The sequence below is a fragment of the Varanus komodoensis genome, unplaced genomic scaffold (genome assembly GCF_004798865.1).
Source record: "Varanus komodoensis strain SLA01 unplaced genomic scaffold, ASM479886v1 scaffold12, whole genome shotgun sequence".
NCBI lineage: Eukaryota > Metazoa > Chordata > Lepidosauria > Squamata > Varanidae > Varanus > Varanus komodoensis.
This window is the reverse complement of record NW_025335349.1, coordinates 20918460-21040766: the sequence shown is the minus strand read 5'-3', so window position 1 is coordinate 21040766 and position 122307 is coordinate 20918460. Positions and strand designations below refer to the sequence as shown.

At 40.9% G+C, this 122307-nt stretch overlaps 3 protein-coding genes and 1 non-coding gene across 5 annotated transcripts; 3 read left to right on the top strand and 1 right to left on the bottom strand.

Annotated features, from left to right (window-relative positions):
- The first annotated feature begins 1070 nt into the window (after nt 1-1070).
- On the top strand, nt 1071-20826 carry RAD21 (RAD21 cohesin complex component). The gene is made up of 14 exons (XM_044421807.1): nt 1071-1212; nt 4837-5004; nt 6886-7015; nt 7638-7737; nt 8563-8669; nt 9801-10004; nt 11445-11570; nt 12268-12390; nt 14684-14907; nt 15171-15312; nt 15580-15737; nt 16938-17087; nt 17826-17909; nt 18738-20826. The coding sequence occupies exons 2-14, from the start codon at nt 4861-4863 to the stop codon at nt 18927-18929; spliced, it is 1884 nt and encodes a 627-aa protein (XP_044277742.1). The 5' UTR covers nt 1071-1212; nt 4837-4860; the 3' UTR covers nt 18930-20826.
- A 7937-nt stretch (nt 20827-28763) lies between these two features.
- Nucleotides 28764-33255, bottom strand: UTP23 (UTP23 small subunit processome component). 2 transcript variants are annotated; one of them, XM_044421809.1, is made up of 4 exons: nt 32989-33255; nt 30481-30655; nt 29711-29737; nt 28764-29254 (listed from the first exon to the last, which is right to left on the bottom strand). In XM_044421809.1, exons 1-4 carry the CDS (start codon nt 33174-33176, stop codon nt 28859-28861), a joined length of 786 nt encoding a protein of 261 aa, XP_044277744.1. In that variant the 5' UTR covers nt 33177-33255; the 3' UTR covers nt 28764-28858. The 2 variants fall into 2 exon arrangements, with proteins under 2 accessions (XP_044277744.1, XP_044277745.1); XM_044421810.1 differs by lacking the exon at nt 29711-29737 and having other exon boundaries at nt 32989-33249.
- A 923-nt stretch (nt 33256-34178) lies between these two features.
- On the top strand, nt 34179-111116 carry EIF3H (eukaryotic translation initiation factor 3 subunit H). Its single transcript, XM_044421808.1, has 8 exons — nt 34179-34339; nt 46885-47041; nt 91338-91505; nt 93952-94051; nt 98131-98280; nt 106554-106674; nt 108485-108617; nt 110844-111116. Exons 1-8 carry the CDS (start codon nt 34223-34225, stop codon nt 110939-110941), a joined length of 1044 nt encoding a protein of 347 aa, XP_044277743.1. The 5' UTR covers nt 34179-34222; the 3' UTR covers nt 110942-111116.
- LOC123019352 lies at nt 77062-77165 on the top strand. The gene has a single exon (XR_006413917.1). It is a non-coding gene; the product is annotated as a U6 spliceosomal RNA (small nuclear RNA).
- Nucleotides 111117-122307: the final 11191 nt, after the last annotated feature.

Below are 122307 nucleotides of genomic sequence, written 5' to 3'. Positions count from 1 at the left end.
TTGGTTAGCAGTAAGTTTTATCTTTTAATTTACACCTTCTAAGCAATCTTTGTCCATTACATTGTAGGTAAGCTCTTTCCACTTACCAGGGGAATTCTCTGAGGCAGTTACTAGTCATTTGAATGGGCTTGAGCTTAGGAGAGCTAAGCCTATCATGCATACCCTGAGACAGCTGATTATTCTAGTGTTTGGCCCTGTCATGCCTATCTGGAGCCTAGAGGAGTCATGCCTATCCTGAATGCCCTGAGAAAGCTGATAGGTATCTCTATTATGTCAGGATCCTGGGGAGTCAGGTACAACATGTACAACCCGAGATTTTAGGCTGTTGGGTGGCACAGAAATGTACTTAATGAAATTAAGTGCATGCAAACAAATTCTTGAACAGCAAAAATGAATAAATCCCAGAAATGCTGTAACATACTGATCAATGCACTGTAATACCTATCTGGTAGACTCAAAGTAAGTGTAATTAGAATATTACAACGCCATAAACTACTGCAAATAGCAAGGAGAATTGACATGCTCTCCCGGGAGTTTCATTTCATTCAGTGGGATTCATTTGGAGTTCTCATGCAGCTGTTTGCACCATCAGGATTGTGCTGTGCCTATTCCATTAATAATAAAGAATTCTGTGTAACTGAAAAACGTGCACTCTTTTCCTCAAAAAACATTTGTGCAACGAAGGGTATCTTCTCACTATACTCCTAGCAGTACTTTCGAATTTTCGTAGAACAATAACTACAAGCTCGCGAGCACACGCTTAATAGTGAACAAAAACTGCGCATGCGCAAGACACGGCGCCTTTCCCATTCTAGTCTGCCACGATCCCGCCCCATCATCTGTCCCCATAGTGCGCCCCTCAGCCAATAAAACGCTCTCGCCTCCGTCTGATTGGTGAATAGGAAGCCCGTCACGAGCGCAGCTCGTCTCTTACGTCCGATTCTGTGCTACGGTAAGTTACTCCGCGCAGGCGCGTTAGGGCCTCTCCGCTCTCCGCTCCGCCCTTCGTTTTTTTTAACGGTAAACATCCTGCCGATTTTTGAACGGCTGGTTTGGGCGGCAGGAAGGGGAGTAGCCGCCATCTTGTTTGTTTGAGTGGCTTAGAGAGGGGGGTGGGGGGAGACGGAGGAAAAGGGGAGCGGCGGCCGCAGCCCGAGCGCTCACCCCCGGCCCCAGCAGCCTGCTGCCCTCGGCGGCCACGCAGGATTCGAGGTGAGGTTCGGAGCCGCTGGAGGGATGGGCGGCCTCTGGGGGAAACGGAGCGAGGCTGAAGGCGGGATCGGCCTAGGCCCGGGTCTGGGAGTCCTGCGTTGGCCGAGATCTGTGCCGCTCCGGGGTCCTGCTTCCTGGGGAAATGCTGGGTGGGGAGGAGGGTTGTTGTTAACGGCCCCTAGCCTAACGGTGGCCGCGCTTAATCGTCTCGGGCCGCCTTCAGAGGCTCGGCCATAACACGGGGAAAGCGGGGAGCGACTGCCCTCTTCCTGCCCCTAACGTGCCCTCCCTTGCCGGATGGACCTCGCTCTCCTTTTTCCTCGAAGACGGGCGCGGGGTGGTGGGGATAGAAGGTTGTTCATGTGATAGGGCCCTGGCATGCATATGTATGCAAAGAAACGCAGAACTCCTGAACAGCCAGAGAGGAATAGCGTGCTAATCAGTGTATTGTATTCCTTATCCGGAAACTCAAAAATGTGTGATTATGGTGCTACAGCAGTTTTTAAAAAGCAGTAACAGTAATCTTGTACTTTCCTGTTCATCCAAGCCGGAGAACTTTTCTGTGCTCATCCGGGAGCAAGTCTCATTTTTCTTAATGGGATTAATTTCTGAGTAGTTACCGGTAGGTTTGTAGTGTTTGGGAGGAAATCTCACTTTACAACAAACCCTTTTTTTGGGGGAGGAGACACCTTGGAATTACAACCCTGGCCTCAGTCTTCCATTGCACTTGTGTGTACTGTGTGTAAGATGCTTTGTTTAAAGAAAATAAGATTCTTAAAGGAAGTAAGCACCCAGTATATGTCGGAGCAAACCCATTTGAACAGAATGAAGGTTATTGCAGGTTATGATGATTACATTGCATTGTGTGTGTGTGTGTGTTCATAAATGTATAGAATGGTGCTGGAGAGCTTATGTTGCATAATGTTGCAAGATGGATGTGCAAGTTTTCCTCTGCCTCACCTTATTGCAAGATGATATTCCATTCGTTGTAAAATAGTTTCTCCCAGATTTTTAGCTTTGTGACATACTAAAGGCTATTTAAAATGTTTTCTACTAATGGTTAGGAATATGAAATATTAATCTCACGGTCATGTCTGATGCAAACAATGATTTTGGCAGCTGATAACTTCTACCATCAGCTGGCTTAACTTCCTGAAATGTTTGGTTTGTGTAGGAGAGATCAGCAGACAGACAAAGGTCAGGGGAGCCTAATGTATTTTCGGAGTTTTGTGGGTACAGTTGAGTCATATGCTAGGCTGAGATTTTTTTTAAATGATTGAGAGATAGTTATAGCATGTATGTTTACAGATTCTTAAAATGTGTGATTTCCTTTGACACTGTAGTGGTGCTAATGTAGTGTAGGCCTTTGAATGAGTATGGATTGTGTATGTGGCGGGAGGGGCAGGTAATGTTGAGGGTCGTTTGGAACAAACTTCTTGAATGGCAAAATTTTGGTCTTGCCCTGCATCTACTAAGTTTTGTGCTTAGGAAGTTATTGTAGGATTATTTTATTTATTTATTTATTTATTTATTTATTTATAAAATTTCTATGCCGCCCCATTCGCCAAAGCCTCGGGCGGCTCACAAAACATTAAAATATAATACATTAAAAATATAAAACGAATTACAATATAAAATAAGTCGCCCTGGTAGCTACCATTGCTCATTGCTGGAATGCAAGAGATCCTTGATCTGTTGTATGGAAGGGAGGTCCAGTGAGGTAGGCAAGTAGCAGCACCATATGGAGCAGCTTCACTAAGAAAAATCAATAAAGTCAGACATTGGACTTTTTCTTAGAAGTTACCCTTTTGTGTACATTTACAGGGAGATGGAGATGACAGTGTTTTGCATAGATTGATTTTACATAATGTGCTCTGAGTTGATACCCGGTTTGGTTTTGGACAACAACTATGAATTGTCCCCCCCACCCACCAAACCCAGGGTTTGGATAGCACACTAAAGAATCCAGGAGTTGAGTATCTCTGGGTTGTTCAGCTCAGTGTGAGCAGGTGGAATCCTGCATATCTGTTTGCCCATGAGTACCTGGGTTTTAAACAAAGCATGGGTAATTGTGATAGGTTAATCATCCCAATTTCTATAGTATTATTGTGCATTTTTTGAAAACACTAATTTGTGACAAATAAATTCATAAATAAAGAGCATGGTGCCATGAGTTGCCTTAAAAAAGGCAATTTCCAATATTCCTTTCCAATTGGAAAGGCAATTTCCAATATTTCCTAAATTTCCTAGGGCTTAATTTAGTTGCACATTTGATGAGTAAATAAACCTTTTTAAAAGCGCATTAGTTTTACAAAGTATATAGCTATTTCAAGTGTTCAGAAAGTCAGAAGTAGATGAAAATAAGTTTACAAATCCCATGAATCCCAATTCATGTGGGCAAAGGCATCGAATCTCCCCTACTATTGTCTACATTTTCATTTCTCCCACATTCTGTGGTTATAAGGGGCTCTACACTATGTGTGCATACAACTGTACACATGTAGGAATCCTAATTAGGCAGGGGTTCTTGATCAAAGACCATGCCTGCAAACCATGCTATCTTCTTCCTGTTTATTTATATGAAAAATGTTAGTTACAGCTTTTTGGAACTGCATAGTATATTCGAATTATATCTGTTTGAGATTGGATCCAATACCAGCAGAATAGAAAGTACTGTCAGAAGGGATTTGCCTCACCCTGAGGAGGACCACTGAATGGGAGTCTATTGAATGGGGGAAAGTTATTTTAAGCCAATGTAATTGAATGTTATAAAGCAGTGTGTTTTCAGAAATGGAAACCCTTTTTTGGGGGGAAAAAGTAACAAAAATGTTCAATTATAGAACATTTTATGCTGTGTCTTATTTTCTCTGTATCTTTCTCCAAATCAGTGGAAAAGAGTAGACTGATATGTAGCTCTATCTGGTGTTTTACTTTGTTAAAGTTGAAACAAAGAAATGATAGGAAGCAACTGAAAATCTTGCAGCTTATTGGGCCTAGAGAGATACCATCAGTTACTAGATAAAGTGAATTGCTGTTGGCATTGTTTTTCCAGGCTCGCAGTTAAGGACAATGGGTTGTGTCCAGATGTAGTCATACCTAGAGCAGGACCATTGAAATTAATGGAAGTTAACTCGGATATGACTAACCTCATTGCTACGTGTCTAAATTGTATATATATATAACTGAAGTTTCCAGGTGGGTTTTGTATTCAGATTGGGTCAGGGAAAATTTTTTTATAAGCATCAGCTAGCTATGATTCTTTCAGCAGAGAAGCATGTCACCTGATCTTGTAGTTCTGAAAAAGCAGAATAATCATCAGAAGCACAGAAATACCAATTCTGCTTTTATCTCTCTAATTGAGAGATTCCACACACAGCCTTCTACTGTAGTGTTTTACTATGCCCCGCAGATACGAATGAATCATATGACTCATTTCATGAGGAAACAAGCCTGATGCAGTATGGTACCTGACATTCTTGTCCATATGATTTCTCCAGGTTCCTGGTAAAGCTATGCTTCCTCCAAAGTGTGATGTATAAAAACCTTAATATGTGAATTGGACCAACGTATGTTTCTGTAGTCCAGTTCCATATATATTAAAAGTACTTGTGCTTTTTCTTACAGATTGTTCTATAGACATCTGGAACAATGTTCTATGCTCACTTTGTCCTGAGTAAGCGAGGGCCACTAGCCAAAATTTGGCTAGCGGCCCATTGGGATAAGAAGTTAACCAAAGCCCATGTGTTTGAATGCAATTTGGAAAGCAGTGTGGAAAGCATAATCTCACCCAAGGTATTATTTCACAATTATGTTTTATTGGAATACATATCTGTGTTGTAATGATATCAGAAAAATTGATATGAAAGTGGATATTGAGTTTACATGCTAATAAGCTATGTTGGGTTGGTGGTTGATTGAACAACCCATGGTATGCCTGAAGGATGATTGGCTTAGTGGGGCTTGTTATCCTTCAGTGCTTTAGCTGGTTCTGGCAGGAATACCAAGCGCCTTTGCAACAGAACCCATCTTGTCTCCTTGCTCTTCACTTTTTTGGTGCTTTGTGAGTATGCAAAAGAGTTAATATGTTCCCACTCTCACACATGTTATTTTGCGAGTGTGCAAAACTGCACTTTCGTCTCCCTTGTATCGCCAGTGGCTTAGCATATTACAACTCATAAGGAAAATTGAGACATTGAGTAGGTAACATACAAGGAAATGAGATGAGGCTGCTTGTAGGTTAATTTGTGTTCAGTTATGAAGAATAAGGTAAAGGAGAGTCTATAACCCTCTCCCTACCACCATTCACTGCTTTTGAATTATGCTCTTGGCTCGCTTCTTTCTTATAGTACCACTTCTCACACAGACCTTGGCAGCTGTGAACTAATTAGCCTAAATTGAAGGTTCAGTTTGCCCGGTTACCTTGTATGCTACCCACTCCACTTTAGTGCTGTTTTTGACAGATGAAACATACAATGAAATTGACAGGGCTACACATACTGGACAGGTAAATCTGCTCTTGCACACATGCAAAACAATGGGGAAAGGATTTAATATGCTTGTGTATTCCTGAAACCCCAAAATATTTTTACAAAGGAGGCAAACAAGTGATGGTCCTTCCACTGAAAAAACAGTCTGTCCACAGTGACTGGAATTAGGAAGTATGCTGTCTCTGCAAAGAGATACCATTCATTTATCATGACTAGTAATTATTTTGTTGAATTATATTTTAGTTTGCCCTGTAAGAGTTCTCTGGATGGATTGTATCAAGGGTGGCGGATGGATTGTATCAAGGGTGGCCAGACTTGCTAACTGGAAGAGCCATGTATGGTAAATGTCAGATATTTGAGAGCTGCAAGTAGGCCCCTGTTGGTGGCAACAGCAGGCAGCAAATGGCAAGTGGGTACCTGCGGGCAGCAAAGAGCCTCATACAGTTCAAAGAGCCTCAATTTGGCCATCTCTGAATTACATAATACAAGCAGCACACAGTAAAAGCAAACTGTACTGCTTAGAATAGAAACTGGCACAAATGTTGTATAGCTTTACATTGAAACCTAGAATATTTGTCTCTGTCTTGCTTTCCATAAAAAGCACCAATTATGCTAACAAGCTGGCATCGTGGAAAACACAACCCAGAACAGTAGAAACAAGAAGTAATCTCATACTTCTGTATTTCTGAATCTCTTCTGGGTGGTGGGTTGCAATAAAGGTTTTGTCAATCTTTCCAAAATATATACTTCCACAAAATGCTCCAAGTAGTAATAAACATTGCATAAATATTTCTGTATGCATGCTAGGCCCCCTGCTCATGCAGACAGTTCTTAGTTACATGAATTGTATCTATAGTCTGGTTGAAAGATGGGTAGAATTCATCTTTAGAGATTGCTCTACTTGTTTGCATGGAAATGTTGGTTGCCACAAGTAAGTGATTATCTATGTTTGAGTCTGTAATAATACTGATAAAAGAATTGGAGGTATAATACATAGTATCACAATCAGGTGATATTTAAAGGAGGGAAAGAGAAAGATAACATGGGTTTAGAGGTAAAATAAATGTTAGCTTTGCAAAGTACACCTCATCCTGATAAAAAATACTTCTAATTTCGCTATTTGAATATACTGTTTCTTCATCAGATACAATGGATTGTTATGTGCTAATTATAAATAATTTTTCAGGTGAAGATGGCTCTTCGAACTTCAGGGCATCTTTTACTGGGAGTTGTTAGAATCTACCACAGGAAAGCTAAATATCTCCTTGCAGACTGTAATGAGGCATTCATTAAGATCAAGATGGCTTTCCGTCCAGGTATTTGTGGAATGCTTGCACTTTGCAAAGTTTCTGCAAGTGTACAAATAGTGAATTGCAATAAAATTTGCTATTGTATTAATACATGTGTTAGTTCTACATTTTTTCTAACAGGGAGAACATTTTTTCCTTGTGCATCTGTCCACTCTCAGGATTTTTTTTTTTTCAAACTACTTTCTTGTGCTTTCATACTTGAATCTAAGGTGCATTGAATATAGTGGATATGAATGCATATGTTTTTTAACCTATAAGTCGTTTATCAACTTCCCAGTAAATTAATACTGTGCTTTAGTCAGAAATTTCCCTGAAGCAATTGTGTTACTGTTTTCACCTTATATCCTTTTTAATATACCTACGCAAATAAAGTCACTGGTAAAGGGTCTGTCGCATATTGAATCTTTTAAACAATGTTTGTGGACCCATTTAATAAACCATGAGTTTATGACGCTGCCTCATGACTAAAAAGCCTTAGTTCTGAAAAAAGAGAGTCAGTTCCTTCTGATGAAAGAATTGATAGGCTACAAAACTCATGCCACAGTAAATATGTTGGCCTCTAAGGTTTGCAACTCATTCTTTTTTTTCTCTCAAAATGATTCCCGTATGCATAACATATCTTTTTCAGGTGTAGTTGACTTGCCTGAAGAAAATAGAGAAGCTGCGTACAATGCTATCACCTTGCCTGAAGAATTTCATGATTTTGACCAGCCCTTGCCAGATTTAGAGTAAGTTGCTTTGTCTTGTGATTACCTTTTAAAATGGCTATTTTTGTTTATTAAACAAAACATAACAGTGGAAGAACAGTCCTCACGTTTGTTCGAAATCTGTAAAATATTTTAAGTGCTTGAATCCCAGAAGGTACAAAGTCAGCAAATTGCTTTGAGGGTGGCTGATTATAATTACCACATCCTGAATGCAGTCTGTGTGCTTCATTTGTGGCTGAATTTCAAAGCTGGCTATCTAGCACATAGCATCGCAAATCTTGTGCTCCATGTTAATTTCAAAATCTATCTTTGTAGCATTCAAGAAAATTTAAATCAATGCACCTAGTAAATATCTTTATAGCACAAACCTGTTCTGAGTTCTGACCTCAGAAACTTGCTGTGTGGACACAGTTGGGAATCTGAGCTTGGATTATTCCCCTCATCCCCCATAGCCAGTGCAGAATGAAGTGTTCCAGCTGCTCCAGACAAGGACTTTTGTAGGCACTGAAATGGCATGGGGAAGGAATATGTGATATGATATACTAGCAGCTTGTCAGCCTCCTACCTCCTCCTCCCAAGTGCCATCTAAGAACTTTGCTAGGCAGGAGGAGTACAGAAGCAGACTTTGCCTCTGTGCTTCTCCTGCTTTGCCTAGGATACCTGTAATCTTCTGAGTTCAGAGAACTGCTGGCGTCTCAGATTATACCCTGAGTTACTTTTTACAAGCATTTGTGGAGCTAATACAAGACTGTTCATGCACACATTCGTTTGGTAAAGTGATTTCATGTAACATAGCTGTCTTTAAAGATGGTTTTAGTTTTTCTGATTTTTTGTTCCCCTCCAAAGTGATATTGATGTGGCTCAGCAATTCAGTCTGAATCAAAGCAGAGTGGAAGAAATCACAATGCGAGAAGAAGTTGGCAACATCAGTATCCTTCAGGAAAATGATTTTGGTAAAACACAATTTTGCTACCTGTTTTACTATAATTAAATATTAGAGTTATTACATGATTCATTCACTTGTACACTGGATTTTTACATGACCAGACACTAGACAGACTTAGGTACTCCTTAAGATTACAAAACATTCAACCAGTGGTTCTCAACCCTTTTTGAAAATTTCTGAGATTCTTGGTGGAAGATTGAGCTTGTTTTGTTCTACAAATCTCACTTATCTAAATGAAATTTTGATTACTTTAGTCTGTCCTTTCTAATGTGATGAATATGGCTATTTTTGTGAGCAAAGTCGGGCAATGTTTTTCAGCTTCAGGCTTGCATCAGGTTCTGTATTTGTTCCTGTATTTAAAAATTAAGCTAACAAGTAAGTTACAGCACTGCTGTACTTTGGAAATCGTGGACAAAATTATGGAAATTTGATCATCTGTCCTGTTCAAAATGATGTTGATTTGTTATTAGAATAAAATAAACCAAGTTTTGGTGAAAAACAGATATTTACAATTGTTCAGCCATCTTTCTGTGAACCACCTGGTGGTCATGGTCTATTGACCACATTGGAGAGTTATGGTTAGTCTATGATGTCATTCTGGATTGATAGGAGTACACACTATGGACTTAGTATGTCAAGAAAAGTTTTGATAACTGCTTCAAGGTATGCAGAGGTAATATTTTAATAGTACTATCTAGTATTCTGGAAAGCTTCTTTAGAAAAACTTGCTGTTGAGACTGCTGATTATGTTTGATTTTAGAGCAGCACATCATGAGGGCTATGAATTGGAGATAAGTTTGAGGTCAAGTCTGTGAGAGATGAATGGATGCCACAGAAAAGACTGAGAGCTGCCCACATTAGTCAGATATTTGAATACATGAGAGAGAAAAAATATACAAGCTAAGACAGGCAATTGTTTAAATGTTTGAGTCCTATACAGAACAAAACTTTTTCCACTGTCCAATTTCAGTGCATATTAAGAGTATTTGTGCACATATTCAATTCACTAGTATAGTAAGTATGAAATGAGAATTGTAAAACTAATTTAGTAACTTGTAATGTATCCAGGAAATTATTGTTAGTTTGAAAGACATCCTAAATCTCATTTGTTTGCATTTATGATGAATAATTTTAACAGGTGACTTTGGAATGGATGACCGTGAAATGATGAGGGAAGATAGTGCATTTCCAGATGACATGCTGGATAGTACTAGTGCTTCCAACCTTCTGCTGGAGCCTGAGCAAAGCACCAGTCATCTTAGTGAGAAATCTAATCACTTGGAGTATGAAGATCAGTACAAGGATGACAATTTCGGAGAGGGAAATGAAGGTGGAATCCTAGGTATGATAGAAATGCATACTTTGGCCCACATAATTTAAGGCAACTGACCCTACATGTTAACAATTTCTAGAGAAGTAGTTGTGTGAGTCTGTTCTAAACCTATGTGGATGTTGCTTTTAACAAAGTAGGGTTTCTAAACCTTAGAGCATGTTGATTTCTTTGCCCACGTCCTGGGGAGCTAAGTATAGCAGAATGTTATACTGGTGTTTGAGTGAAGACATTTCTTGGGGTTGAAGAAATGCTACTGCAGAGGGCACAGCAACCACTGAGTGGGGTCATTGCATACTGTGACACCAGCAAGTAATGGAAGTGTTTTCTTGAGCAGTAGGAGTGGAGAGCAATCTTCCTGATGTATCTTTTGATTTTCTTTTTACTGTAGAAAAATATTCTGTAGAAGATTCCCCTCCCACTTTTTCCTTACACACATGACAGGGCACTTGGCTTACAATATTGAAGATGAAGGGCTCTGGATTTATATGTAGTCCCTGAATGGCTTTCCTTGCTCCATAAGTAGATATCACAGTGCCACGTTCTTCAGTCTTTCTTGCAGTGGTGACCTTGTTCATAAGTTAAAAGTGTAGATGTATTTCAAGTTCTCTGGGTGTTTGAAATTAACTTAATATTAGATGTTCTGAATAAAATATCCCTTTGGGGATAGGGAAATAACTTGGCTTCTGGGGAGGGAGGGAGAGATGGGTTAGTGAGCATGTGTACACATAGTTGCCATCATTCAGTTGAGTTGTTAGCTGAGGAGATATCTGCCAAGTTTGGATCCTGTAAACCATAAGTGGAATGTTGTTTCTGGAGTGGGGCTTCCCTGGACCTTTCTGCATGCTGTATTTCCTTGGAAAGCTGATCCTGAGGAACTGGATTTAGTGTGTGGTGGCTACATCAAGAGGGAAGGAGTTGGTTGAAGAAACACACTGCCACACAGATCAGTTGAATTGCTTCTGTTCAAGCTTGAGAAGGTCATTTTGGATTTACACAGTACTTCAGAATGGTGCTTGACATGGTTCTTCCATATTACTGTAATGATGTCCCTTGTCTCAGCTGATAATAAAATTATCACAGTTGCCTAAATCAAAAAGGTCTTCTACTAGATCATAAGAACAAGGTGTACTATTTAAGACAGGGATTTTCTGTGGTCTCCAGTGAAGCACCCTAGGTTGTAGCCTTCTGAAATGTTACTAAATTAATGGTTGGATTGTTAAGGAAAGTTTAAGCACTCAAGATGCTTTAATGTGATAAGAGCCAACAGCCCTCAGCCCTGCATGAATGATTTGTATACCACACTAGATAACTTGAAGCACATGAATTACTTGGTCTTTGAATTATGGCTTGTGAAAGCATTATGATAAAATAAGAATGTAGTATATTTCTAATACTGTAAAAGTTGGGCAGTATTACAGTTTGGTGTATGACATGTGTCTTCACTTTCAGATGACAAACTTCTCAGCAACAATGAAGGAGGCATATTTGATGACCCGCCAGCTCTTTCTGAAGGGGGAGTGATGATGCCTGAGCAACCTCCACATGATGATATGGATGATGATGATAATGTCTCAAGTGAGCATTTAATTCATTCTTAAACATAGAACAAATTATGTGAATGATGTTCCATATATAGGTAGCACCGTAGAAACATTTTGTTAAATTTGTTACAGTGTATATCTTGTGGGCAAGGCTTGTACAGTCAAGTCCTGGAGACTCAAAAAAAGTGGAATTTTGAAGCCATTCTTTCTTTTGCCTCCTCCCTTCAGTCTCAAAAACAAAATTTGCTAGTGATTGTGGCCATGCCCAGTATTTCACCAGTGGAACCAGCTCTCTTGGTCAGCTCAGTTGAGCTGACTTTGGATAACTTTGTTGGCAGTCCCTCAACCCATTGTATGGCACAATGTGAGCTGAAAAGAGGTGGGAACATGTAGGTATGTGAGAAGAAAAGCATATTCTCATTGGATATTTTAGTTCCTGGTTCCTCCTGAGAAGATATAGAGAATAGACAACCGCCCATAGACATCAGTAGAGGAACCAGACAGATGTGGCGATGATCAAGTGCAGTATGTCCACTACACCCTAAATGGAGAAGAATCCCCCAAAACAGGCACAACTAGGCTCAGTATGGTCATGAGTAAAAATGGAATGTTGACTGGGCAAAGAAGAGAATCGCAATTGAGTGGCTGGAACCCTGAACAGAAGCACTTGCTGATCACTACTTGGATGTCATACTTTAATGGTAACCAGTAATGCTCTCTTTTATTCATAGTGGGTGGACCAGATAGCCCAGATTCTGTAGATCCAGTTGAACCATTGCCAACTATGACTGATCAGACAACGCTGGTTCCAAATGAAGAAGAAGCATTTGCTTTGGAACCTATTGATATAACTGGTAAAAACAACTACCTTTGGTCCTTGGAAATGTTTCTGCTAGAAAAGTCTTTTGTTTATTGAAAGGCAAAGTAGAGAACTTATTAAACACACATTGCACTTATTAATGTTACATACTTATGATAAACCTAAGTTCTGTGTAGAATATAAATAGCTGTATCAGCACAACATTGATTTTTAAATCAAAGCTACAATCTTGTCATAGTGTACATAGCCTTCAGATAGACGATCACTTTATTCTAAGCAAATAATTCTAAATGAAGGAAAAGAAGAGTTAGATATCTTACATCGATCCCCTCTTCTGTTTTTTCCTCCAGCTGGACAATACCTGGCAGCCGTAACAGTCTGCCCTTGGGCCTAGTGGTGTATGCAAGGTCAGCCCAAACTAAGATGGTCTTCATCCAGTACTTGATTGTGGATGAGAAGGCTGACTTGGCTTGCATCACTGAGACCTGGGTGGGGAAAAGGCAGGGGTTACTCTCTCCCAGTTGGACCTACCTGGATATTTGATGCAGCACCAGCATTTCCAAAAGGGTTGGGTGGGGTGGCCGTGGTCTATAGGAATTTGATCTCCCTCTCTAGGCTTCGTGTTCACGTGTGTGCAGGTCTCAAGTGTGAGCATTCTGCTGGTATATCGCCCAACATGCTGCCCAGCAGACACCCTGCTTGAGCTGACCGAGGTGGTAGACCTGCTGTTGAGGACCCCCAGAATATTGGTTCTCAGGGACCTGAACTTCCATGCTGAGGCTGCCTTGTCCAGGGCAGATCTGGACTTCGTGGCCACCATGACAACTATGGGCTGTCTAAGCGTCATTGACCCAGTACATGTAAAAGGACATACTCTTGATTTGGTTTTCTCAACTGGACAGGAGGATGGTGATCTGGAATTGTGTGTGTGGGGTTAACAGTAACTCTCTTGTCATGGCCAAATCACTTTGTATTGAGGTTTAGACTTTCTGTTCCCTTTCCCCCTCTGCAAAGGTGGGCAACCCATTAATATGGTCATTCCCAGAGACTGATGGAATCTGATGGTTTCCAGGAGGCTCTGGAGGATTTCCCAACTGGTATGGTTGGTGCTACTGTCAAAGCCCAGGTCACTCTGGGGAATACGGAGATGACCCAGACAGTTGACACAATTGCACCCAAGTCCCTTCTACACCTGAGCAGAGCCTGGCCAGCCCCTTTGTATGCACTAGAGTTGAGGGTGATGAAGCAAGAAGAGAGATTGCTAGACCTTGGGTGGAGGAAGTATTGTTAATACTGTTTTTATTGCTGCTGCTGCTGCTATGCCATGTATCAATCTTATTATAGCTACTGTGGGTTGTTGATCTCATTGTATCGGTTTTATTGTTTAAATATTATTTTACTGATCGTTTATGTCCTAATTTATAAACCATCCATAGAGCCTATGGGCTATGGGGCAGTATAGAAGTTCAGTAAATACAATGAATAAAAGCTGTAGACAAATAGCATAACTGTTCAAACTTGGGATTATTCATTTTTAGTTCTTCTAGTTCTTTTAGTTCTTCAGACACTTCCTTGCAGAGTGTTCTCTTTGGTCCTTTTATAACTTCAAAACATGGGATGCTGGTTCACAACACTATAAACTTTGGTCCCTGTGCATTTGACTAAATGAATACAGTTGATAATACAGGCCAGTGTTTACTTGCTGGTACCTTTACTGTCTTCCTTTTCCACTGCAGCCCCCATCCCCAGGTCCTCCTGAACATTTGAGAATCCTCTGAAGCAGGTTTCAGTCAATTGTAATTTACTACAGTGCTCATTTCAATAAAACTGACCTCCCAAAAGTGAAGGGAGTCCACTAGTGGGGCATTCATAAAGCAAAAGTTTTGGAATTTGAGTCACTTAAATGTTCCAGCTACTATAAAATCTTATTCACCAAATTCTTCTTGTATACAAGCATTGTTTGGGGTTCTTTTCATTTATGTGCACCATTAATATGTTTGATGCCACCCCCACTACTAATCTTGCTTTACTGTAGTATGTATATTTCTCAAGTGGGCAGCAGACTTTTCCTTATCTGATTTTCAACTTAGAACATAGCCTCATTTCCAAGGTCAGGCATTATTCAAGGGTTTTAAAATTAACTCTTCACTTTTAGAGTCAACAAATTATCAAGAACTATAGTAACTTAATGGTACAACTTCAGAGTTTTTTACTCTTATAAACACGTGCAAAAGAATCCTAAAATAGCCAATGCTGTAATTCATTTCTAAATGTGAGTACCTTTCCCATGTCCAGCGGTTTTAACACAGCATTTCTCTCTCAACTAGTTAAGGAAACCAAAGCAAAGAGGAAGAGAAAGCTTATTGTAGACAGTGTGAAAGAACTGGACAGCAAGACCATCAGAGCCCAACTAAGTGATTACTCTGATATTGTTACTACACTGGATTTGGCACCTCCTACGAAGAAATTAATGATGTGGAAAGAGACTGGGGGTGTTGAAAAACTGTTCTCTCTTCCTGCTCAGCCTCTGTGGAATAACAGGCTTTTGAAGGTAAACTAAACTTTACAATGGGTAATTACATAAATAGAAGATACATTAAACATTGTGTAACAGCACATCATATATTGCAAATACCAAGATTGTGGTGGTAATCTCTGCCATAATTTTGGTGTGTGTGTGTCATTTATTTAAAATAATTTTATGGCATACCTTTCTGCTCTAACATTGGATCACACAAGACAACTAACAAGGTTTTTTGGAAAGCTATTTTTTAACTATGTTTTTTCTTCTTCGTCTTTTTTTACTACTTACAGCTTTTTACTCGCTGTCTTACACCTCTTGTGCCAGAAGATCTTAGAAAGAGAAGGAAAGGTGGGGAAGCTGATAATTTGGACGAGTTCCTTAAAGACTTTGAAAATCCAGAAGTGCCCAGAGAAGAACAACGCAGTGTTATTGGTTTGTGTTTTAATGAAATACATTTTGATTGGAGATGTCAAATGCTTTTTAAAAAATTAGTGATCAGAACTCTTAGTTTGTTTATATTAAATCATCTTCATTTAGAGGAATGCAATGCTGTAGTAATAAAAAGGTATGTGTTACGTATTCATAGCCTCTGTGCAGTGCCATAGATTAATTTGCAGTGCTCTTAAAGTTTAGAAAGGATGTGAACTTCTAATGATCTTCGGAGTAAAGTAGTCATTTATCAACACTTTTGTGCAATAGATGAACCTATTTTGGAAGAACCAAGTCACCTTCAGGAAGTCTCATCCATCATGGAAGGCAGCAGGACCAGCTTGGAAGAACCAGTCATGCCACCACCACCTCCTCAGACAGGTGTAAAGCGAAAGGTTGCACAAATGGAACCAGAACCTGTGCTACCTGTGAGTGAAGTAATGTTCTGCTTTAACATTAACTTGACACACAGCTTGGTCCATAATTATACAGTTGATCTTTGACTTTCATGGATTTGATCAATTGTGAGTTTGTCATCAGTAATCAAATAGGATTTTCTTAGAGTTTTGTGGCCTGCTATGGAAAATTGTTATTGGCATAGAAAGAGACGTAATGAAAGGGGAGAGAGGGGAGGGCCTTCAAAAGCATGCCTTCTTGCTCCACCCATCTGGAGAGGGAAATCCTGGCATATCTTTGGTGCAAAGAGGGAAAAATGGTGAGTGACAGAATGGAATAAATGAAGACGAGGAGCCCTGCTGTATCAGACCAAGCTCTGAGAGAGAGCAGGAGAAGCAATCCATACGCTTCAGCATGCTCTCTGAGGCTTTACGTGAAAGTAGATGCAGATTACAGCAGGACCCCGGTATCCTCTGTCTCAGTCACCACACTTTCACTTAACTGTAGTTGATCTTGGTCCAAAAGAGAAGCCATAAAGGGCTTCCTTTAAGTGAAAATTCTCTATTTAATAGGGAAAGAAAAAACTCATATGCTGAGGTTACTCAGATATATGGTAAGAAAGAATATTCTATCTGTGAACATGTGAAAAAAGAAATGTACGTGTATTGTATATAGTGTTTGCTACAATTCAGTTTCAGGCATCCACTGAGAGGCTTGGAACCTATCCCCATGGATATGGGGGTCCTGCTGTAATGGCATATTTACCCTTTTGTAAAATGTAACATTCCTTTTTCCACCCGAGACTATCATAGCTGAGGGGAGACTAGTCTCCCATTCTTTCTACAGAATGATTTCTGCTTAGATGTGTTTGTAGTAATATATTCTATTAGAATGCCAATGTATGTCAGCTTGCCTGGCAGATCAGGTATTGTAGTAACAAATCGGACTGTTTAATGGACTGTTTAGCTCAGTCTGTTATCTTTAGCAATAATTCAAACTAAATTCTTCAAAGACTTTAGATACTCAATTAGACATTGGGGAATAATGCAAGCAAAATCCTTGAACAGATTTTGACAAATGGTGGACGTATTGCTGGAATACTGTGAAATGAGTAAATCTTTACTAGGCTTTTGAAAAATGAGAGATCTTTAATTAAAATTTATCAACTCAGATGTTCATAATTGCTATTGGGTTAATTTCAGTCACTTGAACTTGAATTTCTCTGTTCTTAGTCACAACCATTACAACAGATCGAAATGCCACCTGTAGAATTGCCTCCAGAAGAGCCTCAAAATATTTGTCAGTTAATTCCGGAACTGGAGCTTTTACCCGAAAAAGAGAAGGAAAAAGAAAAGGAAAAGGAGGAAGAAGAGGAGGAAGAGGTAGGCATGGAGTTGCTTTAGAGTGATAATGTAACACATCTACTGGGGAAGTGCTTGGAATTGTTTGGGCTCCATTAATTAAATGGCTTCTAGATACTGAACGCTTCCATATATTTTCCTGACCTTCCATTCCAAAAGTACTGATGACCAACTTTGCCTTTTTTAGCATTAAGCATGCAGAAACAGCATCTTGCATAACTTTTTGCCTGGATTTAAGCTCATAGTTTCTGTGCTACTTCTGCAGATGTTTAAGGGCATGATCCTATGCAAGTTTAGGCAGAAAAAGCCTGCAATTCTCACTATGCACGCACATCTAAATGTGCACAAGATTGTACCTTAAATATCACGATTTGTGTCTGTGTTATTGCATCGTGCTTTTCTTTAGCTGTAGTTGAGTAAGTTGCAGGGTGCTGCTTCTAGTTCAGATAGCTGAATTTGAAGGCTTTGCCAACCCTTACTCTTGCTGTTTAGTCCTTCCCCCGAACTTCCCCAAATCTTTATATATTTACTTGTTTGGGGCAGTATGGAAAGGTAGGGAGTATGCCTTTGATTTGTAGTTACCAGGCCTGAAATTTTCAGTTTTCTGTCACTAAGAGAAATCTTAAAAAGAAATGAAAGCTAACAACAAGATGTATAGAGATTTTAAAGTCAAATTACTGATGCTGCAATTGCATGTGGGTATTCAAATGAAACCATAGTTGAGGTGGGCTCTTAACCCAGGAATGTGATCGGTTGTAGGAGGAAGATGGTACGGGAGGTGACCAGGATCAGGAAGAAAGGCGATGGAACAAGAGAACTCAACAGATGCTTCATGGTCTTCAGGTATGAAATTTGCTTTGGAAATGGACTTCTCAGTGTTGCTGGTCTGTAGCTACCACGTACATGAATCTTCTCTTAATTGTCACCAAACAAATAGTTTTATAGGGAATTTAGCAGGTAAAAGAGATTCCATAACCTAGTCTGAAACACAAATTCCTCAAATCGCTGGTTACTTAGAGGTCTTATTTTGCAAATTAAACTGTTTCCAGATCTAAATCTCTGAAAAACTCCCAAATAAGCAGGTGTCTTCTTGTTCATTTCCAGATATTGTTGTAGAATGGTAGTTTCTGAAGCAATGCTAGTTTGAAGTTATTTTGCATGTATGTAGGGAGGCAGCATTTTTTCATTTTAAAACAAAGACTTGCATATTTCTTACCTATTGTATATTTGGCTCTCCTCTTGGCTGCTTGTGTTTTTACTGGAACTAGTTTGAGCTTCTCTAGTAAGGGATTGAACTCTTCACTGGCCTCAGCAGGCAATCAAAACTGGTTCTTTGTGCCAGTCTTCACCTGAAGTGAAAGAGGTTTGACCATGACATTGTGCTGAGTTCTGAAGTGGCTCTGAACACATTAAAAGGCCAGCACTTACCTGTGAGCAAACTCCTACACCTTTGCCTCCAGCTTGCAAGCAGGAATTGAGTATAGTTTCAGAAAAGAGCAAAATGCCTTGCTATCACTTCCAAAACTTAACATGAGGTCAGGGTGAGCCATCCTTTCATGGACTCTGAGAATAATAGGGAATGAACTCGTTTGTGGTTGCCTCACACTAGTAAATCTTTTGCATGAGCTCAGAAGTGATGACAACTAACCATTTCTGTTTTGTTTTCTCCAGAGAGCTCTTGCTAAGACTGGAGCAGAATCCATCAGTTTGCTTGAATTGTGCAGGAATACAAACCGCAAGCAAGCAGCTGCAAAATTCTACAGTTTCTTGGTACTTAAAAAGCAGCAAGCTATAGAGCTAACACAGGAAGAACCATACAGTGACATCATTGCAACTCCCGGTCCCAGATTCCACATTATTTGAATGTTTGGCTTACTGTATAGTTAGCACCATTAGTGCTCACACATTGTTCCATGTGTAGGGCCCACGAAAGAAGTCTAGATTTTGTTGTCTGTACAGTCATTGACTTTTGTGTTTTGGAGTTTTCTATTACATTTTACCACTTTTGAATTTCTAGTATCTCTTTGGCACTGGGTGACTTGAGTTCCAGTTGCAGAGATGACAGAAAGTGACTCAAGACCTTTATAAAGAGTGTTTTTTAAAAAACAATTCAGAACAGAGGTGTGCAATATTGTTGCATGTAACTATGACTAATACATTGTTTCACAGTTATCTGCTTAGTAAACTAGAATACTATTTAACTAACTCCAGAAGACCCAAAATGGCCAACCTATTGACTGGGTTCAGAACATAACACACTCGTAGGTTGAATGTGTGTTTCTGCTGAACCATGGGTTGTTGAAATTTGGGTTGTTGTGTTGTCTGTACGCAGGCATGTTTACAAACCATGGCTGATTACTACATACAGCCTATGAAGAAAACCCATGGTTGGTTTGTTACATGTGAGTTCTTCATGATTAGCAACATGGTTTGTTGGCACAGCTAGGCATGCACCATGTTAACACCTGTTCCAGCAACAACCCATAGTTCAAACTACAACCAACATTCAACCTACACTCAACCCTTGATTTTAGATGTTTATGTTTCTGAACCCTGCCATGGTCTCAGTACAGCTTTTGCCAAACATGTCTAAAATGTTCTCTCTGTCCCTCATGGTAGTGAATCCTTCCTGCCCTGAACTTCTGGCAGTGCTCATATTCCTGCTTCTGATGGTGCTCTTGGAGCTGCCAGTATGAATGTTAGTGCCTGGCAAGAGTCCCTGCTGTGCCATGGTATCCCCATAATTGGGCTTAAGTAGCTCACAGCTCTGGGACTTAGGTGTTTTTTGGAAAATAATATTTTTAATCAAAGCTTATTTAAATGAAAGAGACAAATTCTGGTGTTGATATTACATTCCTTCTCAAGGTGGTCCACTTCTGATAATGGGTAGTTGAGAGAACAGCTTAGTTCTGCTCTTATGTATCAACAAGAACTAAGCCTTTTCCCCTCCCGCTTTGAATCTAAGCCCCTTGAGTATTTACATTTTTAAGGCTTCATAGAAAAACCATTCTTCTAGATTACAGGCAATTTGGCTTAGGTAAGCTGGTAGCTGGGTGGTTCTCAGAGTGCAAGCAATTTATATTTGTTGGCGAATCAGTGCAGGACACCACTGGCCCTGAAAGGACAGCAGGCTACAGATGTATATTTTAGAGGCCGATAAATATGCAGTTATTGAACATAATCTTGTTGTGTAATAAGTGTTAATAGACAGCTTTCGTAACAGTGTATTTTCCAATAAAGCACACTCACGGGTCACTGCATAACTTTGCAAATGACCTTAAATTTGGCTTATGTTTTCCTAAATAAAGGTTTTATTAGGATCAGCCCATACCAGATATCATGTGAACATTTGTTGATGGATATGTCAACATTTCCTAAGATGAAATTGCTAAAGATTCTGATTTTAAACGTTGGCACTTTTGTGAAATGATTCTCTTCTGGGATTGAAATTTCAGTGCATACCCAAATGTAAAATTATGTGAATGTTTTAAAATTTGCAACATGTTTTAATAATCCTTGAGAAAGTTAATTGTATAAAATAGTTACTGCAGCTTTATTTTTGACATGACGTGCCTGTACAACCATGATTTTCCCCTTTGTACAAAAAGACATTGTAGATAACTTGAATGTTTAATTGTAGAGAAGATCGTTAGTTTATTGTTATAGTTTGTTAGTTTGTTTTTGTTGCCTTTCAAGGTTAATGTTCTTAAATAGTTGCTGTTATGTATAACTTTTCTAATAAAAGTTGTGTTATAAGCTATTACTTACTGATGCTATAACCTTATCTCCTTTGTATGTGTTCTATGTGGCTTTATTATGAGAAAAAGCATTTCTTCAATAACTACCACAATGGGATTTGTGCTTAATATCCAATTACTCAATCCTTTCCATTTGGTACCTTTCCTTTATCAGACCACTTTCAACATGGTAATTTTAAAGCAGGAGTCTATCAACATGACACAAAGGGTGGAGGAGAAGAAAGTATTTATTTAGAATATTTCTGGACTGCTTCTGCTTCAGTGCTTGAAGTAATATATACACCAAAATAATGAAAGTTGAACAATAGAGATGCCCCATAAGGAAGCATTACTACTAAAACTGGAGCAGCATTAACTTAGAGCCTACCTTCTCTTTAAAGGTAGAAATTATCATGTGAAGACATCATGTGGAACTTGTAACAATCTGCAATCTAGATTGCTGACAGAGAAAGGAAGTGTTTTAACCTGATCAGGTTGGTTGCCTTGATCCACAGCTTTTCCAGTTTGTATGGAAACATTTAAGAGTCTTAAAAAGATTCCATCATAATAAAGTAACCTTGGATACCAACTGCTTCAAGCTGAGATTTTAACAGCAGTTGAAGCACTATATTCAAGTTATCTTGCTAGTTAAAATAGTGGCTAAAAACAGAAGTGGTCTGATGAATTAGACCAACAACTTCAATTTCATTCAAAACTTCAATTTTGCTTCCACAAAAAGATCTGGCTTGATTTGTTCTAGGAATCACTTGTCAGTCACTTGTAAGACTAGCACATTAAAAAACCAAATAACCCTAAGGTGCATACCCTTACTATGCTTTCTAAGTTTCAGGCACCTTGGTTTCCCAGTTTGGAAGCTGTGATACAGATGGAGATGCATAAATTAGTGAACTGAAGCATGGTGGCAACTGCAAATCTGTCATGTTCAGTTTACAGCTGAACAATTCCTGGGGAGCCTGAGAGATGCTCTAAAAATCTGAACACATGAACATGGTATCTTTTAAAGGGCTTATCAAGAATGACATTTAAAATGGCTGGGATGGCATAAATCATATGAACAAGGGCATGGGCCTCATCAAATAGATACTGACTGGGTTTGAACATGCACGGGCAGTTAATAAGCCATGGTAGTTTATTACTTTTCAAGCACCTGCTTTCCCAGATCATCCCCTCCCTCCACCCAGCAGGTGGACCTAGTGAGGGTAGGTGGATATGGTGGTTAGCAAATCATCCAGAACCCGTGCTTTATTGTAGCACTGATTTATTAACCATCTTCCTGTCATCCAAATGTGTCATTATACTGGTTTTGTTTTTGGCTCTGGTGGAACATCTTGTTAGCATTTGCAGTCCTTGAGTTTGTTTTAAGTACATGCAATTAATGTATTTTTCTGTTGCTGCTGTGCAAAACCCAAAATAAAAATCCCTCAACCACACCATTAAATGGGAAAAAAGGAACAACTTAAGCATTACAATTTTTAAATAAATTGTAGCATTAATTATCTATCTTCAATAGACACCCCAGAGCACCCTGGATTTAGCCATTTGTATATCACACCAAAATGCACCCATTTAATGAAAGTTTCATTGTATTATTTTGCAAGCGGCCACAAATGCATGTAATTGGTATGTAATGTCCTCCTTACACTCCTGCCAAAAGTGGAGTTACTTCACATGTAGACTGTTTAGTTAAGTCTGACAAGTATAAATTGTTGAAAAACATTAAATTCTAAATGAAAAAAATACAGGGAACAGATATTTCAAAAGTAATTTCCTGCTCCCTAAAAGACAGCAGCTAGGTTTTCAATATCATCTGTTGTGATTTCCTTTGAACAAGGCAGGAAAGCACACATTCTGATGCATCCAAACTGATGTTTTAATTTTAGACCAGTTTTGGCCTGTACCAAGACTGCACCCTGAGATATTTTTAATACCAGGGCACAGTTTTCTGATAAATGATGTTAAAGGTATATGGTTCTCCATTTGTGTAAATTCCAAATGAATCCCCTTTTCATATGGCCATACCTGCATGTCAAATGCTGCTCAGGGGTGCAGAACTTCTTAGCCTGAGGACCAAATTCCAGTGGTGGCTTGGGCAAAATAGGCAAGCCAAAAATGCAAAAAAAAAAAAAAAAAAAAAAAACCTTTAAAAATTTACTGCCAGTGACCTTGTTTGCACTCATGCTTGCTCCAGGGTGCCTGCACATGATGGCCAAACACAGTGCAATTAAGCCACCCTGAGAATCCAGGCCATCCTGTTGGGTTGCTCAGGGTAGCTTCTTTCCAGGGTGGCATATTAAGATGTCCAAAACTGTGAGAGTGGCTTGTGCATGAAGAGATGCAAAAAGGTGCAGAGCCTCCTAGTAAAAGTTGCAAGAACCCAAATGCTCAACTGGCCCTATCCCCTTGGGAGTCAAGTGAGGAAAGTGCCTGAATGTGATTAACTCCCCTCTGGATAAACCAGTTCAGGACCAGGAGAGAGTTAAGTTTCCAGTGCTTCCTGTTTTCATGCTGAAATCTCTCCCCATCCAAGCAGGAGGGTTAAAAACATCTAATTTCCCTCTATTTTTACCAGTCCCTGCTGGGTTGTGGAGGGGGATTGGGACAAGAAAACAGGAGAGGCGAAGCTTAAATCCCTCCCTCCTGGTCCAGGTTGGGGCATGTGCACTTGCTATGTTGATAGCATAACTCTGCTAGGAAGAGAACTGCAAGGAGCAGCTAAGGAAACCTTTTTCCTCAAGTGCTAATGACAATATAACCTTGTGTTTGCGTCATCCTAAAAGATCAGGAGAACACCCTATTTCCACTCAACAGATACGGCAAGTGCTTATCAGCACAGGAGCTTCGTAAGACTTGAAAAGGTGGGAGGGTCTCCAAACTGCAGAGGAGTGATGGAGTTGTGCTGTAAAGGCCCTGGGACACATGCTGGGAGTGGGTAGCGGGACGGGAGGGGAAACAAGCCATGGCAAGCTGGCAAATGCATGATCATCCGTCAGCAGCAGCATGGCTTAGCAAGCACTTAACTATCTCAGCATGGTGCACGTTCAGCATGGCTTGTCATGACATGTGACCCAGGGTTTTAAAAATAGGGAAAAGCTGTACAAGCGCTGGAGAAGCAGCATGGCCCTCTGGGGATTCCTCCGTGTCCGGATTTGGCTCCTGAAGCTGATGCTTTGCACCCATTGCATCAGCTTTGCATCGCAATGCGAGAAATGATTTCTTGTATTTCCATGGCCTTTAGTCTCACTGTTTACCATGTACCTTTATGCCAGCGGAAGATAGTAGACTACGAAGGTACCACAAGACTTTCAAAAAGGTTGTGGGGTGCTTTCCCCATTACTGGATGAGAGCTACTTGTTCAGCTATCCCATTTTAAAAAGATGGCACATTCTTTTCCATTCTGCGCAAGCTACAAATACAACCCAGCACTTTGTCATAGCTGCTATACTAGCAGCTATAGGGTATGAATTTCAGACTTTCTCTCTGGGCTGGCGCATGTGGCAAACCTTAGTGTCTGTTGTAAATGCAATAGTAAAGCTATTGCTAGAGTACTACTTCTGGTCACTGTACTTCTGTTTAGTAGCTTATGAAGTAAAGCCTAGCAGGCAGAAGAAAATGGGGGAGAAAACCTATGAAAAATGCCCATTCCTTGTTCCTTCTTTGTTAGGAGGAGGGAGAAGAGTTTTCTAAATGTATTGCAGCAGCTGCAATGTATTAATGTGATAACAATGGCTGGTTGAAACAACACTATTCCAGGATGGGGTAAGAGGCATTCTTCTCCACCCTCATGGGTCAGTACAAATGATCAAGGAAGACACATGCAAACGTACTGGAGTACCAACTTTTGTTGGCTGGGAATCCTAGAAATGAGTTTGAACCTTGTTTTCTCCAGTTTTCTAGTTGCCCACTCAAGGAGGCCATTGGCAGCGATCCAGTTGGAGCTGAACTGCTGCTGGAGACACAATCCAGATGGGAGCGTTCTTACAAGCTGTACTTTTGGCTGAAAGGCATGGCATATTGATCTGACTGCTGGATTTAAATATATACAGACCAGCTGTACTTGCTATTCTAAGTGCTGTCTTGAACAAACTGATGCAATGGAGAGGATGGTGTTTCCTGTGCGGTTTAGGAGATGGACGATTTTGCGACAACAATTTCAGTAATCTGGAGTTTGGGGAACATTCAAAATAAAACCCTGCATATTGTGCTCCCCGTTTTTCTTTACATAAGCTCTCCTAGCTGATTACTGTGCACAGAAACCTGTGCAGTGTCCTTTCTCTGTGGCTTCACTGCACATAACAACTGTACTATTTCATCAGGGTGAGAAACCAATCAAAACAGTGCAAATATTACACAGTTTCATTATGCTTGTCCAGATTATACAATTCCATCAAGTTGGGCAGGAAAGGCAATGGGGGTTTGATAGAGGAGTGACATTCCATAGTTCTCTCTTATTCACAAAAGATGTAAAGTTTAGAGCCAAGCTAAGTTCTTTCGAAATACATAGGGAGGTATAGGTTTCAAAGATGATGGGCTGTGAGCCAACAACTGATGCATATACATGCTGCCATCCTAATTCTAATATGGGTTTTATTTTATCTCGTTACTCAAGACATATTTGATACAATCTACAGACAAGTGTAAGTGGCCAAGTTAGAAAAATAAGATGCACAATTAAGCTTGCATTGGCAGGAGTGGTACTCTTCCTTCATATGGAATGTTGTCTGCATACATACGAACCAAGCAGAGGGATGGTTGGGGATGAGAAACTAACATCAGAGAACATTTCCGCCTGCCTCATCCTTCTGATCACTCTTGCAGGGTTTCTTTTGTTGCTATACTGCACTTTATATACCGTACTATTTAGAAGTTGTTGATTTTTTTGTTTTATTGGCTATTGTTTGTATTAATATTTCTATTATGTAGTAATCTGCCAAAATTAGGACCATTTAACATTGTTTCTATTGTATTGTTGAATATTGAAATATTTGTTTGATATTTCCTATCATGAACAGTTCATGAAAAGCAGTAAATAGCATTTGCTGTTATTTATTATTTGATTTCTATCCTGCTCCATAACCAAAATGGCTCTTTTTCTTTATGTTTTGAGTTGCTTTGGGCACAAACTTGTGGGAAAGCAGTATATAAATAAATGAGAGGCACCTGAATGGACTCTAAGATCAGCCTTACATGCCCTGCTCACAGGCCCAGTCTCAAGATCTACATGACTGGTGAGCACCTTCAGGGTCTTCTCAATTTCTGGAACTACTTCAGAAGGGAGATAGATAATCCTCCCAGTTACTAACTTTTAAGCAGGCCTTAAAAGCTTGGGTGTATCTGCTTTTAAGTGTTGAACTGGGTTTTCTGTTGTTTCAGACTGATGCTTTTAATACTGTAAGGATAAAATCATATCAGGATGCCCATAGGCCACCAAAGTCAGAGGTTTACTGGCATCCGATGCAAATCTGGAAGAGTGGCAGAAGCAACTGTAGCTTCTTCTTCCAGTCTGCATTTTTTCTTGATGAGCTTTTCTGTCTGTCCAGCAGGACCATCTTTGAAGTGAAAGGAAGCAAGTAAGCTGGAACAGTTTTACAGCCATCCCCTTTCCATATCCTTTAACCTGTCAGAGAGAGATTTAAGGGCTGGAGTTTCAGAGCCCCAATCCTAATGCCAGACTAGTCTCTCTGACCTTGGAGATAGGAATTTCAACTACTGAAAGTTTCTCAAGCCATGTCTAGGAACCATAGGAACAGTCCCTAACAGTTTTTATATATTCATATTTAAACACAATCTCAAATTTTGTTTGCAAGGCAAGTTGGGAGAGCTTTTCTCTGAAGGGCCAGCTTTTATGATTCTAGTGAGATATTAACAATTGTTTCAACTGAGAAGTATTTACTGATTCTTAATTAACTTGCTTATGATATGAAAAGACAGGATGCAAAAACCATAATAAAATGTGGTAATTAACTCCAAACCTGAATAATAAATGTGATCATTAACTCCAAACCAAGACCCAAAGCAAACTTAAATTAGAAACGACTTTTATAACAAGGGAATTCTTGTAACAAGTTATTCTGTAATTGGGATAAGTTTTGTGTAATGTATTATTTCTATTAGTAACAGGGAAATCTTGCTTTGGACATAATTCTACGCCCTCCCATCTTCATCAGGGAGTCCATAGGGTTCTTCCAAGTCCTACCTCCAGGATAATGTGACCTTGAGGCTGAGACTCTGAAACCCAAGCCTCTGCCCCACCTCCCTTGCAGCTGATGTGCAAAAAACTGCTGTGTAAGAGAAGAGTGTGCTGTGGGGCAAGGCAGATAAGATGCTGGGGCTGAGGACTTGCTCCGATTCCTTCTGGAATCCCAAGTTTGGAGGCATATGTGCATCAAGGGCAGGGATGTTAGAACTGTGCCCTTACTTTCTTTCCCTGCCTAGATTTCCCTAGAAATTGTTCTCGTCTTGCTCCAAACCCATTTAAAAATTGTGGAATTCTTCAACCAATGTCATACTTCATGTATGTGTGGCACAATCACATAACCATACACTCATTTTTTCTCAGGTGCATATTTGCTGCATGACTTGAATTCCACTGAGAATCAGCTCCATCTCTTTTCAGTAGGTGATTTTGTAGACCAGAATGTAAAGATGCATTAAAATCTCTAGTTATTCAGTGGCTGACAACTCTTTGCATCCTCTAGGACCTAGCAAAATCAGAATTATTAACCCTGTATACATTTTACTCTACATAACGATTCTTGCATAATTGGTTTTCTTAGCCATGGGAAATGCAGAGAGCCTTGTGTCTGTGTGACAGGGTGGGGAGAGAGCACATGTGTATGCAGACAGGTGGGGAATACAGAGTGTTCCATATTTAAACTAAAACAGACTGAAATTTTATGCCTACTTACCTGGGTTTAAGTCTATTGTAACTGAATGGTAGCAAAAATATACAGGATTGCACTACAAACTGGTAACATGGAGGAGGATGTCTAGCTTTATTTAGCGATCAGGACACTGGGCTTCCAGTCTCTCTCTCTCCTCCACCGAACTCCAACATTACAACCCTATTTGTCTTTTCAGCCTTCTGAAGTAATTAATACCATGGAAAATGTTCTGAGTGTAGAGAACCCATTTATCACTTTTGTTCATTCGCTGAAAGAACAAAATTACATGTACAGAACTTTCAAAAGACTATCATTCTGGCACTAGGAACTGACATCCAGCATTACAAATTGCCCTTCAGGGAAGTGATTAGTTCTCAGAAGACTGGAAACTGACTAAATCTGAGTCAGATAGTAGGGACTGATAAAGAAGTCCATTTCTTGTAATTAAACAAACTGGATATGGAACAGGAATACAATACTTTGAAGTTACAATTGAAAATACATTACAACTTAATCTTCAGTGCACGAATAACCTTATTGCCCCATATAATTAGAGCATGATTCTTTAAGTAAATCCTGTTGATTTAGAAAGAGAAATGAGAGCCAAGTATGTGTTTCTCTCCCATTAAAATAACAGGATCTGAAAGGGCCATGAACACAATAAAAGAGCACTTCTCCATATCTAGAAACTAGTTTTCTACTAGATGGTGTATGAATTTATCAGTAACCACAGCCAGCTTCCAAGGATCCAGGCTTAAGGAGAGCCAAGATGTAGGAGGGGAGAGCTCTTTCACAGAAGAAATACAGATTTGACCTGTGGTTTTTACCCCTTTTGGTTCCTCTACCAAGATGTACCTGCATATTAATTTTTCAACACTAAATACAAATCTTTAGTTGCTTTTAAGTGTCATGTGCCTCCTGGGATAATACTTCTGATGATGCTTAAGATACATTTTTTATTTCATTTTGGAAAGATTGTAAAATTGCATCAGGAAAACTTTGCTCTTTTTCAAATAATGGTGTGTATGTATGTGTATAAATATAGAAATAAAACTAGATTTAAAAAAACAAAACCAAAATTTATTCACTGTAAACATTGTCTTCACCCAAAGTTCAGAGAAAAATTCTGGCCACTAACTTTTCCTGGACAGTTTTAGGCTTCTACATTTTGGGGCCCAGAATACACAGACCCAGCTGCAGCTTCAGATTTCCTTTTGCTGTGCTTCCTATTCCGTTTTTTCTGAGATGCCGAAGGCTGTGAGCCCTCTTCACTTTTTTTCTTCTTCTTCTTCAGGCAACTGAGGGGGTTTGGGCCAGCAGCTCTTTTTCGCTTTCTTTTTTTGGGGTCAGAAGTCTTGACTAGCCCCTGCTGCTCCTTGAGAAGTGCAATGCTTTGCTTCTGATGCTCTGGAATAAGCTTATTTGTTTGCATTGTATGAACTGAGGCTAAGGATTTTGCAGAAGGTTTGTCTAGAACCATAGTGTTCTGTATTATGAACAGAAGAGGAACCCCGGCCCTTTTCTTTATTTTTGCTGTCAGATCTTGGTCCTATAAAATATGTAAAGAAACAGAAGACAGAGCAACATAGTTAAGATAATCCAGGTTCTATACCCATGCTTCACAAATGAAGGCAGTCTTATAAACCAAGCAGATAACTCACTGAGGAAAACAAACATTCTAAGCATCTTCCCTGAATTGCTTCTTTACTAAAGTTTTTGCTGAACATGCTTAAAGATGTAGTAGCAAACTAGTTCAATGGCTCACAGAAGAGGGTGGTATAAACTCAGCTAGCAGGAATACATTCTGCTCCTCCAGGGGTTCCTGCAATGTGCGGTCATTTTTTTCTGCTCCCTGCTTGCCTTAATAATGGGCATTTTGCTAGAGCAGATCAACTAGTTCTCTGAATTCCACAGTTCTTGTACATTTATCATTTTGAAACCTAATTTAGGGTACTGTCTAGTTGACTAAGTTATAAGTCAGGAAATTTCTTGCTTTAACTCTCACCTGTAGTATGAGGTCCCCATCAACAATCTGGGAAGAAAATTGTCATTCTTAATTTGAAATAATTATTAGTCACATATTATATGTTAAATTCTTTACGAACTCAAGCATTTTTGTTTTGCACATTTTAATCATTATACTAGAGCAAGATGAAGTGATAAAACAGCTCAAGATTACAATTTGTTTTGTGTATAACCTGCCTTTTCAAGCCTTCAAGGGGCTTGTGTTTTCAGCTACATTCCAGCTCCTTAGCTGCAATGAGAGAATGCTCCACTGAGTTCAGTGGGGTTTATTTCTAAGCAGACTTATGTAAGACTGCATAGAAATAACACAGATGCCTTTCAACTATCAGCCAGAACCAAATCTATATATCATGCAGACAAACCCCCAAGCTCTTCATTCCTCTTTGGGAAATAAAGCTTAGCCATAATACATTTGTGACTCTAATCTTATGTTGAGGAATCTTGTTGCAAGAGGAATTAAATCCTGAATGCTTTTACATTCAGCAAGACAAGTCACTGAAATCTTCTTGTACTCAGCAAAGTTTACTTCTAAGTAAGTCCATTTTGAAAGCCTGTTTCACTTAGCTGCGCATTAAGTACTGTCTGGGCTGTGTAAGGCCAGTCCAAATCTGCATAAACTAAAGTTTTTCTGGAGCAGCTCCAACAAGGAAAGCTGAACTTAATCAAAACTCACTATAAAATGGCCAGATTTTCAGTCACAGCAAAGGAAATTTTGTGTTTTATTCAGGCAAACTTGGGAAAGAATGTTACCTGTGTAGCAATGAAATAATGGTGTGGATTTCCATCTTCAACCATAGACAAAAGGCAGAGTGAGCCACTCACTGGATTTTTGAAGTGAGAACAATGGCGAACCTGACATCTCTGGGCAATTAGTTTTGCACCATACAACTCCTTTCCCAAGGATTCTAGTTCTTTCAGGATACAGCTAAAGGAAAATGAGGTAAGAATGATAATCACAAAGTTTCTTATTTAAACACCATACTATTTTAAATTTTGAAACCAAGGCCAACTAAGTTCCAATTAAATACAGGATTTGGGAGGTCCGGTACTAATGACTTTACTTGGGAATAAGCGACTCTAAGCTGTGTGGGATTCTTTCCCATTCTTCCTGACTCCTGGCAGGATTGAAGGAAAGTGCAGTTGGAAGGCTGTCCTATAACCAGTGCTTTTTTTTGTAAAAAAAAAAAAAAAAAAAGGTGCCAGAACTCACGTTGCTGCCGGCAGTAAGCACTCAGCGCGCGACAACACACACCAATCCCAAGCCGAGCAGCATCCCAAGCCGGGCGGCGCAGACACAAAAGCAGCCTGCAGGCACTATGTTAATGATGTTTGCTGCTGACCTGCTACGCTGACAAGCAATTCAAAATCACTTCGTAAAATCCATTGGAAAAAAAAGGTGCCAGAACGCCGTTCCGGTGCGTTCTATGACAAAAAAAGCCCTGCCTATAACCTTAATGATTATACTGTACTGGCTCTTACATATGCAGCTTTTGAGGTATACAGATGAGGATCACCTTGGAATGCCCTCCAACAGCACTGTATTCTCCACCACAACCACAGGACCATGTGTGTGCTGTAATTTTATTCATAATTAGTGATATTTAAGGAATTTGCATAATGCCGTAATTCGCATAATGAAAAGTGAAATATAAACAATCGGAATAAATGTAATGGTCATTTTGGAGAGCTTTCATCGATATGGTCACCATAACTCAAAAATGACTCAAAGCACATAATGGGCATATTAGAAAGCTATGGGGATGATCCTGCCCTCAAAGCAGGAGAGAAGGTTGGGATCTCATTAATTTGACACATGACAGCAGGAAAGTTTTGCATGGGGAAAAACACTGGAAAGTTTTCCACCCCATACATAGAAACATGCCTTCCTGTTTTCAAAAATGGGGAAGCCACAAACAACTAAGTACAAACAACAGCATCAGTATGCACATTTATTGTGCACATACATGTAATATTTTATTTGTTTCAATGTTATACTGCCCAATAACCTGATCTATAAGGGACTGCAGGTGGCACAGTGGTTTAAACTGCTGTGCTGCTGGGCTGGTAGATCAAAAGGTCGCCGGTTCGAATCTGCACAACAAGGTGAGTTTCCGTTGCTCCGTCCCAGCTCCTGCCAGCCTTGCAGTTCGAAAGCATGCAAATGCAAGTAGATAAAAAGGTACCACTTCAGTGGGCAGGTAACAGCGTTCCGTGCACTTTGGTGTTTAGTCATGCCAGCCACATGACCAGGGAGACTGTCTGTGGACAAACGCTGGCTCCCTCGGCTAGGAAACGGAGATGAGCACCGCCCCCTAGAGTCAGGCATGACTGAACGTCAAGGGGAAACCTTTACCTTTATACTTCATTAAACCCTGGGGTTTCCTGCTAATATTGCCCCCTTGTGTGTGGATGATGCTAAACAATGACTTGAACACAAGTTTGTTTGGTACCACTATTTATTTATTATTTATTTAAAGCTCTTGTATGCCATCCTAAGGGGACTGCAGGTGGCACAGTGGTTTAAACCGCTGTGCTGCTGGACTGGTAGATCGAAAGGTCACCAGTTCGAATCTGCACAACAAGGTGAGTTTCCGTTGCTCCGTCCCAGCACCTGCCAACCTTGGAGCTTGAAAGCATGCAAATGCAAGTAGATAAAAAGGTATCACTTCGGTGGGCAGGTAACACCATGCACCTCGGTGTTTAGTCATGCCGGCCACATGAGCACGGAGACTGTCTGCAGACAAACGCTGGCTCCCTCGGCTAGGAAACAGAGATGAGCACCGTCCCCTAGAGTCAGGCATGACTGGACTTAATGTCAAGGGGAAACCTTTACCTTTACCCTGATCTATACATAAACACAGTTTGCATGTTAGATGGCTGAGGCAGAAAAGGTCATAGGAGCAGTAGCTATTTCTTAAGGAAGCTCAAGGCTGTGCTAACGCTCCCATTTTATTGTGGCAACAACCCTGTGAGGGAGGGCTAGGCTGAGAGAGACACCGCACAGGTGAGCCTCCCTGACCCCGATCCAACACTTCTAACCTTGAGGTAGGCAACTCCACGCCTCAGACTTTGTTACTACAGTTCCCATCAACCCCAGCCGCAGGCAAGCATCCCGAAAGCGCAAGATGCAGGGCTTCGCCTGCCCCGCCGTGTTAGCGGCGCGGCAGCTTCCTCGCCCCGCCCCTCCGCCGAGCTTTCCCCCAATCAAAACCCACGCCCTCCGCCGCCCGCGAGCGTGTCACGTGCCACCGCGCTCACCGCGTCGTGCAGAGCTGCGTGGCCCCCGCCAGGTATCCCGGCAACTGTTCGCGGATCTGGATCTTGTTGCGCAGCGCGGCCTGGCAGAATGTGCCGTCCAACAGCACCTGGAAGGGCTCCCGGAAGCCGAAGTTGTACTTGTAGAAGCCCATGTTCTTCTTGGCGTGCTTCTGCCGAGTGATCTTCATGGCGGAGGCGCAAGAAGAACCAGAGAGATGGGGAGGAAGCTCCTTGCAAAACTTCCTCCTTTGCCGGAAGCGTAAGCACTACACCGGAAGCAGGAACGATGCGCGCACGCGCAGTGAAGCTGCCTGTAACGTGCTTCGGGGAGCCTTTAAGGAGTGCTTCGCGGTTACCTAATAAAGCGTTTTCGGATGGTCATGTCTTCAAAGCAGGATTATTTGCCTAGATGCTCTATAATAACAAGCGTGAATAACAAGCAATACATACAGTATGATTCAATGGATGCCGGTCCCTATGTCAACGAGGCTTCTGATCCATCGCAGCTTTTCTTTTTGAACTTTATGGGAATATCCATGGCGCGCCATTGGGATGAACCTATTTTGGAGATGCAGTCCATCCCCATGAATCGTTTCTATAAAGCTGAAGGGAAAAGCTGTAATGGATGAGGAGTCTCATTGAAATAAATGTCACCATCTTCCTCTGATGCTATCCTCGCAGAATATTACAGGGGTAGCAGCACGGGCTCCAACCCGATGCAGCTGTCTCGCTTATACAGAACTGCGTGGGTATCAGTAATAGTCCGTGTGAATATTGGTATCAAGTCGGAATCGCTAAAATCACAACAAACACACCGTTTATATGCGATAATGTTGAATCCTGACATTGCCCGTATGTGCCCCTTGACGCTGCTGCATCACATTTATTCGGCGGTCTGACTGCCCCCGTCCGGTATGATGGGCTTCACTCTAATAGTTGCCATGAAGGCAAGAATATCTGAGAGGCGAGGGACCAGTATTACCACACATGCGCTCAAGAGTCACGTTTTTCGTTAACTTCCGCGCTATCTCCCGGCCCAATTGCGCCGGCGCGCTTCTCAATCTTATCCTTCCCTCCTCTTGAAATCCTCTTAGCGCCCACCTAGAGGAACTTTCTTTCCGGAACCGCATTTTTCAACACGGCAGCATCCGTTTCTATCCGGACGGCTTTTGTGGAAGGACGTGCTTCCGCCTCCTTCCTTTCCCGGCCCTTGCGTGCCCTCTCCTTTTCTAGCATGGCGTCGCGCAAGGAAGCGGCCGGTGGCGGCAGTTCTTCCGTGGCTGGCAGCAAAGGCAAGGCCAAGTCGGGCCCGGGGGATTCCGCGGTGAAGCAAGTGCAGATCGACGGGCTGGTGAGCTTAAGCCGGGGCGGGTAATCGGGAAAGGCTGGGAAAGGGTTCGTGTGGGAGGCCGGCCGGCCGGCTTCCGCAGGTCCTCCTTCAGTAGGTGCGGAGGAAGCAGCTCCCTTGCCCTCTTTCCACGTGCGCGCGGTGTAGTGGCTAAGAGCCTGGGACTGGGACTCAGAGGATCTGGGTTCTAGTCCCTGCTCAGCCATGGAGCCAACTGGGTGACTTTGGGCCAGTCACAGACTCTCAGCCCAACCTACCTCACAGGGTTGTTGTTGTGGGGATAAGATGGAGGAGGAGATGTCAGCTGCCTTGAGCCCTTTGTAGGAAAAAGGCAGGATATAAATCAATCAATCAAGCTAGGATCCCGTTCTGTTCTGTGGACGAGAAGAACAGCCCTTCTGGATCATCAGGCCCCAGGTCCGTCCGTTTCAGGACTCTGGTTCCAGCCGTGTCTCGGGCTTAATGCTAGCCGCCTGCAATAAGACCCATTCTGGCTCAAACCACTGGTTCATTTTGCCCAGCATTCTGTTCACACAGTGGCCAGCCAGCTGCCCACGAGAAGGCCACAAAGAGAACACGTGTGCAGCGTCACCCTGTTGCTCATCTTCTTCGACTTCCTAGGCATACTGGTTTCACAATGGCCAACCAGATACCTCCAGGAAGGGTTATAGGCAATAGTTCTGGTGCTGTTCCCTAGCAGCTGCTATTCATTGATAAGGGATCTCTGATCCTGGAGGTTTCATATGGACATCATGATTAACAGCCATCAGTTGATTAATCCTTCATGAATATATTAATACTTGTTTAAATAGCCACTGCTGTATTATCGTGACAATGAATGCTGTGCATCACATGAAGAAAAGTAGGGTTTTTTTCTGAGTTGGTACTGAATTAGTTGCAACTCTTCTTGCTTCCTTAAACATTGAAGTGATTCTGAGGTCTCTTGACAGTATCTGGCCCCACAAGATTTTTTTGGGTTCCCAGATCTGTTCAGACACTCTGCTCTGATCTCCTGCCCCCTCCCAGTAAGCTAAGAAGGAACTGCACCATATGTAAAAGGTGGTATTTCTGTGGAATTGGAGAAAACTTGGGGAGGCTTGGAGATGAGATCCTGAAATTGCTCCACCCTCCTTCCCTTCCCTTCCCTTCCCTGTGGACAGGCATCTAAATGGGATGGTATATCTTAGTGTCCTGCAACAGCAGGAGGTTGGACCTGATAGCTTTCTGGCCTTTCCAACTCTGCTATTCTGTGAGACCCTCCCATAGAATAGAAAATCCTGGTAGAAAATCCCGTCTAGTGAAAATGCAGAGCAATGTGATAGAAGAGTTGAAGATTACTTCTGTTGTTTCTCTTCCTTTCTTTCATTGTGTGTAGCACTCTGTTCAGAGGCTTCTGTTCACAATACGATTGCACGCCAATGTATTACATTCAGAAAGAATATTTGTAGAAGTAGTAGTCATATACTATAAATATCTGTTGTTGCAGGTCAGAAAACTACTAAAAGCAGCTCTATTTGCACTCCCAAGTAGTGATGCTATATACCTCTTGCTCAAACTAGCCTCAGGCTTTCAATCCCAACTGAAACCTTGCTAATGTTTCATCTGTTTCTTTTGTAGGAGAGATTGAAAATGGAAACTTAATTTGCATACTTGGCACATTATACTTTAGTAGGATATAGTTAATGAGGAAACCACTTTATCCTTAGTCAGGCTGCTGGGCTATCTAACTCAGTACTGTCTATGCTGATTGGCAGCAACTCTACACAGCTTCAGCAGGAGCCTTTCCTGGCCCTATCTGGAGATGCTAGTGGTTGTAGAGCACCCATGTAGTTACTATTGAGCTTCAGTTCTTTTGAAGTTAGAGTTGAAAATATTGTAAGGAATATGTTTCCAGTAAATGCAAAATGGCCATAATTAAGGATTAATTCTTAATTTTTGAAAACCAAGCTGCTATGCTACTGTACTACACTTACACTTAACCACAGGTGCCTTTGTGGTATGGTATTCTGCTAATACCATAATCAGATTTCAAGAATAAATGTGGCTTATTAATATATGGAGGGCTGATCGCCATGGGTGACTGTGGGTGATCAGTGAATAGATGAATCTGCCTCTCCTCAGGCTGCCTGGTTTCTGTTCTAGTTGTAGAAGAAGAGCTCTTCTACTTTCATGGTCAGTGGTAGGGCAACATTGATCCATTGCTTCACCACCACTTCAATTATAGTTGACCTTTTCAAAAACTGGCTTGGCAAAACATTAGTTGCCTGCCTTTCCATGATAGATGCTAGGGAAGAAGTTCCCTTTCAGTGGTGACCAGTATTGGTACTAAGCTCCCAACAGGCCAGTAATTATTTTCTGCAGGCAAGTCACTTTTGTAGGCTTCTTCTCAAGAGTATAATTAAGACATCAAGGAGGAGGTTCCTACAGATCATTGTAATGACTCTCCCAATAAAGAATTTGACACAGTTGAAATCATTCAATTGTTTAGGCTATTGTATAGGATTCCTTTTAGGATAGGATGGAGGATGTCTGAGATGGTGCAGGTAGAGTTCTACTTGTTTCTACTTAGCATTGGTTAGGCCTCATCTGGTATACTGATTTTAGGGGCTGCAAGTTCCACTGGGCATGCATCAAGCCCTGAAATGTACCAAGTGCAGGAAACACATGAGTCTACTCAGATGTAAGTCCCATTGCTTCAGTAGGATTTGTCCCCAGGAAAGTTGGTTTGCAGGGGTCCCCGGTGTGGGCATCTCCAGAACACATGCTCAGTTCTCCCACTTGCTGTTGTCTTCAACAAACATCTTAATAAAACATTGAAAATGTTAGGGTGCCAGTTATTCCTTCCTGTTGCTGCACAGGAATTCGAAGGAATGGAAGGAATTTGCAAGGCAAAATTTGGTGGTGGAGGAGGAGCAAGACTGTTGGTTAGGAATAAGGAAAAACAGTGAAGTAAATAGGTGCTGGGGAAGAGAAATAGAAGCTGACTGTACAGAAACTTGATAAATGGGTAAGTGGTAGACAAACCAAGAAGGGGGTGAAGGACAGGAGAGGGAAAGAAGATGACTTGGGAAAGAGGCAGAAATAGTAAGAAAAGAGATTTTGAAGAGGGAGTGAGAGAGACACCGTGTGAGCAAAGGGGTAAGACTGATATAGATGAAAGATGATTAGGCAGTAGTTCTTCCTGTTCTCTCCACCCAACCCTCTCCCCTTGTCCCTCACTATTTCTCTTCCCCACAGCTTCATGACCAGCCAGGGTCCCATATTAGTCATTATGTGTTGAGTCATATTCTCCATGACAGCCATTTTGTGCTGGTGCTTGCTGCAGTTGCCCAGATTCCCAAATGGGTTTGAAAAGGCTTTGGGACCCTGGGGGTATAGGATTGCAACCTGAGCTTTACAGATTTCAACAGAATTCACCATGTGTTGAGGAACACTGTGATAATGTATTGTGATACATATACTAGCTTTACACGTTGTAAGTTGCTTTGAACAGCAGACAGACAGTTGAGGAATTATAGATAAGTAAGACAAACCATTGGATCCTAGTTTAGATAAAGCCACAGCTTGCCCTGGAAAAAGAAATAAAGAAACTGAGGCTGTTATACCATGGGCACATCATGAGAAGGCAAACTCACTGGAGCAGACGATAATGTTGGAGAAAGCAGAAAGCAGAAGGAAAAATAAGTTCATATATGAGATGGATCAAAGAAGCCATAGCCTTGGGTTTATAAGAGCAGGGCTGTTAAGGACAGGACATGTTGGAGGGCTTTCATTCATAGGGTTGCCATAGCAGATCTTGCCAAGAAATGTAATGTATAAGTAAGCTTCACAGGAGGGAAATAATCTTATAATTTACTCCCCCAAAAGAAATTGACAACATAATCCCTACATTCTCTCTCTGAGATCAAATGGCAAAGAAACAAATCTAAATAGCTTTAGATGTAACAGCGTTCAGTAAATGTATATTGGAAAACATAGTATTTTTAAGGAAAGTAATTGAGAAATCACTCATGTTGTGCTATACAGTGCTATTTCATGTATTTGTTTACTGCTTTTGTATACTGTTGACAGCTATCAAAGCTCTCAGAATGGTTTACAACAAAACACATAACAGTACAATTTAAAATACATACAGTTATGCAGCAAATAATCACAATCTATAACAATGAAATAGAATCCATAAAAATAAAATCCATCCACAGAGGCCCTTCCACCCTTGCCTACCCACATCTTACACTCACTTCTATCACCGTAGCACCCACAAGAAATATATTGGTGTTCTTACTATAATTAAATAAAATCAAACTAAACAGTTAAACTATTACTAAGTCTCTAAATTTTTATTGCTATATATCACAAAGCATAGTATCTCAAAGTTGATGCCATTGGTAAAAAAGCCAAATGTGTGGAAGATAAACATCTGGTACCATTTGGCATTATTAAGTGAGCATCCTACTGAAGAATAAGCATAGGCCTGTATGTCATACTTCAAGGCTCAGGGATAAAATTCTGCCTGGCAATAGCTTTTCCTGTTTGCACATGAAATTGGCAACTGTATTCTTGTCTTTGCTGCTGTGGTTTAACAGTTAGGCTTCTCATTATTTTTTTTCATCAAATGGGTCCCTTCTATTGCAATTATTTATGCATAGCTGAGAAGGCTGATGGATTTTGGTCTCTTGGTGCCAGTTTGTCGGCCACTACTTTAAAATATAATAGTGTGTGTTTCCACTTGCATTCACAAAACACTCTGGTGTTTGCTAGCAATTAATTCTCTTAAAGGGACTCTCCTTAGCAGCTAATCCTCTCATCCACACCAGCGCCACCACCAGATATGTTCTGCTTACTCTAGGTGGGAAAAGACATTGCTAAGCTTAAGCAACCATGTGCAATGCTTACTAGAAAGTGATACCAATTAAGGCTGAAACTGGGGACATGTTAACGTTTTTTTCATGCATGTGTTTGTTTAATGAAGACATAAATGTCAGTGCTGCAGAATGGCATGCAATGATGAGGAAGATACTGGATATGCATGGATTGGAAGAGGAGCTTTTGAACCATGCAAAAAGGAATTGAAGTCCATAGGGCTTTCCTGAACTTCTCCTCTGCTGCCTGGGAATTCATAGCTGGAAGGAAAGCAGGCATGAATTGAGAACAGGATGTCATGTGATTTACTCCTGAGCACTGAGGAAAAGGGTTACAGCAACTCTCTTTTTTCCCAACTTCAAGATCGGATTGAGGCAGGGACTGTGTTTTTAAATGTTAACATATAAGAACTAATGTCTGTGTTTTATTGGTTGGTGTGTGTCTTGACCCTGAGGGGCTACTCTTATGAAAGCATTGCTAGATCATTTCCTGGTGTCTTGTTGTGATGAACTGCATTGTCAAAGTGTCAGCCATCTTAAAGTTGGCTTTTCACTTATAAAGAAAGAACCTTGAGTCATTTCTCCAAAAAGAGTGTTAAGTATCAAGTGTTTAGTATATTAATTCATATATGATAATGCATTAATTTAATGAAGAACTAAGCTACCAGAAATGGTGCCATCTTTGAGAAGAGCTCAGTCTCATCTCAAAGCTTCACAGGGTGTGATGTGTGTCTGCATGGAGGCCTCTCCTCCCTACAACTAAATTACTGGGCAAAACTGAAGAAGGCCTGAATCTTCTTGGATGTAGGTTAATTGGGAAGTGAGAAGACAGAAGCACTTAAGGCAAAATTCATGAAGCAAAAAATTCTTACTTCTAAAAGTGGAGCATCAGCCAGACTCTTCAGGAGCAAGGGACTTTCATGCCTTCTATTTAGCCAGAACAGCTTTTGATTAGGTACTACAAAAACTTACAATCACATTTCACTTCATACAGGGCAGAATATCATTTATGATACTGTGGCTGGTCCTTGTTTAAGACTCATCCATGTAACATCAAACCATTTTTCTGTTTATATTGGATGTGAACCAAATCTTAGATTGTATAAAGTATATTTAAAGGGTGCTACATAAACCTCATGAAACTCTGCTTTTGCATCTTCTGGTACCGAAATGTTCATCATTCTTGATAATTCTGCTTAAAAAACAATATGGGCAAATGGAATTGCTACTGGATATCTTAGCCCATATTAAATGCATGCTGTTTTTGTAACTCTTCCAGAATTTAGAGTGAAATCCTATTCAAAGCAGATTGGTATAACCACCAAAGATGTTAACGCTTGTTCTCTTGCACACTCTCTTTCTCTGGGCTATTTTTTTAAAGAAAAACTCTTTATATTAAGAACAGGATTGGCTAAGGCATGCTAGAATTTAGGATAACACAAACATAAACTTCAAAAATGGTCACATCACTTGCTTTTAGCTTCTCTTCTTCTTTTCCACCAAACAAGCTATATGTAGAAAGCCCTTTACCCCGCTTCTTCCTCCAGGCTCTTTTCTTTAAATTCAAAATGACAGTAAAAATTCAGCTCAAACCCATGTGAAAAATGGCTTGTTGAATGATGATGAGGTTAACTGCTGCCATACTTGGCTGTCATCTCAAAATATTCGCACATGTGACCGCTGGGAGATGAAGCCTGAGGAGTGATGCTTTTATGCACAGATGGCTGTAGTAACTAGCTCATAAGCAAAACCCCCTGAATGCTGGTTTTCCAGTAGTACAGCTGAACACATCTCACCATACAACTGACAACAGAAATCCTTATTGTGAACTATCAAATGAGAGACTGTTAAGAGGGAGCAGAAAAGTAGTGGTTCTAACCTGAATAAAAATGGTTCAAGATTTCATTACTCTCATAAAATAAGACCTCACTTCTCAAAGTGTGAAGTGGACATTTCAACCTCTCCCTAGCTTAATTTTGCTTGGAGTGTCTTTGTCTGGAGTGGAAAGTGGAGACTTGACAGACCCTGGTCCACCCCCCTCCCAAAAAAATCCCCAAAACCAAAAACAAGGAAAAAACCCAACAACACCCTATCTGCAAGTGACTTGCATCTTTTGAATCAGAGTAGCATGGCAGCTAAAAATGCATGTTAGAGAATCCCTCTTCAGAGCACTGTTTAAATGTGAATTCACTAATTTATTCTTGTTTTCAGTATCATCATCACATATATCAGGATTGTTCAACCTTATCTAGCCTGAGGATCACAATCTTGCGGGGCATATTCTGGTGGGTAAGGCCAAAGAGAAAAGTGAGCAATACTAAATGCAAAAGCGATGAGGCCAAACTACAACCAGATTTTAACTTCAGTAACTACCTTCGGTGAGGCATGCCAACTTCTTAGAATGGGAATAACTGTAGATGCTGGGTATCTAACCAGACAATTGGTGGGAAAGGCCCTGGAGAAGGCAGCAGAGTCATCTGCGGAAATTTGAAGGACCAGAGGATTAACACCTCTTCTATATTGGACAGCGGTAATGATGCATTAGCTAAATGTTTTGAAATGCTTTAGGAAATCATAAAAGCACTATCTTGCTGCCTGTATTTGTCTGCTGTTTGGTCTCATATGGATGTCCACATTGCTTAAATGCAGAGCTGGGTGATGACAGGAACCTCCTGCAATTGCAGCAGTATAGTGGGTAGGGAAGAACTTGCAGGACAGCCATCTCTCTCTGTATCCCCTGGAAGGGGTATGTAGCCTGTGCCTGCTTTCTGCTAGGCACAGCTGAAAGAGAGGAGCAGCAAATGAGCGGTGTAGAAGCATACCCTCTGTTTGAGCATAAGATGCAATTTTGAAAGAAGGACTCTACTTTCCTCTGTTACTGGGAGCTTTTCATTGCACTTACGGCAGAATTTACTAGTCTTTTCCCTGTTGGTCTGAAGAATTAACTTTGAGTTTCTGCTGGTTCCTTGAGAATGCTAACTTCGTGACTATGTGCTTTGTTAACCTTGTGGTATTGTTAAGCACATCTACGCAGCTGTGGAATTCTGTCCTTGGGTCATTTTTTACAGTTTTGTTCAGGGATAGACAACCTGGTATCATCTAGGATTTTTGAATTGCTCCAGACAGCATTGCCAGTGGTGAGGGCTTTGCAAGTTGTAGTCAAAACATCTCTAGCATATTGGGCTGTCTACAACTGGTTTTGTTGCTCCCCCCTCCCCCCCGCACAGCTGTCTAACCACTACTTCATGCTAGCTCTCCAAAATAGAACAGATGACTAATATAAGCCTCTTCTCCATGATAAGGGTTTCTGTAACATGATGTAGTAAGTCTTCCTAAATCACACTAGTGGGGTAGGGGACTGAGAATCTGTTTCAGTTTCCAAGATTAATGGGCACAGCAAAGAAATAGAAGGAAGCAAAAACAACTCTTATCTGACAGCAGAGGGTGCACAGGAAATGACCAGAATGAAAAGGAACCCTATGAGTGCTTTGACAGCAGCCAACAGATATTAGGGTCTTGCAAACATGGAAGCTTTCCCAAATAATTAACCCTTCTGGAGGCTTGTGTAGTCTGTTGAGTGCATCAGTCTATGCCTCTTCTCATAGTTGATTGGAGGACAGGGAACTGGGAACAGTAAGACAATTTTCAGTGAGTTGCAGATTAAGGATTCAAAGTAGAGTGTAATTGGTACGTAGGAGTACTGCAACATGCATTATTCCTACCCAGCATGGTCATTGGTCAGGGAAAACCAGACTGATGGCCTAATGCTCACCTTTCTGGGGAGCTCAAACGAGGTCACCTGTTCCAGAAAGAGTTCTACAAGGGTGTTGGTTCCCATGGCAGTATCCTTCTTTTGTGGATTTGGGAACTATGAAATTCCCCATATTCTCAGGTTTATACAGTCTCTTTTCAGTTGGTGTTTATCAGAATTGTAAACTTCATTTCAGCTTAACAAAAGGCAAATTGTAGCATGGTCTAACAGGCCAGAGGGTGTGATGCTGTGGTGATAAGGGCATGGATTGCCCCTTTTTAAAATAATTGCTTCAGGCCTTCTGACTATGTACCTGGTTTCTTTGACAGATCAATAAGACTTCAGTGCTGCTTACACAAGATTAATAGCACATGTTGTACAGGTACAAAACTCAATAGCTTTATTTCCTGCAGACTTAGGTACTTACAAAAGAAGCGTAGAGATGATTGATAGTGAGGAAGCTTTGAGAATGTAAAAATGTCTTGCTGCTGTCATGTAGCATGTTAGATAGCTTGCAAGCAGAGACTTGCAAAAAAAAAAAAAATGTGGAGGGGTAAGAAGAAGGGCCGGGCAAAATGGACATTTCAAAAAAAGCTTTTACCTAGGGATGTCAAACCTCTGACCTGTAAGTCATATCCTGGCAATTCAAAGTCTCCTAAGTCTTCATTACTGGCAGTAAAATCAGTACATAAAATATACTAGTATTTTTGATACTTTGGTCCTGTCCCTTTTTTCTTTTGTCTTAGCTGCTACTGGGATATGCTCCTGCAAGAGCTTCTCTGAATTTGAAAGCACATCTTGGGCTGAAAGGGTTTTGCCGCCCCTGCTTTTACCCTTCCAGCTCACATTTCTTGGATGCATGGACAAACATGGTGGCCGGCTAGCCGAAGCCAGGAAGCATTGGCCTGTGCAGAGAGGTTTCACCGTCCTTCATCTGTCTGGGCTTCCTGTGCCTGAGCTGACAAGCTGCCCACTTTGAGCAAGGGAGCTGCAATGGGATTCACAGATGTGAGGCCAGTCTGGGGATGGCCTCTGCACTGCACCAATAGTTTCAGATCCTTTCACATATCCCAGGGAGCTTTCCCCCTGATATGTAAATGCTCCAAGGCAGATTTAGCTTGGAGTGCACTTGGTTTCTGATATACGTCTTTTGAGGCCAGCCCTCTCATCCCACCTGCTCATGATCCTCTTGATTTGCTTCCAGTTGAATTCTCTGCTGTTAGTATTTGCTGGCAGTGTGAAAACCGTACACATGCAAAGCTCTTGATCCCTGCTGGATTTGAGCTTTGATGTGAAGCAGTGGGTCCCAGGCCCCCTGCATATGACAGACATTTCTTGGCACCAGCCTCTGCTTTCTCCCTCAGCCCTTCCTGATGTGCACACTTTGGTATTAAGGAGAATGAGACTGAATCTCTAGCTCTCAAGAATGGCGCAGTGGGGCACAGTTTGGAGGCAAATCTCCCTACCGTTGGAAGAAGTGGGCCTTTGTTGCATTTATTCTTTTGGTTCACTAGAACATGACAAAGTAACCCTTGGGAATGCTTCCGAGTTAGGTGCCTAGGTGTGGGATATCTTCATTGTTTCCACAGGAATGCATGGATGCATCTTATAATAGGGTTGCATATCTATGACATATTTCAATTAGTCAAGGGGATGCCAAGGTATTTGAGCAGAAGGTTAATCCTCATAAAATTTCCTTAATGAAACCTCCTCTTCTGCTTGGCAATTAGTAAAGCTTGAGCAGCAATTTTCCTCTGAGCCCTCTAGATTATTTCAGAAGTGCTCTGGCTGCAATTACCTTTGCTCAATTTCTTGACTCTGGCAGGGACTGAATTTTGCTTTAGTTGACATGCTGCATTTGCTTTCACTAAAGGCCAAGGGTAGGCAGTTTCTGGGATTTATGTGTTACTCCCCTTTAGGATCTCTGGGAGACATGCCCAGTGTATGCCTTGTTTCCCAGAGGAATGGGCTCCAAATGGCTGTTTATTGGGCTATCAGGAGCCTCATTCTGCTGAAAGGCACTCGGTGAGGGAGCCAGGGCTCTGTTTTCCAGACAGTCTACCAAACAGCTGTTGGGATCCTAAATGTGCTAAGCAACAAGGCCTGTAGTCCCCACACACCTTGCTGAGAGCTTGGAGGTGGTGGTGACAGCAAGGACTGGTGACAGCCACGCAAATGGATATGCAGGCCTTGGGTGTGTGCAGGCCTTGGGTTGACCACTGCTGCTAAAGGCCACTAGCCAAAGATTCTGTTGAGTTGCTTGCAAGAACACCCTCCACTTTTTTTCTGTAGTAGAAAAGCTGTTTTTAAAGGTCTTCTGAGTATTTATTTAGTGGGGCAGAGATTTTCTTAATGTCTTTGGACAAAAGAACCTCTATATGTCTAGAACTTGCTACATAGTTTGGGGTTAGATGCTTGGACTGGCAAAGCTGTAGATTAGGTGATAGTATTATCTATGTATTGATAACAACTTCTCTTCTCTGAATGCTAACTCTTCTGCAACAAAAAGACCCCTTTTACTTTTACGTGTGGACAGTATCAATAGGATTCTGACACCATCCATATACAGGAAGAGGTATGAGCAGGTTTGGCAGATCTGCAAAGCTTGCAGAAGCACAAACAAACAATGGCTAAGAAATGCTCCCAAGTGGGGTTGGGGGAGGGAGGATCCTCCTCTGAAAGCCTGATGAAGACTGAGCATGCCCAGCAGGCATAAAATTTTGATTGGCCATTGAAGTGAGGGGAACTGGAAACCTAAGAGAGAGCAAGTAAATAGAATATCATGTCCTGGCTACAGTCCTAAATGGGACCATTTCATTCTGCTTTTTCTTTCTTCTTTCTGTTTGCAGGACTTACTTAAGTATATCTTTACTTCAGTACAGAATCTCATATGAACACAATGCTCCTTGTATTGTAGGGGTGGGCTCAAGTAGGCTTACCGTCGATATCCAACTGTTGATATAAAACAGTTTAAAACAATTGATTTAACAATAGTTCAGTAATACAAAAGCATTCTGTCAATTGACAAAAAGTAGGCTTTAACTCCTTATAGTCAAAGAAGACTATTTATAATCAAATATTTCAGCTATTCTTTGAATATTGGTGATTGCTTAATTTGTTTGAGCAAATGGAATCCTAGATACATCTGGTGTACTGGTAGCATTCCTGTGATTATTGACTCTTTTCATTCAATTCAGTGGTGCTTAGCCCATGTCCTGTGGTCCACAGGCGGTCTCTATTGCCATTTTTCACCTACCAATCCTTGCTGCCAAATATACTGTCATGGCATATACAGCAGTGGGCATGGGTTGTTAAGTTCTGGGTGAAACCATTATGGCTCCCCAACCCACAGAAGTTCCTCACTTGATTTAATTGCATTAGAGCACAATCCTGTGGTTCCTAGATGCTGTTTAGATGGCTATAGAGAAAAATAAGGTTCCAGCTGACTTTGCAGTATCCTCCCTCCACCAAGGCAGCCAGTATGGTTCTTTTTGTATCAACTGTGTTTTTGAGGTCACAAAACTTGACTTCACAGTTGGGGAATGTTCTAGGGGAAGGGAAGCATGAGGTTCTACCATGAATTTTGGTAGGGCCTTTGTCTTCCTTGGAAACAGGTACAGAACCCTTAAACAGCTGAACAACCCAAATGTTTTTCAGGGTGAGAGAAGCACAGAGGCAATCATCTCCACATTTCTTTCATCCTTGATAGGATGTCCGTAATCCTCTTAAATTTGGAGGACTACAGGTACCTGGATTGGATTGCACTCTTAGTATATTTAGGTGTTATGGTCCTGTTGTCAGTCTTCAAAGAGTATAATGGCTCAATATTCATGTTCCATTGGATTTCCCCATTTAATTCTTGGGAGAGTGTCCAGGAATTGCACTGCATGATATATTCCAAGACATGCTCTCCTAATCAAGAGCTTCTCTTTCAGGTGGTACTGAAGATCATCAAACATTATCAAGAAGAAGGTCAAGGCAATGAAGTGGTCCAAGGTGTGCTGCTTGGGCTAGTCGTGGATGACAGACTTGAAATCACCAACTGCTTCCCATTCCCTCAGCATACAGAGGATGATGCTGACTTTGATGAAGGTAATAACCTTCTACCATAATGTATTGTTTGGGGATAGAGCTGTCATGTTTGCAGAAAATAATGTGGAACATCATATAAGAGGGAAAAACTACCACTACTGTTGGATAGGGAGGGAAGGTTCTTTATGTTGGTGATGGTGGGAAGAGGTGTTTCTAATACAGTATCCAGAGTCATTTATGAGAAATGTTACGGAGTGCAGGGGTGGGTAAATCATGGTCTGTGATTTTATCTTGCTGGAGAAACTTCTGGTTGCTGTTATTCTTGCAAGGAATGCTGGATTGGATGGACCTGTATATGTTCCAGAAGGCATTTCATAGGTTATCAAGCAAGAAATTCAGCTCTCCCTTGATGCTGCTAGGTGACTTTAGGTAAGTCTCAATATCAGCTCCTTTCTGTCTGTAGTATAGGGATAGAAATGATTTACTTCCTACACTGCAGTAAGGATTGATGAAATAAAAAAAACATGAAGTGCTTTGAAGAGTTGAAGGACAAACACACTTTGCAGGGGATGCAGAAAGAGACCTCTGTATATGGGGCACCCGGTGAAGTTGCTGTTAGGAGAAAACAGCTAGCAAAGATCTGGCTGTGCACAGTCCATTGGCTCACACAGCCAGCTCACTTTAGATCACGGCCTTTGTGAAGGCAGCATGAGGATGTTTGAAATATCATCCTGCTCCTGATATAGTTGATAGTAGGGACACTAGCTTCCTCATGGACTCTCCATATTGTGCCCCTTGGAGGAATTGCCCCTGCTTGGTGCAGGTGGGTACCACAATAGGCTCGGGGTTTAATAGCACTAAGGGAAGGGTCTGCCCCTGTCAGCACCAAGTGCTTTTTTCTATGCTAACAGAGCCATGGAATTCAGTGTCTCTCTCAGCACAGGGAAAGGTGAAATGGGATGCGGTATGGCCTCACACACTGGGCCTGGCCATGCTCAGTAGTGCCATCTGGTTCGTGGAGAGCTCGGTTAGAGTTCTGTACACCTGGGTTTATCGTTCCAGAAGACCTTCACACAGTCAAATGGTCAACTAATTCAAGTTGCAGTGTCTAGATTTTTAAATGCAAAATTATGCCAAAAAGAAATTTTATTGTTACGGTTCTATCAGAGAGATAATAGCAGATACGGGTCTAGATCCGTGCACAGCCTCCTTTGTTTCTCAGGGCATGGAATCTGGCTTCTGATGTAGTATTGGGTATCATGGGATGCTGAGAATCAGAACTACTTTTTTAATACAGATGTCTAATACTTTTTAAACTTCAGGGGAAGAGCTTGAAGGGAGAGGTAGTTACATGCAAGAGATTGTACAGAAACTGAGAGAGGAAGAGTGTACTGGCTCTGGTTTTTTGAATCCAGAAATGGAAAGGGAGTTGAGGTTCTGAGAAAGAAGGATGAAGCTGTTGGGAGAAGAGATACTGTACAAGGCATTAATTGTATAATCAAGTTCTCTCAGTGTGTACTACTTGGACTACTTTCTAAAGTGAGAGAGCTGTGAAGTTTATGTAGTAAATGGAGATGAATCTGTACAAGAAAGAACCTTATATTCCATTTGATAACAATTTTTAGGAACTGTACTGTCAAAGCTAATACCTTTGAGAAATGAATCATCTGCTGAAATGAATCATCTAACCATACTCCAGCAATACGGTCCAAGTCCCCAAGCCAATCTTGGCCTGATTGTAGTTTCAAAGCCGCAGAAAATTCCTAGAAGATACTCGATTTAAGGCATTCGTGGTCTTAAAAGCACTTTCCTTCTCCTGTGAGAAGCCACAGCTCGGTAGAAAACTATCAGTATTGGTGTTGTTATCTTTAAATCTTGCTCTAGTCATGCAGTCGACTGGTCACTGGTATGCGTCTATAAATATAATCATCTTGGTCAGTTGTTTCCCAGTTCTGCCAATCACTTAGTGCCTTCTTGTTGTCTTGCTGCCATAAATGTGTCCCTATTATAAGCAACCACTATTAAAAGTGCAGTGCATGGTTTTCTAAATAGTAATTGCTGGCTCGAAATAGATCTCCTTACTTTCTGTGTCAAGTGTTATTTCAGCCTGCTATTACTCTGACTTGAAGTACACCCCCTACACACACTTGTTGCCAAACATTCAATTTTGAAGGCCTCAAAAATGACTTTGTACATAGCTTTCAGTGGAGGAGTTTTGAGCTGCTTCCCCCAAGAAAAAAATCAAACAGAGTGAAATAAGAGAGGGCAGAGGAACTATCCAGCTAGGATGAGTCCATATATTGTGTTTACTTTATCTGGGGGATACCAGTGTGTCCATGGCCACCTCTTTGGTAAGACTCCCTGTCCTTCCCGGTTTTTATTTTGTTTTTCAAAAAACAGTCAATCATTTGAAAAGCTGGCATGCTGGGCACTGAAGTGCTGTTTCCCAGCCCCATATACAAATGAAATCTCTGCTACACCAAGGAAAGTAACAAACATGGCGAGAGGTAAGAAAACCAAGGCAAAGATGGCAAAGGAGGGAGATTGGCCGTAACAGTGGGAAAATTGTCCCACTTAGTTCAAGGACCTGAAAATCCTTTGCAGACTATCCTAGGCCTTCAGCAAACAAATTACCTCTGTGCTTAGAGCCAGCAACTCATAAGACGTTGCATAGCCATTTGTAAGGCACAGTTCCCAGGGCCCTGAAACAAGGCTAATGATACAGCTGTGGTCACATAACCAGAACAGGGTATCAAGAGATGCTCACAAGGTGGGTAGGCTGTGCCATGGATGGAAGCTGGTTTGAAGTTTCCTCACCGGGGATGTTCTGGGCGTACTGTGCAACCATTCTATGTGGGCCCACAAGTCAGTGATGCTGTCCCAGCAAATCATGGAGGAAGCCACTCTGGCCACACAAATGTGGCCTAGGCACCAGGGTAGAAAACAAAAACGTGCCAGGCAACATCATAAAGGGAGGCCTTAAGAGCCAAGCAAGTTGATTCTTGGAATTGTGTGACAAAGTCTGTCCTTAATATTATTCCCAGCACTATTGGTAGGAGCTCTGGAAGCTTACAACATAACCAGTTAGCAGTTAACTAGCAGTTGACAATCCAGCATAAAATGTAGGAACAGCCACAGAAAAGGATAGCACAACAACCATTAAAATACTTAAAATTATTAAGAAATAGTGCGTAAAGCAGCAAATAAAAATTACCTATTGAAAACTTTCTGAAAATTGGAAGGTCTTCACCAACTTCCCGAAGGTTGTTAACGAGGAAAGAAGCCAGAGGGGAAGACAGGAAAGGGATAATATGGCAAAAGGAGGTACCAGGTGCCTAGGTGCTACTTTAACCTGTTGGTCTGTTTTGTGGGAGGATGTTTCCAGATTGCTCCCTGTTTCCCACCAAGGCTCTTGATTAATCAGTTTCAAGATACCCTAATGGACTTTCTGGCAAGGGCAACAACTAGGTAGTTTAAGAAGCATGAACATTTTTCCAAGTTTTCAAACTCTGCATAGCAGTGGAGGACAACTCTTTTGATTAAGTGGTGCACAGGGCAAGGAATACAAACTACACAAAAAAGCAGTAATTTCAAGATCCTCTTGTTCCTCACTGTCATGAGTCTCTGCCCACTCAGCCTTTCTTAAAACAAGGTACCAGGGTGATACTGACAGGAATTTAGAATGTAAACTGCATGCTGCCATGGCTGAACTTGGCAGGAACATATTTTCAGGTATTGAAAGGTGAGGATCTGTGTCCTTCATTATCTTGGTTTGTTTTTGTTTTTGTTTGTGCGCTCATTCAGATGGGAAACTCAAAGGAGATTATTCGAAGTACTGTGTATAATTAAAAGAACCAAAATAGCATGCAATAACATCAAAAGTCTGAATTGGCCAGCAGTGATTAAAAAGAACCCCCTAAAAATGACTATCCTAAAAACAGAAACCTCAAAGCTCTGGCATATTTTCTAGAACAGAATCTAAAAGTTGTGATGCCAAAGCTGAAAATGCCATGCTTTGTCCTTGCATTGATTCTTTCACAGGCTAGGTTGGCTGAGTGTGGAATTTGAAACTCTTAGAATACTGGTAGTTTTGCACATTTAGGTATCAATCCTATATCCTTTTATGTGAAAGCAGCCCCCTGACATTCAGAGGGGCTTATTATTGAGTAGAAGTGCAGAGGAGAATCAGATAATCAGTGACTATCCTAGTCATCATAGACCTGTTCTTCACAAGTGCCTTTTGTAACTGATCTCAATCGGAGGGGTGTTCCACAGGTAAGGCACCATTACAGAAAAGGCTCTTTTCCTTTCCATCTTCCCCCTAACCCTATCCTGGCCCCAAGCTGTTTAGGGATTTATATTTTATCACAAGCACTTTGCATTGGCTAGTAAAGATGGGAGTTGTAGTTCAACATATATGGAGGATTCCTCATTAGAAAACGTGAAATTTCTGGGATGTGAAATACAGAAATTTGTAGAGGAAGTCATTGTGTGTGAATTTTCCTTCTGCTTTTTTCCCACTGAGACAGAATTTGATTATGATTTCTTCAGAGGCAAGGCTTCATCCCACACTGTGAGCTTATGAAAAACTTGGTTGCTTACTTTTTTGCTCTGCAAGTACCTGAGATTGGATATAATGAACAGTAGAACTGAAATAAGCAATGCAAATGCTCATTTAATCTTTGTTTTGTTCTTGTTGGCTACAAAGTTTTCAATTTTTTACAGGCAGGATTTAGAAGAATATTATTTTGAATTATTTTTCATAAGCTTTCACTGGGTTTTTCTTTTAAAGAATTGTGGTCATCTGCTACATACCTCTTACTTGACATGCTGCTGGATATATTTCAGGCAATTAAGCAAGGCTGTTAGAGAACTGCAAATAAAATGAGGACCAGTTTTTCTTCTAAAAAAATCAGTTTTTCTTCTAAAACTGAGCTACTTACTAAAATCTCCATTAGGGGTCACTGTTACCCAGCTTAAAAATCATTGCTCACCATGTATGTGTGCTCTCACAAACTAGAAAGGGGAGTCTATTTTCATTCGCTAAGATTCAAATATTATTTTATACAACTGAATTCTGGAAATATAATACAAGATGCATTGAGTTAAATATAAGTCCAATAATTTGCTGTCTGTCTTTTTCCAACAGACCCTACTGGATGTTTAGGTAGATTCCGCAGGCCAACATGTGCTTATCTCAGTTTTCTATGTAAAATCCAGCGAATGGCTTCTCCTATTCTATTCTCCAAACTGTGCACCCCCCCCCCATTAATTTTAGGGCCTGACTAGATGTTTACAAGGAAAGTGAGATGGCAACTGAAAGCAGCAGCCTCATGTTTCCCCAGTGACACCGAGTAAAAAGTTGGGTTATATCATTTCACTCACATTTTCATGCCCCGTTATACTTTTTACTGGCTGCTGTGAGTCCCGGGGTGCGGGGCGGGGGGGGGGGGGTCATCAATGCAGAACATGGTGCCAGCATGTTAAATACCAGCTTTTCTGGATGTCCCTGCAAAGGAGTCACAGGGCTGCTGCTTCCTTCATAAAGCCTAATCTGATCTTTTTAAAACAGCTTTTGAATTTTTTCTTTGTCAGGCTAAAGCTGGCTTAAATGATAAGCTGTGAAGTTGCTTCTGCCTTTCAAGTCTAGTTGGCTACATAGCACCCTACTGCCAACAGAACTTTGTTCTGGCAACCTGTTCACTTTAATGAAACAAGGAGAAATGAACTTTGCTGGATGATCAAGTGTCTGTACCTGGGCTTCAGCTAGAGGTTTATTAGGTTTGACTGTGAAACCTTACCTCCAAAATTTCCTTAAAGCCATCTTTTAATGTTGGTTTAATCCCCACTATTCTCCTTAAGAGTTCACTGCTTACTAGCTCTTTCTTATTTTTAGCCTGTGTAGAGGAAAGTTTGTCTGGAATAGCATCAGTTTTTCCTTTCTCACTCCCTACAAGTTCTACCAAGTTTCATTCTCTAACCTACAGGAATATATAGCAGATACTCAGAGTTAACAACTGTAGTCGTGAGGATGCAAATATGAATTCTTTTAAGAAATTTTAAAACAGACTATTTTTTGTTTGTTTTCAGGGCAATGGGAGTGGGGGAATGTGGATTTACAATTTACAGAAGTGCTTGCATCCTATGGACTATAGTTACTACAGTTCTGAGAACAAAGAGACTTGGGGCACCTTAAAATGGGAAAGGTCCATAGCTCAGTGGTAGAGCATACAGTTGACAACCAGGAGGTCTCAGGTTCAATCCCTGGTATCTCCAAGTGGGACTGGGAATGGCCACTATCTGAAAGCCTCAGTATAAGGTAGCTTCATGTGTTCTGTTAACACATTTATTACAGCATAAGCTTCCATGCAGACTGGGCACTTCAATACAATGGTGCTTTTTCCTGATATTTTTTAAATTGCAGTTTCCAAGCCACAGAGCAAACTGTTTTTAAGACAGAGCATGGCGTATCCACCTGGGCTTACATAAGCCATTGGGCACATCCAAAGTGATTCCCCAAATTGTGGCCATTCTCTTCCAATGTAGAGAATGGAAAAAAGTAGCAATATTGGCCAGATTGTGTATTTCTTATGCCATTTGTAAAATGTTGCGGCATTTGTTTTAGGTAAATGTGACAGTGCATTTCGTCTGTTAAGGAGGGAACCTGAAAACTGTCATACTCCTGAAAAAGTTATCCAACCTCTCTTGATCTCATGGAGTTTTGATATCTTTTATTTGATTCTGTTGGGGTATATACATGCTTTCATTTCAGTCTGCAGATCCTGCCTTTGTAGCATACTTGTCCCAACTAAGTTAAATTCCTACCTATTAGTCATAATTATATGACATACAAGCCTGCGGTGTACTCTGAGACGTACGTGTGTGTGTGTGTTTTTAGAGAGAGAGAGAGAGAGAGAGAGAGAGAGAGAGAGAGAGAGAGAGAGAGCGCGCGCGCGCGCGCGCACATGTGAGCGAGTATTTTAAGGTTACAAGACAGACAGCTGTTTAAGACTCTTTTTATTTCCTATGGCCTGAAATGTTAACACTTTAAAACATCACCACCTTTCAGTGGTAGTGGTTCTATGGAAAAAAGAATGTGCTATTAATCTTATGTATAGTTTTTTAAAAAATATATACATATCTTTCTTAAGTTGATACTATGAATCTCTAGAGAATAAGCATGGTCATGCGGAATGTAACAGGTTTTAGAAAATTATACAGGCATGTAAGTAGAGATAATCTAGATGCTACATTATTTATATTCATCATTGTAGGTCCTATGTGGGTATCTGTTGTGTGTGCCAGTATTTTGAAAATGATAACTTCTTATGCCTTATTAACTTGCAGCAGAACATTTTTGGTAACAAATGTGTTGTATATTATTCTGATAATTTGTGAAAAGAACCAGGGTGTTAACTGAAAATTTATATGTGTATGTATGTGCACGGACACATGTACACAAATCCTAACATGTACGAATGAATGAATGAAAACCCTTTAATCTTAAGCAGCTGAGATAACTTTAAATCTGAATATACAGGAGTTGAAATGAAAATATGACATATTGAAGTAAAATTAGTGGCTTTACTCTTACATCCTTTCATAGTTCAGCTGTGGATATGTTAAAAGGAAAGAGTTGTACAGTTTTATATGGTTGTATTTATTTAACAGTTAGGAACATTAAAATATCACTTTCATAGTAAAATAAAGTATAAGTGTACTCTGATATTTTTATACATTGCTGCATAAGGTAGGGCTTATTTTTTTAAAAAAATCCTTGTTTTTTCTAACTTTCAGTATTTTACAGGTTGGGATTTATGAAGTGTTCAGCTGTTATGCTGATCTAAAAAACTTTCAGATTTGGCATTGCTAAAACACAGTTAAAATGCTAAAGCTTAAATTCTAAAATGCTGTTTTTGAAAACTATGGCATGGTTTCAACAAGAACCTTTCTAAAACAAAATCAAATATGTATATGTAAGTGAATTCCAGGGTTGTAGGATATATAACAAATTTCCATTTAATGACTGCTAAATACTAATTCTAATGCAAGTTCAGTTGAAGACTGTACATCCTTTTATGATCGTCTGAAGCAAGCCTAAATTAGGGGATACTCTCAGTTTTCCCCTAGTTGTTGTTGTTGTTGTTGCTACAGAAAAGGTTCTTTGCTTTGTCCATTTATTAAAGCCAATTGGTTGTGTGTTTTTTTTCTTTGCTTCTCTTTATTTACTTGGGGTGTCTGGCAGTTTTATTAGGCTTAATGTTATATACCAGCTCACTTTATAAACACATTTTTTCCTGATTCCTTCATATACTGTATCTTCCGAAGGTTTCTCATAAAAGGCCAGTATTTCAATATTTATTTAGTTTTGCTCCCCCACAACCCAGTCCATCACCTTTGGACCCTTTGGTCCCACAGCTGTAGAATTCCCTTACAGTTGATATTTAATTGCTGAAATTAATTTATTGCTAACTTCATTGACCTTGGAGGCAAGGCAGGATAAATAAATAAAATAATTGTCGAGGGAAAGTGGATGGGAGAGGGGAGAATTCTCATATCAAGCAAATAAAATATTTGCCACCTAATGATGTGTCTGTCATTTTTTTAAATGGCTTTAATTCAGTTTGAAAACAATGCTGCTCACCTTACACAAAGGATAATTAATTTTGAATTAAATCCAGAAAAATTAGATTATCCATACATTTAACTATAGTCCGTTTGCACAATCAAATATGCCACAGTGGATTAAATAAGCTACTGTAGCTCAGCGTGTACTGGGCACATTTCCTTAATTGCCAGTTTTGATGTGACTTGTGTCATCTAAACATGGACGATGTGGCTTGTTTGAGAGGAGGAAACCCTGCCATGGCTTATTTGAGGACTGCTTCCCTCTTAAATAAACCATGCTGCCTGTGTTTGGACAACATGACAAGCTGCTTCTGGGTGGCTAATTGGGCAAGTGAAATTAGGCACATGCCAGGAATTAAAACAACCCACTGTGACTTAAACGCATTTTGTTCATGTGAACCAGACTGCAATAGCTTATCCTTTTTGTGTGTGCAAAGTTCTATATTAATTGCAGTTATCTTCAAGGTTTCTTACAAAACTAGCAGACTTACAGACCAGATACTCATTATGAGGACAAAGAGACCATTTGAGCAGTTAGATCATGGTTAGTGTTGTTGTTTGTTAGTAGCAATTTCTTCAGAAAAATTGTATAGCTCTGTGAGGTTCTCAAAGCTTAGAAAACAACAAAATCATTTAGGAACATAAAATACATGGTATCCTTACAGAACCAGAATTATTCAGGGTGAACTTCCTATACTTGTCCTTGTCCTTCCCTGGTGTCGTACCAGGCCACAAGCTCCCTCCACGGTCCTCTGTAGAGCTGTGGAGACAACCAGCTGTGTTGTGCACAGCCAGTGATGGAAGCACTCTGTCTCTTCTTCCTTCAAGTATTTGAGCATATGTAAATAAAGCAGAGTGGAGCAAAGTGAACTTGCCTCAGCAAAAACAGAATAAGGAAATGGAGGAGTAAATATTTATGGCATGGCTAACTAGATATAGTCAGAAGGAGATGTGGTTTATGAAACTAGTGATAAAGGGAGTAAGGTTATGTAGGATTTTGGAAAAGTGAAAAAAAATTGAATGGAAAGAGAAAATTAACAAAGTGAAGATAAGGAAATAGCTTTGTCTCAAAAGATTAATTTTTTAGTGTAGTTCTAGCTTCTTAGAGCATTCTTTTGGGTGTGCATGGAAAGTTCTTTCATTCTGCGCTTTCTCTCTTTTAAAGTAAAATGTCGAAAAATATTTTTCTGACTTACTGAACCAGTTTATATGTACATTTATTGTACCTGATGACTTGTAATACCGCAAAATACATTAATAAAGCCTGCAGAGCAACCGTTCAGGGCATTGAATTGAGACTAGGAATTTGTAATCTAGCTCTAGTCCTGGAAAATCTCTTTTTCTCTCTCTTTTCTAACCTTTCTTTAACATGGTATGGAGTAGATGGGAAATTGTGGCACAAAACTATACTGCACTATCAAACACCAACTGTGATAAGTCAGCAATTATTAGTTAGTGCAAGATCAACCAATATTTCTCTGTTTCAAATAAATGGAGTGAAATCTGAAGTGAACACTATCAGATTGTGGAGAACAGGTACATGGCAGCATTTAATCTGGTTAAAAGAATGTTGAAGGTAAATCATACAGGAGCAAATACTAGTTTGGCAGCCTGCCGATAAGGCTTTGTATGTCGATTAATGGCTTTCAGCATACAATTTTGGATCTTATCAAGTTACATTTAGCTAGAGATATCCTTTCCCCTTAGCCAGTATGGGAAGATGTAGGTATGTTCTGATTACATTACGGTAGATCATTATGAAAGTGTGCTTTGATCCAGAACTTGCAAAAAAGGTTTTGAATATGACTGTCAAATTCCTAGTTGTCAATACTAAGCTTTCTGGTGTGCAGTCAGGTCTGATGGCTAAAGAGAGGGCAGATAAATCTGTAGTATCTGTCACAATTGACTTCTCTTGCTTAAATGCATTTATACCTCTGATTTACTTGGCTTTGGGGCTGCTGTCCTGTGCAGTAAGCTGCCTAATACACCGTGGGACTTAATTCCGAGCACACATGCTTAGGATTGTGCTATAAATCTCCATGTGAACCCTGGGATACGGCTTTGCTTCAGCCATTTCAAGAAATACTGTTGTTGATGCTTTTCCCCTTCTGCTCCCCACTTCCCACAAAGTGAAGTGTGGAGGCTGGCATATAGCGATACAAGTTTGGCAATAAGGGCACGTATGACAGGATTGTGATTTTGAAACTTCGATAACATACTTCAGAGCCGCTTATCCTGACTTAAAACAGAGAATGAAATCCCCCGATGGCGTGCTTAAGAACTAGATGCAGGTCTTTTGCAGCATGAATCAGTGCCTCTCAGACCTTCTTTCTAATACAGCCTCTTGCACCATCACAAAAGCTGGAAAATGTGGTATGGGGGGGTTGTCTTTCTCAGCTGCCTTTAACACCATGCGTATAAGAACCTGTAGTCAGAAATGAAGGCTCTTGAGTTTTATACAGGAATCTTCCTATGCTCTCCTCCTCTGTACACCTATAAGAATTTAAACTTGGAAACCTGAACTTTGTATCATTCAGCTAAATATTTTCTGGAATTGAATTCTAAATACTTTACTTTCAGGAGAGTTTGAAATGCTTTTCAGATTCAGAATTTCCTTCTCGTCTGCAGTGTTTCTTCTTCTCTTTATGGAGGGCAGTAGCTAATATTTCAAAGTAGCATTACTTTCTCTAGCCTCAAGAAGCTGCAGGTAGGTTAAAATAAAGAAAGCACTGGTGTTGTGTTAAAAAGTAAAAAATAATTGAAAATGTATTTCGGAGTGTATCAACATGTTTTCTTCTCAAAGAAATGTTGTATTTAATTATTTGAATTGCAGTGTGTCCCAATCTGTGTTCTCAAGTTTGAAATTACTGTTTTGGCAGACATGTTCTCTCCTTTTTAGGAACATATACTTGGTTTATTGAAATTCTTTAATTTTTCTCTTTTAGAACTTACTGGTAAACCTTTAAAATTATAGAAATTTAAAAATTTAGGAAAGCTGATGTTAAATTATGTTGTCGTTTGAAGTCCACTACAGTCTGACGCTTAGCCTATACACATTTATTCTAAGGGGGGGGAATCTATATTGTTTGCAACTTTTATTTGAAGTACTTGAGGCTTACTTGCAGGACAGATTTAATATTTACTAGTGTTTATGGCCATTCAAGCTGAGAATATTATGTTATGGGACCCAAGCTCACCACACAGGGTTGTGGTCTCTTGACTGTGGTGCCAGCTGTTACTGACAGAAAAATTTTACTGCAGGAGGTGTTAAAGTAGAGAGTGCAGTTCTGTAAACCTTCCTGGGATGTTCAGCTTAAAACACGTTGGGTGAATTATTAATCTTTAGTATTCTTAGAATAGCTGTCCCATTTGCTTAACAAACAAAACAAAACTGTACTTCTCTGAGTACATTGTAACATAAATTGGATTGATACAGGAGAGGGCAGTATGTCACCTTTGAAATGCCTACATTTCTCAAGAGGATTCTGTGCTGGAAGCGTAGGTTTTGTGGCTGGTTAAGCTTGCAGTGCGATGAAGAGTGTTAAACCAGGGAACATTAAATTCTCTTTCATTGTATCATGGAGGAAAAGTTGTTCAGCCTCAGTTCCCTATCTTTAAAATGGGTGTAGTCATGACTGGAGGACTGTTGTGTGAAAAAGTGAATTAGAATGTACGGAATCATGAAACTGGACAGCCATCTGAGTGAGATGTTATAAATTGGTGTCCTGCAACAGCAGGGGGTTGGATCCAATGGTCTTCATGGCCCTCCCAGCTCAGAATAGTTGATTCTATGAATGGTATGGAGAAAGTGAATTATTCTCCATCAGTACCAGAACCCAGGGTCCTCTCATGAAGCAGATTAATGGGAGATTCAGGACAGATAAAAGGAAGTCCTTCTTCACCAAGTGCAGAGTTAAACTGTGGAATTCATTTCTAAAAGATGTAATGATGGCCAGTAATTTGGACAGTGTTAAAAGGGGAAGAGAAGGTTTTCAGTGGCTTCTCATCCTACATACAGTGTTCTTCTGCACAATACTTGGTGAGGAGCATGGGAAGGATCTGATGCACTTACCTCCTGCTTGTGGGTTTCCACAAGTAGCTGGTTGGCCACGGTGTGTACCCGGTGCTGCACTGGATGGACTCTTGATGTGATACATCATGGCTCTTTTTATGTACTTAGAAGGAAGTGCTTTGCACAAGTCAATATTATATGTAAAATATGTATAGGGAAAATATTTATTTCCCTACCCGGTCATGTCTGATTCTATAAACTTAAGCAAAGATTTATTTTTAAAAAGACCTTGAATACTCAGTCTTGCAAGGCACATGCCTAGAAGAAATAGTTTCTCCTTCAAGCTAAGTTCCTAACTGTATTAAGAAACTATACAGAGGTTTAGTAGTGGATTGGTGTGTGCAGTTTACCTTGTCAACATTGCCTCACCCAGGGGAGTTTGGTCTGTAATTTATACCTTAATTTTTTTGTGATATTTCTGAATTTAGTACCAGGAGTAACTTAAATGTGTCATTACCAGAATAGCCAGGAATTCTTCATCCTAAGCAGCTGAAAGTTCAACCTCTAAACGAGTGATTGACTACCATGCGTGAAAACCAATTCTAGCACACACAGAGTTGTTGTGCAACCTTGTTTCCAGCAGGCAGTGAAGCAAGACATGCTAGAAGAGAATGAAACGATTGTTGGGAATTCAGTAAATCTGTTGTAAGAAATCCATTTGGAAGGTGGGTGCCACTTCAGAAACAATTTGTGACAGCCCAGGAGTGTGCTTTTTACAGCCAGAACAAGAAACGAGCTGATAATGCCAGACTTGTTATTTGGATGGCTTTGAAAATGGTTCATCCTTGGGTGTAGAGCCATGAATGGCTGAAAAAAAAAAAAAACCCCACAAAATCCCAGAAGGGAGAAACTGGTTCAATCAACCTGGCATTTCCTGGCAGCCCCCCCCCCCCGCACTCAGTTTCCAGTCTTTTGACTAGCTCTCCACACTTTATCTTACTCATATAGTGCTGGTAGTGCCTGTGAAGCTGTTCAGAACTTTTCTTTTCTGTTCTTTTAAGGTCACATTGCTTGGGGATTTAAGGAAGTCAGCTAAGATAACAATGATGCTATGGGTCATGAGGACGGGAGAGAGTATGGTTATATATAGCTAGAAAAAAAGTACACTTAACGTTGTGGCTTCATGAGGATGTTGGCTTTAAGTTAGTGTCCCTAAAGTGCAACATTCTAATACTCCCCCCAGACACCCCCATTGTCTTTGAATTCTACACATAGGCTAGAGATGGGGGGATCTTTCACTTTAAGGGCCAAATTTAATCTCAGAGTTGCTCTCGGCATTCACATTCCAGTGGTTGGAGGCGCCTAAAGGAAGCAGGACCAAATGGCAGAATAGGTGGGGTCCAAGATACAAAAATAGTGTAACTAAAATTCTTACTGCTAGTAAATAAGCCTTGGGCAAGGCATTTCAACCTTGCAGAATGAGGAAAAAAACTGTGCAAAAGCTGGGATATTTCCAAATGTTTGGAGAGGGGGATAATGGAGTGAGACTAGGAAAAGGAGGAGCTGGGGAAACCTGCAAGGCTACATTTGGCTCCTGACCTTAAGGTTTGTCACTCATGGTACAGGCTTATTTGTATAAAGTGAAATTATGAAGAGGTTTAGTTTGGGCCTTGTCTGACCACCCTTAGATCTGCTGCACAACTCTGCCCTTCGTTGCAATAAGGTTCGATGTGCCATAATTGCAGAAAGAGCCAGTGTTGTGAACAGTGACAGCATGGTGATGTTTGTTTCTTCCAGAGCTTCTCAGTTCCTTTATACAGAGCTAGTCCACGAACATGACTGGGCAATTTCTTCTGAGTTTTGATGCACTGGTCTCCTGCAAGCTAACATGGCTAATGTAGAACGGTGCTGCAAAATAGTTCCATACCATTGACTTGTACTGCCCTAGGAAGCCAAGGGAGGGAAGCACACTTTTTGCTGGGGAATTGTGGTGCTGGAGAAGACTCCTGCAAGTCCCTTGGACTGCAAGGCGATCAAACCGGTCAGTCCTAGAGGAGATCAACCCTGACTGCTCTTTAGAAGGCCAGATGCTGAAGATGAAGCTCAAATACTCTGGCCACCTAATGAGAAGGAAGGACTCCCTGGAGAGGAGTCTAATGCTGGGAACAATAGATAGCAAAAGAAGAAGGGGATGGCAGAGAATGAGGTGGCTGGATGGAGTCACTGAAGCAGTTGGTGTGAGCTTAGCTGGGGATGGTGGAGGATAGGAAGGCCTGGAGGAATGTTGTCCATGGGGTCGCAGTGGGTCGGACATGACTTCACGACTAACAACAACTGTACAGTATCCGCAAACTGCTGATGGGCAGTGTCTCCATGTGGGCTTGTAATTTATAGGGCAGTATCCATGCTGCTGCTGAACTAGCAGGAATGCCTGCTTGCAAGCTAGTGCTGTAGCCAGAAACTTTACTGAGACTACCACTTCTGGAAATGGACAAGACTGTGTAAAGGAACTCTGCTGGTTGGCCTGTCCTTATAGCTTTCTGAAATTTCTTGTTTTGTATGTGCAAGTGCATGTTTCATGCCATTCTTGTGGATGTTTCCACTCGTGCATTATGCTTGGAGCTGACACACTGCCAGCATGAGATACTGCCCAAACTCTTCTTTTGACAGTTGCGTAGATATAAAGATGTGTATATTTTGTCAAAACTCAGTCATTTCATGTTTAAATATTTCATGTGGCCAATTGATTGAACTTTCCAAATAACTTTTTTTGTTGTTTAGATGAGGTATGTGTATGTGATTTTAAAGAAGATCTGCAAACGGAAGGCAAGGTTTTGGTCTCCTGTACTTTTTATAGCTACAAAGTCATTCAGTGGCTATCTAAAATGGCAAACCCAATGAAAGGAAAAATTTGAAAATAACAGACCACCTTTATCTGGAATTTATAGAACATGTCTTGCAACAAAGTTAGCATTTTTTTGTGTGGCTTTGCGGGGTGGGGGGAGAGAAACGCGTCAACCCACACAAAACTCTGGCAAGTTTGAGTCATCTGGAACCTCCCAAGGAACTAGTTTAGCCTTGTGTTAATAGTGAATAAAGCAAATTCACAGTGGTTTCTGTGGTTTTGCCAGCAGTGGCAAAAGGTCTGACTTCTAAAATAGATTTTCCCCCCTTAAGTTTTTCCTGGACAAAGCTGATTTATCAGAGAGCTCCAGAAAACACATGTAGGGTTATAACTGGAGGAATTAATAGCAGAAACCTCCTTCTGCTGACACCAGGCAATCTATTAAACAGAGCAATTGAAGTAATGAGTACCATGTATGATAAGCTAGAGCCACCTGGGTTTTATTAGGCTGCCTTCTGCTTTGATCACAATATTATTTCAAGACTTGTCTGTGTTAAACTGCTGCAATTCCTTGTCATCTTTATGATTTAGACCTTGGTTTGATAGAATTCAACAGAGCCTTGTGAAAGGGAAGGTGCTATACTAAACCAAGTATATAGTATATTGTCTGGTGAGGTGCAAGTTCAGCAGTGGGGCTTGGCTAGATCCAGAATTTTAAAAATTGTCAGACATAGAAACCTGGCACTATCTGCATTTGGTGTTGCGAGTGAAGAGATCTGGGATTTCAAGGCATAGTTTCACCCTTTGTAGAAGTTGCTACTGTTCCTTCCCTGTGAGTGATGGGTACCCCTTTACTGGTCCAGAGTCCATTTTGCTGAAGCCAAAGCCGTAGCTATTTTGTATACTGGCACCTTTGAAATCAGTACTTTGTAGTTAGTTTTAGTACTAATTCTTTTGCATGAAAGAAGCTTGTAGGAAGTGAGTGACACTGAGTCAGCAAAACCCTAGAAGATGGATATTGCGTCTCTTTCATCATGAAGGCCAAATTCAGAAACTTGCAGCACAGTGTTCCAGGGTGAGGTGAAGATAAAAAGGGGTAGGACCCCCCCCAAAAAAATCCCCTAATCCCCCACCCCATCCCTGATTTCTGAACATGAAATGGGATATGGGGTATGGGAAGCATATGGATGTTGGAAATGGAGATGGTGAATGCAGCCCCACACCATTCTTTGACTAGTTGTATGGAGAGGACAAGAAGGCAAAGAGAAGGTGGTATAAAATGAGTAAGAGTAATTAAGTTTTCTTAAGCTTGTCTTTACAAGTTTCAGTATTCAATTTCTCTTGGTGCAGAATTGTGGTGAAATACCCAGCTTGGGCTATGGGTCTCAAGAAACTATCCGGCAGTTATGTTTTCTTTCTGGTCTGGTTATGTTGTTACTTCTAACCAGGACTTTGTGTTTCAAGAGTGTTCCTTCCACATATCTGTGTGTCAAGGAAAATGTTAATTGCCATTGTGAGCTTATTCCTCCCCTTTTCTTTTTCCAGAAGATCAAGATGAAAGATTTCTGAAATACAGTCCTTTGTTGAGCTAAGTTGGCCTGTTGGGCCTAAATTGGCTTTGCAGTATGGAGTGAATAATAATAAAATTGTTAATGAGTAGCATTTATCCAAATAATGATCCCTCTGATTGGTGGAGTTAGCTCCTGCACATTCAAAAGTTGATTCCAAATCCAAATCCCCCTCCTCCTTTCACTTTTTAAAGAGAACGGCTCCACCCTCAGGGAGGTTCCTGCTGCTTGCAAGCCTGATAATGGGAATGCCAGATATTCTTTAATTGATCTGCTCATTTGGCAGATCAACCATGAGTCTGATGAACATTGCCCCTGCTGAGCACTCCTTGTTCTAAGATGTCTACCCCTGAACCAGAGGTGGCCTTGTTCTCAGCAGTCACTTAGCTAATTCCTCTGGTTAACCTTGGCAACTCAGTTGGGCACTTGGACTACTGTACCTCTTCTTCTATCTCACCTTCAGAGCCGGAGTTTTATAGTTTGGGATGCTGCATTTTGAGAGAAGTGGGTCCAGTCCATACAATTGTAAGATTTATAAATTAAAGAAATGAGGCACATTTTCACTATTTGCCATCTTTAACCATTCTGTATAATCCTGGTTGTGTTACTCACATTGATTTGATTACATAGGGCAGGAGAATGTCTAACCTGGAAAAACTTGCCTTGCACTGCCTTTCCCCCTTGCAGCTGACTTTTCCAACCTGCATGCTATTTTTTCAAGTATTTGTAGGCCCACAGAATCACTGCAGTGCAACACAAGTGTGGAAAACCTGTGGCTCTGCATATATGGAGGAGCTATTACTCCCATCCTCCCACACTATTGGCCTGACTGATTAGAGCTGATAAGAATGGGAGTCCCTAGTGATTAAGATTTTGGGCATACTGAGTGCCAGGTTATTTCAAAATCAAGTTAAGAGAGGTTTTATTGTGGCAAGGCCAAAATACTTAATTTCTTAATGCTGAGCATTGTTGTATTTTGGTAACTGCATTTTTGCAGAGACATCCAGAGTGATCTAACTTTTTTTGTTCATTTTGGTTGTGTCCCACTTTTTCTGCAAAACTCAGATTAGTTACAGCTTCAAGGCAGGTTTTTGACAGAGGCCGTGCTTGGTGCCGGACTCATTTACCTTTAGCAGCATAACTTTATCCTCTGCAATAATGTTCAGTACTGTTCAACATCTTCATGGAATTATTGGAGGTGATACTCTGAAATACAGTGATGCTCCTTTGCTGATAACACTCAGTCCTCTTCCCCGTCTTTCCACTGGATTCTAGAAAAGCTATGGAAAACTTTGTGGATTTGTATCTGAGGTCATTGAAAGAATTAGGAAACATGGTATAGAAAATTTTCAAATAAATAATTAAAATGTTCATAAGGTAGGGAGTGTCCAGTCTGTGGGACTCTTCTGCTGCAGATATTTTGGCTCTTGTATCTTTCAACACTCAGAAGAAGTGTACACTTCTTTGGTTTGATGCTGCATTGTTCTTGATAAATCTTTTTAAAAAACTGTGTGCCTGTATTGGAATTTATACATGCACAATTTTAATATTTGATGTATCATTATAAACTAATATGTACAATTGCTTGAAGGTGTGATGTATAAACAGTCATCGTAATAAAGACTGTACTTTGAGACCTTCTGTTGGGTATTTCACCAGGAAAATGTGAAACGATAATTAATTTTTTATATACATTCAGATGTTCATTGTTTGTTGGCTTTGCTCTTCATTTTACTGGAAGCACCATTGTTGTGGAACTTCCAAAATTAGTCTCAGGAGAGGCTGACATCTCCCCTCTGATTTGAACCTGGAGGTGCTTTCAAAGTAAAGTATTTACCATACTAAAATACGACTAGAAAGTTTTATTACCTTGTATGAAAGAAGTTAATATCCGTAAGATACTATAAGAAAGAACAGTGTGAAATGTAACATTCTTTATATACCTCTCACACTCCCCCTTTATCCTGATTGGTTAACAGTTTAAAGAGCTGACTTACTTCTTTTGCTTATTTTGGGTGACAAAGGATATTTACCTTCTTGTTTTGGAACATAAGGAATGTATACATAGTTTCTCTGGGAAACAAGGAAATAAACATTTCTTGAAACACATCTCATGGTTATCAACAAACATACTTCGCAACTCTCTGTTTCTATGGGTTACTGCAGCTATAACATATTCTCTGTTGAAACTCAAATAGTCTTATTAACGCTTTCCTTGATGTTTCTTTCCTTTGAAAGTACTTTGAACTTTCACATTTCAGTATTCATAAGCAATTTTACTACTTATGACTGTTGGTATTAACAGAAATAGAAAATAATATATTTTGGCTTTTAGTTGTATAATATTTAGGGTTTTCATGATATTTTACAACACAGCTGGACAATATTTGCAGTGCAGCATATCATAACATATTATTACTATTAGTATGGCCGTAATTACAATTTTTAGTAATTTCTTAATCCATTTTGAAACATTTTTATTTAAGACTAAATATCTCATTCATCATTTTTATACAATTTCTCAATTAGCATGTTTTGAGCTTGGACTGGGATGTACCAATAGCATCCCCTCTCAATTAGCATACACACTCTTTAGGGGAGTGATGAAGAGAAACATGTATTTGTGACAAGGAAGGTATGCTGAGAACATCTTAAAAACATACTGTGATTTGGATTATATTGGAGCAGCCAATTTGAATGTCTGTCTGTCTGTCTGTCTGTCTGTCTGTCTGTCTGTCTGTCTGTCTATCTATCTATCTATCTATCTATCTATCTATCTATCTATCTATCTATCTATTTAAAACATTTCTATGCCGCCCCCAAAACAACAAAGCCTCGGGGCGGCTCTACTAAGTGTAAAGTCCCTTTTCCCCCTAAATGAGTTGTATTCATAATGTATGCCAGCCCTTCCCTTTGGATTTCTCCTAATAAGAGATGAGCAAAAGAGAGACTTGGCAAATAATACTTGGCATGTGCAGTCTGCAAAGTAACTAAAATCCCATTTTGACCTTCAGCTTCACTAAGCTGTAGGAGTTGAGAGGGATGTACCAAACCTTCCCTTAAGATCCTGCGGACTTGACAAGACTGATAATTGGTTTTAATCGTTCAATTTGGCTATTGCTGCATCCTCCCTGGAGAGAGTTTTCCTTGTTTCTTAATAGGCAGTGATGCAGATCAGGCTGCCAAGCGTAACCATCAGGCTACATATTCAAATAGATGTGATTTTAGGCACATTTTCATGCGGAGCTGCTTTGTCCTACAACTGTTGTCTCTAAGATGTGTGCTTACATAGCCAGTGCAACTGAATCTAAAGGAAGGGTTCTTAAAGATGCAAAACTTGACTTCTGTTAATGGAGCCTAAAGTTGAAAGTGCTTTATAGATAGTGAGGGATTATAAAAGGGTGGAGAAAATGTAAACCATGACAAGTGGCTCAGAGATGTCTGAAATGCCCCATCCTTTTTCTGAGGGATAACTGGAACATCTAACATCTAATGGAATGTCAGAGTATACTCATTTGGTTTCCAAAATTTCTTACTTGAATCCTTGAATTGCCAGAGGCTGTCTGTTTTGCTTGCATAAATTATCCATCAAATTACAATGGGTTTATTCCTAATTTTTCACCAGTTCCTATCATCCCTGACCCTGACTTTGACCTTGTTGGCTGTAATGGTTGGAAGTTCAGGGCCAATTACATATGGAATTACCAATTATATCCCTGACATAATGGAATTTAGCTTCTGGATGTACGTCAGTTCCTGTGAGGAAAAAAATGGGGCTGAGCTATGTATGTCACCTCACGTTCCTTGGAAGAAAAGTGGAATGCAATTAAATAAAGTTGTGTCTGTTCAGTGCAAGGGATTTTGAAGATGGTGACTGACTTGACTTCAGGTGGTTGCAGTGAATGTCCAGATTAACAAAAACTAACATTATTGCCAAAAGAAAACATGAGTTTGTATCTTGTATTCTTTACACTAAAGCAAACTTTGGAATGAGCCTGTGCCACCTTGAAAATGTTGGTGTGCCATGCACTTTGTTGATTCTTGTATAGTCATAAAATAAAATGGGTATCCATTTTGTAGCTGTCAGTTCTCTTCTTGCAGTGCCCTCTGGCAAAGGTGGAAGACTGTTCTAAATCTTAAGCCAGTAGTCTTTTTGTCTTGGGAGCCAGTGCCAGACCTTTAGGCACCAGTTCTGCCTGGCACTGTGTGAAGCTGTCAAATTTTGATGATCCAAGAAGCATCAGATTTATTAGGAGCCAGTGCAAACTTCATAGGCCTGTTCAGGCTATCTGTAGGAGAAGAGTTTAGAAATCATCATTTGGTATATCCGCTTTGAATTCTTTAAGAGAAAAAGGTGGCATATAAATCAATCAAACAAACAAACAAGCAGTTCAGATGTCCTGTGTGGTGTAGTGGTTAGAATGTTGGACTATGAACAGGGGGATCTGGATTCATGGATTCAGATCCTTACTTGGCCATGAAGATCAGTGGGAAATCTTTAAAATGGGATACATTGTGTGGCCACAAAGTTCAGATGTCCTTCAGATGTCACAAAGTTTTCATAAAGACAGCTTCCAACAACTGGAAAATGGAAATCCTCACTATTAAGATTCTGGTGAACCCTAAGTGCCCACATATATGGTCTTCTGCCTCCCTCCTAAAATTGGGAGTATGGGAGGAAGGGGATTATCTAGGGGGTAATCCTGGGCTTGCATGCTTCTGAGACCCTCAGAAGCCTGGAACAGTTGCAGGGATAATCCTTGTACTCTTCACCTTTCTGGAGGTTGTTTAGTCTTCTGCCTTTTCAGAAATAGGGGATCAAACTAGCAAGTCCAGGAAGGTAGCAGAAGTTTATTTGGTCATTGTATTTCAAACACACTGTAAGGGCTTCAGAGATACAATTCCAAAATGGTAATGCTCAACCTTTCCCTTTGGAACTAGAGAAGAGAACTGACACTGGTTTTGCTGCTATGCTGGAGAGATTGGAGTTCACCCCTACAGTTGAGCTGGAGTTGGGAGGTCCTTCAGAGCGTGCTGAGACAGTGCAGGCAATCCCCACCTCTACCTGTAGTTCAAAACTTAGTCCAAAGAGAGGGAGGGAAGCCCAAGGACTTTTCCTGATGGTGCAGCACATTTTTTAGAGGAGTGGTGCAAGGAGGGAGGCAAGACTCTATCCCTGGGGAGTGGTAGGGTCTTGTTGACTGTCCATCTTTTGTTGACCACCAAGGCTAGCTAAAAATGGTTCACCCCGTCCTCTCATTTACTGCAGTAATGGAAGAATCATTTATGTGTTTTGAATTTTTCCATTTGAGAAATAGTGTTCTGCTCCCCCCTGCTGTGTGTTTGACTCACATTCATTTTTCATTATTAAAATGGTACTGATGCATCTCATTTTGAGTGCTCGGTTAATTTGTCACAGAAGATAACTGACTCTGCTAGCCATAAAATTTGTTTTATTGCCGATACATTTAAGCACTTCTGATTAACTTTTATTGGGGTCATTTTATTAAATTTAATGCCTGTGAATACCATGCTGACTGAAGAATTAGCTGTTTCTGATTTCTTCAGGCATATTAAATGCTTATCTAGGAGCATGATCCTGGGGATCTCTGATTTTGAAACCATATGTAGGAGTTTGGACGGGGATGTGCCATTCATTAGTTTAATGAAAATACGAATCTAACAAATACTAAGTGATAGATTATGAATTGAATCTAATGTTATAGTTTAGGGTCACATGCACACTGAAGAAACCAAAATTCTTTCTGGAGAGAAAGAAGGAGGCAAAGAAGGAATGCCAAGCTGTTTCATTTAGAAGAATCCACAGGCAGCAAAGCACTAAACATGCTGGAAAAGATGTCCCAAATATTTGAGGAATATCATTTCAGGAATAAAGAACCCCAGCTGGAATGAGACTTGTAGGATTGTGCCCTGTGTGCTTGTGCCCAGGACTTTGTCTTACATTGGATCTTACACCCCTCTTTACCACCACGCTCATACTCTAGATCACCATGAGAACTGCCACACCAGGAACAGAATGTTGGATGCCTCTCCCCACCATAAGGCTGTACCCCAGTCTCTCTCTCTGTGTATTGAGGTAATGTTCCTACTCATCCCAGCACAAAGGGAGGCACTGTGAAGCTATTGTGAAGCCTTCTCCCCCAAAATACCCTTACCCTATTTTCATAGACAAAGATCTGATGATATGCTGTTCCCCAGTGCCCCTTCCTGTGGTGAGCTGGGAAAGGCATTTCACAAAAACCTTCCTTGTGGAGCATAGCATGAAAAGGAATTACTGAAGGCTTGTTCTCTGATCATCACATTTGAGGCTGTCATTTGGGAATTAATGCTGTCAAGGATTTGGGTTGAGTGGTGGATCCTTGGCTCATTTGGGGAATCACTTGCCTCTGTCAGCAAACTTTCAGAGTTTAACACTGTATTCAGGTTTGCATAGGTTGAACCAGAGCTAGTGGAAGGGCTTTTCTTGAATGGATGATGACTTTTTAGACTCTAGAAGGGATCCAAAAATTATTTGTGGACATGTGCAGAGACTGTTGGAAGTTTCTGCAGATTTGAGGGTTTTCATACAGCATAGCACAAAGCACTGCAACCCAGTTGAGCAACAACCCTGGGGTGCTTCAGATACAAACCTCTCTGGATCCCAGCCATATATTCTGTGTAAATGAAATATAATTATATTTGCCTTGCTTGTACTGTATTACATCTTTAATATTTGGAAGTAATTCAAGACTTTTTGGCATAAGGGTAAGTGCATTGAACTGGGATAAATAGTGATGGAAAAAAGTGTTTAGAGGTGGCCTTAGCAAGTATGCAGGGAGAAAGCAGCATGCTTGATATCCTGCTGTGATTAATTAATTTTAACCTTTATCATCCATTAGTCTCTCTATCCTAAGCTACGTTTTGTTATCATGAGGACTAGCAACCTTATTTCAAAATAGTTTCCCAAGATGTGAAAATCTGTGCTGTAACATATTTGTTTTTGCTTGCAAGCATTGATCTCCTGGGAGCAGTGGCTGATAATATGTTTGCATATTTAAAATAGTGTACACAAATAAAGTTCAAAGCAATTGAACCTCTTAGAGTAGCTCATTGAGAATGTTTTGAATACAAATTTCCAAGGTCAAATCTGTTTCCTTTGCTCCTGTATTGAGAAAGTGTACAAGTTCAGGAACAGTAAACCCGAAGCACATTTATTTTCACCTAGAGGGCTTTTAATAGTAAAGAGAATGAACTGAAAAGTGGTGTATATGCAGAGAGATTAGTGATTGAATTTTGATGCTCTTGATGGGAAATTTATTAAACTAATGTATACTCTGAAGACTTTCATTCTGCACCCCCAATGACAATTTTCAACTAGTACCCCCACTTTCCCATAATGCAGCATTGAAATGAATAATTGAAATCTTCATTTTCATATGGAGAGTTCTTCATATTAAAGGTTAAGTACTGGGAGGGGATAATTCGCTTCAATAATTAAGGAGTGTTTGTGAGAATCTTGTAAATGAGGACTGAGTGCTACATGGGCTGCATGTAACCCCTGACCTTTTTCTTGTTCTAATGGTAGCAGAAAGGGGTAAATTTCACATTACACCAAGCTTGATTCTAAGCAAAATAGTGCATTTTTGTTTGAAAATAAGGTGCGTTCTCTCAGTGCATTTCATTTTATAACTGAGTTTTTCTACTTTACTTCCAAAATTAAATGGCAAAATCAGTGGGGATGCAGAGACAGTTTTGGGGAGATGTGTAAGCACCAGTGGGTTCCAGGGAAGGGCAGCATTGGCTCCTGGACCCACTGCTGTAAATCTTTTTTGAGAGAGGGTTAGAAGGGTTTGTTTAAGGTTAACAGTTTTCAGCTGATGAAACCCAAATGCAGAGGGAATAAAAACTTAATTAAAGTGATGTTCCCACAATTAGAATCCATTCCCAGGTGGTTAGTCTGTTGTTTTTGTAGGAATGTAAGCAGAAGCTCAGTTGTCCAGACTGGTTGATATAGGAGCCCTACAGGTGGAAACGAAAGTAACTAGCAATAAATCAGTAGAACCAGATGGCATTGATCCAAGTTAATAAGGAACAAAAGAAGCAAAAGTAGCTGAATTGCTAACAATGTGTAATTTATTACTGAGAGACCCATTGTGGCAGACCACTGAAAAATGGTAGTTGTATTGTAATCTCTTGAGAAAAAAATGTGCTAAGAAAAACAGGCTGGTAACCCTTAATTTGACTTGAGGGAACACTCAGATAATTTTACAAAACCAAAATAGGTTCATTCATATATATAAAACATACAGGAGTAAGCTGGTGAAATATATGTATTTTTAGGAGATCCCATTTGAGAGTTTAAGAAGAATTTGAAAATGATAGTATTCTGACAGGATTTTGCAAAGATAATTTACAGTTTGATCACATTACCAACAAATGGATCATTGGATCCATTGAGGGGTTCTCCATTGTGCTAAGGAGCTAAGAATTTATGTTCTCTTGGCATAGAGATGGGAGAAGCAAATGAAAAAAAATAAAACATTAAATTGTTCTTTTAAACTAATGTCTCATAAAGTCTGCATATGCATTTTGTCTGAGTAGAAAACAATACAAAGCAGGAGGTGGGGCAAGACAGGTACTCTCTACCGTATTCTTCCTGCCTAATTCTATTTTAATTTCCATAAACACTTTTCCTGGGGTTTTGATACTAAGGCCTTTTTTATACCATAGACAAAACTGGTTCAATTGTCATTTAGGCAATCCTGGAAACTAGTTCTATGAAGAGCTTATGAAGAAGTTCTGACAGAATTCACAGAGTCTAAACTGAGCCATGATAGGTAAAATGGCAAAAAGCAATGAAGTTTTTCTGCGTTTACAGGGGCTGTCTTTGACAAAATGGATATTTTTTTTTCATTATTGATAGCATTGCGAACTCATGGTTTACTCTCATATCTATAACAGGGCAGTGGGCTTGTGACTTATCATCCACCACACACACAGTAAAGTGTGAGGTAGGTGAAGCTGACCAGTTCTTGCAACTTTGCCGCCCCCACCCCCGAGGTAGAAGTTTGAAGGAGAAGGAGAATATCAGTGGCCTGGATCACATGAGAGGATTACGTGTGAGCAGCATGCAGCCCTACTGTTATGATATGTTTAGGGAGGTACTATATGATGTGTATGTATACTTGTGCCAGTCCTTTCCTAGGTGTGGAATTCACAAGCTGAATTTCAAATAGCATTTGTTACGAAACTCTTGGAACAGATTTCAAACTTAATGGTGCATTGTGCACTCAGTTTTAGATGGTTCTCATTTTCTGCAAGTTGTTGAGCCGTTGTTCTTTTAATATGTAGTGCCATTTGCACACAACACTTCGGAGATTAACATAGCTGAGTATGTCCCTCCCCTGGTGAGTTTACAGTGCAAACTCCTGCTAAGAGAACACATTCCATCATTAGAATGGAGAGTGGAGCAATTCCCATTTGCAGCCCCCTCAAACTAATTTTGGGGACTGGGAAACACAGTGGCCTTCAGGAGCTGGGAAGTCAGGGAATAGTACTGTTGCATGGGTGCAAATTTGCTTCCCTAAAGATGGATTTTGCTCAATAGCTCCATGGAGGAACTAAGGGAGAAAATGTTGATGTTTAAAGGGAGAAGCTGAGAAGTGTTTAGTGAGAGAGCTGCATGCCTAGAGAGGAGCAACGGGGCCTTTTCAGTGGGAGCGAGAGACCTCCGTGTGGCACAATCGGAGAAATGACTTGCCCGCTGTGTGTGCACAACTTCATGGCTTAGGAAGAAGGTCCCTGAAGGACTGCTTGCTCCATGCACATCTGTGCTAAGATCTTGGGTGGAGGGCCTCCTACAAGTGCTATCCACAGTAAAGTGAGGGCTGCCAGGGAGAAGGGCATTTCATTGGCAGTGCCTGAGTGGTGAAACGATCTCTCCAAAGTGGTTCACCCGGCACCTGCTTTCTTGTTCTTTTGATGCTGAGCCAAGATCTTTTGATTTTTCAAAGTACTTTAGATGCAGTTTTAATCTTGGGGCTGTTGCTCTTTTTTAGAGGATTATGTTTTGTTTGCATTTACATTTTAATTCACTTACTGTTATTTGTAAACCTTGGGAATGATTGAAAGGTGATATAAAGATACCCATAGTAAATAAATAAAAACACATGGTGCTGGCCTGCCCTGTTTTCCTGGTTCCTCTTTGTTTCCATCTGCTATTTTGCATTAAAGGTAAAACTGATGCTTTTCTGTACTCTTATGCTGACGGTTGTTTCTGCCAAAGAAAGGCAAATACAGATGTTAAGTGGGTAGGGGAGGTGGCAGAGGAGCTGAAGTGCTAGATCAGACTTAGGAATTAGCCATGATTTTGGGCTGTTCTTGGTAGAGTCGTGCTCTTTAAGGGACAGTGCATTAGACCTGTTGTGCAGCCCTTTAAAAGCAGCATGCCCTGAAATAAGATGGTTTCCCAAACTACACAACAGAAAAATAGCAACATTTCCCTGACAAAGTGTGACTGTTTGTACATTTGGCTGTAACACAGAGTTACACATCTTTAATTCCTCTTTCTTGCATTCTCATGGGCTGCTTTTCCAAGAGATGGTCCAATCACAGTGTTCTGTGTTGCATTTTTGGGAACTCAGTGGAACTTATGTCTGAATAAAGTTGTGCAATTGTAGCTTGGCCATAGTACACACCATGTATGATTGTATATAATCACAAATTCTGAGCTTTGTGAACTAGCAATATCTTTTATAACAGCATCTCCACTAAAGTTTATTGCTTGCAAAGTTTTTGTCCACTTTTGATAGATTGGTCTGCTTGTTTGCTCACTTTTTACTGATCCACTTAGATGGTCACCTGTATGTTTAAAATATTTCCCATCACCAGCACTTTCTAAGTCAACTTCCCCACACCTTTCACCTTCCAGATTTTTTGGGCTACAGCACCCATTATCTATAACCATCCATCATGTTGGTTGGGACTTGTGTAGTTCAAAGCATCTAGAATACCAGCTTGAAGAAGACTGGTCTGAGTAGCTGAGAGTATGGGAAGATGGAAAATATATATCCTTTTATGTTTTTAAACTTATATCCCATATATGTATTTAGAAGTCTTCCTGATTTCCATTTTAGCAGTGGAATGATCCTTCACAGCTGTTTGAAAACACAAGTGAGTTTCCTTCTGTTGATCTTTGCTTATTTTTAATTTTTTAATCTCCTTGTGGAACTATAGGTCCTTTTTAAAATTGCAGATTTTGCAGCTGTAAACTCCTTTATAACTACATTGCTGTAAACTCCTGTTAAACTCTTTTTTAAAAGGTTATGGCCAGAACTTAAAAATTCTGCAATGAGCTGTTAAACCTTAACTATTGTCTCCAAAAATCTTATAAAACAGGCTTAAGAAATGACTTGGCTCACTTTGTACTTACTTGGCAATATTCTCAGTTTCACAACTTTAATGATAGGGGCATTTCTTCTATTCACATTTGAAGACCATGCATAGGATGTGACTATTGGGAATTAAAGAGACAGTTGTTCTTGGTGTGCGGTTCAAGACCAGGGAGACTTGGACTCTTCAGAGGGGGAGCCTGGGAAATGGGGTCTCCAGACTTTGAGATGGAATAGGCGGGAGAGTTATCTCACGGCTGTCCTCTCCAGGAGTTCAGGCAGACCCTGAAAATAAGCACAGTTTGCAATTGCTGGGAATGAGCCAGATGAGCCTGGTGTGATCTTTAACCCCATGACATGACTTTGGGAGAGAAGGGCTACCCAGCCAAAGGGGCAACATATAGCTAAGAGGCTGGCTTGTCTCCAGAGAGGCCCCTGTGTACTCAAAAGGAGGGTTCTTGGAAGTAGTTTCTATTGTGGGTTCAACAAACTACTTTATGCATGCTCAGAGACTCTTTTGTTGGATGTACTTTGGAGAATAAAGAGCTTTTGCCAAAAAATGGTCTGTTGTTTGGAAAGACCAAAGGAGGAAACCTAACTCTCAATACTAAGAGCCTGTTTTTAACACATGATTCTAAATAGGTTCAAATGTATAGTAAGAGAACAAAACTAAACTGGACAACAACAAATGAAGGGTCTCGTTAGCATATTTCATCTACAAGTGCATAGTTGCCTGTTTTGATTTGGGAAATACCTTCAATTGAGGAATGTGTTCTTACTCTTCAGAATTGTGAACTAAGCTACAGATGTAGAGCAGAAAAATTTAATGTACTAGCAGAATCCCAAGAGTATGACATGTTTCACCAGATGTTTAATGTTTCCTTAGGTAACTTCCTGGTTTGTTGCTTGTTTTAAATGATGGGAGTGAGGGAAGGCATTAGAATTCAGGGTATACTGATGCTTTCATCAAAGAAAAAGACATATATTCTTTTATAGCATCAGAGGCACTCTTAAAGATTTACCATGTTTAACATTTCATGAAGAAATTACACCATGACTATTTCTTAAGCCCATAAAGTAAGGCTGTCCAGAGGCATAGCTGTGCAAGGAAATTTAGCTGTATTCTGCAAATAACACAATTGTTCTAAAAGCTAGCTGCTCATAAAAGAACACTGAAAGCTTAATCGCTGATTTTATTATGAAATATTTTCCTCTGCTACAAATGCCATTTTGAAGTCTTTACTTAGAAGAACTTTCCCATTTTTCTTACTGATGTTGGGAAGGCTGCTGTATTTGAAACCATGCTGTGCAAATTCAAGATACCTATTTCTTCATGGGAAGGAAGTTTTTTGTCATTCACAGTGTTATTTTCAAAATATGTGTATTAATGTTCTTTTTTTTTTCATTATGTTACCCAGTAGTCTAGAATAGGAACCAGGACTTGCAGCAGCTGTAGAGCTTTCCCTCTCTAATTTCCCAGATCCTTCTCCATTGCATAGTTTGAAAGGACTCAAGTTTGTTAGCCAGCAGCTCTCAAACCTAGAGTGCTTTATTGCTGTATACTAAATAGCCCTGGCTGGGCAGACTTTGGGAATGTGGAACACATTTTGTTACAATGCTAGTGCTCAAATAGACTTTTGACTTGGGCTGCATTTTTATGAAAACTGGAACAATATAGAGAAGATTAGTACAATCTCAGTGCAAGGATGTTATGCAAACTGAAAAATCATTATACGTTTTGGGGAAATGGTCATATCTGAGGGGCAGAAATGCACACTTTACGCAGAAGGTCTCGGGTTCAGTGCCCGTCATCTCTAGGTGCACGTTGACAGCACTAAGCTAGGTGCACCCATGGTCTGACTCCGTAGGAGAGGCTCCTAGGCTCCTGTGGCTACTTAATGTTGCAGGCCAGTTGTCAGTCGGAACTTTGGCACCATCCATATACCAGTTTCTTGGTGAGCCATTCCTTAAGCATGAGCAACCAGTTGCCTTTCTTTCGTGCTCTTACCATCTGTTGCATGAGATTCTATGAATGTATGTGTCTGTCTGTCTGTCTGTCGCTCCATATCCAAAGCTCTCTGGGCAGTTGGATAAATAGTAACTGGATGAACACTATTTGCACAACAGTTATGCATTTCAATCAGCTCCCTTAAACTTTGTAAACAGCCATTGCTTTACATAGTGTTCCAAATTGCCTCTATTTCCAGCTATCCTAATAGCACATTTTATAAATTTAACAAGTTTTCTAAGCTTGATATATTGCACAGATACATTTTATCTACAGATACATTTTATATGTACAGATACATTTTTATGCCAAAGAGCAAGCTAAGCCCATCAATTCTTCTTGACTTTCTTGACCCTACATTTCTGTGCTTAGTCAACTAAGGTATGCTATTAATGACAAGTTCTGTATTCACTGATTAACAAAGTTACATGTTCCCTATTGAACTTCATGATGACATTTGGGTCCCATTCAGATGTCTGTATCAAACCAAAATATATGTGAATGCTGTGCCTGCAGGTGCTTCATCTTTGCCCCTTCTCACCACTTTTCCCACTGCACTGTGATTAACTCAGGAAGTTTTCATTCCCTTTAATGTTTACCTGGGAAACTTTGGTCTGAAGGATCACTTCAAAGCAGGATTCTAACACATGATTTGAAGTTGGTTTATGATTTTACCTCCATCTAATCCTGGTAACCTTAGTTTTCAGTAGAACAGGAGCCTGTAATTACCTGCAAATCTCCTAGGTTAATCATTTTGTACCAAACATGGAGGAGGGATGGGGCATCTTGAGATCAAATTATTCAGGCATAAGTCTTGTGTATATTTTGGTACATTAAGTAGAGATATACATGTCAAAATTGTGAATATGGTATTTCTATTCCACCGTTTCTTCAAGGAGGTCAAGATTCTTCAATATCCTCTGTTCCATGGGGATATTCCCTGCTATTCCTACAACAGCCCTTCAATATAGAATATTCAGTGACAGAAAGTGAGCAGGGATTTATGGTGAAGCAGGGATTTGAACCCATGAGTTCTAAGTTCCATTGCAGCAGTATTGCCATTGGATGATCTTATAATCACATGCAGGTGTTCATGCGAATTGGCCTTTTGTTATATGACTCAGTGGACCTAATCAGATTTGATAGAGTGCATGTTATTTTTGAAGAATTTGAGTAGGCAATAAGTTTAGGTACTATAGCAAGGGAAGGTAATGCAGCATTAATGTCATGTCTACCTGGACACCTTTGTTGGCAATCCATTGAGGTGCACAATCCCTCCAAGTTTATCTTTTTAAAAATACGTTTTTCTTACTGGCAGCTGGGATACTTCAAAGTGATGTGAGGGATTCCAGGCGTTGCCTTCTTCATTTCCCATGCAGTTTCTGAGCCACATGTGAGGCTCAGAAACATTCTGGGGAAATGAAGATGATGGGAAGCTGTGACCTGTGACCTACACTTTCCTCTGTCACATGCTTAGTCCTGAAAAGGGACCTTTCATAGCTGTCTTCTGAACTGCACCGAGTAGATAGTAGCAGGCAGGGGCTGGGAGAGCAGTTGGGTGTCAGGAAGGGCCTCAGGGAGAGAACCAGGGAAGACACTAGGAAATTGCAAGGGAGGGTGGTGCTGGCTAGGAACAACCTGCAGGGTGGTGATGGTTGTCTGCCTGTATGTTTGACTGGATAGGGACTGTGCTTGTGACGAAGAGAGAGCGGCAGCGAACGAGCTCAGGGGAGATCCAGAGGGAGGTGAGAAGTTTTGGAGAGATGTGTTTTTATGAACTTGCAGTGAGAAGAAAAAGGAAGTGATGTGAGGAGAGGGAGAGGGAGATGATCTGGGTTGAAAGGAGTCAGAGGAATAAGTTGGCTCACAGAAAAGGGATCAAAGAGAGCTTGCCTTCAGTGAAATAGGTTTCCATTGTTGCAGAAAGCAAAGTCCTAAGAGTTTCTTTTGTATGTTCAGACTGAGACTCCACCTTTGCCTTACAGCCAAAAAATAGTCATTTGGGCAGATTACTTGTCTTTCATAGCTAGCAGATTACCTCCCATGGCAATAATTTTATAGTAGTGCCCAGGACAGGTTTTCACGTGGCTGCATGTGCCCACTGGCCTAAAAGCATTGGAGACCTCTGCCCTGTATGTTAACTTCTACATATATACATACACTCACATACATCAGTTTTCTCCCCCTTCTTTATTTCATTCATGAGTTCCTCTGAGGCCCAAATAAAATTGCTGATAGAAAGTTGGCTGTTTGAAATTGGTGCAGTGACTTGTTTGCTGGCTTAGCATTTTTGGTTCTCATAGTTCCCAGATGACTGGCAACTGTGTCTGGGCATGCATAATCTCATCTAAAGTCTTATCTGAACACCTATGCTGGAAAGGAAAAGCAAAACAAAATACTGAAGTTTCTAATCCTTGCAGTATTTGACCTGGATCGATCGGAAATCTAATGTTTATCAATTGGGCAGGTTTGCCCAGCAAGACAGTCCACTGTGGGTTATTTAACCCATGGAGAAACTGTGGATGTATGTCCACCACCACCATTTTGCATATGCAACGTACAGGGCACTCCAGTCCCCAAGCAAGGCTTGGCAGTGCAACAGGGTGCCTATGGGTGCTGCAGTTTATCATGGATTAAATAATCCAGACAAATGGTGCCTTCCCATCAAACCAGGCCACTCTGTGTTTATTTGCACAATAATGATTGTTGTTGTTTTTAACATTCAAAAGACTGTTAACACAGCACGGGGACATCGTGGTGAGCACACATTAGTAAAAGCATGTTTCACAGTATTAATAATCACAGTATTAATGATCAAAAGTCAGTTGGCAGAATGTGGCAAAAACAAGCACTTTTGTCAATATTTGGCAAATTAGATCAAGGCAGATAAATCTTGCCATGGGTAGACGTGTGCTGAAATTTTGTGTTTTTGCTGGATGGAAGTCTTGATGGCTTTTGGAATGTATCCAGTGGAATATGTGCAATCAGCACTTCAGGTGCTGCAAGTCAGTTGCCATTCCTTAACTACTGTTGAACTGCAGCATGGTATCTAGCAGACAATTTTTATATACTCTGAAGTTTTTATATTGAAGCCCCCATCTTAAACAAAAAACAAAAGTACTCCATTTAAGATTTTTAGTTTTAGGAAGGTTAGCAGCCAGAATGAAATTATTCTCTTACTTGATCTCACTTTGGGTATTTGCCATGTTGTAGTTACTCACGCCTTGCTGTGATGTTGCATTTATGGCCCATGGCTCTTTTTTTTTTTTTTTTTTTAAAGGTGCTAGTCTGTAAACGTGAAAGATTCTACATCTCACTGGAAGAAAGAGAACAAGAGTTGCCGAACATGTCCTAGCTTTCCTTTAAAAATGCAAATATAATCTCAAGTTTGAAAGAAAAGCTTGTTCATTTGACCAGCATCTGATCTTGAACAAAGCAAGTAAATGGTGTATATATATTTGATGGGCTGTTACAGTGAGTATTAATCTAGTGGACTACTTCAGTGTTCTCTGCAATTAAAAATGAGCACAATCCAGCCATAGGTAGGCACCATTATATCTCACTAATTTGAGAGGGAGAGTTGAACGAATGTTCATTGATATCAGTGCCTCTCAAAGTGCTTAACTGTTGATGGATTCTGCTCTAGCACGTTATTAAATCTATGAAGTGGAAGACTTTGAGAACATTACCAGACAAAATATTTAAATATGTTAAGTTTCACTGTCCTTTGAAGAACTAAAGGCCACAGACTCGCAGCAAATCCATATTTTATTACTAAATGTACACTTGGGAAGTTGCAGCCAGACTCTGTTCACTGAAGACTAGGGATCTTTGAGAAGATCATTTGGTTTACATTTTTAGGGGAACTGGTCTGTTTCACATGTCCCAGACAAATATGAAGATGATATACAATATTCTTCGGATTTCACACTTCTCTGAATTTTGTGAAGCAAATCTTGGCTAAGAAATAAGCCAAAATGCATAAAAATGTGTGTTTGAGGATAAAATGAAGTTAAACATCCAGATGTTGAAAAAACACAATTAGAAATATGTGCCTTGTGACAAAATGTGTTCAGAATAGGTTCGAAGCAAAATCTTTTACAGATTTCTTAAGATCACATATTAATAAAAAGGGATAGAATGGTCTTTTGAATTAATGCATGCAAAACTGACATGGACTAGAAACAGCTGTCAATTTATTTTTACTGGATCCATTCTTTACATTGAGGTTACACATTATTCAGATATTCATATTAAGAAAAATATTATAAGACCTTCTTAAAAACATGTGGCTCTCACTTTATAATTGATGGCTAATGTTTTGTCATTGACTTATAGCTGGCTTTGTTAGTAGAAAAAGGATAATGAATAGTAAACCAAATTATCCCATTCCATACATATCAATGGAATAAGTTCAGAAGAAGAAAAGTGAAACATGGCTACCTTTCTGCTGAGTTTGAAGCTCAAGTTGGGGTGGTGCTTTTAGAGACAATTGCCATGCCTCTGAAGCTCAATGCAACTTCAAAGAAAAGACTCCACTTTTCCAGGGAGGTTACAAAAAAATTTGGTTGACTGCCAAGGACTGCCAAAATTGGTGGACTGCAGCCAAGCAGGCCACAGTACTTCAACATTAGCTAGTAAGCTAAATTTTGTGTACAGCAACTTGGTATACACAAGTTACTAGCCTACAAAATTGTTTACTACTCTGCCTGCCTGCACAGATTTAAATTAATCACCTTGGCATACTGACTGGCTAAAATAAAAACCCCAGGAAACAAGATCTGTAAAATATTCCCCGCATGGAAGCATTATATAACTCCTGTTGAACTCTATAGGACTTACTTCTGAGCAGATGTATACAGAGTTGCAGTGTAAGGTGTTTCGCCTTCTGAGGCTGCAATCCTGAGCACGCTTAGTTGAGCGTAAATTCCCACTAAACCGAGTCTAATTTTTGTGCAAACATGCATTTGATCGCTCTGCTAATTTAACCTTAAAAATAACACATTCTGTATTGTTTAAGCAGTTAAATAAGTTTATTATTGTTACGTTTATATCCTGCCTTTTTTCTTCTTGGAAAGAATCCATAGTCTTCTTCCTCCCCTAATCTGAGCCCTATGAGGTACATTAGGCTCAGAGTCAGGGGCTGGCCCAAGGAGGTTCATGACTAGAGTCTGGACCTCTTGAGTCCCAGTGCAACACTGTAACCATTATACCAGACTGAGTCTCCCCTGAGATGAGCTGGTGACGCCTGCTGCTCATTGTACTGGGACCTAGGGCATTCAAGTTTCCACCTTGCCAGGAAGCCCACATGGCTCAGTCATTGATTCTCAGCCAATGTAATGAGGATGAAGTGGCAGATATAGATGTAATAATTAAATAAGAAACTTAAGTGATGTGTATATTTGTTTTCTCCGCAATTCCCATTTCTCCCCCGGTAGATAAAACTGCTCTTCTCCCAACACACCCAAATAAATGGTTTCAGAAGACCAAAACTTTTAGAATTCTAGGGAGGTGACTGTGTATGATCCAGCAGAATGATCCCAACCTCTGGCTTCATTTTTGCATCCATATCGGGCATCCCTTTATTCTGCCAAATTTGTAAACATTGAAAACTCAAAGATTAGATCTTGAGAAAAAGGATCTTCTCATGCAGGGTGGTCCAGTCATTGTGTCTCTAGCCCAGCCTCAACGGGAATCAAAGGCCTGAAAATAGGATCCCCCCCCCCCCCACACACACAAGCATTATTTTCTAAGTGCCTTTATTTAAAATGTAACATTTAAATGAAAGGAAAATTAAAGATGAACACGCTTTTATTTTTTGGTGCTGCAGATTGTTTTACTTAAAACATTTGCTTAATTAAAGATCTAAATATAATGTGCTTAATGTTTTACATGTTTAACAAAGGGAAGCTCATACGGATCTAACATACAAATGCTGCCTTCCTTTGTCCTCTGGAGATAGTTAACAATAATTTAATTACCCTTTTGGAAGAGAGTGTGTGAAGATTATATAAAATGTATTAATTGTCTCCATTCTCCGTCTGGATTTTGTTTACGCGGGTGAGAGGCTGATGGCCTTTACCACACATTCTTGTTTCTGTTGTAAACTTAATTATTTAAACTGTAAAGTAAATTCTATTTTGAGGGAAGGCTCCGAGAGAGAATTGTGTTTATTGTCACTGCTCTGAAACAATGAAATTTGCACCATTCCTTTACAGGCGTGTTGCTGAACTTAAAACCAATAAACCAGCTGTACAGAGGAAGGCAATATGCCCTCCAAATGCAGCTTTTTATAAAGTTCCCTTTCTGGGGGATAGACTGTGGGGACTGAAAAATGAGACAGTTTCAAGTCCTTGCTGGTTGTAGTGGCTGTGGATGGTTTGTCACTTTTCATCCACATTATCTCGGACTTGTAAGGATCATTGAATGAGGTAGAGGTGCTAAAGCTCTGTGTATCTGGGGACCCCAAAGTGGTGCCCCTCAGGACTGAAATGCCTTTTGGACACTTGGTGCCTGTGAGCTTATTGCCACTCTTGATTTTTATATTTATTTCCTTATATTTTTAACTGGGAAGCCAGCATGCTTGCCTATTGGAACAGGCGTATACAAAATATATGGAGGCTATGTGGGGTTGTTTACAGTCTTGCATCTCTGCTACTTTGAGCCCCAAATTAATAACTTTTCCAGGTAGATTTGTTACTGACATCCCAAGAGAACCCAAACTCATGAGAAATGAACATTTGGAAGGCAACCATGTTGCTTCCTTCTCTCCTTTCCCTCAGCATGATGGAAACTGGCACTTTTGCATCTTTTGCCAGGTGTTTGCTCTTCTGCCTTGTAGAATGGAGGCTCTTGCCCCCCCCCCCACCATATAGAAATAACATATGTTAGACAAACGGGCTGTAGCTTCACCTGCAGGGTTTCTTTCTGCCTGAAGGGGATGCTATTGTATGGCCTTCCTCAAGAAATGTAATTTCTTGAACCCCGTGGACCTTATACAACTTCAGACCAACCTCAAACATACCATTTCTTTGCAAGGTGATCAAGAGGGCAGTATCTCTTCAGGCAGTCCTGAGTGATACTGATTTTCTGGACCCATTTCATACTGGGTTTAGAGTAGGACATGGAGTAGAGACTGCTTTGTTTGCTCTGGTGGATGATCAGTGACTTGGAATTGACAGAAGTAGTGTATCCCTGTAGGTTCTGTTGGATCTCTCAATGGCCTTTGGTACTTCGATACTATTGACCATGGTAACCTTCTGGGTCAACTGCGGTAGCTGGGAATTGGAGGCACTGCTTTGCAGTGGTTCCATTCTGACCTCTAAGGTTGATTCCAGTTGATGATGCTTGAAGATTATTGCTCCTCTAAAATAGAAACTGATTAACAACTACATGAAATCACTGGGATTTCATCCAGAGGAGTGGCACTGGATGTTACCAGTATGCTGATGTCACTTAGATCTACTTCTCCTTACCATCATCTGTTGCTTCTACTAAAGACAGAGGCTCCTCCCTGAGTAGCTTCAACTGGTTTGCTAACTGCATCACTTCTTGGAGGAGAATGACCTGAAAAGAGTAGTAACTTCTAGGCTTGGTTTCCGCAATGCACTCTACGCAGGGCTACCCTTGTGCCTACTCCAGAAACTGCTGCACCTAGTACAAAATACGTCTCATGAGCTGTGCTTCTTCCTCCAAGCTGTATCTGTCTTACCAGCATTTCTTTGCTAAAAGCCTTTATTGTCACATTTGAGTCTTGAATATTAGAAAGAGCAATGTTGCATCCTTTCTGTGATTCATTATCCAAAACTCTCTTTATGATCTCTTTTGCATCTCTCTCTCGGGCGATGTCATGGAAAGACTACATATTACCTATTATAAAGTCTTTGCACTGGTTGCCAAGATATTTCCGGATGCAGATCTAGGTGTTAAAGCGCTTCATGGCTTGCATCCAAAATACCTTCAGGAGAGCCTTTGCCCATACATTCCGCCATGCCAGCTAAAGTCCTCTGAAATAACCTCTTGAAGTCTGCTTCTGTATGATTAATGTCAACTACCCAGAGGACCTTTTCAGTGCTTGCCCCTAAGCTGTGGAATGGTCTGCTGGGAGAGATGCATCTGAGTTCCAGACTCCCCATCTTTAAGAGGGAGTTAAAAATGATCTTCTCCGACAGTCCTTCCCAGATTAGTTCTCATGTCAGTTTTATTTAATATGCTGTCTTAGTTTTAGTCTCTGTTGGTTTTAATTTCTTGTAAACTGCCCAGCACCTATGGATATTAAAATAAATAAAATAATTTTATATCCCACTTTTTTCCTTTTTTCCCCTTGCAAGGAATGCAGGGCTGTTTACCCTTTACCCTATTTTATCCTCACAACAATTCTCAAGTTAGGTTAGACTTGAGTCAATGCCTGACCCAGATTCCTTTGTGACTTTGTTCATGTGCTTGTGTGTGCATGTGCACACATGTACACACACACACATACGCACACACATTCTGTAACTGATACAGACCTTTCTATATGGATTTTTAAAAGACTATTTTTCTCATGGTAATGGTTGGCATACTTTTCTCACTGAAATCTAAACATTTAACTTTCAATTTATTATCACTTGGAAATGCTGAAATGGCAGTTTAAAATGAATATCCATTTTGGAGTTTGTTCACTGGTATGCTTGATATCCTTGCATTAAACACTGGTTACTGTGGGTCGACTGTGTGGTCAGTTTGGCTAAACACAAAACTTAATGTAGTGTAGAGCAGCCTTCCCAGACCTGGTGCCCTCCAGATACATTGGACTACAGCTTCCATAATCCCCCTAGCCAACCCAGTAGTAGCCCAACACATCTGGAGAGCATCTGGTTGAGGAAGGCTGGTGTATACAAAGCCCAACATCAAAGACTGGCAAAGTTGAGCTTCTGCAGGGTTTTGCACACTGGCAAATTCCTACCTTAACTTTTTGTTTTTTCCTTTTCCTTTTGTTCACATCTCCAGGAAAGGAATGCAGGGAGTCTTATACTGGACTGTCCACTGCACAATCTGGCTCTCTAGGCAGCAGGTTCATCCTGCACTTCTTAGAGGCCAAAGTTAAGGTGGATCTGGCACGCATTCAAGTTTACTGTAGCCTACATGCTAGCATAAAGGATGAGGAGACCTTAAAACTGAGCTAGCTTTGCCCATTGCCATTTCTGTGCTCCTTATAATGGAGAGGGTAGTAGATTTCCCTCTGCCATCATGGCACGTTCTGCCTCTGCAGAGTTGTCTAGCCAGAGTGCAGCCATAGAGGAACACTTAGCAGGGGCGACCACCTGCTGTTGGGAGTTGATGAGGCAGTTACTCTTGGCGGGCTTTCCAGGATCAGGATTGTGCCAACTTTCCACGGAGGGGACAAGAGGGAAGTGTAAATGATCCCATGCTCATTCTTCTCCCTGTTCCTGTGGTACAATGTCAAGTCAGAAGGACTACCCAGCTAGAGGGCTTACACAGCACTAGGAGCCTAGCACTTCTCCAGAGGAGCTCACTCAGAGGTGTGGAGCCCAGGGTTACTGAAAAGAAAGGTTTTTGGAAGTCATTTCTTGTTTGAGGCCAACAAAATCACTTTGTTCATGCACAGAGACTTGTCTTTGCTGTAGTTTGTTAGTGGTGAATTAGAAATAAAGGGCTGTTTTTGCAGAGAAACTCTCTGTTGCTTGAAACAGGTGAGGGGAAACCCAGCTCCTGACCGCTGTCCCTGACGATCACTGTTGCATGTTGCATCTTGAGTGAGTGAGAATGTGTATGTGCAACTTGTATCAGATGTGCGGGAGATAATGTTCAGGGCTATCTGCTGAATATGTGTAAAGGGAAGAGACTATTGGAAGAAGCCAGTAATTGTCCTTGCCCAACATCCCCACAAATCTGGCTCTAGCCCTGAGCCTCAAATGTGCCAACTAATAATAGTTTTTGCTTGAGTGTAACTGAGGAGTATCACTTAATCAGACTGGAAATTGTCCGCGTGTTCATTGTAGTAGGTGGCATTAAAACAGTATGATTATTTGCTATGGTTTTGTTAAACCTGCAGTTGTGCTACTAAAGCTAATTCCATTTTTAAAATGAAGCTTAATGTTAAGCTTCTGATTCTTAATGACTGCGTTCACATAACACAGCAACACAGCATATCTAACTCGCCACAGTAAGTTGTCACATTGTCTGAACCCAGACTGCTTCCCACATGGTAACTAATTTTGGGACAGCAAGCCACCCCGACATCCCATGGTTTGTTCCAAGGATCGTTCAAGTCACAAAGCATTGATATATCAGCCTAATTTGGGAGACTGATTCAATTGTGGATCGTGGGGGGAAGCCAGGGTGCCGCACAGAACTCCTTGCCATTCTCCATGACCTCACTCATGCTTCAGCCAGTGGGAGCCCTTGCACCCATGCTCAGTCTACACTTGGGAGTGACCCTCTTTAAAATCATAATCACTCCCATATACACAAATATCTTCATATTTTCTGTTAGACTTTTGGAGATGTGCCAGTGTGTGCTTACAGTAGTCCAAATTATATGCAGTTCTGCCCAGCTAATGTATTTGTAAGTTTCAGCTGCAAAGGAAAAGCTGTTGGTAAGTTAAAAGGAAATTTGCAAGGAGTGACTGCTTACGGCTTCTCTTGTACATGGCTGCTGAGTTGTCAGTTGAAAATCACTGGTAAAGGGGAAAAATAGCTGCATCAGAAGGGGGTAGTGACAGGATCTCCTTCTTAGCAATCCTCTGTATATCAGCCATTAAGCTGACAGTTTTCAGTGTCCTCCATATTTTCATCCCTTCCCTGGGACTTACTACTCCAGAAAGGGGAGATATTAACTCCTTCTCCCATTTCAGAACATTTAACTGTGGTAATTAGTTCAGTTCCAGATGGTTCTTAAACATTCCTTAGAAGGCAGCTGGCGAAGACTGAGTGAATGGGGTACTTGGGGATGGGGATGACTGTTTGTTTGTTTTACTGGGAAGTATATACAAAGTTCATGGATAGGATGTAAATGGAGACTCAAATATTACCAACATTTTCTGGGCTGAAAAAAATATGCCCCGGATTCTGCATTTTTGAGGCTTTTAAAGGAAGAGCAAGGGTGCCTGGTCCACCAAAAGGGGTACAGGTTGGAGTGGGGAGGGGAGGGGAGGGGGAAACAAGACAAGTTTTTCCACAAAGGACATTGGGAGAGCAGATGGTGGACCGTGGGGTGAGGGGGGCATGCATGGTGAGCCACCTATGTGGCTTATTTTGCTGTGCAAATCCTGCCAATGTCCATTTTCTTTTGCGTGTGCATGCTCTGTCTGTCTATCTGTCCATGTTTTCAGAGAAGTGGCTTGAAGTGGAGATATAAAATGTAAAAGTTAGACATATTGCACAATGTAAAATAAGAACAGCAAAAATAGGCATGCCAAAAAGCACGGAAGTGTCTGAACAGAGGGTTAAGGCCATAATTGGTTTTACTGCTGCACTGTGATCTACGCTTCTGAAGTGATTAGGTGCCTGATCCTGTGCATGATTAGGCAGAAAAAGCCCTATAACTCCAAGCATGTTTATCCACAAAATATTAGGTGCATATATAAATTGCATTATTCATACTTCCTTCTTTTCTTATCTCCAAGGTTTGTTGTAGTGATTAGACAGGTATGAACTCGATTTTGTTGTGCCTTGATTTTTTAAAATTTACATTTTGTCAAAGCCTAGTTAAGGAGTAGCTCAGTGTTAATCATCTCCTTGTATTTAAGCATCTAAGTTGTCCTGACCCATATCTTAAGTCTGCACTTAATGAAGCTTTTTCTGCTGAATTTCTTTGTGTTCACAGGACTAATTATCCAAGTGCTATCCATACATATTTACAGATAATGCATCTCAGACAAGAATGGGAACATAGTTTCTTTTTTCTTTTTATTTGCATACTTGACCTTTGTTGTATTTGCTGCCCATAAGCTCCTTGTACTATGCACAATATTTAACTAAAACAAAGTAACAAAACCTCTTCCTTTATCCTGCAATGTAAACATATGGCTGACTGTGTCACTACTTTCCCACTGCTTCTACATTTTTTCCTACATGGCCATCAAGATACTCTTTTTAGTGGTCTCACTCATGATCCAGAATGGTGGGGAATTTAATTTGTTTCACATTCTAATGCAAACCAACCAAATGCACACTTCCTCAACTCTTACACATCCTGAAAACAGTTATCCTTTGGTTTCTGTGCTCTGAATATTGCAGTGTGTATACAAATGTGTACAAGGGTTCAAGTGCTGAGAAATACAAACAAATTGATAGATTAAAAAAGATGTAGAAATGGAAGGGAGAAAACCTGAAAGGTGTTGAATGTTAAGGAAAGCAAAAGAGATTTGGTTATCCCTATTCAGGGTAGTTATGCTGTTACCCTGACCAAGTTATTCTTTATAACAAAGCAACCTTCCCACTTTAAATTTTGCGGACAATCCACTGAGTTGAGCCAAATTGGCTTTAAAGTTGTGTGGATGAAAACTGTTAACTGTGAATAGTAGGAACCTGCTTAAAGGGAGGTGGAGTGCTTGACAGGATTCAGTCTAGAGTTGGATGGAATACTGGGGCTGATCGGAGGAAGGTCAGTTCAGATCCAACCTGGGGAACCATCAGAAAGGGGCTGGAATGGCAGTGCAGGTGCCAGGCACGTGAAGAAGAAAGCCGGCAAACTAGAGCAGATAGGGATTAAGGGTGGTGCATGCAAAGGGCCTGCTGGAACAGACTAGAGTGTCAGCCTGCCTTTTGGCCCAGCAAAGATGCAGGCCTGTTCTAGCAGCATTAATCCTGGTGTCAGGAGGCCTAGAAGGTTGGGTGAGCAAAGGTACAAGCTAAACTGTGATTTTAGAGGGACTGAGCAGCTACACCAAAACCGGGGGGGGGGGGGGGAAGAGTGTGGGATTAAAAAAACAAGAGTGGGACAAGGCAGTAATTTTTATTTTCAACTTGTTTGGGGATGCACTGCTTTCTGCAGGAAAGGTTCTGTAAGGTAGTTTGATTTGTTCTCTTCCTAAGTAAGATGCAGTCTTTTTGTAGCATACCCATTTTACCCTGTTCTTCAGCCTGAGAAACTTAGACCCATGGGTACTTCAAGGCAATCCCTGCCCTCAAGCTTGCAATATCAAATAAATGCTACAAAAGGGAGGTGCAGAGGAAGGGAAAAAAACTCACAGCACAATCCTAATCATGTTTACTCCATGTAAGTCTCTCTGTGTTCAGTGGAACTTCTAACGGTGCCTCCTGAGGCTACAGTTCTTGCCGAGTTCTTATAACGACCAGCTTGAATGGAAATAGTTCAGGTAGAGGAGAAACCAAATGCGGCTGGTCTCTCTGCTTCACTGATGGAGTCACTTTGCAGACCCCTCTGTGCCTCTTACCAGCACCAACACCCCCACCCCAATGTCTGGCTGCAACAGGCTCACCACTGTGGAAGAGAAGGAGCCTGATGGAGCTGCTCTTGCAGCCACACTGTGGGAGTGGTCCTGAGCCCCTGCCCTTCCTCTGCTGGAGCCAGGTGGACCTGTTGCCTGCTATTGGGGTTAGACTTTTTGTCCACTTTGCTCAGCCTAGACCAAATTTTAAGCCAGAAGTTTTTTTAAAAAGGCTCTTCCTATGTTGTTACCTCTCTGAAGTTGGGCCTGCTGAATCTGCTATCAAAAATAAGACAATTTATCTCAGAACGAAGAGAGCAACGCTGGCCCTTACTCCTCAACTCATTGGCTTCACTGGGCTTGCATCATGGGCCCCTGCAGATTCCGGTAGCCACAGCAAATTGCCTTCACAATGAACTGGGTTCAGTGGCTGGGATTTTAATGGAAGCGTATTCTATAAAGTGTTTTATTTCTCTCTCTCCCTTCCCCTTCTCCTCATCCCCTGTAGTTCAGTATCAGATGGAAATGATGCGAAGCCTTCGGCATGTAAACATCGATCATCTCCACGTCGGCTGGTACCAGTCCACTTATTACGGCTCTTTTGTCACCCGTGCCCTCCTGGACTCCCAGTTCAGTTACCAGCATGCTATTGAGGAATCCGTTGTCCTCATTTACGGTTAGTGGACTGCTTCCTGTATTCTACCCCCCTTCTTCCTACACACTCACACCCACCTACACACGCACACGCACGCATGCCTCGATATTATTCTGGCTATTTTTGTCTTTCGATCTCACTTGCCTCTAACAGCAGCCCTAGCAGGCCTTTTCCAAGTAAATACCAACCCTGTGTCTGCAGCAGCCTCAGCAGCAGCGAAGTCTAGACAGGGTTTCCTTCTTTCTGTTTATTTTTCTTGCTATCAGAGCCCTGATGTGTACGTTTTGGAATGCCGGAGTAGCTGCTTCATTTTTATTCCTCCGTCTCCCCTCCCTTGTGGAAGGGGTTGGTGGAACTACACCAGATGTCTTAACAAACCCTGCTTGCTAGAGCGTCTGGCTCTGTACGTGACTGACCAATCGTAATGCTGCTTGCCAAGTATTTTTCTTCTCCCCCCCGCTCCCTTTTTCTGCATCTGACAGAAGCACACAAAACCTGGACTGTTTCGTAGCACAAAGATTTTTTTCTTTTCTGCAGATTTTTTTTAATGGCGTTTCCTCAAGCTCTCCAGACCAGATGTTCTGTCCTGTATCAGAACCATAGGCAATTTAACAGCTTTATAGCTTTCCCCTCCCCGAACACTCACGGTTTTGCCATATCTGGCAGGCTCGCGTATAGTTTCCAGCTGAGAAGTAAATGTAACGTCCTGAGTATCTGTCAGAAAAAATACTAATGAATACGATCAATCTTATGAGCTGCCCCAAAATTGTTTCAGTATGTTAACAATTGGATTACAGTAAAGAACAAGTTGTTAAAGTATACTTATACTGGCTGGAAACATTGCATCATCAGATCTTGATGAATTTTCCACTTGTTTCAGTCTATTTTGGTTTTCATTTTATCACTGATTGCTAAAGGTTTTACTATGTTCAGTTTCAGACAACACAAATGTTAACTTTTTTAAAGTTTACTATTTGGCGAGCCTATTTTGGCTGTTATCTTACTACAGACGTTAAGCTCCTGTGTCTTTGAGATTAAATAGTTTTTTATTCATAGATTTTTCCACTCTTAACGATGGCATGCCAACCTTAAAACTATGTTCACATTAAAAAAAAGAGAGACCCAAATGCAATTGGAAACGTATACCTGGATAAATATTTTCCTAACAGAATATCAGGAACTTGGCAGACCAAGTGGAGATCTGAGGCTAGGAACCCTATGAGGTCTGTCCTGCAATAAGTCTAGTTCCTGCAGAAGTACCACTAGGTTGACCGGGTGGGAGCCTTCATGATTAAATATTCTTCCAGAGCAGTTTCCCCTGCCACTTCCACATAGAAAACTGGATGTCAGGGTAAAGGGTTATAGCCCTGATTTCTGACATGCTAGTCTTCTACAAGCAGGGATAATTGGAGTGGGGCAGCTGAGGGTAAGAAACAGCATTGTATTATGTGACTCCTAATCAAAAGTATGTTCAGCTCAGACACTGTGTTACCATCTAAGGGCTAGCTAGATCATATAATCATCCTGTCCTGACTCATGTGGGAGACATTCCAAAAAGGGGATCTCTGTTGTTGGAAGGAGAGTGCTGGCATAGTAACTATGATAAGGATGAGTTGATACGGTGCTTGAAACATGAGGTTAAAAGCCACAAAAAACTGTAGCATCTTAAAAGTGCTGCTTCCAGTCATATGGAAAATCTAGGAACTGTGCCAGGAGCTGAAGCCCTTGCTCTACAGCCACTGGAAATTATTTGTTGATCTCACCAAGGAATATAGAAGACAGTCTTACTAGAGCAACCAGGTCAGAGCTTTTGTTCTTCTAATGCAGTGTTATTTGCTGTCGATTCAGGACATCCTTCCGTGGCCTCAGGAGGTTTTCTTTCCCATTGCCTGCTTCCTGATTCTTCCAATGGGAAACACTGGTGATTTAAATTGAAGTTGCTCTGCAAAGCATGTGCTGACCCTCCAGGCAGTGGTCTCACCAGCCATCTTGTGCTTGCTAGGACCTGGTTGTCTGTCCAGGACCTGGTTGGCTACAATAGGAATAGAATGCTGGACTAGATAGGCCTTTGACCTGATCCAGTGCAGGACTTCTGATATTGTGGGGTTCCTACCTTTTTAAGCCACCGGGAAAACTTTTGCTTTTGAGCATCATGTAAATACCACACCAAGCAAATAAAACAAATAATTACTGATATATGTGTGTAGGATCTGTTTTACTTGTTGTGTGAATAATATAGTATCAAAATATTGATTGCAACAATATAGTTTAAAATATATTTTAATATTATTTGTCTATAATTTGAATTGCATTGCTACTCCACATTGCAGATGTAGTAAATAATAATCTTTCGGAAACCTGAGTGGACTTCTATGCAAAATAAAAATTGACCTATTAGAAGGGCTCCAGTAACATTTTATTGACTTTTATTTGGCATATTTTATGAATTCTTTTTGTTCTTCCTCAGATCCTATAAAAACTGCCCAAGGCTATCTTTCCCTAAAAGCATACAGACTGACACCAAAACTGATGGAAATTTGCAAAGAGAAGGATTTCTCTCCAGAAGCGTAAGTGGAGGCGGTCTTTTCAAATGTGGGTGACAGAAAGGAGAAAAAAGATTAAACTATTTGCTGTGAAGCTCTATTTTTAACAATATATGGGCTTTCCCAGTAGCTGAAAATGTTTGAAGTCTGCATAGATGATCAGGCAAAAGAAGCAACTTGAAGCTAGTGCTCTCTGTCTCAGTCTCTCTCGGCTATTTCCCAGTTTTCTCATACTTACTAGAAGGTAAAAGAAATGACATCTACTTTACAACGGAAGGGTGTGTGGTACTCTATCACTCCAGACAGAGGGCAGATGTTAAAGGCAAATTAATTTGAGCAGAAGAGGGAGAGAAAATGAAAGGCTCGGTGTCATGGGCTGACTCCTGAGATAAAACATCCTTGTGTTGAGGAGTGTCTCTTGCAGGTTTCCTGGATTGGAAATAGGTAGGCTGGGCATCGTTCCAATACATGAGATAACTAACAGAGCCTAGTTAGATAGGTGCTTGAAGGTCATTATCCCCCCCACAAATGGTCCTGGGTGTTCTTGTCAAAAAGGGGGGGGGAGTGAGTGAGTGAGTATGGTAGTTCTGTTTCTTTAAATGATCTCAGACATAAGAGAGCCAAAATCGCCTTGTTTTCAAGAGATTATGTGCAAGGGCCACATTTTAAAGAAACTCACTTCAGTCTGCATATTTTCCTCAGCAGAAATTTACCCAAACCTCCAAACCAGTTCCTGAGCTGCAGAACAATCCATTTTGGGAACTTAGAAATTCAGAGGCCATATGCACAGAGCATTGGTGCACAGAAACATTAAGGATGCTTAAAGGAGCTCTCTGGATTATGGTTAAATTACTAGCAATTAAGCAACAGGGAGGGCACCTTGGGAGGTGCCTTCATTTGAGTCCCCTCTCACTCAGTACTGGCTAGCAGCAGCCCTACAGAGGTTTAAGACACAGTTCTTTCCCAGCCTTACTTGGAGATGCCAGTGGTTGAACTGGAGTCCTTCTGCACGTAAAGTAAGTGCTCCACCACTGAGCAATGGCCCCTTCCTAGCCACAGCTCTTCCCTTAGGATACTGTGTCTCTGGGAAAAAGAACTGGACTAAAATGAGAATGATGGATGGCAGCTAATGGGTTGCATTTTGTCTGCACACCTGATCAGGAGCACAGGGTACCAGGTGCCATTACCTTCCTTCGAAGAATGACAGGTTGCCCCCAGAACACCACCATGGAAAGCACCAGAACAATCTTTCATTCTCAGTGGGAGGGATAAATTCCATGTTTATCAGCCAAGTGGGCTGGTGGGGAGGGTGTTCTGTGTTGTGAGCTCTTTCGCCAGGAGAAATCCAGGCCTCATCTTCAGGTTAAGAATCGGGCCATTCTTGAGGACCTTCTCAGTCGGTTCCAGAGCATCTTGCCCTTTCATTACCACTTGCCCTAGGGTCCATAAGAAAGATGAGATATCAAAACAGGTTTCTACATTTTAAATAGAAATCTTGAAAAAGAAATTACCTATATAATATTTTTGTAACTATGCTTTCCAGAATGTTTCCATTCAATAAAAATTGTGATGGACACGATAGAATGTGTTCTTCCTGTTTGAGATAATTTAATATGAGGTTTGAAAGTGACATTCCCACCCCCTGCTCTTAATCATGGCCAGCTTGTTTTTAGTTGTTAAAACTTTGAAAGGGATCCTTTTTTCCCCAAAAGGAAACCCAATTACTACGCTTGCCTCTTACTGTCTAAATACATTTCTTTCCATCTTCAAATACAAACTGATGATTTTTGCAGTTTTTCAAAAGATGGAACCAACACTTCATTCTCCAATTTGTGAAACAAATATTTACTCAGCACCCTGCCCAACTCAAACCCAACAGACTGTCCCTTTCTTTCCTAGTCTGAGAGTTATCCGGGATTTTTTTTTAAACAGCACTCACACACATGCACACATGTACACTCTGTAAAGCTGAAAGATAATAAAAGGCAAAATGGCAAAAATGAGGAAAAACAATCACTTGGAGAATATTCTTTTATGCTAAAATGTTAAGGAGAAAGCTGCTTCCTGTCCCCCTGTCCAGAAAACATTTCTTGTTGTACGTTAGCCACATCTGGAGGTAAAATATTAGAGAAGGGACTGAGGTGAAAGGATTAAGAAATGGCTTGTGCACCTAGCTTCAATTTGATGGCCACAATCCAGTCCCCAGTTAACTGTGCTTAAGATCCATGGGATGTGGTAAGATTTAAACATGCTGGAATGCAGCTTATATTTCTAGTTGTGGCATTTTCTGCCACAGGACGGACACACATATCCTATGCTAGGGTTCAGCAATTTGATGTTCCCAGGCTAAATGTACCAGCCTAAGGAGTGCCGTCCAATTGGCCCTTCATTTGCTAACCTAAGGGAATGGCATCTGTCTTAACAGACCTCTGTGATGTTCTCCCAAGGGTCTCTTCTCTGAGACCCATCTGGCCCGAATTTGCAATCCTTTTGGAATCAGGTTAAGATTGACCTTTTTTTCAAGGGATTTAATAGAATGCGGGGTGGCTTAATCGTGGTCTAGCTGTGTGGGAAAAATGAATTTAGCTGCTTAGATCTAAATTCTGTTTTAAATTTTATATATTGGAAGATGCATGTTGATTTATTGCATTGTACATTTTGCATTTTATGAATTCTTGTGAACTGCCCAGAAAGCTTTAGCTGGTGTGTGATATTGAAATGAACCTTGTGATGATTATATAAATTATAATCAATATATACCAGTCTGGTTTTAGCCACCCATTCCATTCCTCAATTGACCATTACATCCCTGCAAGAGAGGGCTATAAACAGCAGGGTTCCATGTAAATCTGTTTTTCAGCTTGTTCATAAATGAACTGGAAATTGGAGTAATCACTAGGATGGTTCACTTAATGGATGATGCCCACATCTTTAGGGTTGTTAAAACATCAGGGGATTAAAAAGTGCTCCAAAGGGATTTCTCAAAACTGCCTTAAAATGGCAAATATTGTTCAGTGTAAGCAAGTGTAGTGTGATATGCATTGGGGAAATAATAACAACAGTGACAATCCCAGCTTCACGTATATGCTGATGAATCTAAGCAAGTGGTGACAGACTGAGACGGTGGGGTATTGATTGAGAGCATAATGAAAGTGTTCTCAGTGCGTGGCAGGTATAACAAAAAGAAATTTCATGTTGCACATAATTAGAAAAATAATTGAAATTAAAGCCTCCAATAAGATACAGCCTCTGTGTATGTTGTGACCACACTTGAAATACTGTGTACAGTTGTTGTACAGGTGTGGTCACTGTGCCTAAGAAAAAGCTATTAAAGAGCTGGAAATTTTGTATGAAAGGGCAACCAAAATGATCAAAGCAGAAAAGGATGGATGCAACATATAGGACTATTTAGCTCAGGAGAAAACATGTAGAGGCATACAAAATCATGCCTCTACATGCGATGTAGTGAAGATGGATTGCGGTGCATTTTTCTCCCTTTCCCAACCACTAAAACCTGGGGTCATCCCACTGAAGCCGATGAAATCTAGGGCAAGCAAAAGGAAGAGATTCAGCATGGCTCTTTATATGTTCATTCTTAAAGTGGAATTCAGGATGTTGTGTCACTACTCTATATGCTACTGGCCAAACCTGCTGTGCCTTACTGTGCCCTCCCATGAAAAAAGGCTATGATCAGAACACACAGTTTTACTGTTGCATATCTACATACTGTTGGAAATGTTCAGTGATGGGCAAGTTCTTGGTATACCATTAAAGTTTTCCTCTGTAAGACACCTTAGTTAAGGTGGAACCCAAGAGCATCCCAGAAGGAAGGAATCCAAGGGCACCCCAGGGTTCAACTTGAAAGCCACTGCTCTACAATAGTTATGTCCATCTGTTTTCTCTCCCAAGAACTTTGTAAACTCTTGAACTAAAGGTAATTTCCATGCTCTTTTCCACGTTTGCTATATAAGTTTGTTTCCTGAAGTAGAAGAATGAAGCTGCCTAGGCTGTTCAGAATTACCTGCTGAATATTTTCCTTAGATCCAAGTGAAGCTTTTGAAGACAAGGGTGTGCCAGTTAGTTATAAGGGCCTCTTTTCTCAGGTTGAAAAAAGGAAACATCACCTTTGAAAACATGTTTGAGGAAGTGCCCATCATCATCAAGAATTCCTTTCTCATCAATGTTCTTCTTTGGGAGCTCGAAAAGAAGTCGGTGGTAGCAGATAGGCACGAGTTGCTCAGCCTTGCAAGCAAGTAAGTTTTTTTAAAATTAAAAATGTAGCATGTGCCCTTTGTCTGAAAGTGCCCTGTTATCTTGAGGAATAATGCGCCTGTTCACATGACCAAAGGAAGTTTTTACTGGGGACAGCCAGGGTTGGGAGAGGAGAGGTTGGGAAAAGGTGGGAAAGAAAAGTCTAAACAATTAACTTAAATGTTAATTAATATTCTGTGGTGGATACAACATTTAGGATGACCTAATGTAGACAAGAAGAAAGTCAGGTCTACAAACTATAACACCTACCTGCATCCTGATTTCTGTGTTTTCTCTCTGCAGTTTATAACTCCCATGTATTTCTGTCCCCTTCACAATGCTTTCAACATGTAGTCGTAACGTTAAGTAGTTACCTGTCTTTCCCACCTGCTTATATAATGGAATGGCTAAGGGTGCAGTCCTACACTTATTTAGACCTTTTAACTGTCTAAACATTAACTGTTACCCTGCATCAAAATGAAGCCTAGCACTAGTTGCAAAAGGGGTCATTTTTGACCCCAAGGTGTCTTAGGCATGGCAAATGCTTTGCATCAGAATAAGAATGGGTTTCAGTTTGCAGCTAGTACAATAAAATCTGCATAACAATATTTGGCCTCTTGCCCTTTGATCTGCCTACAGCATAGAAAATCAGCATAGAAAATCTTTTCCTCAATTGATTTAATTCTGTTTGCTGAAGGATTTAGCCCAGACTCTTGACTTTCAGAGGAGGCTAGGATGACCTGTACTTAATGCTTCATTTACCCTTGGCACTTGGGGGTGGGCAGGGGGGGTTGTTGTTCCTAGGTTTATGAAGAACCTCTAATTGAGTTAGTGGCATGCACATTACTGATGTATAACCATTGTTAAGTTATGCAGTCTGCTTGTTCTGCTAAAGAATAAGAAAAAAATATATTTTCTACTTTTCAGCTCAAACAGCTTCTAATTCAACTCATTTTCCTCTTTGGTTTTTGCCTTTTTATTATCTTTGTTTTGTTTTGTTTTTGTTCAGATTAGATTTAGGAATGTTTAACAGCAAAAGGCCTTCACAAAATTAGGTAACAAATGTAAGACTTAGCTTTGACATGCAGTCACCCAATAATATATTTCTTGTCAATCTATTTTTATTAGTAGGAGAAAGCATTGGGCACCTTGCAGAGAGTTGTAGAAAAACTGCTTCCATAGTTAATACGTGATTATCACTTTGTCTTATTTGACATCTGTTAATGCAGCCATCTCACATTTTATTATTTGCTGTCAAGGCCAAGAAGACATCAGAGCACTGCAGCTTTTAACAGTAGCATCTCAATACAAAATCCGGCCCTGACATACTGACCCAAGAGAAAATCATAAGGAATGAAGTTCTGTTGCCAAGCCCTTGTCTAACCAATCCTTTTGCAAAAGAATTGGTGCTTTCTTTTGTCAAGGGCATTAGCACCCTTCATTTCTCTCTATGCATAGCAGTTGTTCTCTGACTCTGATGTTGTTAATAATAACAATGATGAATTTGTTTATTGAGTATGTCTGCAATGGATTCTTCACAGTGAATTCCAAATCCTCCCCACAATCATCTTCCCTTTTTTAGGGGAGGGGAAGAACCAGAAGAGGGAGGAAAGATTAATGTGTAGGAGTGCTTCAGGTCCAAAGACATGAGCATTTTTTAAAAGAGCTATGACTTTTTCTTAGAGGGGTTCTCTTGGGGAACAGAGCTGCTGCTAGAAAATAGTTGTTGTTTGCTTAAACAATGTCACAGGTTCTTGGGTGGTTGAAAAAGAAATAGTTTTTAAAGAATTGGTAGGAGACAATGAGGAGGGCACTATTTAGTTACTTATTCTGTGCATACCTGGCTGTGTTTTGGGACACAAAGACCTTTTTCAGCTCCCAGTGCCAAATGCAAAAGGTAAGATCAGAAGTCAAGCCCCTTTTTGCTAGTACTGATTTCAGTTGGAGAGTGTTAAGCATATATATAGCTCTTCTCTCACAGTTAATGGGCTATAAACATGCCTGACTTTGTCTGAATCAAGGATTTAATATTTAGCATGAAAAATGCATTTCAAGTTGATTCTTAGAGGTCCTTGATACTTCCCCCCACAGCTGTTCAAAGGCTCACAAAAGCTTTGTGGTTTGTTTTTTCATTAGTGGTTAATTCTTATAACTTCATCTAGCATCCAGGGGTGAATTTCTTACCTCACATTCATAATTTATACTGTAATATGCACATAGCTAATAGTTCTGTGTATCTAGTCCTTATGGGACTAGTCCTTGTCACCTATAAGGTAAACAGTGCCCCCAAATTTCAGCCACCCACCTTTGGTAGGTTTTTAAAAATTATTTATTTATAAACCATGCATTTCTGGGCCATAGGATGTCCCCACAACTGTATGATAATAGGCTATTGGGGTGCTTTTGTGACCCCACAGAAATACATTGGGGCACAAAATGAGGTTAAGAACAGATCCTCTTACTCTGCATACCACGTATAGGAACAAGCTCCTCCCTCAGAAAGAAAAACCTGGAATCCCTTGAGAGAAAACATGGATGCACTCATTTGAAGTTGATGGACTGAAACAGTGTTATGTTTAATAGGGGTTAATAGGCCAAAACATTGTGATGCTTATTGTGCCTTGAAGCATGATAGATTGTCTTAAATAGGCTGTACTAACTGAGACCTGAAACCATTCTTACGCTTATTCTAGTCTGCTGTGGGGAAACTTTCACTATGGAACATTTGCCTTACATGAGGCAGTTTTGTCTGGGGTGACCAATAAATCCTCTAATAGTCCATTTTGCTTGTTTGCGTGTTTGTTTAATGCAGGATGAAAACTGTCACATCAACCTAAAGTAGCACCCTGGATTTAGTTTTTCAATCCCATCTAATTAAGTTTCATTTTAGTATTGCAACCCACTTTGTGACTAAAGTCCTCTGTCAGATTATTGTTTTCATAGAATAAATTCATTAAATCTCTTGTAGTTGAGAAATAATAACCATGTAAGATAAAGCCCATGAGGAGGGATTATGGAAAGTGGGGTGGAGCAGTGGCTGAAAGTTGGGGGAGAACAGATTGCATACCGGACATTTACAGTGCCTTGCAGAAGTATTCCTCTCCCCTTTGAATTTTCCACAACTGCTTGTGTTACTACCTGGAACTGAAATGGATTTAATTAGGTTTTTTAACCAATTGATATATGCAAGATAGCACTGTGAATGTGCAAAATATTTTTTATTGTGGCACACAAATTAAATAAGCAAAAATTAACTGGCAGTTGTTAGTTGCAGATGTATTCACCTCTTTTACTGTGTCATGCCTAAACAAACTGGTGCAACCTAACAGCTTCTAAAGTCAGTGTACGTATGGAGTCCACCTGTGTGCAGTTCCAGTGTTGCTTGACCTGATATTAAACATTCCTGTTTCTGGAAGGGCCCAGAGTTTCTTGTGAAGTATATGAAAACAAACAGCATCATGAAGACCAAGGAACTATCTAAACAACTCTAGGATAAAAGTTGTGCAAAGCACCAATCAGGGTTGGGTTATTAAAAGAAATCCCAAGCTGTGAACATCCGCTGACATACCATTAAATCCATCATTGTAAAATAGGATGAATATGGCTCAGCTTCAGTTCTGTCTAGAAGAAGCCATCTATCAAGATTGGGTAACTGGTTAAGGAGGGCATTAGACAGAAAAGCGACCAAGATGTCACTGGTAACTCTGAAGGAGCTGGAGAGATCCGCAGCAGAGATGGGAGTAATCACGCAGGGACAGCTGTCATCCAGATGGGCTTTTATGGAAAAGTGGCAGAAAGAAAGCCATTACTGAAACAAATCCATATCATAGCCTCTTTGGAGTTTGAAAAGAGGCATGTGGTAGACACAGCAAACTTGTAGAAAAAGATTCTCTGGTCTGATGGAACCAAAAGCGAACATCTTGGCTCTGCTGCAAAATGCCATGGGTGGTATAGAGTTTATTGTCCTGAGAACACCATCCTCACAGTGAAGCATGATGGTGGCAGCACTACATTGTGGGGATGCTTTTCCTTGGCAGGAACTGGGAAACTGGTCAGGATTGCGGACAAGAAGGATAGAGGGCAATTCTTAAGGAAAACCTGCTTCATTCGGCTGTGGAGGAGGCTTACCTTCCAGTAGGACAGTAACTCTAAATGCACAGTGAAAGTCACACTGATATTTATTTATTTATTTATTTATTTATAATATTTTTATGCCACCCCCATCGCAGAAAGCCTCAGGGCAGCTTACAAAGCAGGAGAAAACAAACATAGAATAAACATTAAAAATTCGGAACATCTCGGCTGTATCATAAAACCAATAAATAAAAACAACAGTTAACAATTAAAATATAGTTTAAATAAAAAGGTCTTGGTCTAGTGCCGAAAAACAAATAACGACAGCGCCAGGCGGACTTCTCTGGGGAGCGCATTCCATAGATTGGGTGCCACCGCAGAGAAGGCCCTACTCTGGGTACTCACCCTCTTAACATCCTTCACAGAGGGTTCCTGGAGAAGGGCCTCCCCCGCCGATCTCAGGGGGCGGGAGGGCACATATGGACGCAAGCGCTCCTTTAGATAACCAGGTCCCAAGCCGTTGAGGGCTTTATAGGTGATAACCAACATCTTGAATTGGGCCCAGACTTCAATGGGAAGCCAGCGAAGCTGACGGAGGACTGGGGTTATATGAGAACAATGCCCAGACCCCGTCAGCAACCTGGCAGCTCTATTTTGCACCAATTGAAGTATCCGGACTGTCTTCAAGGGCAGCCCCACGTAGAGCACATTACAGAAGTCTAATCAGGAAGTTACCAATGCATGTGTCACAGTCACCAGGCAATTGTTCTCCAGGTAGGGATGCAGCTGATGGATCAGCCGAAGCTGAAGGAAGGCGCTCCTCACCACCGCTGTTATTTGAACTTCTAATGACAGCTCAGGGTCGAGGAGCACTCCCAGGCTGCGAACCCTGTCCCTAAGAGGGAGTGCAACCCCATTCAGAACAAGGTCCAGGTCCCCCATCCCGAAGCCCGACCCACCTACCAACAGGACCTCCGTCTTGTCTGGATTGAGCCTCAGTTTATTGGCCCTCATCCAGCCGTTTACCTCGGCCAGGCACCGGTTCAGCACAGCCACTGCCTCACCTGGATTGGTGGAAAACGAGAGGTAGAGCTGGGTATCATCAGCGTACTGATGATTCCGCAGCCCACACCTCCTAATGACCTCTCCCAGCAGTTTCATGTAGATGTTGAATAGCAAGGGGGACAAAATGGAACCCTGCAGAACTCCATGACACAGCTGCCATGGCACAGAGCCATAGTCCCCCAGTACCACCTTCTGGAATCGGCCATTGAGATAGGAGCGGAACCACTGCAAAGCAGTGCCTCCGACTCCCAATCCGGCAAGCCTATCCAGAAGGATACCATGGTTGATGGTATCGAAAGCTGCTGAGAGGTCCAGGAGAACCAACAGGGACGCACTCCACCTGTCTTTCTCCCTGCACAGGTCATCATACAGGGTGACCAAGGCGGATTCAGTACTGTACCCGGGTCTGAAGACGGACTGAAATGGGTCCAGATAATCAGTTTCATACAAGAGTGCTTGGAGTTGTCCTGCCACCACCCGCTCTAACACCTTGCCCAAGAATGGGATGTTGGCCACTGGTCTGTAATTGGTGGCCACCTCTGGATTCAGGGATGCCTTCTTTTGATATGGCTTAAAACAACAACTGGAATGTCTTAGACTGCCCCAAGCAAATCCAAGACCTAAAATGCAATTGAGAATCTGTGGCAAGACTTGACAGTTGCTGCTTATCAGTAGTCTCTATCCGTCCTCACAAAACTGGAGAAGTTTTGTTGTAAAGCACAGATAAACACTGCAGAGCCTAGTTGCATCAGCTAATAGGGACTTCCCCAAAAAGATTTGGAGCTATAATTTCTCCCAAAGGTGCTTCTACTATGTATTGACTTGGGGGGTGGGGGAGGATGGATGGATATTTCTGTAATCAACAAGTGGCAGTTCAGTTTCTTTGTTGGTTTACCTAGCTTTTGTGCCATAATTAAAAATACTTTTAATTCACAGTCTTGCATACATCACGTAGTAACAATGCCTGTGAAAGCATTTTCAGTCCAGATTGTAACCCAACAAAATGTGGGGAACACAAAGGAGCTGCTGTGAATATTTCTGCAAGGCGCTGTGAAATGCTGAAAACAGCAGCAGTGTGTGGCTTCCACCGGGACGTTTGGTCTTACATGACTGCTATGGTGCAGGAGGGATGAGTTCAGCCAGGAACAGAAATGTGATGATATTTTTCCTGTTTCCCCTTCCTTTTCTTGAAAGCATCAAATAAACATATACATGGACCCATACACTCTTAACTCACTCAGGACTGAGAGGTTAAAACAGCAATGTACGATCGACCTTTCCATCGTAGAAAGTGCAGAGCATCCTCTGTGATTGGACAGCAGGTTCCATTATCCTTGACCGCTGGCCATGTTGACTGAGGCTCATGTGGGTTGTAGAGACCCACTTTGGAGGAGGTTGTCTGAAAGTATGAAGGCAGTGCACAATTTATATGACATTCACTGTTGCAAGATGTGAGAGTAGCCAAGGTAAAATTAAACAGGAATAAAGACAAATTCATGGTGCAGAAGTCTATCTCTGCTTGTTTGCAAAAATGGATGCTCTGGTTCCAAAAGGCTCCCTTGAATCCTGTTACATGAGAGTCAACAATGGGGGGAGGTCCTGCTGGTAGACTTCCTGAGAGTATCTGTTTGGCCACTGTCAGAAGAAGGAAGCTGGAAGGGATGGATCCAGTGTATGATTTAGCAGGGCTTAAGCTCAGAGGATTTGTGAAAGTGCTGTTCACACTGCTTGGGAATTAGTCATAAACCCACATGCAACAGAAAATTAATATTAGAGAAGACTCTAATGCACTCCCAAGAATCGCGGCTTGGGACCTGGATATCTAAAGGAACACCTTCTTCCCTATTTGCCCTCCCGCCTCCTGAGATCGGCAGCAGAAGCCCTCCTCCGGGAACCCTCTGTGAAAGATATTAGGAGGCAGAGCACCCGGAAGAGGGCCTTCTCTGCGGTGGCGCCCCATCTATGGAATGCACTCCCCAGAGAGGTCCACCTGGTGCCCTCATTATAGGGTATAAGACCTTTTTATTTCATCAATATTTTAATAAGTTTTAATATGGTATTTTAATATTATATTTTTAATTACAGCCGGAGTGGGTTGATTTGTTTATGTTGATTTTTATGTTGGCATTTTGTTATAATTTATTTATATTGATACTTGTATTTTATTATGTAAGCTGTCCTGAGACTTTTGCAATAGGATGGCATATAAATATCACAAATAAATAAATAAAATATCACAGAATAGTAGAGTTGGAAGGGGCCAAGATGGCCTTTGGGTCCAGCCCCATGCTCAAAGCAGGACTTCCAAGTTAAACCATCACCCAGAGATGGCTGTCCAGTGTGGGGGAGCCCACAGCCTCCCTGTGTAATTGGTTCCATTGTAGTGCTCTAATAATCGGGGAGTTCTGCCTCCCTGTAATAAAGCACATTATTCGGTGTCCTATACTCTGGGTGGATCAAGAGGAGCTCCTAAATTCTTGTGAAAGGTCTAGTCTAAATCTTACATTAAAATAGTTTCTTCAGGCCCTAGCCATAGAGCCTGTTTCCAGTGCTGTTTGGGTCTATATGAAATAGCTTCTTTGAGCAGGATGCAATTTGTTAACTGGCACCAGAGAGATGCAGCTCTATTATTCTTGGCGTTACGTGTCTAGCAAAGCCAACATCTTAAGATTTTTGATGGCTTCTATGCCTGACACTGAGCTCAGGATTGCAATGCTAGCATGAAGGGGGTGGTGCATTGAGAGAAATACAGAGATGCTATCAAATTCAGTCAGTCTTTACTGAACCCCTTCCTATTTATTTAGAGCAGGCTTCCCCAACTTGGCACTTTATCTCCCATAATTCCCAGCCAGTGTGGCTGTTGGCCACACTGGCTGGGTATTATGGGAGTTGCAGTCCAACACATCTGAAAGCTGCCAAGTTGGGAAAAGCTGATTTGGAGCAAGGGCTAAATAAACAGGAGGTACTACAGTTGCAGTTTTAAACAATATTTAAGTAAATTTAAACTTACTGCTCAGTTCACCAGCAAAGATTGACTAATTGCTGTAGAAAGGAAATTTTGTCCAGATATAGTGCTGCAAAAAGAAAATATGTCCAATGGCAAATCTTCCTCAGACCTTCTTTTTCTGTGTTTTAGTAATCACCTTGCAAAGAGCCTGCAGCTATTGATGGACAGAGTGGATGAGATGAGCCAGGATATTGTAAAATACAACACCTATCTACGGAACACCAGCAAACAGCAGCAACAGAAACATCAGGTTAGTTCTCTGGGTGGGCCATATCGGTCTGGAGATAATACATGATACTGTGTGGTTTCTGTAATTGGATGCAAATTGCTGGATCTTTATGTTGCATTTTCTCAATATAAATGCCGGTTCAGGAAACTGATCTCTCCCACACATAACATGCAAAACTGGGACTTCACTGCTGACTTACTGTTCCTTCCAACTTCCTTGCTTGCCAGTATAAATCTTCTGGGGCAAATTTATGAGAAGGTTTCAGAGATGTAAAAACTGATTTGAAGGAGGAAAGAATCCAGGACTGTTACCCATCAGCTCTTGCTTAACTTACAGTTGCTGTAGATGCGGCTCATTGAACCATAGTCAGTCTGTTCATTATTTAGATATAGAACAGTTGTGTGCAAGAGCAAGCAATTTTGGTAAGTAATGCACCAACTGAATGCAATATGGATCCCTTTACACCCCCCCACACCCCTCATTTGATTCTCCCAAATCTTTTTCATTTTCAAACACTGCTGAGATGCAGAATGCTATGCACTTAATTTGCTATTTTTCCAAATCTGGGTGTATTAAGAAATCATGGCACCAGCTGAACACCAACCTTGAGACTGCTCTGCAGAGGACACTGCTTGATGTGACTGTCAGTGCCTGATGATGAAGAAGACTCACGATTACAACTTTTATGAAGTTTGTCCTTCCATAAAAAACAAAAACCAACCCAAACCTGGCACAGGCTTTCCTTCCATCTTACGAAAACTCAGTGAACTGTTCAGACCTTGGTGCCCCTTTGCTGTCTAAATAACTTGCAGTAATGAACGGCTGTTCACTTATATGAGATTACTATAAGAACACACATTTTGCAAACTAATTTGCATTTATGGCTGCCAGCCAAAAGATATAATGTCCATTGAAAATAAGTCTCCAAAGGTGCTGCTTCATGATAAAAGTAACTAAAAAGCAGCACAATTGATCAGTCCCAATTCAAGCTTGTGTCAGACTCAGGTATTCTTCATTCTTACTTTTTGAGCCACCATGTATGTTGAGGAGCAAGGAACTTGGGAAATTCACATAGACTGTCTTTCTGGCACTCTTCTTTTCCTCCAGTGTTCCCCCCCCACCACCCCTTCTCAGTGTTCATTCTAGTATTCTGCCAGGAGGTACAACTCTCTTCCCTTCCTGCTGCAGTTGGAAGGACCCAAATACAAAAGGGCTGGAAGGCTACAGTTCATGTCCCAAAAAGTGGATGAACCTGGATTTTTCATCACATTGTCTGTTGAACCATTTGGGAATGATACTGAATGGTGGAGGCCTTTGAACTTCACAGAGCTGCTTGAGAGATGATGATTCTGGATGCTCCAGGGTCGTGATAACATACTTGTAACATACGTTCTGTGGTGCTTCAGAAGCTTCTGGAATCATGCCCAAATTCAATCCAGCAGCATAGAACAAAGGGCCTTTTCCCCGTGGATTTTAATTTCATTTAAAATCTCTAATCATATAGTTTCCTTTGGACAACTAAAGATCTGTAAACCACACTGCCGATTTTAGTGAGCTAAGATAAGTGATTCAGTGAGGATGGGGGAAAGGATTGAAACTTCCTCAATGGGGGGTGTGACTGGAGCAGAAACCACCCCCTTTTGAAGCCCAGCAGCATTTTCAAGAACACATCATGTGTGTATGTGTCATGCTGTGCCAGAAAGCACTGAATGTTTTGAAGCCTGGGTGACCTTCTGAATTAGGCAACTCCTCCGCATTCTTCATGTGACTTCTGAGGGTCCCCTTTGGATCAGATACCCCACCGCTGCATTTTTGCTCCTTCCCTCTCCAGTACCTGCAGAGACGTCAGCAAGAAAACTTGCAGCGTCAAAGTAAAGGGGAGCCGCCCCTCCCTGAAGAGGACATTAACAAATTGTTCAAGCCACCACAGCCTCCTGCCAGGATGGAATCGCTGTTGATAGCAGGTAACATTTCTGGGGGAAGGGAAAAACTCGACTGCCTTCCCTTTCCTGCGGCGGCTCTGTTGTTTATTTTCAACAAGATTTGTAGGCAAGAAAGGGAAAAGCGATGCCTTTAAAGGGTGCGTCAAAGGCCTTTTATATTTACTGCTTTGGTGGGGCTTTGCATTTATGTTCACAAAGCTCAAGGAAACACGACAAAATGCTCCTTGCTTTTAGGGGCAGCTGCTGCGTTAGATCCAAGCGGGAACCAGAACAAACTAGTGTGTGTGATGTGTGCATGTTGTTCTATTAGCCTCCCAACTCAAGATGGCATGCGCTGGGCTTCCAGGTTCTCTCTCTGAAACAGCATTCCCCCAACCCGTCATCCTTGATATGTTTTCTACTGCACCTCCCAGTATTAGTTACACTGGCTGGGGCTGATGGGAGCTGAAACTTAAAACACGCAGAAGGCACCAAGCTGGGGAAGGCTGAAGTAGATCCTGAGCTGTTAGCCTGAGGAAGCAGGTAGGGGAGGCTGCCTAAAGGCAACAGAGACTTGTCCCTGAGTGGCATAGCTAAATGTTAGTCCAGATTGGGTTTTTGCTGTACTAAACTCTTTTACATAGGGCACTGTATAAATAGCATTTCCTTGGATGCCCCCTTGCCCAGCTTGCATGAACGGTGTTGCACAGTGGTTGGAGTGTTGGACTGGAACTAGGGAGACCTGGGTTTGCGTTCCCCCACACAGCCGTAAAGCTCACTATGTGAGCCAGTCCCTGATCCTTGGCCTCATCTCCTTCATGGGGTTCTTGTGATTATAAGATGAAGAAGAGGGGCATGTTAGGTTCCTTGGAGAAACAAATGGCCGAGGGATGTGACTTACCACCTGAGCAGATGAGTTAAGAACTAGTGTTTGAGATTTGAAGTATCTTCATATTTCTTTCTTTGGTCTAAGTTATCCAAGGTGATTCCTATGAGGCAAACTTGTTTCATATTTTCCTTTCATGATACTGTGTTCGTGGGAAGAGACATATAGATCAAGACACAAGGCAGAGAGGTAGAAGATGCACAATGAAATGGCGGCATGACAGACTGACCATGCTAGAGAAATCGCCATGCCTCAGGCTGACCCATCACTATTAATCGCATTAGCACCCTGGAGATCTCCCATAGAATGCACCAGCTTTTGCTTTTATTCCCTACGAAAAAGTGTTTCAGAAACAGAAGCCTGAAGTTGAGAATGAAAGCTCAAATAAAATTTAACATGTACTAAAAATGCTGCCACACTGCAGGAACAGGACACAATGTAACAATTCAGCAATGTGTAGCGTAATTGTATCATCATTGTCCTTTTTGACTTGGAGTGAATGGGTCTGGTTTGAATTTTGGTAATGTGTTCTCCCAGAGCTCAGTGCTGCTTTAAAGGGAAGGGGGAACACACCCTAGTGAAGTACCTTCACTTTTTCAATTACATTTCAGGTTATGCCTGTGCTCTGGTGAGTTCTGGTTCAGCCATCTTTCTGGAGCTAGGGGAAGGAACAGCCAATTTACGCCTCAACAGCCTTCAGCCAAAATGTTTTTCCTTTTTAGCAGAGTCAGGAAAAGAGCTGAAAGTGTTCACTATTTTAATTCACGCAGAATTAAGTTGGGGATCAAAGCTGAGACTTGGCTGGTTTTGTCTCTGAGGCATTTCAGAACTTTTTTAAAGTAGAGCATTAAATTGAAAGTGTATTGGTCTGCTAAGCAGTTTTAATTTTGATAATCTGGCATTGTCTTTTTGTTCTTCCTGACTAGTAAAGAAAATGAATTGCAGTAGCAATGTGTGTACAACTCCTCCCTCCGCCCCAAAAAAAGAAAGTATATGTAAGGATGAGTTTGATTTGTACAGTACTTCAGACAAAGCCTCCACAGCCTGCTGGCTTGAGAAATTGCTAATGTGAGGCAGCTAACAAAAAACCAACATAACCCACAAAAAGTCAACCAGATGAGGCAAGCATTGTTTCCAGGCCCCCAGGTAGAAGAGAAATAGCACGAATATTTCTCTTCCCAATTTTCCAGAATTCCCCTAGCATACTACAACCAGGTTCCTTTTCCTGTGCCAATCCGTGCTTAACACTTGGCAGAGTAGGATGGTACAACACCACCTGATTTTTAGAAAGGTAGCAAGCTTGTATACACACCTCTACCCCATTATCCAAAAGAATTCAGAAATTTTGTTTTCTTTCCTTCCCCACCATGTTTTCTTTGCAGGTCAAATTAACACATACAGCCAGAACATCAAGGAGTTCACTGCGCAGAACCTGGGCAAACTCTTCATGGCTCAGGCACTTCAAGAGCACAACAATTAGAGAAGAAGTCCTTGCAATCTCTTATCCAAAGAGGAGATGCCCAGAACCTCAGCTCATTCTTGCTTGCAGCCTTTTCCATCGCTCTTGCTTGAATGAACTGTGGACTAGACTTGTGTATTTTGTGTGGAATTACCCTTCTTTTACAGGATAAATAAAAGATCTGTTTAAAACTTTATATCATGTGTTTATTGACTGTTGGATTGCTATTGCTTTAATACACTGTGTACTCTTAACCTGCATGCCAGTGTTTGATTTAACAGGTAACTCTGTATCTTACCTAAACTTGCTCTTTCTATAAGAAAAATTCCTCTTTCATGTAACAGCAGAGTGATTTCATTAAAGGAATGTCCTCTTTAAGGAGTGTTCCTCAGATGAGGTGACCTCCAACTCAAATTTCCTACTTTGCCATACTAAAAGCTTCCTAGAAGGCAGCCAGAAAATGGCTGAGTAATCACACCTTTTTCAGATCCAGGCTTAAGGACAAAACCAGATTCATTGTCAAGACAGGTCTGTGATTTTGGTCTTTCTTTAAAAAAGAAAAAGAAAAAAAAGTCGTGTCCATGATTGAGGCCACAATTTGTTTCAAGGCCCCAGTGCTGTATGTGAAGGGGAAAGCATTTTCATTTCCCCCAGAGCTGCTGTTTTTCTTAGTGCAAAAAAAAAAAAATAATATACTGGTAGCTGCGCATTTTCTCCCATGAGCCAAATAGCTATTTTAGGCAGATAGGCAATTTTCATGAGGAAAATAGCACTGGATGCAAAGGTTATGCTCCCACCCTTCCAAAACAGCACCAATGTCCAAAGCTAATTTCTCCTCTGCCTTCCATAGCTGTAGTTCCCCCTTTAAAAAAAAAACCATGAGATACTGATCCCATCTGATTTGTGCTAAAATGTGGGAGTCAACCTTATAGCAGACTCTTCTGGTAAGTGCAGAGGCCAGCAGCTTCAGCTGGTTTCTGACTGTTGCTATGCTCATTTCTTCAAAAAACTGAATAAGCCATATTTAAATGAGAACCCCTCCTTAAGCAACAGCCTTCCTTTCACAGGTTAAAGCAGCAAATGAACAAATCTTGAATAATCTGTAGTTGGGAATATTTCTCCTAAAGAAGCAACACTCCTTAAAGAAAATAGTATCAGTTATCAGCTGGGAGTGAATTATAAGTAAGTTTTATTAACAGGCTATTTTGAAGAGGGACCAATATATTTTTACATTGGCTAAATTAAGGGTATTTTTACATTCAGCTGAAAATGTCAAAGGGGTATTATTTCAAATTATCCTGAAAAATTCCACTTTATGGTGGTGGTGGGATCTGAGGGAGATGAAGTTATTAGGGTATAAAATTCAACTATCAAAACAGAAACTTGTTCTCCTCACCCATCCACACAAGTCTTCACTTCAGGGAATGCTCTCATTATGTCCATACAAACTGTTTGCAAACATCAGGCATTTGGCAGCGTGTCAAAGCGAGGCATGCTATTTCAAAGTTCAGAGCGCTCTGCCATGAATTGTTTCTACAATTGGCTTATTGAAACTAGAATCTGGTGCACAATGCACCACAATACGCATTCCACACAACTGATGTCTGGAAAGCTTGAACTAAATTGTTATGTATATGGCAAAGAATTAAGACTTTATGGTAGAAAATGAAAAGACGAGTAACCAAAGAAGTGAAGAATAAGAACTTTTAGTAAGGTAGATATGTGATTACTGAGTTTTGAATGTCTGAAAAGTATAAGGAGTCAGCATACCCATACCTTCTCCAACATGGTGCCCTCAGGTTTGTTGGGAATGTCATTTGTCATTCCCAGTCATGACCATTAGTTGTAGTTCAACACATCCAAAGGGCACAAGTTTGGAGAAGGCTACTGAGTCGCAAAAAATAATTCATATACTGGTATTAATTTTGCTATCTGTGTCTTAAGACCAGTATCGGAGTTCTTGAGGGTTTTAGCTGCATATTGGTTTAGCACCAAAGACAGATTTGAGCAACCATTAAAAAAACCAAAACAAAACATGGTGTGCTCTTGGAAATTTGATGTGCACCCCTGATCTTGAGGTACCTTCACATAGCTGATCAGTTTCAACTTGACCCATAAGTCTTGCAACTGTTTCCATGCAAAGACATAAGGGGATGAAGGGTCAATGCGTAATTCTCAGAAGAAATGGATCGATTCATGGCTGGTTGCCTGAATGATCCTGAAATAAAATTGACAGTAAATGAATCATTTCTAGAAGTCTGACTGATTGGTTATGTAGAACCTAATGCTGGGACTGCCATGCGTCCGATCGTTTAAGAGGAACCAAACTGTAGCCCTGTGCTAAAGTGCATGCTAGGACCGTATGGTGTGCTTTGCCAGCTGCTGTATGCAAAAGTTCCCAGGCTCAATCTCCAGAAAGGGCAGGAAAACTGCTAGACTGCAAAGCAGGTCGCTTGTAACCCTGGGAGGCTGTGCTGACAATCACCATTGACAATACGTGACTAGTTGGACCAGTGGTCTTAACTGGATGAGGGATTCTCTGCTGCAACAAATGCCGAATTTGTTCCTACTATCTCAGAGTCGTGATGAGAGTTGAGAAGCTTTGGTGGGGAACTCTGTAGAGTCCTTGATCCTGTATTATAACTATGTGCACTTTGGATCTTTTCCAGATGAATAATGACACAACATTATGAATATTCGCTTAGAAGCCCTGCTATGTGCAGTGGAGTTTATAGTTAAGTAAATTTATTTACAATTTTAGCCTAAATCAATTTAAAGCTAACTTTAGGACTGTGAACATTGAACCTTGGCTATTGACTAGTATATTAAATAAATAAATAAGCAACCCATGGTAAATTTACATTTATCTAATGTATTTTAACGTATATTTAATATACACAGATGAATTCCCATACAAGGGAAGTCAGCACTGTAGGCCACCAAATGGGGGTAGTACCAACTCGTGGACATAACTTTGGTATTTGTAGACCAGGTATGCTGCAAATTGAGACAGGTAACACTCAAGGAGGCAGGAAATGTAGGGAAAGAACCTTGTACAGAGATACAGTGCTAACAGGATGTAGAAGGTCCATAGTGCCATGCTGACATGCCTGTTTTACATGCATGGAGTCTTGGATTCACTCAGTTCCTTGCTTGTCCAATTAAATAGCTCAGCACACTGATGGTGGGAGATGTCAGCATATTTTAGTTTAAATCATAAATTTCTCAGATTTTTTTATTTATGCACATATTTATAGACTGCCTATGACTACTGAGGCCTTCCTAGGCAGCTTACAATACGTTAAACATAAAACAAAACACATTAAAAACCTATTAAAACACTAATGAATTAAAACATCTGTAATAGCAGATCTTAGTCTCATCTCCAGTAATGGTGTGAGAGGTGATATATTAAAACACTGTCCTTGGATGCAGTAGAATCCAATGACCAAGGAGTGAGAATGACTCCTCTCCGAGGGAAGATAAGGCTTGGAATTACTGGGCTTAAAAGGGGGCAAACATGGAGGGCTATGACCATACGGGTGTGAAAAAGATGTTTTTCTGCCTCCTCCGTAATTCTACCCAGGGGGATCATCCCATGGAGCTGATCAAAGACAGATTTTTAAAAGGTTCATCTTTAAACTGTGAATTCACTTCCTTGGGATGGCAACTGGACTTTGAATAACTTTATAAGGGGACTGGACACATTCATGGAGAGGAAAGCTACCAATTCCTACTAATCCCAATGACTTGTCTCCTCCCTCCAGTATTGGAGGCAACAGGTTGCAGTGCAGTCCGGCTTGCGAGTTTCTCATGGGCTATTGTGTGAACAGAATGCTGGACCTAGATGGTCTGATCCAGAATTGCTTATGTCATGGTTTGGAGTCTTTCTTAGTGGGACAGTGAGTTCAGTCTTCAAACCTGGTAACATGCATGTTAAATCTGTAGTGTTCCATGAGACTATAGCTCCTTCACAAGCACCCACACACCTCCGAATCTGTGGACAATGGAGATTTCAAGGACCCCATCGGTTTCATTCTGCCACCTGTTACAGGTGCTGTGGGGTTAGAGATTTCATCTGTGGGTACATTGTTAGCATGCCATGCTATGATTTGCAGGTAGCAGGCAGTGGAGTTTCCATAGGTGTAGTGGGAGCTACACTCATTTCTTAGAAGCACTATTAGCTGACACCTTTGCAGCAGGAAGTTCATAGGATCCAGCATACGTTATGCCTGCATTAATTGTTTCCAGCATAGCAAGGCTGCTGGATTGCTTAGCCCCTGTTTTTGCAGTTGTCTGTGGGTGGGGGTCCAGGTCTTTCAAAGACCCAGGGTATTAGCTCAGTTTTCAGCATGAGGGAAGTTAAAATTCATTCTTGTCAGTTTTATTGATGCACTGATGGTGAAATACTATCCATCCACTACCAGAAATTCTGAGTGTTTTAGTATAACATTCACAGAATGTTACTTATATTAATTAAGGAAACATTTGTTTGAAGGCCTAATGCATCATAGATAGTTTGGATGGTTCCAAACTAAGGAACTTGGGGTTGGTGGGTGGGAAGAAAGCAAGTCTAAATCTAATTTCTAATTGTGGACATTTTCAGTTGTGAATTACAAGCAATGGGCCTTTTACATTGTTTTTAACTCGCAAGTGTATATTTAATCCCTTGTTTGCTTTACCTGACACTATGATGAGTCTTTAATATCATCGTAAAGAAGCAGTTTGATCATTCTTTCCACATTTAGACCCCTCCTGTAACTTCCTTGGCCAGCACCAAAGAATTCACTTTATCACTAAGGAATGTCTACCAAAGTTGGCCTTGCCTGTCTCTTCCCTACCTTGAATGCTAGAAAGCAGGCAGACAGTGAAGAAAAGCTTGCCTTTATCTACAACCTCTCCCTCCTAATGAAAACATGGGATTGGAACCAGCTTCCAGCTCTCATGGTACCCTCTCACTTCTGGCATATCTGTTCTTGAGCTTCTAAGCTATGGGTAAAGGAGACTAGTTTGATAATCAAGTGGATGTGGTATAGTGAAAGATGGACAACTGTGGCATGCTGAATACCATTCTGTCAGGAGCTCCAGGACTGAGAAAAATCAATGCAAGGTTATCAAGACATCGATTGATTGATTTATAGATTGAAAGTTTTTATGTGCCATCCAATACCAGAGTCTTTGGGTGGCTTACAAAAAAACAAAAAACAACAACATACCAACAAACAACACACTGTATCTGACCATGAATGATAAAATCAAAGATAAAACCAAATAAATGTTAAAATGTTGGGAAAATAAAAAGGGACTTGCTGAAAAGAATAAAGTGACAGTGCCAAGCAAACCTCCCTGGGGAGCATGTTCCAAAATCAGGGTGCCACGGCTGAAAAGGCACTTCTCTGGGTAGCTACCCTCCTAATTTCCTTCAAAGAGGACTCCCGGAGAAGAACCTCTGCCTCAGATCTCAAGGGGCAGGCAGGCACATAGGGAAGAAGGTGCTCCTTCAGATATCCAGGACCCATGCCGTTTAGGGCTTTATAGGTCATTACCAGCACCTTAAAGTGGGCCCAGACTTAAAGTGGGCCCAATTGGCAGCCAGTGTAGATGATACAGGACTGGTGTGATTTGGAGTATCTGCCACTCCCCGTTAATAACCTGGCAGCTCTACTCTGGACCAATGGAAGTATCTGGAACATCTTCAAGGGTAGCCCCACGTAGAGCGCGTTGCAGCAGTCCAATTGAGAAGTTACCAGAGCATGGGCCACTGTTGCCAGGCACTGTTCCATGATTTATTGCTTACCTTAAGTGTATTCATCCATGGCAGGAGTAGGAAGAGTCTCTACCAGTGAGGGCTTGGTGAGTACACACGGGTAGGAGTAGGGATTATCAAATGTGGCCCTACTGGAGTCCCACTTTGGCCTCTAGAGTTCTCCTAAGTGGTTGCTAAGCCATGGGTTGTTGTTGAAATCTTAGTTATCTTGTCTGAATGCAGCTGCACCAACAAACCATGGGTTGTTAAGTACAAACCATCCATGGGTTGTGAATTGTGGGTTTTTCCACCATGGTTTGTTATCTTGGCTGGGTCCAGACAACAGGCTAACCCACATTTCAACAACCACTACCTATGGTTCAACTCATACTCCGCCCGGGACATGTGATATCATCTTGTCTGAATGCAGTCTGCAAGCATCTCTATAGCCACACTCCCATGGATTGTCTGCAGTCAGCTCTGTTACTCCATCTCAGTAAACTGGTTCTAGCAGTTTCCCTCTGCATTAGGAGCAGGTCTTCTGTAAAGCAAATGGGTCTTAGTAGTCTGTTCAGGATCAAGCCATCCCTCAAATACTTTGCATTGCTCAAAGAAACAATATATTGCTGTGGGGAAAATTAATCCTTCCCAGCTGCTGGGATCATTGCAGATAAGTCCCGATGGAAGGGTGGATTCTGAGGGAGCTGGCAGGTGATGCAGGCATCCCCATGAAGCAAAACACCAGCCCTGCTTCCATGCAAGCTCTGTGCATGCAGCATTTTCTCTTGGGCAATGGGGCACAAAATGGGCACTGGGAGAAGGTGTCCTTTGACTTTAGAGAGCAAAAGGGAGGGAGGGAGGGAGGGAGGAGGAGAACCAATTTTGCAGCTAACCATCATTTTCTATTTATGCAGGGACATTTTTCCCTTCTTGATAAAATAACAGTAATAGTAATAGTAATAATTTCATTTCTATATTTCCCCATAACCAGAACTCTGAGCAGCTTACAACAAGTCATAAAAACAAAGTAATACAATACAATAAAAATATCATAAAAACAGATAAACATTCACATGTTAAGAACAGCTAAAAACAACAAAGTTTGGCTCTGTAAAAACACCTGGGATGAGTAATTCCCTCAAGCCTCTGGGATTAAATACGTTTTCTCTCGATCTCTGGAGAGGGAAAGAAAGTTTTACCTCAACAAAATGCTGAATGCAGATGGATTTGAAAAAGGGATCACTAGCAGCACCGAATGGGGAAGGAGGGAGGCAGTGAGTCTCTGTGACCCGCCAGCCGTTTCAAATGGAAAATGCAAAGCTGGCGAGGATCAGCCGCCCCCCAGGAATGCCTCTGCAACTTTCTGGCTGACCATCCTGGTTTCACTTGTTGGTGCAAGAGTTGTGCTGCCAGAACAGCAGCATGAAAAGGGTCAGTTAACTTAGTAAGGATTGTGAAAAGCATCCCTTACCAAGGAGCCTTTCCGAATCCCCTCAGAGGGGCAAAATAAAGACATGAATTACCAGATCAGGGAGGCTAAAGGCCCATTACACATGAAATAAGCAACTCTCTCTTTAATGAGGTTGTAACCCTGGATTTATTAGACTCATTTCACACAGAGGACTTTAGGTGCGTAAGTCCCATTAGCACTAATAGGACGTGCACAATTAAAGACCCACATGCAGTGAGGGAGATGAGAGTTTATCCCTCAGGGAACTCAAAGTAGCTGAACCTCAGAAGGTGCCAATGTCCAGCTCAGCTGAACACCCCTGGCAGTCAGGAGAGAACACGCGGTTGTGCCGATCTTTTCCCGTTCAACATTAGTGCACATGGTGTAGGTGCTCCAGCATTTCATAGAGGAAAAATAAATATATTCCTGTGGACTGGTGGTACCATTTCTGTGATCACAAAGGATCACAACCTGACCCTCCGCACTGAGGATGATCAAACCAGTCAAGTTCGGTTTCTCCCAGCTTCCCCGTTTTTCCCAGCTGAAGGTTTCACTTTGTGCTGAACTTTGAGAAATTTTCCAATCTGAAGTTCAGTTCACCCTGAACACAGAATTTAAAACAAACAAATATAAACTTTGCCTTGTGTGCACAAACTCCCTGTCAGAATGCACTTTTATATGCTTTCATCCTTAATATGCACCTTTTTTGCATTGTGTGTGTCATGTGTCATTCAGGTGCCTCCAACTTACAGCAGCTCTCTGAATTCAGCCCTTTAAAATGCCTGGTCCATGGCAGCTTCATTCAGCTATGAGTTCCTTTAGGGATTCAGTCCATCTCGTATTTGGTCTTTCCTTTCATTTTTCTTCCTTCTGAATTTCCCTAATATGATTGTCTTCTCCAGTGAGTCTTGCCTTCTCATGATATGTCTGAAGCGCGACTGCTTTACAAGTACTTTTCATGATATAATGCAGTCTAACATTATTTGATAAATTATTTTTCTGTTATTTTGCATACGTTTTTATTGGATGACTCCATTGCAAAATTCAGATAAGTGCAAATTTTAAGGGATAACTGAGTGAAAACTGCAAAATACAATCAGTATAAAAATGCGAGCTGAATAGATTTGAGTCCCTTTTATTTTAATGAATTAAGAAATCCTGCACTAGTTTCTGTAGCACTGTGAAAGACAAACTAGGAATGTTGAATTACTAGGGATACATAAGCCCGGAAAGGAACATGCTCTCAGAAGAAAGTAAGAGTTGGCATCTATTCAAATATAGAATAGTTAAAACTTCTCCAAGAGAAATGAAGCGGGAAACAAAAATAGGCAATTCAGGTTACCTATATCCTCGTATAGCTTCCCTCTATCAGGTCAGACTATTTGTTTTCTGCAAACCCTACACATGGGGTTACAGGATGATTTTCTACAAACCCTGGCAATTTTCTACAAACCCTAAACATGGGGTTTGATGATGCAGAAATGGGACAGGATAAGCGTGATCTCAAAAGTGACAATTTCTGCAAGACTGAGATTGACAATTTCCTCAACCCTCATCCTGTGCCCTTATCAAGCGTCAAAAGGGCTACGGAGGCACCTACTGAATGGAACAGGAACAAAAGAAAGGGATTAGGTGGCAGGTGAAACAGCAGTACAAGGGCAGAGAGCCACAAACAAATAGCGGTGCAGGTGTGGAGAAGAATGTAAGGTTGCAGAGAAACACCTGTAAAGTAAAGCTATCAAAAAGAAGCATATGCAGAAAAAATTGGTGATAAATTAATAGGAATTTTATCATGGAGATATTGGAGAGTAGGAACCAAAAACGTAAAGTAGGTATGAGAAAACCAGCAATTTTTGAAGTTACCTAAATGCTCCAAAAGTTACTTCAGTGCTAATTTTGGCCCACTTCTGTTTCATTTTCAACTCAGATGGGAAAATGAATATTCATGGACATATTTTTCAAACCCATCAGATATGTGCAATTTGTAATGCTTGAAATATCTGCGTCTGAAAGGGCTGATTTTTTTAAAATGTCCTTTTTCAAGCACAATTGCAAAGTTGGGGCTTTGGGAATGTTGCTCCCACCTTGCCCAAAAATGTTCTTGCTTGCAAAAGCAATAAGGTTTTTTGTATCATTTTTGAACAGAAACAAAATTTGCACTCATCCCTGGCTTCGGTTGAAAGCAGAGAGTGAGGAATACGACCCGAATAATAAGAGAAAAATATTGGATTAATAACACATAGTATTGAAAACTGAGTTAGGAGAGTTAGAAGTAAAAGCAGGAAGGCCAGTAAGAAGAATGCTAGAATTATCCATCTGGGAAATAATAAAGGGAATGAACAAAAATTTTGGCAATGTCTATAGAGAGGAAAGAGCACATTCTAGACATATTAATCACCTGAAAATAAGACTTTGTAAGAGCCTTTACTATATTGTGGTCCATTAGCTACCTCACACTTTGAGGTTGAAGGGGTAGAAGAACGTGGCATCTACATACTGTTGCATAGCTCGGAACGGCATAGGCAAAAACGTTCGCTCACTCTAGGGTTTCGCCCTTTCTTTCTGGCATCTTTCCTGCACCTTGAATAGCTGAATGCTAGGCAGAACACTAACAGGTGTGACCTTCCTTGGTTTCAAGGTGCAAAAGATTCCTGGACCCTGAAGGCCAAGAGCTCCTGTGAGGAAGTACCAACATCTACCACCCAGAGCCAGGTGCAAAATAGTGGCTTAGATAATCAGGAAGGCTTCAGGACCATCATCTGCGCTAGTGTTGCAGAGATCCTTTCAGGGTTCAGCTCTCTTCAGCTTGTTGGACTCCCATTTGCACTCAGCCCTGGCTTAGGAAATGAGCTGAGCCAAAAGGAAGTCTCTGAATGCTCATGGGTGTCCTGCACCAACCAGCGCAACCCACAACCCCCTCCTGCAGCACAAACAAAGGCTACAGATCGTGTGTGCGGAAGAGGGACGTTGCTTGTGAAATCTGTGTGTGGGGGGCCCAATTCCTGGAAGGTGCCCATTTGAACGCTCAGCACACTCGGTGCCAAGCTGGACTCCTGGCTGCAAGAAAGCAGGCTGGACTCTGGGTAGCTCAGCCAAGCAGTTCCCACAGACTGCCACCCCTAAAGTGGATCTCTCACACATCCCTGTTCTGAGTGCATACTCGGCTCAGGACTTTGTGATCAGAACTAGAAACAGGCTCAGAAATCCTTTGCATAAAAGAAAGCCCTTGGTTTCCCCACAGCCAGGCCTTTTTGGCAACCCATTGTGGGAGAAGCTTTCAGTGGTATCGGTAGACAACTGAGAGTCAGGAATTATTGTAAATAACTCAGAGACATCCCAGTGAATCCTGATTTAGCTTATACCCACACAGCTGTCCTGTCCTGGACACTACATTCACTTGTAGCTTTCTGGGTCAAACCTTTTCACTGGCTCTTATTAGTAATGGCTACTTTATTCCTATGCAGTAACTATCCTACAAACGAAGATGTCACAGCTGCAAGGAGAACATATAATGATACAACATTAAATGTTAATATAACTTTAGATATTACATTATGATCTCTGAAGAATAGTAACTCTTCAGATCTATGGCTGATTCAGGAGAAAATGAGGCCTCCATTGCACAAAACTTATTCCTTTCCACAGTATTGGAAATATCATTCTTATGAATCAGGAAGCCACTGGGATTTACACATTCTTATATATTTAATGATTTTTGTTGCGAGGGAGAAAGAATATATTAAATTTGTTTTAAATGAAGAAGTGCTTCTACTTTCAAAGTCAAAAGAGAAATTTTGCCCTTTAATTTTTTTCTGTAGAGTTGACAGTCATAAGAGTTACATTTGTTTTACAAAAAAATTTGGAAAGTGAGATCTCAGCAACATACACATAGTCAGATTTTTAAAAGTACTGTGATATTAGTAAAAACTCAGGCTCTCTGAAAACTAGTAGTAGCACAGAAATTCATTTGTGCTGGATACTCTGAGATTTTGCCTTGTATGTTGAAAGCAATGGTCCCGATCCACACCTGCACATATCAAGTGTTTTTTAATTTTAACTTTTTTAATGATGGACTTCTCACACATCTGTTAGTCTAAATAATTAAAATATACATTTAACTTTTAATGCTATTTTATTATATTTTTATCATCAGTTTTTATGGATTCTGTAAACTGCCTAGAGAGCTTTGAC

What these genes read in the sequence shown, in the direction of transcription:
- RAD21 (XM_044421807.1), top strand. Translation starts at nt 4,861, where the DNA reads ATGTTCTATGCTCACTTTGTCCTGAGTAAGCGAGGGCCACTAGCCAAA. An exon ending in CAAGATGGCTTTCCGTCCAG is followed by an intron (nt 7,016 to 7,637) that starts GTATTTGTGGAA and finishes TATCTTTTTCAG; the next exon opens with GTGTAGTTGACTTGCCTGAA. An exon ending in AGGAAGAAGAGGAGGAAGAG is followed by an intron (nt 17,088 to 17,825) that starts GTAGGCATGGAG and finishes GATCGGTTGTAG; the next exon opens with GAGGAAGATGGTACGGGAGG.
- UTP23 (XM_044421809.1), bottom strand. Translation starts at nt 33,176, where the DNA reads ATGAAGATCACTCGGCAGAAGCACGCCAAGAAGAACATGGGCTTCTAC. An exon ending in ACGCAGCTCTGCACGACGCG is followed by an intron (nt 30,656 to 32,988) that starts GTGAGCGCGGTG and finishes ATTTTCCTTTAG; the next exon opens with CTGTATCCTGAAAGAACTAG. An exon ending in ATGGGGACCTCATACTACAG is followed by an intron (nt 29,255 to 29,710) that starts GTGAGAGTTAAA and finishes CATATTTTATAG; the next exon opens with GACCAAGATCTGACAGCAAA.
- EIF3H (XM_044421808.1), top strand. Translation starts at nt 34,223, where the DNA reads ATGGCGTCGCGCAAGGAAGCGGCCGGTGGCGGCAGTTCTTCCGTGGCT. An exon ending in TGATGCTGACTTTGATGAAG is followed by an intron (nt 47,042 to 91,337) that starts GTAATAACCTTC and finishes CATCCCCTGTAG; the next exon opens with TTCAGTATCAGATGGAAATG. An exon ending in TTGCTCAGCCTTGCAAGCAA is followed by an intron (nt 98,281 to 106,553) that starts GTAAGTTTTTTT and finishes TCTGTGTTTTAG; the next exon opens with TAATCACCTTGCAAAGAGCC.